Consider the following 144,179-nt stretch of genomic DNA (forward strand, 5'->3'; position numbering starts at 1 on the left):
GACAAGATTGTGGAGGAGTACGAAGACATCTTCACCTCCCCGGCAGGGGTTCCTCTGCACTGTCAAGTCAAGCACTCCATCGATCTGACCCCAGGTGCGCTGCTACCCAATGGACCAATTTATCGGCGCTCCATTATGGAGAACAATGAAATCAAGAGGCAGATTCAGGAGCTCCTGCAGAAAGGTCACATCCGTCCGAGTTCTTCGCCCTGTGGGAGCCCGATAGTGTTGGTACAGAAGAAGGATGGGACGTGGAGACTCTGTATTGACTATCGGGCGTTGAACAAGATCACTGTCTGTAAAAGGTACCCGATCCCGCGGATTGATGACCTCCTAGACCAACTAAAGGGGGCGAAATATTTCAGCAAGATCGATCTGAAGTCAGGATATCACCAGGTACCAATTGAACCCTCAGATGTGTGGAAGACTGCCTTCAAATCCAAGGAGGGCCTCTTCGAATGGTTGGTCATGCCTTTCGGATTGACGAATGCTCCTGCAACCTTTATGAGGCTAATGGATGACATCTTGCGGCCATTCACCAACTCCTTTGTAGTAGTATACTTGGATGACATTCTGATCTTCAGCCAGAGTTGGGAAGAGCACCTCCACCACATCCGACAGGTTCTCCAAACATTGCGGCAACACAAGCTATGTGCCAATTTGGAGAAATGCACTTTTGGCATGACCGAGGTTCAGTATCTAGGATACATCATTGATGAACAGGGGGTGCATGTCGATCCAGCCAAGGTCCAAGTCATTCGGGATTGGCCCTCTCCAACCACTCTAACAGAGCTCCGTAGCTTTCTAGGTCTTGCCAACTTCTACCGCAGGTTTGTGTTGGGATTTTCTCATATTTCTTGGCCCTTGAGTCAAGTCACCAAGGGCGGGGCGAAAGCAAAATTCTTTTGGTCTGAATCTCAACAGAAGGCATTCAGGGAGTTGAAGGATCGCCTCTGCACGGCACCAGTGCTCGCGTTACCAGATTTACAACAACCATTTGAGGTCGAGACAGATGCCTCTGACTATGCTATTGGGGCAGTCCTTACTCAACATGGACATCCAGTGGCATATCACAGTGAAACACTTTCAGACACAGTCCGGAAGTACCCCACTTATGATAAAGAGATGTATTCCATTGTACAGGCCTGCCGACAATGGAAGCATTACATTTTGGGGAAGGAAACGGTCATCCACACAGACCACCGACCTCTGCAGTTCATACAGACCCAAGGGAAATTGCAGAATGATCGCCATCAGAAGTGGTCTACATACCTGCAACAGTTTCACTTGAATATCAAGTATAAAAAGGGCAGCACCAATAATGTTGCAGATTGCCTCAGTCGACCACCGATCATGGCGCTAACCACCGTGCTCAACTCTTGCGGGCACGAGACTTTTGATTGGCCACTTCTCTACAAAAGCGACCCAGAATTCGGCCACACATACCAGACACTCTTGGAGGGTCGGCAGGTTGCAGATTTTCACCTCCAGGATGCCCTATTATGCCACCTCGATCACCTTTGTGTTCCTTCAAGCGAGCGTGCCAAGATGATTTGGGAAGCGCACTACAGTCGGGTTGCTGGGAATTTCGGGGTCGAGAAAATAGTGGCAGTACTGCAAAACTATTTCTATTGGCCGAATCTTCGACAGGATGTTGGGAAGTACATCCGATCATGTACTGCCTGTGCCATTGCCAAACCGACCATTAAGAAGCAAGGCCTCTATACCCCGTTGCCTACCCCTAGTCGACCTTGGGAATCCATCTCCATGGATTACATGTCAAGCCTTCCTTCCACTAAGCATGGAAATGACTGTGTTTTTGTGGTCGTCGACAGGTTCTCAAAGATGGCCATTATGATGGCCTGCAAGAAGAATATCACAACAGAAGCCACTGCTAAACTCTTCTTTGAACGAGTGTGGGTGCACTTTGGGATCCCACAGTCTATCATCTCAGATCGGGACAGTCGGTTTCTCAGCACCTTTTGGTCCAGTCTCTGGTCAATGCTGGACACCAAACTCACGAAGTCCACAGCCTTCCATCCTCAAATTGATGGCCAGACAGAGGTTGTCAATAGGATGATTGTGCACATTCTGCGCATCTATAACTCAAAGCATCCACGCACATGGGACGAGAGCCTCCCCTACGTTCAACACAGCTACAACCGAGCTCTTCACAGCTCCACTGGCCATAGCCCTTTTCAGGTGGGTTTGGGATTCCAGCCACTATGCCCCATTGATGTGGCCATGCCACTTGCAGCTACTCACATGAATTCAGCTCATGTCCAGTCCGAAACAGATAAGGCCACCAGCTTCATTGAGCGCATCCAACATATTCGCCAGCAGGTCCATGACATTCTTGAGAAATCAAATGCCAAGTACAAGCAGCGACATGGTCAACATCGGGTGCCACACAAGTTTCAGGTGGGCGACAAAGTCTGGTTGCATTTGCAAAAGGAACGCCTTACTGGAGCCTATCGGAAATTGAGACCACTCCGATATGGTCCTTACACCATTACTAAGGCTATGGGAGACAATGCATTTGAGCTTAGCATTCCCCCATTCCTTGGCCTGCACCCAGTATTCAATGTGGACCGCCTTCGGCCATACTTTCCACCATTGCTAGACACATCCGACATTGCAGAACAGCTCAAACCCACAGAATTAAATCCAGATTGCATGGAACAAGCTGCAACTGATTGGATCATGGACACATAGATCAAGAACACTCACCAACTAAATATCCAACGGTATCGAGTTGTCAAAGCAGGCCAACTCCTTCAGTAGGGCAAGTGGCTCACCAGGGAACAAGTTCAGCAGAAGTTTCCTCATCTCATGGAGGAGCTCAACGCAATGGCGACCATTGCTTCCTAAGGGGGGAGGAATGATCCAGGTGGATATTGGTGGCCACCTGCCAAGTCCACCTAGACCCCCACCATTGTCTTTCTCGGCATTTTCAGTTTCCTTAATTGTAGAACAACTTACTATTTTTAGCAGTTTTTCGGGTCCTGAACTTTCGGAGCCGTTTTGAGGCCCTAAACGACGTTTTTTGGGGAATCCGGGGGCGACACAAGTCCAGGTGTTGCCCGTTCCAACAATGATAGTGCTCGGATAGATCTTTCTAATGAGCTATTGTACGCGTAAAACGGAGATCATATGCCAAAGTTACGACCCCGGGAAGTTGATGTACCAACTTACCCCCAAACGGGGCCCACAGTTTGGCGTTTCATCTCCTAGGGTTAGGTTTTGGAATGTTAAGGGTTTTTCCATTGTTTCTCAACAATAAATAGGCCTTTGAGCCTCATTGTAACACAGTTCAGAGGCATGTAGCCACCACATCTCTTCTCAGAGATAAGCTACCATCGCCCTAGCTAGTTTATTTCCATTTCTGTTTGTAAGCATATTTCAGTATTTTCCATTGATGAAATGAAGTATTATTTCCGCTGCATCTTTGTGTATATGGTTATCTCTGTAATTTGTTGCGTTCCTGTATAAATCCGGATCACCTTTTCACAAACCCTAGCTCTTACCTATCAATTTGAGTAATTTCCTTAGCTAGGATTGTGTTTAAAATTCCTAGCTCATATCCCTCATTCATTTAACTTAATTTAACTTCCTTAGGATTCCTAAAACCCCTTTCCATCTCCCAAAATTCCCCTATCATCATCTCCCTTCCCTAACCCCCTCATTTCGTCATCTCCTTCCTTGAGCAAGAAAACAGTAAGCTTAAGGCTAAACAACTCATCTTGGAGAAAGAGAAATCCAAGGTGTTGCAGCAAGGAGGCAAAGGTAAAGAAGTGTTGGAGCCTGGTGAACATGAGGAACCTAAAAAACAAGTTAGGAAAAAGAGGCCAAGGACCAAGGGACTCAAAAGGGCATTGAAGGAGGAGAAAGGACATAATCTGCTAGATGAAGACCTAGACATGGAGGAAAGATTTGCCTTGGATATCAATGAGGATAGAGAATATTGGATAAATAAGGTCAATGATCACTTAGAACAGCTTCTTGACAAAGCCAACAGGGATAATCAGCTATTAAGGCACCTCGCACATCATTATCAAACCACTAACATGATATGTAACCTCAAGCTCAAGCAGTGGAAAAATAAGCTAAAGGAAACCCTAAAGGACAAAAATGAGAGGGATAACTTGGAGATGATTGCTGAAGCATCCTTGAGAGAGCGCACAACAGGGTTAGGGCACGCAGCAGTGAAAATACTTATAATGTATTATTCACCACAATGAAAAAAATATTAAGTTCACCATAACACATTGATATCTAGCTCCTCTTTATACCTGTTACTGTACACTTGAGGCCTTGACCTAATTACCTGCTCTAATCCCTAGTCCAACAAACTAAAAACCCTAAATTCACAAATACTCAAGAAAGACTTGTATATCTAGCCTAAAACCTATTTATTTTCAGTTATTCATTGAAAAATCCTTAGATAGATCCCTGTCTGGTTCAGTAGGGCTAGCTACTAAACTGAAAGTGGTTCGAGCTTACCTCTTTCGATCTCCTCCTTAGCCTGGGACATTGTAGAGGATAACATTTTGGCGCCATTGCCGGGAACGAAATATCATATCTTCCCTTGGAAAGAACGACAAGGATAAATTCTGATTGCTGATGGTGAACAATGATCAGACACAAGAAAGGTTGTGCATCTTTCACCTGACGACTCTAGTGTCGAAGAATCCAAAGGTTTAGAATTCTCATGGCGACTCCATTGTTAAAAACTGGTAGTTTGAAGAACTTCTTGGTGACTTAACTATTTTCAAGATGGATTCAACTGCTCGAAGGTATTCTCTTATGAATCGAGCTTATATTCCTAGTTTTCCGAATCATATTCCTTGTATAGATTGGAAAACAGGGCTACCAAAGTTTAAAGGTCAGGATGGAGAAGATGCTAATTTGCATTTGGTCAAATTTCATTATCATATTCATAGATTAAAGACTAAGTTTCCTGAATATTGTTTGATGAAGATATTCATGGCTACCTTGGAGGAAATAACGAGGAAATGGTATGAGAGTCTACCATCTGCTAGTTTATATTCTCTGAAGGATTTTCATTCAGTTTTCTTTCAACATTATCAAAGTTGCAAATTTTCCTTATCAATGATGGATAGATGTTGTGAGATTTCTGAAAATTTCATTAAATTTCTTGAAAATTCGTATGGGGATGAAGAATGTATGGAAGAAGATATATTAGAAGCCCTTTATGATTTTTCCTCCCAACAAGAATTAACAACTTCCTCCTTGGATGAAGTAGACTGGGATCAAAATAGAGAAAGGCCTATTCTTGATCTTGAAAATGAAAATCACCAAGCCAATGTTGATTTCTATAAAACTCAATGTTCTCCTCTATCTGAAGATGAAATAGATCAGCTCTTGAAAAATCATGTTACAACCCAAGTTAATCCAAGTTTGCAGTGTTCACATAGTCAAGATTGTGTGAGTGAAATTTCTTCCACTATTGAAAATGAAAATCTGGGTTTAAATGATGACAGGCATGAGATTGATGAAACTATACAGGAAGTTCTTGTGAGTAAGCCAATTTGTGATGTAGATTTCCTGTAAGGAGATCAGCTAATAGGGATTGTTTTCTTTCATGAAGAGGATAGGGCTGACATGTTTAATAATCTTGAAGAATGTGTTATGTTCAAAGATGATTTAGACTATGAATTGGAAGAGTATGAGTCTGAGATAAACAGTATGCCAGAGATAGAATCAGAGTTTCTCATGCTTGAGGAATTTGCAGCCAACACTCAGGTAGCAGAAAGTCATACTTCCTTATGCCTTCCTATGGATCAACAACCAACTATTCTTTTAGATCAAAATGAAATGAGTACTTGTATTTTTGCTGGATTCCAAGACAAGGTAACATTTCAGATTTTTAAAGATCCTTACACTGATTTGTTGCAACCATCTAGGAAGATGAATTTTCTTGTATTTATGGATCATGAGCACATGTTCAGGGGACACTTGGAGTGGCCAATCTTTTGTTTTTTTTTTTTTTTTTTCTGCGTGCTCAAGGAAAGTACGAGCATAATTCAAATAAGTAGCTGTTACAATAGAGGGATAATTACACATGATTGTATATACATCTTCAATAGGTGGGGAGTTATCATCAGGATTCGAAGCCCGAGGTGAAGGCCCTAAGATTCCGATGGTCTACTGCCATAAGTAAGTTCAGTTAGTATGTCTTTTATAGTCAAGCCAGTTCAGTGAGTTAGTCAGTGTTTAGTTTGAAGTCTAGTCTTTTGCATTTTGACTCCATGCCCAATGAACAAGGCTACTTGGTCTATGGTGTTCTTGACGCCTCCAAGGAGCTGCCATCCCCAGCGGGAGCCAATGTTAGTGTTAGTCAATTCAGCCTATCACTAGTGATCAAATATGCTCTTAATGGTGTTGTTAGGGTGTCAAGTCAAATTTTTGTCATTTCAGTGAATCTTCAAATAAAAATTTGGTCATTGGCTATTGATGTCTAGGTCACTGCCGCTCCCTTCATTTACTCATGGTCTTCATCAGTCATCATGGTCATTGTCTTCTTCGAGGTACCATATCTTCATTTAAGTGTCTTGGGTCATGAAATGGTTAAATTCCTCATTTTAGGTCATGGTCTAGGGTTTCACTCCATGTGGCATCATGATACCATATGTCAAAACAAAAACATTTCCATCATGTGATTCAGTGGGTAAAGGGAGTTAGCAGCTTATGGAAAGCAAAATAAAGGTAAAAGTAATGTTTTATTTCAAATAAGACAATGTTGCAGTACACTACCTCGCCTCATCATTTCTCATAGGGACATGTTTGCTTCAAAATATGTTTCTGACCAAATGGAAACAAATTTTACAAAAATGAAAGAGGTTTTATCCATTATAGTTTGAGGTACAAAAATCTCCTTTAGTTTATGCACAGGTATTATTATTTGAGAGAAATTCCCAAACTACACTTGCTACAGGAGAGTTGCTCCACTTCTGGACAACTTGACTTCAAGACAATTTTTCAAGGATTTTGAGCAGGTGTTGCCAGTGCTTAAGGACTCTATTGTGTAGCAGACACCATAACATTTCCAACCATACCACTTTCATCCCAAAAATCCTCCAGGAAGGTAGTCAAAAGTTCTCTGCACGTTGGCGCTGCGTTTTTTCAGAGACACCCTATTTTTTTGGAGTGACCTTGGGAAAATCAAATTTTTCTCCCTACTGGAGTGTCCAAATTACATGATTGAGGTGTCCATATTGTAGCAGACTTCAAGGGATTTCCAATGAGCTATCAAGTTTACAATTTGGAGCAGTCTAGGGCCTCCAAAAGTGGGTTTCAAATTGGTGTTGCGCTTCTGTGAACTGCGCTGCAATTTTGGAGGAGGCGTTGCGCTGCGCTTGTGACAAAGTAGCCGGAAAATTTCCAAAGCTCACCCAAACTTAAAATTTGAGCTTGAATTGCTAATTTTTGTTCTTATAATGTGATCAAAAAGTAAGTATCATCATCTAACTCACTTTTTTTTTTGGCAAAATAAGTGCAAATGTGAGTTTTCTTCTTCTAGGGTTTATGTGAAATTCCATGCTGCAAAGCTAGTGCAAATGATGGGTTTTGTTAGTTATGACATTTCAAACTTTAAAATTTATATCCCATACCTCTGTTTGCATACAAATCACCATCCTATCCACCAAACAATTCATTTCCCTTCAGTTTACTTCACCTTTTCACAAACCCTAGCTTTTACCTATCAATTTGAGCAATTTCCCTAGCTAGGACTGTGTTTAAAATTCCTAGCCCATCTCCCTCATTCATTTCCCTTCATTTAACTTCCTTAGGATTCCTAAAACCCCTGTCCATCTCCCAAAATTCCCCTATCAACATCTCCCTTCCCTAACCCCCTCATTTTGTCATCTCCTTCCTTGAGCAAGAAAACAATCAGCTTAAGGCTAAACAACTCATCTTGGAGAAAGAGCAATCCAAGGTGTTGCAACAAGGAGGAAAAGGTAAAGAAGTGTTGGAGCCTGGTGAACATGAGGAACATGAGAAACAAGTTAGGAAAGAGAGGCCAAGGACCAAGGGACTCAAAAGGGAATTGAAGGAGGAGAAAGGACATAATCTGTTAGATGAAGACGTAGACATGGAGGAAAGAATTGCCTTGGAGATCAATGAGGATAGAGAATATTGGCTAAATAAGGTCAATGATCACTTAGAACAGATTCTTGAAAAAGCCAACAGGGATAATAACCTATTAAGGCACATGGCACATCATTATCAAACCAGAAACATGATATGTAACATCAAGCTCAAGCAGTTGAAAAATAAGCTAAAGGAAACCCTAAAGGACAAAAATGAGAGGGATAACTTGGAGATGATTGTTGAAGCATCCACGAGAGCATGAAACACCTCATTTGCACTTAATACCCACTTTTGGAGGTTTTTTGAGCATTTTTTGTTTTTTTGAGATTTTTGGTGCCAAATTCAGAAATTGGGCTAGTCACAGAAGCACATTGCCTTAGCACTGCGGTTTTTCCTTAGACCTCCAAATGAAAAATGGCTTGCATTTTTGGAAATCTAGTGGCATCCTCTCAAAACCCATTTCATCATATTTCTCAAAGAGGGCTCAAATTTTGAGAAAAAGGAGAAAAATGGGTCAAAAATCATCATTCTGCCACTCTTTTTGACAGGCGTTGCGCTTTTGGAGACACCTTGGGAGAATGAGTTTTTGAAGGCCTTCCCATGGGTCATTTTCAAAAATTCAAGGTGTTCTGGAAACTAGACAGGAAAGGCTAGTTGATCGTAGTTTCAGATCTCAATTTGGACCTCAGGAAGGCACCTTAAAGTGGGCTCAAAGTTGGCACTGCGCTTCTGCAAATTTCTGAGTTTTTATTTAAAATTTCACTGTGTAATTTCCTAGGTTTTTAGTTTGACTTGGTCAAAGTCAAACTCATGATGTAACTTCAGTAGTTCGAGGTTTATATGATGTAATCATGAATAAATAGACATGATAGTTTGTTTTTATGGTTAATTAGGCCTCATAAAGGAAGCAAAACACAAAACAAAGTCTAAGAGAAGAGTTTGTATTTGACCTTCTCACTCTCACCTCTTAGTTGAGAGAATCTTGGAAACAGTTCCACCACTTAGGAATTCGACTCCTAAAGCTGGGGGGCTATTTGATTGATTCTATATGTATCATTTCTCATTCATAGAGAGGGGTTGGACTTTTGCGGAGAGGCTTGTACTTTATGTTTTCTTACAGCTAATCAATGAGCAGTTGCAGCTATATTTCAGGAATACTTGTTCAGTGAGTCTATGGTGTTGTTTTCCTTTCATATAAGTTTCTCATTGATGAAATAATCTCTCTATTCATGCTTTATCTTCTTCTTGTGGTTTTCCTTACAATCATATAGACAAAATTCTTAGATTTAAGCTCTGTTTATGTGGAAAATCATGCTTGTGTTTCTCTTCTTCTATAACTAATGAATTCATGCTTATATATGCTCAATATGTTCTCCTAAACTCTCAGATCTATACCACAATGACAAAATATCAAGTTCACCATAGCACATTGATATCTAACTCCTCTTTATACCTGTTACTGTACACTTGAGGCCTTGACCTAATTACTTGCTCTAATCCCTAGTTCAACAAACTAAAAACCCTAAATTCACAAATACTCAAGCAAGACTTGTATATCTAGCCTAAAACCTATTTCTTTTCAGTTATTCATTGACAAATCCTTAGAGAGATCCCTCTCTGGTTCAGTAGGGCTAGCTACTGAAATGAAAGTTGTTCGAGGTTACCTCTTTCGATCTCCTCCTCAGCCTGGGACATTGTAGAGGATAACATTTTGGCGTTGTTGACAGGGAATGAAAGATCATATCTTCATTGGGAAAGAAAAACAAGGATTAGATCTGATTACTGATGGTGAACAGTGATCAGACATAAGAAAGGTTGTGCATCTTTCACCTGGCGACTCTAGTGTCAAAGAATCCAAAGGTTTATAATTCTCATGGCGACTCCACTGTTCAAAAACCGGTAGTTTGAAGAACTTCTTGGTGACTTAACTATTTTCAAGATGGATTCAACTGCTCGAAGGTATGCTCCTATGAGTCCAGCTCATATTCTTGGTTTTCCGAATCGTATTCCTTATATAGATTCGAAAACAGGGCTACCAAAGTTTAAAGGTCATGATGGAGATGAGGTTAGTTTGCATTTGGTCAAATTTCTTTATCATATTCACAGATTAAAGACTAAGTTTCCCGAAGATTGTCTGATGAAGATATTCATGGCTACCTTGGAGGAAATAGAGAGGAAATGGTATGAGAGTCTACCATTTGCTAGTTTATATTCTCTGAAGGATTTTCATTTAGTTTTCTTTCAACATTATCAAAGTTGCAATTTTTCCTTATCAATGATGGATAAATGTTGTGATGTTTCTGAAAATTTCATTAAATTTCTTGAAAATTCGTATGGGGATAAAGAATATATGGAAGAATATATATTAGATGCCTTTAATGATTTTTCCTCCCAACAAGAATTAACAACTTCCTCCTTGGATGAAGCAGATTAGGATCAAAAGAGAGGAAGGCCTATTCTTGATCTTGAAAATGAAAATCACCAAGCCAATGTTGATTTCTATAAAACTCAATGTTCTCCTCAATCTGAAGATGAAATAGATCAACTCTTGAAAAACCATGTTATGTATGAAATCTGTGTAGGTTAACCCGATAATGCAATATAAATCAAAGCATAATACTATAAAATACTTCTACTATGAATTTGCGGAAGCTTAAAGATGGAGCTGAACAATATAACCAGAAGAAGAAGAATCAATGGCACAATACACATGAAAATACTTTGGGGAAAGCCTTAGCTAAAAACCCCACTCTATTGTATTATCATACATGGTGGAAATACATAGGAATTATACAAAGCCTTAGCTCTCATAGCTAGCCAGCTCTCAGTGCAATCCTCATAGATGCTCACAGGAAATCTTGGCTTCTCTCTCTACCCTCCAAGCTCCTATTTCCTTCAGGATGATTCACCTATTACCAAGCGGAACACACTTCCTCCAAAACTACACAATCCTCAAGGATGAATCCTTGACTGCATGCATGAGTTTTTCTTCATGAGAAAACACATGCAACTGATAGTACATTGTCCTTGATTTTAATCTCAACTGGGTCTTTCTCAGAATAGACATGCATGAGTTTCTGATGAGGGAATATTCAGTTAACTGGAGTAGCACTAGTTGAGTGCATGCATGCATCAACTGACTGTTAACTCATTATTAGTTCCTCAAATAGTTTGGAACTAATTTAACTGGACTTAACTCAGCAAACTGAGTTAACTAATTACAACTCAAATATACCTCTACTTATCTCCTTAATTTAAGGGATAACTCTTGCATGACTTCAAAAATACTTCTAACTTGAATTTCTCCAACTAATTAATTTAAAATAAATTAATTAATCATTTCCAAGTAGCTGTTAAGACTAAATTCGATTTTAATTCACAATTTAATTCAAGGACAAATTAAATTGGAATATTCTTGTTGCTATATTTCAACACTCCCTCTCAATAAGAAAGGGATTATCTGCCACCCTGATCCTGTCTCTATGGAGCTTGAATTTACACTTTGACAATGCCTTTGTCAAAATGTCAGCATCTTGCTCCTTTGTCGAAATATACTGTAACAACATGATCCTCCTCGCTACACAGACTCTGAGATGATGATACCAGATGTCGATGTGCTTGGACCTATTGTGAAATACCTCACATGCTACCTGACTTGCAGCCATGTATTCTGCCTCTACCGATCTGAGTGAAACTAGCCTCGGTTTCCTGATGTACCAAGAAACTGCCACTGACCCAAGGTTGAAAATTGCTCCTGATGTTCTCTTTCGATCTGATGGACTCCCTGCCCTATCTGCATCAGTGAAGCCCTGTAGCTTCACTCCCTCTGTCTGTCTCTACCATAATCCATACTGAGATGTGCCTCTGAAATATCTCAATACATGCTTTACCGCCTTCCAAAACATCTTGGTAGGCTGAACCATTGCTTGACTCAACTGGTTCACCACATAGCATAAATCTGGTCATGTGTTCACCAAATACATGAGTGAACCCACAAGCTGCCTGTACACAGTAGCTTCCACTACTTCTCCTGAAGTAGCATCCTCCTTCCTCCAGTTACCTGCTAGAGGAGTCTGCATGGGCTTGCACTTCTCCATGTGGAATCTCCTGAGTATCTCGTTGGCATACTTGCCCTAAGACACAAACAACTCCCCATCCTTTTGCCACACTTCCATGCCAAGGAAGTAATGCATGAGACCCATGTCTTTCATCTCGAATTCTCTTGCAAGGTCCTCCTTGCAAGACATGATCAACTGATCATCACCAGTCAATATGAGATCATCAACATAAAGTACGATGATCAACAACTTACCTTTCACCACGATGTGGTACAGGTTCGCATCCACTTCACTCTTTGTGAAGCCCAACTCGGTGAAGTAGTTGTCTATCCTGGTGTACCAAGCACGAGGTGCTTGCTTCAGCCTGTACAACGCTCTCTTGAGTCGGAACACATGCAACTCATGATCGAAGGTCTCAAAACCTTTCGCTGCTCTATGTTCACCTCTTCCTCAATCTGGCCATTGAGGAATGTAGTCTTCACATCCATCTGATGGATTTTCCAACCCATCTATGCTGATAGTGCCAACATAGATTTTATAGATGAGTACCTTGTGACAGGAGCAAAAGTCTCATCATAGTCAATCCCCTTGACCTATGAAAAGCCATGGGCAACAAATCTTGCCTTATGCTTCTCCACACTACCATTAGCAACTTTCTTTACCTGGTAAAGCCAACGAGAACTCACAACTGACTTGTTTTTCGGTCTCGGAACCATGTCCCAAACACTGTTACGAACTATGGAGTCATATTCCTCCACCATAGCATCAAACCAAATTGGCTATTACACTGCTTCCTCAAAGGAAGATGGCTCGGTCTCAACACATTCCCCAGCAAGGGCCATTTATCCAGTGTACCTCTCAGGTGACCTTCTCTGTCTATGCTGAGAAGATGGTGCTCCCACATTCTCTCTCGCATCCTCCAACAATTTGTCAGCTTCTTTTGTGCGCTTCCGTCCCTCTCTGGAAGACTCCGCTTGAGTGGATGTCTCCACTCCCGAAACCTCTACATGCGGCTTCTCTGCATCAGTCTGGGTTCCTCCTCCTTAGGAACCAACAGTTCCTCCACAGGTAGTAGTTGGAGCTCCCTCTCAAGGGAAACTCGCATGGCCTTCTGCTCATCAAACTTGAGATCTCTGCGAACCACTGTCCTTTGACTGGTAGGCAAGTGCACCCGATAGTTGTGAGGTGTATCAGTGTACCCCACAAATATCCCCAACTCTGCTGTCGGCTCAAGCTTCTTCCGTGCATCCTTTGTCACATGGCAATATAACGATGAGCCAAAGATCCTGAAGTGAACCACATCTGGTCTCTTACTGAAGAAAGCTTCCTTTGGTGTCTTCATCCCAAGTATGCGATGCGGGCTTCTATTCTACAAATAGACCGCTATGCTGCATGCCTCAGCCCACAAGTGAAGTGGTAGGCCTTGGTCATGCAACATTGCCCGTGCTACCCATACAATAGTTCTGTTCTTCCTCTCGGCCACCCCATTCTTCTATGGGTTATGAGGTGCCGTCAACTCTCATATAATTCCTTCCACTTCACAGAAGTCCTTAAACTCTTGAGATACATATTCTCCACCGTTGTCGCTTCTCAAGGCCTTGATCTTCTTCCCTGACTCTTTCTCTACCAAAGCTTTGAACTCACAAAACTTTTTGAAGGTTTGGTTCTTCTTCTGCATGAAATAAATCCAGAATTTATGAGAATAGTCATCAATGAAAATCACATAATACCTTTGCTTCGTTGTGGATGCCATCAAGAATGGTCCACACAAATCAGTATGAACTCGCTCTGAGATAGCCTCTGCTCGACTGTCTCGATCATGAAATGAAGACTTGGTGTACTTTCCCAAGGTACAACCTTTGCATGTGTCAACTTTCTCAAGTTTACCTTTGGGAAGTCCTATAGATATCTGCTACATTATCTTCAAAGCCCCATGATGCAAATGGCCCAACCGCTTGTGCCACAACTCGCCAATGTCTTGGCTTTGCACCAATTCTACTTTCGTACTCAACGCTGCACAATCATCTACCTCTAGTTTATAAAGATTCTTCACTTGAATCCCTATCCTCTTGGCCTGACCCATGTCTATGTGTCTTAGGAATGCCTTTCCTTTACTGAAGACAACATCATAGCCTTTGTCCTCCAACATCGCGACCAATACCAAGTTATTCTTTGGTCTAGGCACATACATCACATCTGTCAAGGTGAGAGGAGCTCCATGCTCCCTCTAAAAAAAACCGTGCGCACTCCTAAAACACTATACCTTTCGTCGTCACCCATCTCTATGCACATCTTGAGGTCTTTCTCCTCCAAGGCATTGAATAAATTTTTATCACCGGTCATGTGGAATGAGTCTCCACTGTCAAGATACTAGACACAAGCCATCATCGATGACACCATGCATGTGATGAGGGTAAATTCCATTTTGAACTGAGAGGCTAATGCCTCACCTTCCGATCCTTTCGAGGATCCCTTCTTGGACTTCTTCAATGGGCAATTAGTCGCACAATGTCCCATCTTGTGACAATTAAAGCATTTTAATTTAGACATGTCACCCTTCTTCCCTCCATGAGAAGAATTCGATTTGAAAGGGGAAGCCTTCCCCTTCCCTTTCCTTGCCTTACTTGCTAAGGCCAGATTCTCTTCATCATCATTCTTGGATGAAGAACCATCTTGTGTGCTCCTCCTGATCTCCTCTTGCATAAGATCCGGTTGTAGTCATTCCCAATCCGACAGTTTCTCGCTTCCATTCATAGAGTCCTGATAGCTATTCCAACTATTTGGAAGGCCAAGGAGAGCGAGGCTCACCAAATCATCATTGGTAGTAGTTATTCCCACACTGCAAAGCTCATCTCTGCAGGTGGTGAGCTTGTTCAGATATGTGGAAATAATATCACCCTTCTCCATCTTGATTCTTCGAAGCTTATCCTTGAGCGCCAATTTCCTCTGGTCACTACTGTTCTGGTAGAGGTCCTTCAATGTCTTCCACATTGAAAATGGAGTATCCATCCCATGGAGACTCGAGACAATATGGTCTCGAAGACCCTCAAGGATGATCCATCTCGCCTTCGCCACACACTTCTTCCACTCAACCAACTCTTATGCATTAGTTGAAGCTGGCTTTGGGATTTCTTGATCAATGAATTCCTTCAAGCCATTGTCTTCTAATACAGCCTCCATTCTATCTTTCCATGCTATGTAATTCGAGCTACCTTCCAAGGCATACTCGAGTCTCAAGCCATAGAACGCCATTGGCCAACCTTGAAGTATGATATGAATTCGATTTTCACTTGCAACCCCGAACTTCAAACTTCGAATTCTCTTCTCAGTATACTGTTCACAGCTCCGATACCATGTAGAAATTTCTACAAATCTAGCTCTGATACCATGTAGAAAATTTGATGGTAGGTTAACCCGATAATGCAATATAAATCAAAGTAGAATACTATAACCTACTTCTACTATCAATTTATGGAAGCTTAAAGATCGAGCTAAACAATATAACCAAAAGAAGAAGAATCAATGGCACAATACACATGAAAATACTTTGGGGAAAACCTCAGCTAAAAACCCCACTCTATTGTATTATCATACATTGTGGAAATACATAGGAATTATACAAAGCCTTAGCTCTCACAGCTAGCCAGCTCTCAGTACAATCCTCACATATGCTCACAGGCAATCTTGGCTTCTCTCCAGCCTTCCTCTCTTCCCTCCAAGCTCCTATTTCCTTGTGCTGTTCCTTCAGGATGATTCACCTATTACCAAGTGGAACGCACTTCCTCTAAAACTGCGCAATCCTCAAGGATGAATCCTTGACTGCATGCATGAGTTTTTCTTCATGAGAAAACACATGCAACTGATAGTACACTGTCCTTGAATTTAATCTCAAATGGGTCTTTCTCAGAATAGACATGCATGAGTTTCTGATGAGGGAATCTTCAGTTAACTAGAGTAGCACTAATTGAGTGCATGCATGCATCAACTCAGTGTTAACTCATTATTAGTTCCTCAAATAGTTTGAAACTAATTTAACTAGACTTAACTCAGTAAACTGAGTTAACTAATTACAACTCAAATATAACTCAATATTATCTCCTTAATTTAAGGGATAACTCTTGCATGACTTCAGAAAGACTTCTAACTTGAATTTATCCAACTAATTAATTTAAAATAAATTAATTAATCATTTCCAAGTAGCTGTTAAGACTAAGTTCGATTTTAATTCACGCTTTAATTCAAGGACAAATTAAATTGGAATATTCTTGTTTCCATATTTCAACATGTTACAACCCAAGTTAAGGCAGGTTTGCATTGTTCACATAGTCAAGAGCATGTGAGTGAAATTTCTTCCATTATTGAAAATGAAAATCTGGGTTTAAATGATGACAGTCATGAGACTAATGAAATTATACAGGAAGTTGTTGTGAGTAAGCCAATTTGTGATGTAGATTTCCTGCAAGGAGATCAGCGAACATGGACTGTTTTCTTTCATGAAGAGGATAGGGCTGACATGTTTAATAATCTTGAAGAATGTGTTATGTTCAAAGATGATTTAGACTATGAATTGGAAGAGTACGAGTCCGAGATAAACAATATGCCAGAGATAGAATCAGAGTTGCTCATGCTTTAGGAATTTGCAACCAACAATCAGGTAGCAGAAAGTCATACTTCCCTATGCCTTCCTATGGATCAACAACCAAGTATTCTTTTAGATCAAAATGAAAGGACTACTTGTATTTTTGCTCGAATTCCAAGAAAAGGTAACATTTCAGATTTTTAAAGATCCTTACACTGATTTGTTGCAGCCATCTGGGAAGATGAATTTTCTTGTATTTATGGATCATGAGCACATGTTCAATGGACACTTGGAGTGGCCAATCTCTTTTTTTTTTTTTTTTTTTTTTTTTTTTTTTTTTTTTTTTTTCTGCTTGCTCAAGGAAAGTACGAGTAGAATTCAAATAAGTAGCCATTTGCTGGATTGGTTACACTGGAGGGATCATTACACATTATTGCATATACATCTTCAGCAGGTGGGTGGTTATCATCATGATTTGAAGCCCGAGGTGAAGGCCCTAAGATCCCAATGGTCTGCTACCATAAGTAAGTTTAGTCAGTATGTTTTTTATAGTCAAGCTAGTTCAGTTAGTCAGTCAGTTTTTAGTTTGAGTCTAGTCTTTTGCATTTTGACTCCATGCCCAATGAACAAGGCTACTTGGTCTATGGTGTTCTTGACGCCTCCAAGGAGCTGCCATCCCCAGCCGGAGCCAATGTTAGTGTTAGTCAATTCAACCTATCACCAGTGATCAAATATGTCTTAATGGTGTTGTTAGGGTGTTAAGTCAAATTTTTGTCATTTTAGTGAATCTTCAAATAAAAATTTGGTCATTGGCTATTGATGTCTAGGTCACTGCCGCTCCCTTCATTTACTCATGGTCTTCATCAGTCATCATGGTCATTGTCTTCTTCGAGGTACCATATCTTCATTTAAGTGTCTTGGGTCATGAAATGGTTAAATTCCTCATTTTAGGTCATGGTCTATGGTTTCACTCCATGTGGCATCATGATACCATATGTCAAAACAAAAACATGTCCATCATGTGATTCAGTGGGTAAAGGGAGTTAGCAGCTTATGGAAAGCAAAATAAAGGTAAAGGTAATGTTTTATTTCAAATAAGACAATGCTGCAGTACACTACCTCGCCTCGTTATTTCTCATAGGGACATGTTTTCTTCAAAATATGTTTCTGACCAAATGAAGAAGAATTTTACAAATGTGAAAGAGGTTTTTGTCCATTATATTCCAGGGAACAAAAACCTCCTTCAGTTTATGCACATGTATTATGATTTGAGAGAAATATCCAAACTACACTTGCTACAGGAGAGTTGCTCAACTTCTGTACAACTTGACGTCAAGACAATTTTTTAGGGATTTGGAGCAGGTATTGGCAGTGCTTAAGGACTCTATTGTGTAGAAGAAATCATAATATTTCCAACCATACCACTTTCAGCCCAAAACTCCTTCGGGAAGGCAGTCAAAAGTGCTATGCAAGTTGGCACTGTGCTTTTGTCAGAGACACCCTATTTTTTTGGAGTGACCTTGGGAAAATCAAATTTTCTCCCTGCTGTAGTGTCCAAATTACATTCTTGAGGTGTCTATATTGTAGCAGACGTCAAGAGATTTCCAACAAGCTATCAAGTTTACAATTTGGAGTAGTTTAAGGCCTTCAAAAGTGGGTTGCAAGTTGGCGCTGCGCTTATGTGAACTGCGCTGTGCTTTTGGAGGAGGCGCTGCGCTTTTGTGAAATGCACTGTGCTGCACTTATGACAGAGTAGCCGAAAATTGCCAAAACTCACCCAAACTTAAAATTTGAGCTTGAATTCCTACGTTTTTTTCTTCTAATCTGATCAACAAGTAAGTATCATCATCTAACTCACTTTTTTCCTTTGGGAAAATAAGTGAAAATTTGAGTTTTCTTCATCTAGGGTTTATGTGAAATTCCATGCTAAAAAGCTAGTGCAAATGATGGGTTTTGTTAGTTATGAAATTTAAAACTTTAAAATTGTTATCCCATACCTTTGTTTTCATACAAATCACCATCCCATCCACCAAACAAATCATTTCCCTTCAGTTTACTTCACCTTTTCACAAACGCTAGCTTTTACCTACCAATTTGAGCAATTTCCCTAGCTAGGACTGTGTTTAAAATTCCTAGCTCATCTCCCTCATTCATTTCCATTAATTTAACTTTATTAGGATTCCTAAAACCCCTTTCCATCTCCAAAACTTCCCCTATCATCATATCCCTTCCCTAACCCCTTCATTTCGTCATCTCCTTCCTTGAGCAAGAAAACAGTCAGCTTAAGGCTAAACATCTCATCTTGGAGAAAGAGCAATCCAAGGTGTTGTTACAAGGAGGCAAATATAAAGCAGTGTTGGAGCTTGGTGAACATGACGAGCCTAATTTTTTTTTTAAGAAAAAGAGGCCAAGGACCAAGGGACTCAAAAGGGCATTGAAGGAGGAGAAAGGACATAATCTCCTAGATGAAGACCTAGACATGGAGGAAATAATTGCCTTGGAGATCAATGAGGATAGAGAATATTGGCTAAATAAGGTCAATGATCACTTAGAACAGCTTCTTGACAAAGGCAACAGGGATAATCAGCTATTAAGGCACATGGCACATCATTATCAAACCAGAAACATGATATGTAACATCAAGCTCAAGTAGTTGAAAAATAAGCTAAAGGAAACCCTAAAGGACAAAAATGAGAGGGATAACTTGGATATGATTGCTGAAGCATCCATGAGAGCATGAAACACCTCATTTTTCACTTCATGACCAATTTTGGAGGTTTTCTTAGCATTTTTGGTTTTTTGAGAATTTTGGTGCCAAATTCAGAAATTGGGCTAGTCACAGAAGCGCAGTGCCTTGGAACTATGGTTTTTCCTTAGACCTCCAAATGACAAATGGCTTGCATTTTTGGAAATCTGGTGGCATCCTCTCAAAACCCATTTCATCATATTTCTCAGAGAGGGCTCAAATTTTTAGAAAAAAGAGAAAAAAGGGGTCAAAAATCATCATTCTGCCACTCTTTTTGATAGGCACTGCGCTTCTGGAGACACCTTGGGAGAATGAGTTTTTGAAGGCCTTCCCATGGGTAATTTTAAAAAATTAAAGGTGTTCTAGAAACTAGACAGGCAAGGATAGTTGCACGTTCTTCCAGAGCTCAATTTTGACCTCAATAAGGCACCTTAAAGTGGGGTCAAAGTTGGAGCCGCTCTTCTGCAAATTTATGAGTTTTTATTTAAAATTTCACTGTGTAATTTCCTAGGTTTTTAGTTTGACTTGGTCAAAGTCAAACTCATGATGTAACTTCAGTAGTTCGAGGTTTATATAATGTAATCATGAATAAATATACATGATAGGTTGTTTTTATGGTTAATTAGGCCTCATAAAGGAAGCAAAACTCAAAACAAAGTCTAAGAGAAGAGTTTGTATTTGACCTTCTCACTCTCACCTGTTAGTTGAGAGAATCTTGGAAACAGTTCCACCACTTAGGAATTCGACTCCTGAAGGTGGGGAAGCTGTTTGATTGAGTCTATATGTATCATTTCTCATTCAGAGAGAGGGGTTGGACTTTTGTGGAGAGGCTTGTACTTTATGTTTTCTTACAGCTAATCAAGGCACAATTGCAACTATATTTCAGGAATACTTGTTCAGTTAGTCTATGGTGTTGTTTTCCTTTCAGATCAGTTTCTAATTTATGAATTCATATCTCTATTCATGCTTTATCTTCTTCTTGTGGTCTTCCTTACAGTCATATAGACAAATTTCTTAGATTTAAGCTCTATTTATGTGGAAAATCATGCTTGTGTTTCTCTTCTTCTATAACTAATGAATTCATGCATATATATGCTCATTATGTTCTCCTAAACTCTTAGAGCTATACCACAATGAAAAAATATTAATTTCACCATAACACATTGATATCTAGCTCCTCTTTATACATGTTACTGTACACTTGAGGCCTTGACCTAATTACCTGCTCTAATCCCTAGTCCAACAAGCTAAAAACCCTAAATTCACAAATACTCAAGAAATACTTGTATATCTAGCCTAAAACCTATTTCTTTTAAGTTATTCATTGGAAAATCCTTAGAGAGACCCCTCTCTGGTTCATTAGGGCTAGCTACTGAACTAAAAGTGGTTCGAGGTTACCTCTTTCGATCTACTCCTCAGCCTGGGACATTGTAGAGGATAACACAGTCCATAGAAATGGGGCAATAATAATGGTCTATAGAATAACTATCCTTGTACTCTTTGTGGTGAGTATGGACTTTACAACCATTATTTCCCCCAAATTGCCAAGTTCAAATGCATGAATGAAGTTAAGGGTAACCATAGTGGTGAACCAGGAGGTAATCAACAACTTACAGTACTACAAGTACCTTTCCCTCAACAAGGAGTTGTATCTACACAATAAGAAGATGATGCTCCGCATTACAATAATGTTGTAGTCAGGAACATCCAAGATATGGTGAACTGTGACATTTATATGAACACAATAGATATCCTACTGCAAACATGTCATCGAGATTATGGATCTTCTCTTGAACCTAACTCCTTGTCAGCAAATGAGATGTCGTCTACTTTAGGTCCTTTCTTTAATGATCATGCGACCTCCCAGAACCAAGTGATAGTTTGACTAAAGGACCCTTAAGACATGTCTCTCACAATGCAAAGACAACAAATAATTACAACATTTTCGGTGATCTTTTACAATCCCCTACTGCCATGTTAGCACTGGAAGTGTTGCAAACATGTGTAACTGAAGGGAAGGTTTTGCTTTCAGCATTAGGCATAATTGACCCTTCAAATTCATGCTTGATCATATTTTATTTAGACAACTTAAAACCATGACTCCCATCGCTAGTCGCCTTCCATATTCTTGTCGCCATTTGTAATGTCACGGTACACAATGCATCGTTGATAAGGGTGAATGTATGTGCATCATGTATAAGATAATATGGTAGAAATAATGATCCCGTAGATTGTAACTTCATCTGTTACCATCGGGGGATGTGATGACCACCCTTTGCAACCAATATGAATCTTTCATAACATCTTGGTGTAACTTGCCAGTAAAACAATTCTCATAAATATAAAAGTCCTAGATTGCGCTATGGATTACAACATTTTGTTTGGACAAACTTACATGTATGCAATGAATGTTTTAGCATCCTCAGTCTTATGCACTGTCCCCATAATGGAAAAATCATAACCATATACCAATTAATACACTATGAGTTAAGGGCCTTCCCTCCCCTAATAGTGTGTTTCCTTTTGTGGGATCACAACAAGAACTGGTCCCCTCTTTCATAAAAGTTGAATTCAAAATCTTTAAATATTCTACTCTCGTAGGTACATATCTAGGAGACCCCCTATCGTGCCTTCTTCCTCTTCAACCCATGTATCGGTAATAACCACCTCTTCTAGTTAACTGTATCAAGACACAATCAACAATAATTGAACTGAAAATTACTCTAACAAGTGATACAACATTTTCACTATATATTATCACCCAAACTCCCTTCCTATACCATTTATCTAGTTTTGTCTCACGTCAAGTGATGGAGATACTTACCTTTCCGAGCATGGATCTGTCAATGCCCATCTCGTATTTGACACCTCCTACCAATTTAGTTATGTAAGCAGTTGTTCTCACTAGACACATCTACCATTGAGATGTCGTTATTGTTGTTATTGATGGCCCAATTGAATTTGGATTCTTGAGCTTATCTCTAGTGAAGTTTCGACCTAGAGCCAACATTATTCATGGAACCATAGAACCTCTCACATGCAAAACAAAAGTATGATAGCACATATCAGATGGAACTTGAACAATACAGATTGAAGAAATATATTTTGATCATTATCCCTAGATAAAGAGTAATAATACTACATGTGCACTCAAAATTGATGTCAAGGAGCAACTCAATTTAATACTATAGTTTACCTTGAAAACTTATGGAAAATGAAGGATAATAGCAATTTTTTGTTGTTGTTCCAATGGAATCCCTAAGCATTGATAGAAATTATTATCGATTTTTGTTCAAAGATTGGATCTGGGGATTGATTTTCCATAGCCAACCCAAGTTGTACACATAAAGCATGCACATAATAGAATTTTCCAACTATTGGATACATCACTCTTCATGGCCACACATCTAGAACATCAAACTGCCATGAAGATCATTACAAAGACCTTTAAAAATGTATGAAAAGGATTAAGACAATTAAGGAAATAAATAAGTCCCCATAGGTTCATAGCATCAAGACTAGCCAATGGGGAATATGCACAAAGTCTAATTTCAAACAATCCCTGCATGGATGAAGTTTTAGCAAGCAATTAAAAATGTGGTAATTCCATATTGATGAAATTTTATATAGGGGTTGTTCTCATCATTTCTTGGTGTGACATTTCAAAAAGAAAGTATTTATGACCTTAGTCAGTCCCCCCAAAAATGAATTATTTCACAAGCCAATTCATCTATTGACGTGGCCCTTAAAAAAAAAAAAATTAAATATATAAATATATAAATATATATATATATATTATTTATTTATTTAAGGTCAGCTCTCCTAGAGACGTGACTGTTCAAGTAACTAACCTCTATAAATAAGAATTTGTTCAACCTCATTTGGCATTGTAATTCATCTATGACAAGGAAAAGAATTCGGTCAAGTAAGTACAAAAAGAAGCTTGGGCCTAAAAAAAGAGTTTTTAGGGTTCATACTTGATAAACCTAGGAACTCGCTGAATGAGCAAGATGTGAAGTTTATCACTAAGATTTTGGTTAATTTTTATGGGCATTTTTTTGTTGATTTCATGGCAGTTTTTTAATAAGTTTGGAGTATTATGTCACTCTCCTTGTGGAATTGGAACTCAACTCTTTTACCACAAATATTTTGACTTACTATGGAGTAAAAAATAAGCTAATATTGGTACATATTTCTGACCTATAATAAGATCACAAACCCATGATTAAATTAGTGGAGATTTGGCCCCAAAGAAACACCTTAGTTTTTGAGTTTCAGACCTTGCAACTTGACCTCACCTTCCACAGAGTCAGTCGTATCAAAGAGAGGACTTTAATATCGTGATAAAATTTGGATCTATGGTTTTGATTTTTGAATAAGAGCATAATTGAAAAATCCTTTGAGCAGTCTTAAAGATTTATATAGCAACATATGAAGCTTTTTGGAGCAACTCATGGTAGCAGTCATTAGATGAGAACTTCGAGACAAATTTTCTTGCAGACCTTGGAAACTTTGTTGAGAAACTTTATTGAGAGAATATTGGAGCAATCCTTAAAGGCCTTTTGATGAATCCTTCACCATTTGAACCAGAAATAAGAGCAGACCTTTCTTGTAGTCCTAAAGACGTTTGATGCCCTTCTTGAAGTAGTCCTAAGGAAAAATTGAAGTATATTTTGGAGTACCTTAGAGAAACTTATTGAAGAAGAGTTGTTTTGTTGGAGTATTCACCTCTGGACCATAGTTGAAGACCAACACTTGAAGATGCCTTTTTTTGAAGCAACCATAAAAGTCTTGCTAAAGCAAACCTGAAGTTTTTATATAAGAAAATTGAAGAGTACTTTGTAAGACCCATCTTGGAGACATTTTGCATAAGTATTTGAAGCTTTTGATGGAGTCTTAAAACAACTTTGAAGCCAACTTTAAGGATTGACACAAGTAGAAAGGGTTGGAGCCCTAAAGCATACAAGGTCAGAGCCTTGTAGGAAACCAAGTTGCAACCTGTATTGTCTTTGAGGATTGGAGTCCTCGTAAGAGATTAGATCCTCATTGAGACCAGGTTGGAGTCTCGCTTGTCAGGGTCTGAGCTTTGATGGAGTGAAAGTTTTTGTTATACATGTTGGAGCTTGATTTTTGTATAATATGATTGGAGTTATCATTATTTTTCATTAATAGAATTATTTTTCTTATTCTACATCATATGTTTTTTAACTGAGCGATCTTGATTGGTATAATATAACAATTGTAAAAGAAATATTTATTCACCCCCCAGTATTTCCAGTAATTGGAATTAGAGCTAGTACCTTCATTCTCAACCTAATAACTGGAAGGTATATCCTAAATGGAAAAGTCAAGGAAGAAAGCCTCCAAACCCTATGAAAATAACTCTTCCCTAGTTATGAAATTAGAATTCAATCAAATTGGAAAACCTCCATTATTTGATGAAACAAACTATGCATTATGGAGATCAAGAATGTTGTTCTTTTTTATGGCTCTTGGCCACGGAGTTTGGGAATCAATTGTTACTAGAAGCACAACCACATAGGAATCCAAATAATACAATGAAAAAGCAATAAATGCGATCTTGAGTGGTCTATCATATATTGTTAAAATGAAGGTAAGTCAATGTTCTTCAACTAAAGGTCTTTGTGAAAAACTCCATAAACTCTATGGAGAATCTAGCCTTATGCTCGTTGAACCATAACTAGAGGAACAAGAGCACAAGGAGGACCATGGATCAAAGGAGATGGATGAAAGCACCAAAAATAATGAAGATGAAAAATACATTGAAGTGAAGGCTGAAGTAAACCTTGAAGCAAAACATGTGGCAACTTTAACAGAAATAAATAGATTGATAAAGGAAAATAAAGAGTTTAATCAAGACCTTGAAAATATAAAGGAAGAATTCATTCTCTTAAGGATCCTAGCGAAAGATAGAACTAAGGAATTTATAAAGCTTGAAGCAAAATTGCATCAACAAGAAAAGAGACATGGAGAAGTAGTCAACTCCCTAAAAGTTCAACTAGAAGAAGTAAAGAGAGCAAAAGAAGTAATGAATATCCAGCTAATAAAGAAAGAAGAAGATTGTGAGAGGTTTGAAGAAGAGATCGTTTCCTTGAGAAATGAAGTTGACAAGAGAAATAAGAACTTAAAAGGTTCTCAAGTATTAGATAACATCTCGGTTTTAGCCAATCATATTTGTTTTGAAGAGAATGTTCTCCTTGTAGAAAGAAAGTGGGAAAACATTTGCATCTAATATCCTATTGAGGATATAATTTGTGTAAGAGAAAGGAGGTCTCTCTTTTGATGCAAAAAAAGTTAAGATAACACCTTGCCACTATGAACAATCTAAAGCTCTTCTAGAAGTTGTCTCTAACAGAGGCTAAGAACTTGATCAAATTATTTTGCAACATTAGCAAACTGAAGGAGGTTCAAGACACTTGTACTTAAGTTAAGAAAGAAATGCATTTCCAAAAAAAAAGGACCATTGTACAAAGGGAAAAAATATTTGGAGTTGCAGATAAAAGGATCACTGGTTTAGAATACCTTCATTCTACATGACCATGAAAGGCCTTGCTTAGAGTTACTAAAAATATTTTTGATGGTGGTATGGAACAAAAAAGATAACGCTGTGATTGAACATGGGAATTTTGAAAGAGAACACACTTATTAATTGTAATAATTTCCTTAGACTAGACATGAAGAAGACAAAATCTTGAGTGATTTATGAATTATTTATGTGCTCCAAAAGTTCTAGCAGCTCATACGACGGTAACAATTATGATGTTTAGTTTTCAATAGTTGGATATTTGCTTGGGGATTTCTCACACATGAGCTAGCTGTATATGGATATGAGGACCCATTTATGGCATGTTTATACAACCACTTGTGAAAAGTTCATGGGGTAGGAAAAGTCCTTTCAAAGGTAAGGGTAAAATGTAGCAGCATGGGAGAGGTAAGGATCAACACACCAAGGATGGGTAAATAACAGAGCTTGAGAAATTTGTTCATCTTAACCGAAATTTGATAATGTCATAAACCATTGTTGAGATTTCTATTTGATTGAACTAATAACTATTCTAGTCTCCAAATAAAGAGGGAACAAAAGGAGAGAATCTGATAGGGGGAGTAGCATGATGAAGAGGGGAGCACCGCATTTTCCATTGATGTCAAAGGGGGAGAGAGTATCGAAAAAGGGAGAAATTTCAAGAGTATTGCCATCAATCACAAAGGTGGAGATTGTTGAGATGTTGTCATTGTTGTCATTGATGGCCCAATTGAATTTGAATTCTTGAGCTTGCCTCTAGTGAAGTTTCCACCTAGAACCAACATTATGTATGGAACTATAGCACCTCTGACATAACAAACAAATGTATGATATGCTGAATCAGATGGAGCTTGAGAAATCTAGGATTGAAGAAATCTCTTTTGATCATTCTCTCTAGATAAAAAGTAGTAATACTACATGTGCAACCAAATTTGATTCCAAGGAGAAGCTCAAGTTAATCCTATAGTTTACCTTGAAAAATTATGGAAAACGGAGAGAAAAACCATTTTGTTTGTTGTCTCAAAGGATGTCCTAAGTGTCAATATAAATTTTTGTTGGTTTATGTTCAATGATTAGATTTGAGGACCGATTTTCCGCAACCAACACAAACTGTTCACATAAAGCATGCACATAATAGATTTTTCCAATTACTGGATACATCATTCTTCATGACCACACATCGAGAACATCAAACTACCACAAAGATCATTACAGTGACCTGAAAAAAGGTATGACAATGATTGAGACAATTAAGGAAATAAATAAGTCTCCATAGGTTGGTAACATCAAGACTAGCCATGGAGGAATATGTACAAATTCTAATTTCAAACAATCCTTGCATGGATGAAGTTTTATTGAGAAATTAATAGTGTGGTCAATCCATATTGATGGCATTCTATATGGGGGTTTTTCTCATCATTTCCTGGTGTGGCATTTAAAAAATAGAGTATTTACAACCTTATTCGACCCCAAATAAAATTAAATTATTCCACAAGTCGACTCCCATATTGATGTGGCCCTCCAAAAATAAATAAATAAATAAATAAATAAATAAATAAATAAATAAATAAATAAATAAATATATATATATATATTGTTTCAAGTTTTCTCTCCTAGGGTCGTGACTATTCAAGTAACTAACCTATATAATAAGAATTTGTTCAACCTTGTTTGGCACTATAATTCATCTATGATAAAGAAAATAATTTGGTCAAGTAAGAAAAGAAAGAAACTCAGGTGTGAAAAAATAGTTTTTACTGTTCATACCTCATGAACTTGGGAACTGGTTGAATGAGCAAGACATGAAGTTTATCAATGAGTTTTTGGTTAAGTTTTATGGGCATTGTTCTGTTGATTTCATGGCATTTTTTTTCATCAGTTTGGAGTATTAAGTCACCTTGTTGTTAAATATCAATTTGTCACATCCATCCAAATGATGCCAACTTTGAATCTTTCGTCATCTGAAAAACTATTGTCATGAATACCCAAGAAAGATGGAAGAAATACCTCTCATGAAGTATAAGAATCCTAGATTAAATACCTCAAAAACCTATTTTTAGAGATCATCGCAAGTTTCCAATTTACTACCTGCGATGTCACATGTTGCATAATATTCAAGTAGCGATCCCATTGCTACTTTCCTTCCATTATGGCGCGAAAGTATTTTAACATAGGTGAAAAGTAAAAAGAATTAGGAAGCTTCCATTCTGGAAGTCTCATGAAGGTATATACTCTAAGCGATGGAGATTTGTCTCGCATTCCTATTCCTACCATAATGGATTCCATCCCCTCCATTGTGGATCTCACCCCTACCTCAATGGATCTCAAACTTCCATCCTTTGCTTATAAGTACAATGCACTCTAAGGAAAAGGGGTGGGCTTTTGACTCTTGAAACTATACTTCTAGTCTGTTGAAGTGTTCTTTGAAGCTTTTGATTGCAAGGTTGTAATTGGGGGGTATTAGGAGGAAGCTATCAACATCAAGGCTTGATTGTATCTTCTCCTTTTCTCTACTTTATAGAAATACATTTTTATTTCTCACATTCATTGTTATAATGTTTGGTATAAGATTCCCTGATCGCTTGTATGGGTTTTGTTAAATCATTTGTATATCACGTGCTTCGATTATATGTTGTTGTTTTTACAGGTCTTGGCTTGAAGCATCAAAGACAAGATTGAGAGCTACATCACGTAACAAATGATGAACATCATCAAGCACTTCGATAAAAATGATATGGACTATTCATTCCATTGCTTGCATCTATGATTTAATAGTGATGAACCTAGAGAAAGTTTTATGTGTTTATCCATTTTGTTCTAGACTTGGTTTCCCAGTCTTGGGAGATCTGTCTTGTCTGCAAGATAAGATTTGTCTTCCAAACACTTGTGGCATTGGAACTTGATTCTTTTACCACAGAGGCTTTGACTTATCTTGGAGAAAAAAATCAGGTAATATTGCTACAGACTTTTGACCTATAATAAGAGCGCAAACCTGTGTTGAAAAATTGTAGCAAGAAAGGCTCAATTCGACTTCGCCTTGGTAAAATTGAGAAAATTCAAAATTTCCACGTCAACAAACAACTTGGAGGAAATTAATTAAGGTGTCATGGTTCTTTTCACTCAGTTAGCTCAGTAAATTCGATTTAGAGGGTTTAGAGTTCAGTTATGCATGTGTGATTGCTAATTTATAACAACTCAATTCAATTATTTCAAGTTATACTCAGTTAAACTAGTTCTAACAATTAATAGAATTAGTTGGAGATCAATTGTGCAGTGGGACAACAATCTAACTTAGTGATGATCTAGTTAACTGATCAATCAACCAAAAATAACACATGCATGCAAGGAATTCAAATTGCTCCGCTGTGGTGGAGATTCCAAGGAAGTGCAACATCAGTTATAAACAACTCTTAAGTGTATAGGTGTTGCATGCAATCAAATATCAATCCTTGGGAATTGCACAATCAATTTGGAGGAAATTCCTAAGTCTGGGTTAGAGCTTCTCATTGAGCAAGGAGAACAATTATTCACTTACAGGTTGTGCTCAGAGCAAGAAAGCAATTGTAATACATTATTTATTCATTTGATTAATGTATGTAGGCTTAAGGGGTTTTTACCAGTAGGTTTCCCCTAGATAAATTTGTGTACTTGTGTATGTGATTGATGCATGCTTGCGAATGTTGTTCTAAATTGTGAATTAAATTCCACAGAGCAATAGAGTAGAATTGTGTCTCTTTATTTAGAGTACATTTCTTGAGTAGTTACAATTCTATCACCATTTTTCTACATGGTATCAGAGCAGGATTCACAATAGAACAATAATTTCAAAGTTGTTCCTCAGGAGGTTCGAATTTGTAGCTTCAGTGTAGCAGGATTTCTTCAGAGTTGGGAGAATGGCCTTCAATGGAATGAGATTAGAGTATGCCTTGGAAGGAAGCTTGAATTTCATTGCCTGGAAGGATTGCATGGAGGCAGTGCTTGATGACAATGGATTGTTGGAATATGTCAAGACAAAAATTCCAAAACTAGGATCAACTGATGCCCAGAACCTAGCCCAATGGAAGAAATATGTAACCAAGACAAGAAGAATAATCTTGGAGGGAGTGAGAGACCAAATTGTCTCAAATCTCCATGGGAAAGAAAATAATTTAGCAATGTGGAAGGCACAATCTGAGCTATTCGAGAATAACAATGACCATAGAAAACTGGACCTCAAATACAAACTTCAAAACATTAAGATGTAGAAGAATGATACTATTATGTAGTATCTCACTAGATTTACACAAGTTCGGGATGAGCTTGGAGGGGTTGGTGTAAATGTTTCAGAATATGAATTGGTGAGCCTAGCTCTTTTAGGCCTTCCCAAAAGCTGGCATAGCTACTAGGACTCAGTAAACGGGAGGTAGAAATTACCGAATTGGGAACATTATGGTCTGACTTGTTACAAGAAGAAATTAGGCGAAGTACCAGAGATGGAGTTTCATCCAAAGGAGAGGATGAAGAAAAAATTGCATTGGTTGGAAATGGAAAGAAGGGAAAAGGGAAGAAATCACAAACCAAAATAGAATCCATCCAAGGGGTCAAGAAGAAAGACTTGTCCAAAATAAAATGCTTCATTTGTCATGAATTCAGACATTATGCTACAAAGTTTCCACACAAAAGTCTAGCAAGAGGAACTTACAAGGAGCAGCAGGTGAAGCATTAGCTTCACAGTTTGAGCTAGAGTTCACCCTTATTGCATGCATGGATAACACTATGATAGGGAGTGGGTGGTACTTTGAATTAGGTGCCCCGTTCCACATGACAAGGTGTAGAGAGGTTTTTAGTGACTTAGAGGAGAAACATATCCATATGCATATTGAGCTCGGGGACGATGGAAGGTATAATGCTACTAAGATTATTACAACAACCTTTAAAAGGGAGTTGGGATCCCCTCTTCACCTCAAAGATGTCATGTTTGTGCCAATCCTGAAGAAGAACCTCATATTTGTAGCAATTTTGAAAGATTCTGACTATGATGTAATCTTTAGTAAAGGGAAAGCCTTTGTGACACACATAGCCACTAGGCAGGTGAAGAAAATCAAAGTTCGTGTGAAGAACTTGTATAAACTTGATGTGGAAGATTCTGTTGCATTAAGTAGTAAGGCAAAGAAAGTGTAAAGTCATGATGTTGGTGAACTCTGACATACGAGATTGGGCCATTTGTATCATGGTGCCTTAAAAATTATGTAGCAAATAACCACTGGACTCCCTAAAGGATCACTTGAGCATTAGGATGTATGTAAGGGTTGTACCTTGGGGAAGTATGTAAAATAAACATTCCATGATCATGAAAACAAAGCAAGTACAATCTTGGAGATAGTGCACTCAGACGTTTGTGGACCCTTCTCAACAACCTCCACTGCCAAAAATAAATACTTTGTTATTTATATTGGTGATTTCTCAAGAAAGTGTTGGATCTTCTTCATGCGGAAGAAGGATGAGACCTTCTCAAAATTTGTACAATTCAAGGCACTAGTTGAGAAAGAGACCAACAAGAAGGTTAAGGATCTCAGGAGTGACATTGGAAGTGAGTATGTTTTGAATTAATTCAAGGACTTTTGTGCCAAAGAAGGAATTCGAATGGAACTAATAGCTCCCCAAAACCCACAACATAATGGGGTAACTGAGAGGAATAAATAGAGCATTGTGAGAGTTGTGAGAGCTATGCTACATGACCAAGGCCTGCCACTGCATTTGTGGGCAGCGGCATGTAGCACAACAATCTACTTTTAGAACTAGAGTCCTCATTGGATTCTTGGTATGATTACACTATAAGAGGATTTCTGCGAGAGAATGTTTTGAAACCAAATCACAATTAGATATATCAACGACTTAAAAATTATCCTCTTCAAGGGGGAAATCTCCTTTACATTACATAAATGAACAATTCTTGGATGATTCAAATGAAAAGACCTCCTTTGTATATATAGGAGTCTAAGGGCTCATAATATAATCAAAGCCTACATAACAATAATAATGTAAGGGCACACCAATAACAATAATGGGTTTCTATGGGGAACAACAATAAGAATATGGGGGCTACATGGGCACAACAACAATAATAAGGGGTATACATGAGTATTATAGGGACCTAACATGCCCCTCTCCTTCAAAAAAGTGTTGTCCTCAATGCTTGAGTAGTTATGGATGATTCTATATAAAATTATCATCCTCCCATGTGGAATCTTGAATGGGTAAGTTCTTCCACCTAACGAGATACTCTGAAATTGATCGATTCCGTAACCGTCAAATTCTTGTTTCCGTGACTACTTCAGGCTCAAATATGATTTTTCCTTCTTCATCAATTTTTGGCAACACTGTTTGAACTAGAAGCTTGTCACCAATAACCTTCTTTAAGCATGAAACATGGAAAACTGGGCGTACTCGAGAATATGGGGGCAACTCCAATTTGTATTCCATAGTACTAATCTTTTGCAACACGTTGTAAGGATCGTAGTACTTGGGTGATAATTTATTATCCTTCTTAGCCTACTTGAGAGACATTTGTTTGTATGGTTGCAGTGGTAAAAATACCCAATCACCTACATCGAAACTTCTTTCACTGCGATGCTAATCTACCTGTTGTTTCATTCGATTCTCGGCTAGAGTGAGGTTATCCTTTAAGAGTTGGAGAACTTGTTGTTGATGCTCACTGTGATCTTCCACTACTTGAACCTTAGAATTTTCTCTTAAATATGATGTGATGTGTTATCACTGAAAATGCTGTTGTCAAAATTTTTTAGTCTAGCTTAAAGTCAGGGTGTTTTCGCAGCGCCTGAATTTTGTTTAGCAGTTTCGCAGCGCCAGAATTCTTTTAGCAGTTTCGCAGCGCTATCTGTTTTAGTGATTTCGTAGTAAAAACACTGACCTTGCACTGGCTGCGCTGCGAAATTGGGAAATGACGGATATTTAAAGTGAATTGATGGAAACACTGCAGGAAATGAGGTTTGTCAAGCTGTTTTGTGTGGGCTTGTACTTCATTGAAGGGGAACATTCCAGTGGTAATTTTGCTTTGCGCTCATAGTTGTTGTGGCAGGTTCTCATGATCACCAACGAAGTTCCATCAAAACCCTGTTTCATACTCAAGTCTCAAAACCGTGGTCCTTTTTAAAATCAATGCTTGATCAGAATCGGTTATGAGAAGGCTTCTGTTCGTTGACTTATTCCAAGTTATCATTACCTTGTGTCAGTTGAAGGATTTTAATGAATGTTTGACTCAGTAAAAGGAATCTGGGCTGCAGTTTGATGGTATAGTCTATATTTTATCATCTCGTTCAGCACAAGAGGAGTTGAGTGAAAGATGTTTTTCATTTTGCAATGGGAAACTCAATATGTTGATTAATAATGTCGGTATAAATATGAAGATTTCGCATTTCTTATGTCTATCAACGTTGAATCAGCTTATCATATGTCTCAGCTGTCACATTCTCTACCAAAAGCATTAAAAAGGGGAAGCATTGTTTTCATTTCATCGGTTGTTGGTGTTGTAGATATTTTCTGGTACCATGTATGTGGCCAGCAAAGGAGTAATGAGCCAACTCACAAAAAGTCTTACATGTGGGTGAAACCGATTATGGACAAGTGACAACATACGTGTTAACTGTATGACACATGGCCTCTACAACAGCGCGCTGGATTTTGGGATTGTGTTTGTGGAATTGCTGGATGTTATAGATCATTATGTTCATGCGCAAATGGAGGAAGACAAATTTCAGCCATTGACTCAAGGTCCTGTCATCATGATATTGAAACAAGGCATATTTCTCTGTTTTAAGCAGTCAACTTCCGGGAGGTATTTAGAGCAGCTGAAAGAATATTTTAGAAAACTGAAAGAGGCTTTTATTCCTAACATACTGAAATAGAAAAACCTCTTTCAGTTTCCTCAAATCCGTTACGAGCTGAGAGAATCGAATGACTAAAGTTGCGCTACAAAACTGCTGTAGATGCAGTTTTTAATTTCCTGTTTCACACATCTTTTTCAAGGCTCGATTCTGGGCAGCTGGAGTAATTTTTCAAAAAACCAAAAGAGGTTTTTGTTAAGAACGGGTTGGTTCACAAAAACCTCCTTTAGTTTTTCCAAATACGTTTTCTGTGAGAAGCTATGAGCTCTGTCCCAAGAGCTATTTTTCAGGCAGAATAACAGTTTCGTAGCTGTAATGAAAGGCAGCAAAAGCTTTGCTAGTCAGGTAGATGCAGTGGCTGAGGTGTACACCTGGACGGTTTCAGCCATCAAACAAGCCAAACATGTCAGAAAGATGAACATGAGCCTGAGAGCAGAGAACAAGAAGTTGAAGGAAGAAGTCATCAGCCTGAAAGAGAAGCTAGTCAAACTAGCTAAATGATTCACGGAGGAATGTGTTTTCCAAATTTTGATATATTTTGGCCATCGTCTTTTTAAAGCTTTTTGAGACTTTTTGATGTCCTTACACCTGTATAGAATGACTGAAGAAATCACAGACTTGAGTTATAGTTGCTTTAAGGTTCATGTATTTAATTTTGATGACCTACAGCAGTTTCGTAGCGCGCTACGAAACTGCTGTAGATGACTGGTTATGTTGAAAACTTGAGTTTGAATGCTGAGGTCAGCAAATATTTAAAGAGATGACTTAATGCCAGCATGGAGGTTATAGAAGGTCAGTCAGATATTTAAAAAAGGATGCCAGGTGTAAATATTCGAAGAAAAGGTGAAGTTTTGTCTCTTGTTAAAAGTTTCACTTTATGTCCGAGTTTTTAGGGTTATGATAGAGCTGCTGAGGTGTTAAGTGATACACTTGTCTAGTTATGGGATGGCCAGATCATGAGTTTTCTTCAGTCACACGGGACTATCCAAGGATTAAATAGCTTGAAACTGCATCATTAATACATGAACACCGATGGGAGGCAGCAACCGTGAATATAGGCTTCATTTTCTTATTGGTTGATGAATCATCTATGCATCAGGCATCCGAGGCTATTCATACATTGAATCTACTTTCAGTTTGGGTTTGGTTATTATGGTAATGCTACAGGTGGCAAGCTCCAAGAACGCAGCAAAGCATACGAGGAGAAAGACTTAAAGTGCCAATGTGATGGAATCCTCTGTTTTCGTAGCACCATATCTCTTGTAATCAATTAGTTTGTTTATGATATAGTTAAGGTCATTAATGTCAAAATTCCGAGCTCCCTTCATGCTTGATGAGGAGCCTCGTGCAGTAGTGTTTTGATAGGCTATATATAGGAATAACTTTTATGTAAAAAAGGTTGGATACTTTATAGAAAAACAGTGTTGTTTTGGGCCATTGTAAGACCTTTTTGACAGTAATAGTAAAACAGAGTTATTCTCTTCTCAAGATTCTCGAAGGATTGTCATGGTCAAATGTAGTGATGATGTGTTATACTTTATGTTATTTTATGGTTTTGTTGTATGCAATCACTCAGAATTCATAATTATATGCTCTGACTTCCTGTGTATACAGCAAGCTATGTGTTGGTGGAATATGTTTGACATGTAATGCTAAGAGCCTTGATTTCCATGAGGTCACTGTGTTTTCCTTGTTTACTTGATATTATAGACTCCATAGCCCAATGAGAGCCAGTTTGATGTGTTTCCAACCAGTTATGCTTTCATAAGTGAATAAAGAGTTAGCCATCTAGTGTTTGAAGTATTTTATCAAGAATTGTGAGAGAGCCCTCTCTGATCAAAGAGGCTAATCTTTGGTCTAAAGATTGGTTGAAATAGTTACATGAAATCATGCTTGATTGCAGCCCTCAGTTGTGGTTTTGTGATAACATTTTGGTGCGTCTGCCGGGAGCTTAAGATTGAATTTCTGAAGGTAGCAGGAGTTCAAATGATTTTCAAGGCTGCAAAACTACCTTGGCGACTCCACACATCAAAGAACAAATTAGAAGGTGACTCCACTGCTAGAAGATCAGTAGCTTGATGAAGTTTCAAGATGGATTCCACTGCAAGAAAGAATGCCAGGTATGCTCCTATGAATCGGTCTCATATCCCTGGTTTTCCAAATCCTACGCCAAAGGTTGATTGGTTGGATGATCTTCCAATATTCAAAGATGAAAAGAAGGATGATGCTGCTCTCCATTTGGTTAAGTTTCACATACATGTACGCAGTCTTAAGGTTCATTTCCCTGAAGATTGTCTCATGAGGATGTTTATGGCTACTTTAGAAGGAGAAGCATGGTCTTGGTATAAAAGTTTGGAAAATGGTTCATTATCTTCTCTTGCTGATTTCCATGATGTGTTCTGTGAAATGTTTAAAGAATGTTATCCTTCTTTGTTGCTGCTCAAAGATTGCTGTAGGCATTCTTTGAATCTTATTCAGTGCTTGGAGGATTATTATGGTGATGATGAATTTACAGATGAAGAAATTTTAGAGGCTCTTCATGACAATGTTTTTCAGCACCAAGAAGAAGGTATAACACTCCATGAAGCGCCGCATGAAGAGCAACAAGAGTTTACCTGTGAAAACCATGTTTTATCCTTTGATATTGATGTAGAGATGCAGCAAATTTGTCAGGCTTCAGATCATAATGAAGACGAAATTAATTGCACCCAGCAAGAAGAAATATTGGAGGAAATTTTCTATGACCCTCAGGCAGAGGAAAAGCTTGCTCAATTTTGTAATTCCTTGCAGCAGCTTACTCCAAATAATAATCATAATAGTGAGGAAAATTCCATTGTTTGTTGGAATGATTCAGAAAGGCAGTTGGAAAACTTGTCAAATAGAAAAGTGGATAGCACATCAGAGGAACCTTGTGTGGTTGTGAATCAGTTGTCTAAAGATGTGGAATATTATGACGATCATCAACATAACCATGTCTTCTTGGACCCTGTAAGTGAATATATGGACAAGCTTTGCACTCCGGTCTTTCATTTTCATTTGCATTATGAAGATCAAGTATATTATGAGTTGAGTTGGTCATCCCACTACAATGGTTATGTTGAGGTTGAATGCAGTCAAGAGCCTCCCATATCAGAAAAGACAATTGATTGGCTTTATTGGAAATATCATGTTGCTTGAGCTACAAGTGAAGTTTGAATTGTTAGGGTAGGTAGGTAGGTAAATGCAAAATAAGCTCAAGGTCAACTGAGCATTTCTCAGTAGATATAGTTTTCTTTTTCCTACAGCCATGCTTGTCAAGCAAATTTTAGTTTGTCAAAAATGGATAAGGCACTGGAGCTGCATGTTCTTAGTGTACCACAGGGGCACACTATCCCTAGTGGAGCCACTGTTATCACTGAAAATGCTGTTGTCAAAATTTTTTAGTCTAGCTTAAAGTCAGGGTGTTTTCGCAGCGCCTGAATTTTGTTTAGCAGTTTCGTAGCGCCAGAATTCTTTTAGCAGTTTCGCAGCGCTATCTGTTTTAGTGATTTCGTAGTAAAAACACTGACCTTGCACTGGCTGCGCTGCGAAATTGGGAAATGACGGATATTTAAAGTGAATTGATGGAAACACTGCAGGAAATGAGGTTTGTCAAGCTGTTTTGTGTGGGCTTGTACTTCATTGAAGGGGAACATTCCAGTGGTAATTTTGCTTTGCGCTCATAGTTGTTGTGGCAGGTTCTCATGATCACCAACGAAGTTCCATCAAAACCCTGTTTCATACTCAAGTCTCAAAACCGTGGTCCTTTTTAAAATCAATGCTTGATCAGAATCGGTTATGAGAAGGCTTCTGTTCGTTGACTTATTCCAAGTTATCATTACCTTGTGTCAGTTGAAGGATTTTAATGAATGTTTGACTCAGTAAAAGGAATCTGGGCTGCAGTTTGATGGTATAGTCTATATTTTATCATCTCGTTCAGCACAAGAGGAGTTGAGTGAAAGATGTTTTTCATTTTGCAATGGGAAACTCAATATGTTGATTAATAATGTCGGTATAAATATGAAGATTTCGCATTTCTTATGTCTATCAACGTTGAATCAGCTTATCATATGTCTCAGCTGTCACATTCTCTACCAAAAGCATTAAAAAGGGGAAGCATTGTTTTCATTTCATCGGTTGTTGGTGTTGTAGATATTTTCTGGTACCATGTATGTGGCCAGCAAAGGAGTAATGAGCCAACTCACAAAAAGTCTTACATGTGGGTGAAACCGATTATGGACAAGTGACAACATACGTGTTAACTGTATGACACATGGCCTCTACAACAGCGCGCTGGATTTTGGGATTGTGTTTGTGGAATTGCTGGATGTTATAGATCATTATGTTCATGCGCAAATGGAGGAAGACAAATTTCAGCCATTGACTCAAGGTCCTGTCATCATGATATTGAAACAAGGCATATTTCTCTGTTTTAAGCAGTCAACTTCCGGGAGGTATTTAGAGCAGCTGAAAGAATATTTTAGAAAAATGAAAGAGGCTTTTATTCCTAACATACTGAAATAGAAAAACCTCTTTCAGTTTCCTCAAATCCGTTACGAGCTGAGAGAATCGAATGACTAAAGTTGCGCTACAAAACTGCTGTAGATGCAGTTTTTAATTTCCTGTTTCACACATCTTTTTCAAGGCTCGATTCTGGGCAGCTGGAGTAATTTTTCAAAAAACCAAAAGAGGTTTTTGTTAAGAACTGGTTGGTTCACAAAAACCTCCTTTAGTTTTTCCAAATACGTTTTCTGTGAGAAGCTATGAGCTCTGTCCCAAGAGCTATTTTTCAGGCAGAATAACAGTTTCGTAGCTGTAATGAAAGGCAGCAAAAGCTTTGCTAGTCAGGTAGATGCAGTGGCTGAGGTGTACACCTGGACGGTTTCAGCCATCAAACAAGCCAAACATGTCAGAAAGATGAACATGAGCCTGAGAGCAGAGAACAAGAAGTTGAAGGAAGAAGTCATCAGCCTGAAAGAGAAGCTAGTCAAACTAGCTAAATGATTCACGGAGGAATGTGTTTTCCAAATTTTGATATATTTTGGCCATCGTCTTTTTAAAGCTTTTTGAGACTTTTTGATGTCCTTACACCTGTATAGAATGACTGAAGAAATCACAGACTTGAGTTATAGTTGCTTTAAGGTTCATGTATTTAATTTTGATGACCTACAGCAGTTTCGTAGCGCGCTACGAAACTGCTGTAGATGACTGGTTATGTTGAAAACTTGAGTTTGAATGCTGAGGTCAGCAAATATTTAAAGAGATGACTTAATGCCAGCATGGAGGTTATAGAAGGTCAGTCAGATATTTAAAAAAGGATGCCAGGTGTAAATATTCGAAGAAAAGGTGAAGTTTTGTCTCTTGTTAAAAGTTTCACTTTATGTCCGAGTTTTTAGGGTTATGATAGAGCTGCTGAGGTGTTAAGTGATACACTTGTCTAGTTATGGGATGGCCAGATCATGAGTTTTCTTCAGTCACACGGGACTATCCAAGGATTAAATAGCTTGAAACTGCATCATTAATACATGAACACCGATGGGAGGCAGCAACCGTGAATATAGGCTTCATTTTCTTATTGGTTGATGAATCATCTATGCATCAGGCATCCGAGGCTATTCATACATTGAATCTACTTTCAGTTTGGGTTTGGTTATTATGGTAATGCTACAGGTGGCAAGCTCCAAGAACGCAGCAAAGCATACGAGGAGAAAGACTTAAAGTGCCAATGTGATGGAATCCTCTGTTTTCGTAGCACCATATCTCTTGTAATCAATTAGTTTGTTTATGATATAGTTAAGGTCATTAATGTCAAAATTCCGAGCTCCCTTCATGCTTGATGAGGAGCCTCGTGCAGTAGTGTTTTGATAGGCTATATATAGGAATAAATTTTATGTAAAAAAGGTTGGATACTTTATAGAAAAACAGTGTTGTTTTGGGCCATTGTAAGACCTTTTTGACAGTAATAGTAAAACAGAGTTATTCTCTTCTCAAGATTCTCGAAGGATTGTCATGGTCAAATGTAGTGATGATGTGTTATACTTTATGTTATTTTATGGTTTTGTTGTATGCAATCACTCAGAATTCATAATTATATGCTCTGACTTCCTGTGTATACAGCAAGCTATGTGTTGGTGGAATATGTTTGACATGTAATGCTAAGAGCCTTGATTTCCATGAGGTCACTGTGTTTTCCTTGTTTACTTGATATTATAGACTCCATAGCCCAATGAGAGCCAGTTTGATGTGTTTCCAACCAGTTATGCTTTCATAAGTGAATAAAGAGTTAGCCATCTAGTGTTTGAAGTATTTTATCAAGAATTGTGAGAGAGCCCTCTCTGATCAAAGAGGCTAATCTTTGGTCTAAAGATTGGTTGAAATAGTTACATGAAATCATGCTTGATTGCAGCCCTCAGTTGTGATTTTGTGATAACATTTTGGTGCGTCTGCCGGGAGCTTAAGATTGAATTTCTGAAGGTAGCAGGAGTTCAAATGATTTTCAAGGCTGCAAAACTACCTTGGCGACTCCACACATCAAAGAACAAATTAGAAGGTGACTCCACTGCTAGAAGATCAGTAGCTTGATGAAGTTTCAAGATGGATTCCACTGCAAGAAAGAATGCCAGGTATGCTCCTATGAATCGGTCTCATATCCCTGGTTTTCCAAATCCTATGCCAAAGGTTGATTGGTTGGATGATCTTCCAATATTCAAAGATGAAAAGAAGGATGATGCTGCTCTCCATTTGGTTAAGTTTCACATACATGTACGCAGTCTTAAGGTTCATTTCCCTGAAGATTGTCTCATGAGGATGTTTATGGCTACTTTAGAAGGAGAAGCATGGTCTTGGTATAAAAGTTTGGAAAATGGTTCATTATCTTCTCTTGCTGATTTCCATGATGTGTTCTGTGAAATGTTTAAAGAATGTTATCCTTCTTTGTTGCTGCTCAAAGATTGCTGTAGGCATTCTTTGAATCTTATTCAGTGCTTGGAGGATTATTATGGTGATGATGAATTTACAGATGAAGAAATTTTAGAGGCTCTTCATGACAATGTTTTTCAGCACCAAGAAGAAGGTATAACACTCCATGAAGCGCCGCATGAAGAGCAACAAGAGTTTACCTGTGAAAACCATGTTTTATCCTTTGATATTGATGTAGAGATGCAGCAAATTTGTCAGGCTTCAGATCATAATGAAGACGAAATTAATTGCACCCAGCAAGAAGAAATATTGGAGGAAATTTTCTATGACCCTCAGGCAGAGGAAAAGCTTGCTCAATTTTGTAATTCCTTGCAACAGCTTACTCCAAATAATAATCATAATAGTGAGGAAAATTCCATTGTTTGTTGGAATGATTCAGAAAGGCAGTTGGAAAACTTGTCAAATAGAAAAGTGGATAGCACATCAGAGGAACCTTGTGTGGTTGTGAATCAGTTGTCTAAAGATGTGGAATATTATGACGATCATCAACATAACCATGTCTTCTTGGACCCTGTAAGTGAATATATGGACAAGCTTTGCACTCCGGTCTTTCATTTTCATTTGCATTATGAAGATCAAGTATATTATGAGTTGAGTTGGTCATCCCACTACCATGGTTATGTTGAGGTTGAATGCAGTCAAGAGCCTCCCATATCAGAAAAGACAATTGATTGGCTTTATTGGAAATATCATGTTGCTTGAGCTACAAGTGAAGTTTGAATTGTTAGGGTAGGTAGGTAGGTAAATGCAAAATAAGCTCAAGGTCAACTGAGCATTTCTCAGTAGATATAGTTTTCTTTTTCCTACAGCCATGCTTGTCAAGCAAATTTTAGTTTGTCAAAAATGGATAAGGCACTGGAGCTGCATGTTCTTAGTGTACCACAGGGGCACACTATCCCTAGTGGAGCCACTGTTATCACTGAAAATGTTGTTGTCAAAATTTTTTAGTCTAGCTTAAAGTCAGGGTGTTTTCGCAGCGCCTGAATTTTGTTTAGCAGTTTCGCAGCGCCAGAATTCTTTTAGCAGTTTCGCAGCGCTATCTGTTTTAGTGATTTCGTAGTAAAAACACTGACCTTGCACTGGCTGCGCTGCGAAATTGGGAAATGACGGATATTTAAAGTGAATTGATGGAAACACTGCAGGAAATGAGGTTTGTCAAGCTGTTTTGTGTGGGCTTGTACTTCATTGAAGGGGAACATTCCAGTGGTAATTTTGCTTTGCGCTCATAGTTGTTGTGGCAGGTTCTCATGATCACCAACGAAGTTCCATCAAAACCCTGTTTCATACTCAAGTCTCAAAACCGTGGTCCTTTTTAAAATCAATGCTTGATCAGAATCGGTTATGAGAAGGCTTCTGTTCGTTGACTTATTCCAAGTTATCATTACCTTGTGTCAGTTGAAGGATTTTAATGAATGTTTGACTCAGTAAAAGGAATCTGGGCTGCAGTTTGATGGTATAGTCTATATTTTATCATCTCGTTCAGCACAAGAGGAGTTGAGTGAAAGATGTTTTTCATTTTGCAATGGGAAACTCAATATGTTGATTAATAATGTCGGTATAAATATGAAGATTTCGCATTTCTTATGTCTATCAACGTTGAATCAGCTTATCATATGTCTCAGCTGTCACATTCTCTACCAAAAGCATTAAAAAGGGGAAGCATTGTTTTCATTTCATCGGTTGTTGGTGTTGTAGATATTTTCTGGTACCATGTATGTGGCCAGCAAAGGAGTAATGAGCCAACTCACAAAAAGTCTTACATGTGGGTGAAACCGATTATGGACAAGTGACAACATACGTGTTAACTGTATGACACATGGCCTCTACAACAGCGCGCTGGATTTTGGGATTGTGTTTGTGGAATTGCTGGATGTTATAGATCATTATGTTCATGCGCAAATGGAGGAAGACAAATTTCAGCCATTGACTCAAGGTCCTGTCATCATGATATTGAAACAAGGCATATTTCTCTGTTTTAAGCAGTCAACTTCCGGGAGGTATTTAGAGCAGCTGAAAGAATATTTTAGAAAAATGAAAGAGGCTTTTATTCCTAACATACTGAACTAGAAAAACCTCTTTCAGTTTCCTCAAATCCGTTACGAGCTGAGAGAATCGAATGACTAAAGTTGCGCTACAAAACTGCTGTAGATGCAGTTTTTAATTTCCTGTTTCACACATCTTTTTCAAGGCTCGATTCTGGGCAGCTGGAGTAATTTTTCAAAAAACCAAAAGAGGTTTTTGTTAAGAACGGGTTGGTTCACAAAAACCTCCTTTAGTTTTTCCAAATACGTTTTCTGTGAGAAGCTATGAGCTCTGTCCCAAGAGCTATTTTTCAGGCAGAATAACAGTTTCGTAGCTGTAATGAAAGGCAGCAAAAGCTTTGCTAGTCAGGTAGATGCAGTGGCTGAGGTGTACACCTGGACGGTTTCAGCCATCAAACAAGCCAAACATGTCAGAAAGATGAACATGAGCCTGAGAGCAGAGAACAAGAAGTTGAAGGAAGAAGTCACCAGCCTGAAAGAGAAGCTAGTCAAACTAGCTAAATGATTCACGGAGGAATGTGTTTTCCAAATTTTGATATATTTTGGCCATCGTCTTTTTAAAGCTTTTTGAGACTTTTTGATGTCCTTACACCTGTATAGAATGACTGAAGAAATCACAGACTTGAGTTATAGTTGCTTTAAGGTTCATGTATTTAATTTTGATGACCTACAGTAGTTTCGTAGCGCGCTACGAAACTGCTGTAGATGACTGGTTATGTTGAAAACTTGAGTTTGAATGCTGAGGTCAGCAAATATTTAAAGAGATGACTTAATGCCAGCATGGAGGTTATAGAAGGTCATTCAGATATTTAAAAAAGGATGCCAGGTGTAAATATTCGAAGAAAAGGTGAAGTTTTGTCTCTTGTTAAAAGTTTCACTTTATGTCCGAGTTTTTAGGGTTATGATAGAGCTGCTGAGGTGTTAAGTGATACACTTGTCTAGTTATGGGATGGCCAGATCATGAGTTTTCTTCAGTCACACGGGACTATCCAAGGATTAAATAGCTTGAAACTGCATCATTAATACATGAACACCGATGGGAGGCAGCAACCGTGAATATAGGCTTCATTTTCTTATTGGTTGATGAATCATCTATGCATCAGGCATCCGAGGCTATTCATACATTGAATCTACTTTCAGTTTGGGTTTGGTTATTATGGTAATGCTACAGGTGGCAAGCTCCAAGAACGCAGCAAAGCATACGAGGAGAAAGACTTAAAGTGCCAATGTGATGGAATCCTCTGTTTTCGTAGCACCATATCTCTTGTAATCAATTAGTTTGTTTATGATATAGTTAAGGTCATTAATGTCAAAATTCCGAGCTCCCTTCATGCTTGATGAGGAGCCTCGTGCAGTAGTGTTTTGATAGGCTATATATAGGAATAACTTTTATGTAAAAAAGGTTGGATACTTTATAGAAAAACAGTGTTGTTTTGGGCCATTGTAAGACCTTTTTGACAGTAATAGTAAAACAGAGTTATTCTCTTCTCAAGATTCTCGAAGGATTGTCATGGTCAAATGTAGTGATGATGTGTTATACTTTATGTTATTTTATGGTTTTGTTGTATGCAATCACTCAGAATTCATAATTATATGCTCTGACTTCCTGTGTATACAGCAAGCTATGTGTTGGTGGAATATGTTTGACATGTAATGCTAAGAGCCTTGATTTCCATGAGGTCACTGTGTTTTCCTTGTTTACTTGATATTATAGACTCCATAGCCCAATGAGAGCCAGTTTGATGTGTTTCCAACCAGTTATGCTTTCATAAGTGAATAAAGAGTTAGCCATCTAGTGTTTGAAGTATTTTATCAAGAATTGTGAGAGAGCCCTCTCTGATCAAAGAGGCTAATCTTTGGTCTAAAGATTGGTTGAAATAGTTACATGAAATCATGCTTGATTGCAGCCCTCAGTTGTGGTTTTGTGATAACATGATGGATGGTGGATGATATCCATAAAGTACCATAAATGGGGTCATTTTTGTTGTAGTATGGAAGGAAGTGTTATACCACCATTCAACTAGAGGTAACCACTTGACCCATTGTGTTTGTTTATCAGATACAAAGAAATGGAGATATCCTTCCAAACATTTGTTCACTATCTCAATTTTCCCATCAGATTGAGGATGATAAGATGAATTATGAGCTAATTGAGTACCAACACAAGAAAATTATTCCGTCCAAAAATTTCCAGTGAAATGGGATATTTGTAACTTACTATAATCTTTGGATTTCCATGAAGCTTTTGAATTGTTTCCATAAATGTAGTAGAAATTGTGCTGACTTTAAAAGGATGAGATAATGCACAAAAGTGTGCATACTTGGTAAGGCTATCAACTACCACCATGATGGCACTCTTTCCTTTAGACTTGGGTGAACTTGTGATAAAATCCATTGAGACCTCCTCCCAATGATGACTTGGAATGGCTAAATGTTGTAACAGACCTGAGGTCTTAATTGTCTCAACTTTGTTTTGTTGGCAAAGCAAACATTCTTCCACAAACTTCTAAATATCAAATTTAAGGCCATCCTAAAAAAAATACTTCTTGACCCTAGGATAAGTTTTTAAAAATCCCGAGTGCCCTCTTAAGGGAGAGGTGTGCAATTCCAAAATAATATTTTGTTTGAGTTAGGAATTATTACAAATATATAAGCGATCTTTGTACCATAATGAATCATTTTTCCAGCTAAATGTATCAGATGTACTGGGATCTTGCTACAACTTTTGAATGAGTGACCAAACCTCTTCATCATTCTTCCATTCCCTTTCTTCGGTTATCTACTCAGGTTGGATAATAGAAATGGCACAAAGAAATGCTTCCACATCCTCATCCTTTCTTGAGAGTGCATTTGCAACAACATTTTGCTTCCCTTTTTTGTAGATAATTTCAAAGTCATAACCCAACATATTTGTCACCCATTTTTTCTACTCTTCTGAAGATAATCTTTGTTCTAAAAAGTATTTAAGACTATCATGATCTGTTTTTACCTTGAAGTGTCTTCCCATTAGGTAAGCTTGTCATTGCTTTAGTGCACGTAGTATTGCAAACATTTCCTTCTCATAAATAGGTCCGTGTAAATGATTTCCTTTGATTGGACGAATTTCAAAAGAATTGGGTCTTCCTTCGTGCATTAAAACAACACCAATTCCATTTTCTGAAGCATCACATTCCATAATAAAAGTTTTTGTGAAGTCTGGCGTAGCTAATACCGGTACTTGGCACATGGCCTCTTTAAGATGTTCAAAAGCCTTTGTTGCTTCTGGAGTCCAAGGAAATGCATCTTTCTTCAGTAATGATGTTAGAGGTGCCACTATTCTTCCATAATTCTTAAAAAACTTGCCATAATACCCTGTCAACACGAGAAATCCTCGAAGATGCTTTATGGTTGTGGGGATTTTCCATTCTTTAATGGCTTTAATTTTGTTAGGGTCTACCTTAACACCGTCATGAGATACAATTTTAGCCAAATATTCCACTTCTTGTACTCCAAAGAAACATTTGGAGGTTGTTACATATAATTGTTTCTCCTCCAATAGTTTTAGCACCCTGTCAACATGTTGAACATGATCCTTCCCAGACTTGTTGTAGATTAGTATATCATCAAAAAATACTAACACAAATTTTCTAAGGGTGGGTTTGAAAATGAAATTCATCAAACTTTGAAATGTGGAAGGTGCATTAGTAAGGCCAAAAGGCATGACCAAAAATTCATAATGACTCTCATGAGTTATGAATGCTGTTTCCAGAATGTCTTTAATCTCCATTCTAATTTGATGATATCCTGAACGAAGATCCAACTTGGTGAAGTAAATTGCTCCATGTAATTCATCCAACAATTCATCAATGACAAGAATGGGAAATTTATCTTTAATACTGAACTTTTTGAGCTCCCTATAATCTGGACACATACACCATGACACATCCTTCTTGTGCACCAATACTATTGGAGCAGAGAAACAACTTTGACTAGGTTGAATTATACCAGTGTCTAGCATTTCTGCAACCATACATTCAATTTCACTCTTTTGGGCATAAGGATATCTGTAAGGCCTAATGTTTGGAGGAACACTTCCTGGAATCAAGTGAATCACATGATCATGATCACAAATAGGTGGGATGCCTTTGGGAGTCTCAAACACCTTGGAATTATTGTCCAAGACTTTTTGGAGATCTGGATAAATAGATGATTTTGATGTTTGAACCCCTAGTGAGCATAATTGTGCAATTATGCCTCATTGTTATTTCTTCAGAAGCTTTGTCATGCTATTAGAGCTGATTATCTTTCATGGTTTCCCTGTGATACCTCTTAATTCAACTTCCTTTCCTTCCCAAAAAAATTTCAAGAAAAGTTCTTGAAAATTGAAAGCTATCGTCCCCAAATATTGTAACCATTGGACTCCTAGTACAACATCAGAACCACCCATTGGAATGGAAAGAATTATACTATTCAATAAATATTCCCCCAAGGTTAGATTGATATTATGGCACTTTCCAGAGGAATTTGTAGTTTCTCCATTTGCAACCATCACTTGACACTCTGGTGCTGGATATAGAAAGTAATTCAATTCCTTGGCTATCTTACAATGAATACAATTATGGATACTACCCGAATCAATCAACACTATTACCTTTTTCTTCTTGATATATCCTTCTATCTTGAGAGTTTGAGGGGTGGTAAATCATACCAATGCATTACAAGATATGGTCAAATTCATTCTTCTTTCTCTTTGGTTGGTTCCTGATGTATATCCACCTCTTTGATGTTTCTTGTTCCTTTTCTTCCTCCTCTTCACAATCTATGTAGAATATTTTTTTCTTAGTACACTTACGACCTTTATTGTATTTGATATCACAACTGTAACAAAGACGTTTTGCTTTTTTTTCCTCCAATTTTTATAGTGTCAACCTTGTAGGTTGTGGAAGGATAGAAGAAGCAACACTTCCATCTTTATAGCCGTGAATGGTATACTTCCTTGTTGCCATAATTTTGATTTTGACTTTTCTTGCCACCCTGAATGCCTTCTCCAATGAATCAGGTTTCCAAAGGAGAACCTCATGTTGGATGTTATCCTTTAAGGTGCCTATGAAGACATTAATCCTATGGTCCTCTGGAATATGATTTACCCTGATATTCAATTTTTGGAAGTCCTCAATGTGCCTCACCATTGAACTCTTTTGTTTGAGATTTATCAATTGGCTAAATAAGGTGTCGCTCTTTGTATCCTCACATTGTGCTATCATTTCCTCCGTAAAAATTGATCAAGTGACACGTGGTTTATGAGAAAAAATCCATTGATACCATATAAACTGATTGGGTTCTAAATATAAAGTTGCAATGCATACTTTTTGTGTGTGTTCGACATTATGGAGATCAAAATATTGCTCCATCTGTAGTATCCATGTTATCGAATCCTTGCCATCAAACTTTCTCAAATCAATATTTGGAATATGGTAGGTCTTCGATCCAAAGTTAGAGTCTATGGAATCATGATTAACATTCCTTTTATTCTCATCATGAGTTTCATCTAATACCTTTTCGCTATTAGGAAGCATTTCTTGTAGCAACTTTGTCAAACTTTCCTTCAAACCTTCCTTCAAACCTTCCATGTCTGCTTTTATACCATTCTCCAAATCTTCCATGTTGCCTTTCATTTTTGCTTCTATACCGTCCATTTTAGCTTCCATACCATTCTTCAAACCATATATCTTAGCTTCCATTTAATTTTTGGTTACTCTTTGAGAAAGCAAAATTTGTTGTAGTTGGTATCGTAATTTTGATATATCATGTTGCATTTCTTCCTCTTCTTCATGTGTCATATAAGATATTTATGGTTGCTTACTAGGTGTTCCCATTTTTTTTTTCAAGGCATTTTGAAATCAACCATGATATCTATGCTTCATTATTCCCTTTGAACCACTTTAAACTGATTTTTCAAACAAAAGTTATGCAAAATTTAAAAAATACACACCTTTTTCTTGCTTTTTAGGAGCTAGATATTGCATCTATTATATCTCTGTAATTATGAATCTCCAAGATATGAAATTCCATAGTGAGACAAGATATGAAATTTGTATACAAAGTTCACCAAGATTTTGGCTCCATGTGGTTGTAATTTCAGCTTCTGAATCTTGTAGGAAAAACTTTATAGTGAAAATATCACGATGACTTGTTTGAAGTAGCGAAACCCTAGAATCCAAAGTTATGATACCAAATGCTATGAAACTAGCTCAGAAAGAGATATATCAACGACTTAAAAACTATCCTCTTCGAGGGGGAAACCTACTTTACATTACATAAATGAACAATTCTTTGATGATTCAAATGACAAGACCGCCTTCGTATATATAGGAGTCGAAGGGGTCACAATATAATCAAAGCCTACATAACAATAGTAATGTAAGGGCACAACAATAACAATAGTGAGCTTCTATGGGGAACAACAATAACAATATGGGGGCTACATGGGCACAATAATAATAATAAGGGGGATACACTAGTATTATAGGGACCTAATAGAGAAAGTTGGATGTGTCTAATTTCAGAATTTTTGGAGCCTCTATTTATAACCACGTCTCTAAATATTCGAGGAAGAAACTTGAGACGATAAAAAAGTTAGGAGTTTTTGTGGGCTACACCAAAACTCCACACAATTACCGTCTATACTTACCTTCCCTCAAAATGACAGTTGTGTGAAGTGATGTAAAGTTTTATGAGGAGAAAGCAATGAGACACTAACTTGAGAGGGAGATACAAATCCCACAAGAATAAGAGCTTTTAACTCCAAATGAGGAGCCTCAGGAAGTTGTGGAGAAGCCACAAATGGAGGAGCAGAGAGGAGGAAAAGTGCAGACATCCACTCAATCAGAACCATCCAGAGAAATTAGAAAGAGAACCAGAGAAGTTAAAAGACTGGTGTAGGATGTGAGCGAGAATGTGGGAGCTCCTTCAAATTTCAGCAGGGAAAGGAGGTCACTTGAGAGGTAAACTGGCTACATGGCTCTAATGACTGAACTTGTAGATATTAAGCCATCATCTTTTGAGGAAGTAGTTAAGCAACCAATTTGGGTTGGCATAATGGTGGAAGAATATGAATCCACCATGAAGAAAAGTCTTTGGGAAGTGGTCCCAAGACTAATAGATAAATTAGTTGTGGATTCGAGATGGATATTCAAAGTTAAGCATGCAACATATGGATTCATAGTGAAGTATGAGGCCAGATTTGTGTCCAAAGGGTTCTCTCAATTTAAGGGAATTGACTATGAAGACACCTTTGCTCTCATAGCAAGGTATTCATCCATTAGATTAATTCTTGCTCTGGATGCACAGATGGGGTGGAAGATCCACTAGATGAATATAAAAACAACATTTCTCAATGGTGTTATTGAGGAGGAAGTGCATATCGAGAAATCAGAAGGTTTTGAGACATTAGATCGGGAGTCTCATGTGTGCAGACTCAGGCGAGCATTGTACAGTCTCAAGCAAGCACCCCAAGCTTGATACACTCAGATTGATAGTTATCTCACTGGATTGGGCTTCACAAAAAGTGAAGCAAATGCAAACCTCTATCATATTTTGGTAAAAGGTAAATTGCTTATCATTGTTTTATATGTTGATGATTTAATATTGATAGGTGATGAGTAGCTGATCAACTCTTACAAGGATGACCTTGCAAGGGAATTTGAGATGAAATACATGGGTCTCATGCACTACTTCCTCAAGTTGGATGATCCATGTGGCTCCAGAAAGGCTCAAAAATCAAAGTCTTCAAAATGCATCGAAACCAATACCAAGTTGTATTGCTCGTCGTGCAATTCCAGTGGTGCAGACGACACTCAAATCTGAGTCCATATGACCAACTTATCATCATCAGAAGTTTATAAGTTACACAGGAAAGTGGGACCCATAAGGCATGTTGAAAATAACAACAAGAAATGTTAAAAATAGCATCTAGAAATTCCAATTTAACTTTTCCTTGAATTAAATTGTTATTATATTCTCATGGGTACTTGTAATAGTTAATCAAGTTAAATTGACTTAGGAAATTCGAGTTGGAAGTCTATCTAGAGTCATGTAGAGTGATCCATGAATTTTAGGGGCCTAGGTTGAGTTCTTTTGAGTTGTAATTAGATTACTTAGTCTAACTGAGTTATAGTCAGTTAAACTAGTTCTAATTGTTGGAGGAACTAATAGAGGTCTAGTAGTGGAGTAGTGCACCAGTGCACCAATGCATCACCAGTACCACACCAGTTAATTGAAGATTCACTCATAAATAACTCATGCATGTCAGTTTAGAGGAAGACCCAGTTGAGATTAGAGTTCAGGGGCAGTGTACTATTAGTGGTATAATTTTTCGAGTTGTACAAATGGTGCATGCAATCAGAGGAAGGCCTATGAGAATTGAACAATTCATAATTGAGAAATTTCCTCATTAAATAGGGGCTAATTCCCAAGGGAACAATGTAAGGAATCAAAATCTTGGAGGCTTGGAAATTTGGCTAAGTATTGGCCAAAGGAAGTTAGTTAGGTAGAGGATAGGAAATACTTGTGCAGGTTGAGCTCAAGGTTGAGAAGAGCATATTGTATTCATCCAGATTCTTTGACTAAGAGCGCAAGGAAGTAGGGGCTTTGAAGGCTAGTAAATTGGCTAAGTTTTGGCCAGATTCAGCCTAGGAAGTAGAAAAATAGTTTGTACTAGTGCAGGAATTGTTTGGGTTGAACAAGCATTGTATTTTCTTCTTAGATCTTCTGGTTAATGCAATATAGATGGTTGAAGTTTTTAGCAATTGCTTTCCCTAGAGAAATATTGCGTTATGTCTGATTGATATTCTTCATTTTCTGCTTATTGTTTTCCTCGATCAATTTTGGTTTCTGCTGAAGAGTAGAGTAGATTCTTGTCTTACGTTTTAGCATATCATATAAGCTGTTAAATCTACAACTAAAAATATACAAGGCATATGTGTTAGTTGCTTGGCCAATTAGCCAATGACACATGGCACTCCAACATTGGATCCTTTCCCTTGTAGAGAATACAAAAAGAAATATATTAAAATTCTCATTAAAACAAATTCACAAATTAAAAACAAAAGAAAAAAAACCATTTTAAAATAAAAAATATGGCTATTTTAATGGTTATTATGTCAATAAATGGTTATAATAATTACCACCCAAAACCTAACTTTGGAGGTTAAATAAAACCAACCCATGTATTTTGAGTGTGGGTAAGCCATATTAAATGGCATGTCAAAGATTTTTACAAACATAACATATGGTTCAACAAACAACGCAAATATGAAAATAGGCAAAACCATATGTAATATGGTAGACCATATCATAACGGCAGGGTCTAAAAACATTATAATATTACAACGATTTCTAAAACAGGGATGGGTTTGTGGGTTTGACCCCGTGATCCTATATTTACAAATGTTCCAACATCAACCCACCATCCAGGATGCTAGGGGGTCACCTTTGTTAACTTTGTTTGCGAGTTTGTATAAAATGTCGCTCAATTGCACGACGGAATATGGATTGACAGATTCGAGAGCCAATGGGAAGCCACAGAACCCTCAACACGTGCTGGAACCTAGAGCTGAGATGAAACCTTGATGGAAGAACCTTGCTACGTTAATTTCGAGATAGAGGAATATCCCAAAGGAATGTTCCCATGCAAAATCTTGTGAAGGAATCTTGAAATCCACTTGGAGTGAATTTTTGACAGTGGAAAATTCATGCCAAGTTTATACTCAATTGAACTAGAATTTCGCCATGAGTCTGATGGAGTGATCGGTTTTCCGTGCAGTTCATTTCTTCAACAAAGGTGTGAATTTTTAGGCCATCCCTGAAAGTGGAGGTATAAGATGCATTGATGCCATGTCTTCTTTTGATTTTTGTTGAGATGATGATTTGATGTTGAGATCCTTGTTTGCCACTTTGTTGGAGGATCCTTGTATGCCACTTCATGTGAGAGTTTGATATTTTTTCATGCTAAAGGAGAGCTTATATGAGTGAGATTTCTTATAGGAGAACGTCTCGTGGAGAGACATGCCACTCTAGTTAAGGGAGTTCTTCCTTGTATTGACAAAGAATACATCATGTACTCATCATCATCTTGCAACATTTAATGAAGCGGCCTCCCCACTCTTGACATTGGGCTAGGAAACATAACCCACACTAAGTGAACTCCGTTATCATACCATGTGTTTATTGTTGTTCATGATTATATGTTCCTTGTTTCATGTTGATGGTTTGCTGAAGTTGTTTAGAATATGCATTTATCATGATTTCACAAAGAAAATGTAAGTGTTAGTAAAAGGTCCTGTATAATGGGGATTTTTGTTTGAAAGCACTCACGAAAATTTCCTGGGTCACCAGAAGTATGGCAAGGTGATGGGGAATTGTTTGTGTCTCAAAGAAAGTATGCCAATGAGTTACTGCAGAGATTTCACATGGAGAGTTGTAAACCCATGTAGACACCTCTAGCGACCAACTGGAGGAAGTAGAATGCCACTTCAGGTGAAGAGGTTGTTGCTACTATTTACCGGGATTTAGTGGGTTCACTGATGTATATTGTGAACACATGACCAAATATATGCTATGCAGTCTGTGGAGCGATAAAAAGGTGTATTTTAAACTCCTAATTACCTTCACATTAATTATCAACCCAGGGATGAAATTTTATTTCAAGAGTGTACTCAGTCTGAGGCGGCTATTTACTCAAGAGTAATGTTTAGTAGTACAACGTTCAGAGAACACAAGAGTAGACGGATGCTAAACTATGACTAAATTACTTCAAAAGGATAAAATCACACAAGACAACTTATCAGTCAAGGGTGCGGAAGTGATAACCCATCCCTCTAGAAACTGATGGAAAGGAAATTAGAGCATGGACCATAGGTCTGGGAGCTAAGCAGCGACTTGCTAGCTCACTATAGCCTTAGACCTTCTCTCACACCAAAGCAGCAAATGCAAGTAAATGGAACGGCAGAAAGTAAAATGGAATAGCAAAAGGAAATAGAACAACAGTAAATAGAACAACAGTAAATAGAACAGCAGTAAATGAAACAGCAATCAAAAGAACTAAATCTCGCGAGTCAAAACCAACTTACTCACACTCTGCTATGAAATAACACTCTTCACTCCTCAAGCAAACTGGATGGAATATACTTTATGGAACAACACTCATTGATGAATTATGGAACGACAATAATCGATCATATATGCACACCTCACACTAATATAGTAATCTGACAATTAAGGATAATACGACTATGTTTCCAAATAGAATAACATTACTTTCGGATTCCCATAATCAAGATTTCAAATGAATCAAATAACAGTAATATTCAATACAGACGCTCTGTAACAGAAATAACTGGTTGAGACTAAAAGCATGCGATCAACTCTGAAAAGATTCAATTATACAATGCAGAGTCATTACACAGATTTCCTGAGAAAAACCATTAGTGCATTGATCATAACAGAGCATAACATAGCATATGAAAGATATATCAGATTACCGAGTAATAAAGATAAGCAAACCACGCATAACTCACAATATAATGATACAACAGCAATTGTAAAGATATGATACACAACAGCAGCAGCGTACTCCACCAGAGGCTGGGCCCTTAGCCGCCAGCGGACGCTGCTGGGTTACTTCAAAAGGAAAAGAGTGAACAGCAACGCCCAAATTATGTATTAATCATTAAATAGTGAAACCATTACAATAGTTGAAGCTTTGAGACTTACAGCATAAAACAATGCTTCCTTCCTCCTATCCTATCATGAATCCTTGCTTCTGAATCTCTAATTCCAATCATCAATGCGCCATCATTCGAATCCCCAAAGTCATCCTGAAGTCTCCCCCTCTCTGATCTTGGTTTTCATTTAAATAGAGAAAGATCAGAGAGCAGTTATAACATAGATAATTACAACATGATTTCTTTTACAAATTTGGGTTGATTCTAACCAGATGATCAACAAGAAAATATATTTCCTTTCATCTCTCAACAAAAGCAAGACGAATTTGGGTTTGCAGCTAAAGTTTGGAGGACGGCCGCAACTGCAAATCTGAGAAAATCGTGCTCAAAGAACCCTATGTTTCTCTCTGTACAAGCCGAATTTGGGCAAACCGTTCTTTGTTAAAGTTAATTGGGCCCGTTCTGGACAAAACCCATGTTCCGGATTTCTCAAATTCGTCTTCATTTGCTTAGAATCTCAACCGCAAAACTGTCACTCCTTAAACCAGCGAATTTCTGAGTTGACATATTTAAAAATCAAATCTTCAATCTGGAAGTTACCTTGGAGGCTAAAAATGGTGAATAATGTTATAACCAACTTATTAGAACTATCATTGATAAAATAATGCATAATCATCAATTTATTAGAAATAAAAGAGAATAAATAATATTCATCCATGAGAGCATAAATTATTTATAAAATGGATTTAAATGATAAATGATAATAGATGATATAATAGAGAAGAGTAAAAATGGATGAAATAAGTGTTACAAAGTGGTCATATTCATGGCCCAACATACCCCCACACTCAATATGTTGCATGTCCTCATGCAACGAAAACTGAATATATTGCATGTCTTCATGCAACCCAAAGACAAAAACCCATGTGTTAACCAAGCGATAAAAAATATGTTCATCTCAGCTCATGAAATGGATAGAACAAATGAATTCTTCCTTAATTAATGAATATTCACTTTTAGTAATCTTGATGAAGGCATAACAATTTTTACATTGACATTCAACTATATGTATGAAGTTGCAGCAAAATATGACATAGATAACAACAAACTTCATTAACCATTTTCCCAAAAACTACAAACCAGATTTTGTTGAAATGTTGCAAGTAGATTTGTAATATATGAAGGCTTCTATGATCCAAAAATCAGATCGTTTTGATGCATGGATCATGAGATATAAACAAAATGGTTGTAGGTGAGAGTGCATGATTTCCGAAATTTTATGAACCAATATTTCTTGAAATTGTGTGGGTTTGTATTAATGATACGTATGTGTTTTCCAAAAATTACAAGAATTGAGTTCATAGTTTTAAAAATATGTGGAAATCAATTTCGACACTGTGTAAAAATGAAATTGTATGCCTTAAATAAGGAAGAAAGTAGAAAACATCCATCATGCATAGCAATTCCTCCCCTCTCTGAAAAATTAGCATGTCCTCATGCGATGCTAGAAAACAAATAGAGGTGGTTGCTACCAGCTGTTGAATTCTATGCTTGGTGTAAAACAACATGGAATAAGGGAGGTGTTGAGAGTGAATAAGAATAGCAATGGATGATAAAGAATATGAATGGTGTGGTCATAAGAAAGAAATGAATGAAAGGAACACTCCCCCACACTCGAAAATGACATGCTGTTGAAAAAGGGGAAGTGGTAAAGATGTGGAATGAAGGATGACAAATAATGCTCAAAATGGATTTTCATTAGATTCTCCTAAATTTATAATAAATTAGAAAACTATGCAATTTTACCTCAAGTTTTACCTCCAAAAATGTGGAATGACATATATGGACTGGCAGTTGTTGAAGCTGATGTAGGCAGAGTTGGTGCTGAAAGTGATGCAAAAGGTGGAATCCAGGGAAGCACATCATGTCTGAAGAATTGTTCACGTTCGCGAGCCTCTACTGTGAAGTGCAATAATGTGGTCATGCTACGAATAAAATTTCCCCTGCATACTGGTTGTTCTCCTGTAAACAAATCATACTTGTGCATACAATGTTCTTGAAGCCATAGTGTTAGCTTTAAATAGCAACAGATAAAATGCATGAAAAATTTCAATTAGAAAAACTTATCAAATCAACAAGTTATGGCAGAGTGTAGTAATCATATCGCATGCAACCCCATAATGCATACATTCCCCCCTCCAATTGGAAAATGGGTTCCATAACCATAAAGCATATGAAAGGGGTGGTGTTGATGACAATGCAAGGGAGTGAACAATACAATAGTAAATGAAGCAGAGTACACATATCAATGATAGGACGGTGAAAGTTATGGTTATATTGAGAGCAAAATGTGTAAAGATAGTTATGAATAAGAGATAGGATGCTTTAGATTGATGATAGTTTATGCAAAACGAAAAAGGACAACAATATGCTTAAAAAATGCTTTGCTGACGGTATTCTAGCTGAAAATGATGTGATTGATCATAAAACAATTTCTCATGCATAAAGGTTCAAAACAGGGAAAAAGTTAAGGAAATAACTTCTCTGATAAAAAGGAAAATAAGAAAAGGGTATTATAATAATAATCGACGATAAGATATAACTTCAATACCATAACCAGAGCCGCTGCTGCCAGCAGGCATCCATAGCCTTGGCAGGGTTGCTTTTTAACCCATATGAGCCAGGATCCTCAATTTATAAATGGAGAGTTACAGTGCTGTTCTACAGAAGAGATCAGTGTGCTGGTGTGGTAACCAGATAATCACACTGCCATTCACTGGGATGTAGCAAAAGTGATCAGGCCGGCTCGTGATGAGACCTCCTGTTCCAAGGATAATTGGGCTATCCAATGGATCATAACCCTGGTGTGGTGGCCATAATGGGAATGTCACTTTGTTACAACCTTATGAACATGGTAGGCTGGCTCATAATGAGACCCCCTATCCTCCATCTGTGAACAAAATTTTGTTGTTATTACATATTTTTATGATAAAATGAGGGAGGCTCAGTACTCCTTAAGAGCAGGGATGGCAGAAGAAGTTGAAGATGTCAATAGAAAGAAATATACCCATAATCTCATTTATTACAGACAGAGAAGATTATAACCAGGGATGATGGAACCAACATGGTATTAAGATGATCAATCAATATCATGTTCAACAGAAAACAATGCAGTAAAGTAGTATATAAATAATTGTGTCCCTTTTGAAAAAAATCTATCATCAAGGAGCTGTCCTGTTAAAGATCATAACGTGAATGATATTAACTCGCTTCAATAGAATCCATAATTCTTGTCCTCATAAAAATAGTGTACTTCATGCCATAAAATGAAATCAGTAAAATGTGGTTGAGATGAATTAGGAATAATCCCACAAGAGGAAGAAAAGGGTTGCTCTCAAAAATACTCCCAAAGTGTTGCTTTTTTGAATGAACAGCAAAAACACTCAAAAAAGTGTTATTCCTTGTAGGGAACAACAAAGGAAATGCACACCAAAAAGCAAAAATACACACAAAAAAAATGTGAGAATGCGAATGCCGTTCCTTTGGAAAAAGGAACAACAAAAATCAAAAGTACCGTTCCTTTGAAAATGAACATCAAAAATGAAAAGTGTCGAAGTGCTGTCCCTTTCGAAAAGGAACAGCAAAACTTGAAAGTGCAAAAGTGCTGTTCCATTTCGAAAAGGAACAACAGCTGTTCCATTTCGAAAAGGAACAGCAAAACGTGAAAGTGCAAAAGTGCTGTTCCATTTCGAAAAGGAACAGCAGCTGTTCCATTTCGAAAAGGAACAGCAAAATGTGAAAGTGCAAAAGTGCTGTTCCATTTCGAAAAGGAACAACAGCTGTTCCATTTCGAAAAGGAACAGCAGCTGTTCCATTTCGAAAAGGAACAACAAAACGTGAAAGTGCAAAAGTGTTGTTCCATTTCGAAAATGAACAACAAAACGTGAAAGTGCAAAAGTGCTGTTCCATTTCGAAAAGGAACATCAAAACGTGAAAGTGCAAAAGTGTTGTTCCATTTCGAAAAGGAACAACAGTTGTTCCATTTCGAAAAGGAACAACAAAACGTGAAAGTGCAAAAGTGCTGTTCCATTTCGAAAAGGAACAACAGCTGTTCCATTTCGAAAAGGAACAACAAAATGAACTGTGAAAAAGGAACAGCAAAATGAATGGCTGAACCAAAAAGTGGTATTCCTTTAGAAAATAAATAGCAAAACGAAAATGATGTCCCTTCGTAAAAGGAACAGCAGGAACGACAAAAATGCACACAAATGCTGTCCCTTCAGAAAAGGAACAGCAAAATACACAACCATAAAATGCAAACACGCAAAGAATGAATTACTTGTTCACTGCATTGATGCTGAGGATGAGTTGCACTTTGAATGAAGCAACACCTGAAACACAAAATATAAGAGAAATTAGAAAAAAAAAAAAAAAAAAAGCAGTATGTAAATAAATAAATTGAGTTACAACAACTATGATGTTATGTCAAAAAAAAAATGATCTATTTGAAAAATGTTTTGGCAACAGTGACAAGACATGAATCTTCAAATGGAAATCAATTCTTCATTTCTTCTATTATGAATCCGTTGGGTAATGAGTTGGATGAAATTCCTTTGTTTCATTTAAAATTTCTTTCAAAAATCACTCGTCCATAAATTGACCTTCTTTATTTTCCCAAGACCTGCAAAAAACGAGTATCTACCTGCAATAAAACATTAAATCATGAAGAAAGAGAGGTGTACAGGCTCCCCTAATCCAAGAATTATGTAAAAAACTAACAAGTAGTTACTCTGTAGAACAAATCCACAGAGAAAATAACAAAGTAAAATTTATTTGTTACCTGCGGGAGAGCAGTGGCCAATCATACTAACCTGCAGTGTTTTAATCAAAACTTCTTTATTTTTCGTCGAAATTGAGTGATTCCAAAGCAAAATGAGAGCTAATTCAAAGGTTTATCTCCATTAGAAATAGGTTTTAAAGATTCAATGATATGATATGTCAATTTTAGTTATAACAACCTGCATAATAGAGTTATTGTCGATTACCCGGCTTAGACCAACAGTTGATATTTCAAGCGTAACTTTTTCGTTTGATGTCAGATTCGAATGATTCAAATTGGAAATGAAAATAGATTCATTTATTTATCTCCAATAGAAACAGGTTTTGAAGACAAGAAGAATTGATAGGTCAAATACTGTAAGGAACAGCCAGAAAGACATAGTTTTAAGAGTGCTGATTTACAATAGACAGTCAGTATTTTGATCATAACTTCCCATACGATATCGAAAATGAGTGATTCAAATTGCATTGTAAACTAGATTCACAGGGGAATCTACCATAGAAACAGGTTTTAAAAATATGGTCATTTAGGCCTCCAAAAATTGACTGTCCCAACTCTGTTCCTGAGCTGCCTGCTAGACACCCTGTCAATGTTTCGGTTCTAACTTTTTCGTTTCAAATCCAAATTGAGTGATTCAAATTGGATTGGAAAGTAGACACCAAGGGCTACCTATGGTAGAAACAGGTTTTAAAAATATTCACTTTTGGTCTCTCAAAACATGACTGTCCCGACTGTTTTTCCAGAAATCTCATCAAGCCCGCAAGCCAAAAAAATGATATTCAACCATTTTTTCATATTGATGATAAAGATGAATATAAGTGTTTGTAGAATTGTTATTTCTATTATAAATCATCTACATACACAAATGAATTGAAACATTTATCATCGATGTGGATTTCAATAGTATGTTGCAACAAAAAACACTAATTTACATGGAAAAACAAAATGCATTTATTTATTCCCTTATTTGTTTTATTTTCTACACTAACCTATTTTGATTTGAAAAATGAATATGACTACATATATGAGTACTTCCAGTGAAGCCATTTTCGAAATAAGGCTTCATGTATACACATACCCAAATTTGAAAAATGCATATTAATGAAAATTAGGGTATGAGAAGCCATCTTCCCTTGAAAAAATGATATCAAAAATTGTTGAAGCATGGAGTGATGTTGCAAACAAATGATTGAGTGAAACCAATATTCAATGTATCCTTTATTTTCTTGATTTCCCATATCCATCATATCATGAAGTTCTTGAGCTTTTAAAATGGTTTGTTGATGCATAGTAAAAGAAACCTCATTTTCTTCCATAGCTTCTACAATTTTTGCATTTGAAACATTCTGAATCTCATTGTAGGTTTTCTTTAATGGCGCATGAGAGATAGAATGGGTGGGAAGGGTGGGTAAATTTGGCAGTTCAACATTGTAAGCATGTTGTACTGGTTTATTATGGTGAGGGTGTGGAATTAGTTGAGCACGAAAATGTGTATGGAATGGAGCATTTTGATGATGTGGTTGATTGGGTTGTGTGAATGGTTTTGATGGGCAAGCAAGGTGTTGTGAAAGAGCTGGTGGAGAATATGGAGAATGTGCTTGTGCTACAAGATGAGGGAGGGTAGTCATGCCATCATAAGATGAACCATGCCCAACTTGTAAACAAGGTTGGTGGTTATATTGAAATTGACATGGCTGCCCTAACACATTAGCATTCCATAATGGATTATGCAAGTATGACAATGGAGAAAAAATGTTTTGAACCATACCTATAGGCCTTGTTGCAGCTTTCCCATCTCTTTGATATGCCACTTCCATCCTAGATAAGGAAGAGTGAGTATCTATGAGATGCTCCTTTCGGTCATGAGGGCAAAACACTTCATCAAATTCTTGATTTTTCTGAACCTGCAAAACGTCCAATTTTTCATTTAGAGAGCTAATAAAATAAACTTTAAAATGTTCAAGTAAATCATTGATTTCAGCTCTTATGTCTCCTGTTCTTGTAGCAGATTTGGAAAACAAAGAAAAAACATCTCTAGGATTCTTACCAGCCTTGGAGATTCCTCTTGAATACCTTATGCACAACTCACAAACATCATCATATGATAACTAAAAAACATCACCTTTTCCTATCAGATTTAAAAGTTCTAAAAATTCATCTTTGATTCCTTTAAGAAGGAGTGTTTTTAAGATCTCTTTTTCCAAATGCTTATATTTTGATTTTTGAAGGTTGTAATGAAATCGATCTACATAGTCCTCCAAACTTTCATCTTCCCCTTGTATCATATCGAAAATATCTTCATTGGCTTTGCAATAGTCTTGGTACTTCTTCAAGAATATGTTCTTCATGTCCTCCCATGATTGGATGCAATTCCCACCTAGGCTCATGAACCATCGGAGAGCTGCTCTTTTTAGAGTAAGAGGAAACACTGTTATGAAACCAGCTCAAGAAAAGATAGAAAAGAAAGATCAACGCCTTAGAATTCAGCCTTTTCGAGGGGGCAACCTCCTTTACATTACATAAATGAACAATTCTTGGATGATACAAATGAAAATACCTCCTTTCTATATATAGGAGTCTAAGTGGTCCCAATACAATCAGAGCCTACATAACAATAATATTGTAGGGCACAACAATAACAATAGTGGGCTTCTATGTGGCACAATAGTAACAATATGGGCACTACATGGGTACATCAATATAAATAAGGGGTATAACTACAATAGTAATGGGGTAATCACTAGTATTATAGGGACCCAACATGCCCCTCTCCTTCAAAAAAGTGTTGTCCTCAACGCTTGAGTAGTTCAGGATACTTTTGCATAAAATTCTCGTCCTCCCATGTGGAATCTTCAGCGGATAAGTTCTTCCACTTGATAAGGTACTCTGAAATTGATCGATTTCGTAGCTGTCGAGTTCTTGTTTCTATAACTGCTTCCGGTTCCAATATAATTTTTCCTTCCTCGTCAAGTTCTGGCAATATTGTTTGAACTGGGAGCTTGTCGCCTATAACCTTCTTTAAGCATGAAACATGGAAAACTGGGTGCAATCGAGAAGCTGCAGGAAGCTCCAATTTGTATGCCATAGTACCAATCTTTTGCAACACCTTGTACGGACCATAATACTTTGGTGATAATTTATTATCCTTCTTAGCTTGCTTGAGGGACATTTGCTTATATGGTTGTAGCCGTAGGAATACCCAATCACCTACATCAAAACTTCTTTCACTGCGATGTTGATCTGCCTGTTGTTTCATTCTATTCTGTGCCAACACAAGGTTATCCTTTAAGAGTTGGAGGACTTGTTGTTGATGTTCGATGTGATGTTCCACTGCCTGAACCTTAGAATTTTCTCTTAAATATGATGTGATGGATGGTGGTTGATACCCATAAAGTGCCATAAATGGGGTCATTTTTGTTGCTGTATGAAAGGAAGTGTTATACCACCATTCAGCCAGAGGCAACCATTTGACCCATTGTGTCTGTTTATCAGATACAAAGCAACGAAGATATCCTTCCAAACATTTGTTTACTATCTCAGTTTGCCCATCAGATTGAGGATGATAAGATGAGCTATGAGCTAACTGAGTACCAAGACAAGAAAATAATTCTGTCCAAAAATTTCCAGTGAAAATGGGATCTCTGTCACTTACAATAATCTTTGGGTTTCCATGTAGCTTTTGAACTGTTTCCATAAATGCAGTAGAAACTGTACTGGCTTTAAATGGATGTGATAATGCACAAAAGTGTGCATACTTGGTAAGTCTGTCAACTACCACCATGATGACACTCTTTCCCTCAGACTTGGGTAAACCTGTGATAAAATCCATTGAAACCTCCTCCCAACGTTGGCTTGGAATGGATAAAGGTTGTAATAGACCCGGTGTCTTAATTGTTTCAACTTTATTTTGCTGGCAAACCAAACATTCCGCCACAAACTTTTGAATATCTGATTTAAGGCCATCCCAAAAAAATTCCTTCTTAACCCTGTGGTAAGTTTTTAAAAATCCTGAGTGCCCTCCTAAGGGAGAAGTGTGCAATTCCATAAGAATCTTTTGTTTTAGCTGGGAATTCTTACAGAGGTATAAGCGATCTTTGTACCATAACGAATCATTTTTCCAGCTAAATGTATCAGAAGTACTGGAATCTTGTTGTAGCTTTTGAATAAGTGCCCACACTTCTTCGTCATTCTTCCATTCCTCCCTTGCTTCGTTTATCCAATCTGGTTGGATAATAGAAATGGCACACAACAATGCTTCCACATCCTCATCCTTTCTTGAGAGTGCATCTGCCACCACATTTTGCTTCCCTTTTTTGTAGATGATTTCAAAGTCATAACCCAACATCTTTGTGACCCACTTTTGTTGCTCTTCAGAGGATAATCTTTGTTCTAAAAAGTATTTAAGGCTATCATGATCCGTTTTTACCTTGAAGTGTCTTCCCATTAGGTAGGGTCGCCATTTCTTAAGTGCATGGAGTATTGCCAACATTTCCTTCTCATAAATAGCTTTTCTTAAAAACTTTCCCTTGATTGGACGACTTTCAAAAGCAATGGGTCTTTCATCTTGCATTAGAACAACACCAATTCCATTTCCTGAAGCATCACATTCCACAATAAAGGTTTTTGTGAAGTCCGGTGTAGCTAAGACCGGTGCTTGGCACATTGCCTCTTTAAGATGTTCAAAGGCCTTTGTTGCTTCCGAAGTCCATGAAAATGAATCTTTCTTCAATAATGTTGTTAGAGGTGCTGCTATTCTCCCATAATTCTTAACAAACTTGCGATAATACCCTGTCAACCCAAGAAATCCTCGCAGATGCTTTATGGATGTGGGGATTTTCCATTCCTTAATGGCTTTAATTTTGCTAGGGTCTACCTTAACTCCTTCATGAGATACAATATGACCCAAATATTCCACCTCCTGGACTCCAAAGAAACATTTGGATCTTTTTGCATATAATTGTTTCTCCTCCAATAGTTGTAGCACCCTGTCAACATGTTCAACATGATCCTTCCAAGACTTGCTGTAGATTAGTATATCATCAAAAAATACTAACACAAATTTTCTAAGGAATGGTTTGAAAATTGAATTCATCAAACCTTGAAATGTTGAAGGTGCATTGGTAAGGCCAAAAGGCATGACCAAAAATTCATAATGACCCTCATGAGTTCTAAATGCTGTTTTCGGAATGTCTTCAATCTTCATTCTGATTTGATGATATCCCGAACGAAGATCCAACTTGGTGAAGTAAATTGATCCATGCAATTCATCCAGTAATTCATCAATAACAGGAATGGGGAACTTATCTTTAATAGTGAGCTTGTTGAGCTCCCTATAATCTGGACACATGCGCCATGATCCATCCTTCTTGTGCACCAATACTACTGGAGCTGAGAAAGAACTTTGACTCGGTTGAATTATACCAGCCTCTAGCATTTCTGCAACCATACGTTCAATTTCACTTTTTTGGACATATGGATATCTGTACGGCCTGATGTTTGGAGGAACACTTCCTGGAATCAGATGAATAGCATGATCATGATCACGCATAGGTGGGAGACCTTTGGGAGTCTCAAATACCTTGGAATGATTGTCCAGGACTTTTTGGAGATCTGGAGAAATAGATGATTCCAATGTGGAAACATCTAGCGAACATAATTGTGCAATTACACCTCTTTGCTCCTTTTTTAGAAGCTTTGTCATTCCATTAGAGCTGATTATCTTTCCTGGTTTCCCTGCAATACCCCTTAATTCAACTTCCTTTCCTTCCACAGAAAATTTCATGAAAAGTTCTTGAAAATTAAAAGCTATTGTACCCAAGGATTGTAGCCATTGGACTCCTAGTACAACATCAGCACCTCCCATTGGAATGGAAAGCATTGGGCTAGTCAATACATATTCTCCCATGGATAGCTTGATATTATGGCACTTTCCAGACAATTTATTGTTCCTCCATTTGCAATCATCACTTGACACTCTGGTGCTGGATATAGGAAGCAATTCAATTCTTTTGCTACCCTACAATGAATAAAATTGTGGGTGCTTCCTGAATCAATCAACACTATTACCTTTTTCTTCTTGATTTGTCCTTCTATCTTGATGGTTTGAGGAGTGGTAATTCCCACCAATGCATTACAAGATATGGTCGGATTTATTTGTTCTTCATCTAGGCTTTGTTCCTGGAATATATCCTCTTCTTTTGACCTTTCTTGCTCCTTTTCTTCTTCCTCTTCACAATCTATGTAGAATAATTTCTTCTCAGCACACTTATGACCTTTTGTGTATTTGCTATCACAATTGTAACAAAGCCCTTTTGCTCTTTTTTCTTCCAATTGTTGTGGTGTCAACCTTGTAGGTTGTGGAAGACTATGGGCAACAACACTTCCTTCTTTATAGTTGTGAATGGTATGCTTCCTAGTTGCCATAATTTTGCTTTCCATTTTTCTTGCTAACCTGAATGCCTTCTCTAATGAATCAGGTTCCCAAAGGCGCACATCATGTTGGATATTATCCTTTAAAGACCCTATGAACACATCAATCCTATGCTCTTCTGGAATATCTTTTACCCTTATGTTCAATTTTTGGAACTCCTCAATGTGCTCCATTATTGAACCCTTTTGTTTGAGACTTATCAATTGGCTAAAAAAAGTGTTGCTTTTTGTATCCTCATAATGTGCTATTAATTCTTCCGTAAAAATTGCCCAAGTGATAAATGGTTTACGAGAACAAAGCCATTGATACCATACAAACTGATTTGGTTCCAAATATAAAGTTGCCATACGTACCTTTTGTGTGTTTTGCACATTATTGAGATCGAAAAATTGCTCCATCTGTAATATCCATGTGGCGGGATCCTTGCCATCAAACTTCCTCATATCGATTTTTGGAACATGGTGAGTCTTTGATCCAACATTAGAGTCTATGGAATCATGATTAACATTTCTTTTGTTCTCATCATGAGTTTCCTTTACTACCTTTTCACCATTAGTGACCCTTTCTTGTAGCAACTTCTTCAATTCTTCCATGTTTGTATTCAAATCTATCTTCAAATTTGCCATCAAATCCTCCATCTTAGCTTCCATGCCCTTTATCTTAGATTCCACGCCATTTACCTTAGATTCCACGCCACTTATCTTAGCTTCTGTTAGCTTTTGTGAGCGTGACATTTGTTGCACTTGTTCTTGTAATTTTGATATATCATGTAGCATTTCTTCCTCTTCTTCATGAGTCATGCTAGAGCTTTCAGGTTCCTTACTAGGTGTTTGCATTTTCTTCCTCGGGGCATCAGTTACCGATAATAATGCTTTACTATGCCCTTTGAATTCTGTTAAACCAAGCTTACACAAAAATTAAAAAAAAAACTACACACCTTTTTTCACTTTATAGAAGCCTGATATTGAATCTGATGTATCTCTGTAATTTCGGATCATCCAATTCTAAAATTGCTACCTGTAGTAGCCTTCTGTGTCCTCTTTCCAATGCCACAAGTCTGAGCCAAATTGGATTCTCCAAGGAAGAGTTATGTGAAATCTCCCACGGTGACTTGCTTTTAGACTGGTTCAGTAGAGCGAAGTTGTACGACGTGCCACGAGTCACTGTTTTGACCTTTGGATCTGAAAAACACCCACAACAAACTAAAGTCCGTCCGATTTCTGTACCTTCTTACGAAACTTCAATCCGATGCTCAGAAAGAAAGTTATGACGATTTTCCCCAGGTCACCTGTTTTGAGTGTAATTCAAGAGTCATCAAAAAGACCAACTTCCTGAGATCATATCTCCGAAAATATCGCGCGAAAAGCTCTGAAATTCGGACCCAAGGTTCAGCACGATGTCTTCTCAAATGGGTTTTTTTTGCGACTTCTGAAACGTCACAGAAAAAAAGTTATAGCGAAAATGCCACAATGACCTGTGTGGAGCAGCGAAACCCTAGAATCCAAAGCTCTGATACCAAATGTTATGAAACCAGCTCAAGAAAAGATAGAAAAGAAAGATCAACGCCTTAGAATTCAGCCTTTTCGAGGGGGAAACCTCCTTTACATTACATAAATGAACAATTCTTAGATGATACAAATGAAAATACCTCCTTTCTATATATAGGAGTCTAAGTGGTCCCAATACAATCAGAGCCTACATAACAATAATATTGTAGGGCACAACAATAACAATAGTGGGCTTCTATGTGGCACAATAGTAACAATATGGGCACTACATGGGTACATCAATATAAATAAGGGGTATAACTACAATAGTAATGGGGTAATCACTAGTATTATAGGGACCCAACAAACACTTTCAATCTTTGATCATTATTACAATAATCATATCCTCTACAAAGTATTTCGAACTCAAATAAAAATGTATCTGGATCTTCATTTGCTAAACCATGAAAATTTGGTAAAGATGGGGGAATTATGTGCATTTGTGTCACTCCTAGATCTTTGATAGGAAATTCAAAAGTAGAAACGTGAGCCATTTCTTACCATAATAGAAGATGTTCTTCATGTGTTTCTTCGAGGCTCCTTCTTCAAATGTTCCTGTCAATTAGTTAGTGAAATGGGTGGTGCTTACATCACCACTTGAGTGAAATCATGTGATTCGTTTTTCCAAATTTCTATTTTTTCCCTAATCATTCACACAAAAATTCAAACATCTATTTCTACCCAACAAAGCAACAACGAATCTGTTAGGAAAGCGGACAGTGGAGCAGGGCTTTTACATGCTCCGTACGCAGGTTCTTACCTTCCGTTTTTAAGATCCAACTCTTCCCTAACAGGCACTTATCAGATGCACACTACTCTTTAGAAATGGCTACACTCTCCCCGGCAACGACGCCAAAATGTGGAGCGATAAAAAGGTGTCTTTTAAACTCCTAATTACCTTCACATTAATTATCAACCCAGGGACGACTTTTTATTTCAAGAGTGTACTCAGTCTGAGGCGGCTATTTACTCAAGAGTAATGTTTAGTAGTACAGCGTTCAGAGAACACAAGAGTAGACGGATGCTAAACTATGACTAAATTACTTCAAAAGGATAAAATCACACAAGACAGCTTATCAGTCAAGGGTGCGGAAGTGATAACCCATCCCTCTAGAAACTGATGGAAAGGAAATTAGAGCATGGACCATAGGTCTGGGAGCTAAGCAGTGACTTGCTGGCTCACTACAGCCTTAGACCTTCTCTCACACCAAAGCAACAAATGCAAGTAAATGGAACGGCAGAAAGTAAAATGGAATAGCAAAAGGAAATAGAACAACAGTAAATAGAACAACAGTAAATGAAACAGCAATCAAAAGAACTAAATCTCGCGAGTCAAAACCAACTTACTCACACTCTGCTATGAAATAACACTCTTCACTCCTCAAGCAAACTGGATGGAATATACTTTATGGAACAACACTCATTGATGAATTATGGAATGAAAATAATCGATCATATATGCACACCTCACACTAATATAGTAATATGACAATTAAGGATAATACGACTATGTTTCCAAATAGAATAACATTACTTTAGGATTCCCATAATCAGGATTTCAAATGAATCAAATAACATTAATATTCAATACAGACGCTCTGTAACAGAAATAACTGGTTGAGACTAAAAGCATGCGATCAACTCTGAAAAGATTCAATTATACAATGCAGAGTCATTACACAGATTTCCTGAGAAAAACCATTAATGCATTGATCATAACAGAGCATAACATAGCATATGAAAGATATATCAGATTACCGAGTAATAAAGATAAGAAAACCACGCATAACTCACAGTATAATGATACAACAGCAATTGTAAAGATATGATACACAACAGCAGCAGCGTACTCCACCAGAGGCTGGGCCCTTAGCCGCCAACGGACGCTGCTGGGTTACTTCAGAAGGAAAAGAGTGAACAACAACGCCCAAATTATGTATTAATCATTAAATAGTGAAACCATTACAATAGTTGAAGCTTTGAGACTTACAGCATAAAACAATCCTTCCTTCCTCCTATCCTATCATGAATCCTTTCTTCTGAATCTCTAATTCCAATCATCAATTCGCCATCATTCGAATCCCCAAAGTCATCCTGAAGTCTCCCCCTCTCTGATCTTGGTTTTCATTTAAATAGAGAAAGATCAGAGAGCAGTTATAACATAGATAATTACAACATGATTTCTTTTACAAATTTGGGTTGATTCTAACCAGATGATCAACAAGAAAATATATTTCCTTTCATCTCTCAACAAAAACAAGACGAATTTGGGTTTGCAGCTAAAGTTTGGAGGACGGCCACAACTGCAAATCTGAGAAAATCGTGCTCAAAGAACCCTACGTTTCTCTCTGTACAAGCCGAATTTGGGCAAACCGTTCATTATTAAAGTTAATTGGGCCCGTTCTGGACAAAACCCATGTTCCAGATTTCTCAAATTCGTCTTCATTTGCTCAGAATCTCAACCGAAAAACTGTCACTCCTTAAACCAACGAATTTCTGAGTTGGCAGATTTAAAAATCAAATCTTCAATCTGGAAGTTACCTTGGAGGCTAAAAATGGTGAATAATGTTATAACCAACTTATTAGAACTATCATTGATAAAATAATGCATAATCATCAATTTATTAGAAATAAAGGAGAATAAATAATATTCATCCATGAGAGCATAAATTATTTATAAAATGGATTTAAATGATAAATTATAATAGATGATATAATAGAGAAGAGTAAAAATGGATAAAATAAGTGTTACAAAGTGGTCATATTCATGGCCCAACACAGTCAACCAGTTGAGCCAAGCTATGGTTAGGCTGAACAAATTGTATTGGAAGGCACTTAAGCATATTTTATGGTACCTCAAAGGCACTACCCAATATGGATTATCTTACAGATAGACAAAGGGAGTGAAGATGTGTGGCTTCATAGATGCAAATTGGGCAGGGATTCGATCTGACTGAAAGAGTACATTAGGTGGAACTTTCAGTGTTGGTTCCACAACAATTTCCTGGTACAATTGGAAGTATAGGTCTGTGGCACTCAACTTGGAAGAAGTTGAATACATGGCTACAAGTCAAGCAACATGTGAGGCAATCTGGATGAGAAAGATACTTGTGGGATTGTTTTTTAAGGAGATGGATCCAACTCTGATCTATTGTGATAATTAGAGTTGCATTAAGATCTTTGAGAATCTGGTATTTCATGATTGATCCAAGCATATAGATATCTGACATCATACTTTACTGGACTATGTGCAGAGGAGGATAATGTTGCTACAATACATTCTGATAGAGGAACAAGCTACTGAAAACTGGACAAAGGCTTTGTCAAGAGGGAAGTTTGAATTCCATAGGTGCAGGATAGGGGTGGTTGATAACTCCTTTATTGCTAAGAGGGAGTGTTGTCAATTTGCCTTAGCCTTGGTCAAATTGAGAAAATTCGAAATTTCCACATTAGCAGACAACCTAGAGGCAATTAACTAAGGTGACATGTAAATTTGATTTAGAGGGCTTGGAGTTACGTTATGCATGTTTGATTGGTAATTTATAGCAATCCAGTTCAGTTATTTCCACTTGTACTTAGTTTAACTAGTTTTAACAGTTAATAGACCTAGTTGGAGCTCAATTGTGCAGTTGGACAACAGTCTAACTCAATGATCATCCAATGAATTGATCAATCAACCAAAAATAGTTCATGCATGCAAGGAATTCGAATTGCTCAATTGTGGTGGAGATTCCAAGGCAGTGTAACATTAGCTGTAGACTACTCTTGAGTGTACAGGTGTTGCATGCAATTAGAGATCAATCCTTGGGAATTGCACAATCAATTTGGAAGAAATTCCTAAAAATTAGGGGTCAATTTCCTCAGGATTTGCACAAGGAAATAGGAGCTCTGGTGGGGGCAGAAATTGACTAAGTCTGGGTCAGAGCTTCTCATGAGTAGGGAGAAAAATTATTCACTTGCAGGTTATGCTGAGAGCTAAGCAAGACATTGTAATAAATTCTCTATTCATCTGATTAATGCAAGAATGGTTAACAATTTTTTACCAGTTGGGTTCCCCTAGATAAATTTTTGTACTTGTGTATGTGATTGATGCATGTTTGTGAATGTTGTTCTAAATTGTGAATTAAATTCTGTAGAGCAATAGAGTAGAATTATGCCTTTTGATTTAGATTAAATTTATTTAAAAATTACAATTCTATACCATATTTCTCTAACCTGTGATTAAGTTAGTGGAGATTCGACCCTGAAACAATACCTTGGTTTATGAGTTTCAGACCCCGCAACTTGACCTAACCTTCCACAGATTTAGCCTTGTCAAAGAGAAGACTTTGATCATGTGATAATATTCATACCTATGGTTTTGACTTATAGCTAAGAGTATAATTGAAAAAACCTTTGAGCAGCCTTGAAGATTTTTACAACAACATATGAAGCTTTTTGGAGCAGCTTATGGTAGCGATCTTTGGATGAGAACTTGGAGACATTTTTTCTTGTAGAACTTGGAAATTTTGTTGAACAGTTTTTTGGAGAGCCTGTTGGAGCAGTCATTAAATACCTTTTGATGAATCATTGACCATTTGAAGTAGAAATAGGAGCAAACCTTTCTTTTAGTCCTGAAGACCTTTAAGGCCCTTCTTGAAGCAGTCCTGAGGTAGAATTGAAGCAGATTTTGGAGTATCTTGGAGTAGCTTATTGAAGACTTGTTTTATTGGAACAATCATCCTTGGACCATAGTTGAAGACCAACACTTGAAGACGTGTTTTGTTGAAGCAACCATAGAAGTATTTCTCAAGCAGATTTGAAGTTTTTGCAGAAGCAGATCGAAGAGTATTTTGTAAGACCTATCTTGGAGGCATTTTGTAGAAGTATTTGGAGTTTTTCATGGAGTCTTGAAACAATATTGAAGCCACCTTTAAGGATTAATGCAAGTAGGAAGGGTTGAAGCTCTAAAGGATTGGAGTCCTCATACAAGGTTGGAGCATTGTAGGAAACCAATTCGGAGCTTTAATTGTCTTTGAGGATTGGAATCCTCATAAGAGGTTGGATCCTTGAAGGAGTGAAAGTTTTTGTTTTACAATTTGGAGCTTGATTTTTGTAAAAGAGGATCAGAGTCCTCATTGTTTTTCATTAATAATAATTTTTCTTGTTCTACATCATGTTTTCTGTAACTAAGTGATCTCAACTCGTAAAATTTAACAATTGTAAAAGAAATATTGATTCACCCCCCTCTCAGTATTTCCAATATCTACCTCTTCTTCAAAGGATCCTATTCCTTCAAAAACAACAACCAACAAAAGGACACTATAGGGCACCAAAAATTCACGAGGGAGAAAATAAATTAAGAAAGACCCTCTAGTCACAACTAATCCTTGTGTAAGCCCCCAATGTGCTCTTTTTGACTCACTGGGCCATCCTACCAATAAATTCCCCACATTAGATGAGTTGAAGGTCCTTCTTTATGCCCCTTAGGCACCCCCATTACTGCTTACTCCATCACATGAGAAAGCTACCTCATCATGTAATATGGGTGTATGAACCAACCATTGCCATTAGTTCACAACATAGACATTATATGCATCATTGACCCAATTTCCTAGGATATCGTGATGCATTTGTCACCCTACACAATGCCTTGATAGTTATCACCATTTCCATAAATAATATACATTGATGATGCATTTTTTACCATTTATTATGTCACTACCTCAGTCAACCAATAAATGGCATACCCTTGCATGCTTTGTGTTGATGGAACCCATCTCACTTACATGTGTTTGTTACACATGACATATCAACAAAACCACAATATTTCAATGACATCTCCCCCTCCTAAAGAGCCTACTCTGTCTCAAAATGGCGTTTCTATTGAGATCCCCAGTACTTTGACCATTTCAAGGTAAGAACTCACCCCCACCACAGTTCCCACAACATTAGTGCAACCATTGGAAGTTCAAACTACACCACTAGTTGGACATAGGTAGGGTATTCTTCCACCCCTAGTACTATTGACACATAGATTCAAGAACATATTTACTATATTTACTCATCCATAGGAGAAACGATACTAGTCATATGCTCATCCTTCAATAGTACCGAGATTGATTTTGTCCAAAATGATGGTAGTATCAACAAGGACAATATTGACCCACCCTATCTATGATGTGTCCACATCCATTGGTCCTAGGAAACCTAGTATGATATCACACCCTTGCACATATACTATTACTTTCATGCACCAACTATTGCTTCATGACTCATTGCCAACAACACAACCCTTCTCAAGCATCTTTCACTTAATTCATAAGCTCACGTTTCTCCTCGATAACCTAATATCCATGCATGCCAACATGGCTGGGATGATAGGATTACATGGTGCATTAGGGCGGTGACACATGAATAGTATGACTGCTAATGTGGCATAGAAGGACAAACATTCCATTGGCCATGTTAACACCCAGGTTGTTCCCTTTGACTCCCAAGGGAATACGGCCGGGGTAACCACTAACCAATCTTTGGATTACAGTGCCTAGCCACAATGTAATCAGAGAGGGCTCTCTCTTTATAATTTGTCTATGTTCTGTGGAGATTTTAGGCTAGTTATGAAATGAGGGTGTTTAGTTTTATGCTTTGGTTGAGGGATATCTTTCTGTACTTGAAGTGTGCAATCTGCAGATGAGTTTATTTCATTGGGCAATGGAGTCTGTGGCTACAAGTGTTTAGAAACCTTGAGATGATTTACTGAAATTACAGGGCCATTTAAATATTTCATATAACAAAGTTAGATTATGATGGTGACATGTACACAACCAGTGAAAAGCATTTAAGAATTTTCCACTAAAGCTGGGGTGTGAGGAAAAGATAGATGCCTCAGGAGCAAACTTGAATTCCTGAAATATTTATCACAGTGAAAGATATAGCTTGAAAGTGTAGCAATTAAGAATTACACCTTATTTACTCTATCTGGAAGAAAACATTTATAACAGCTTAGATTGAGTCCAGGGTAATCTGCAATTAAATCCTGAAACTATTCTTTTACTTTGCCATTAAGTGTAAAACACAGAAACATGAAAGAACATTAAAGACTAGAAAACATATAACACAGAGGTTAAAAGAAGACTTATTGTGCTATGAAACATGCAGGAATCCTGTAACAATCAGCCAGCCACCACAGTGCATCAAGGAACATAGAGCCTTGGAAATTCCATCCACCTTTTGTATTATTTCTCTGAGAGTTATACAACAACAGAAGTGTAGAAATGAAATCAACAACCACCCTTGCAAACTCATGCGAAGGGGACTTTATAGAAATGTTTATACAAAATATCTCAGGCATTGAGTCATCTGAGAGAGAAAATATCTTCATTACTTCGTACAGAAAAGTAGAAAAGCAGCTATTACAGCTTTGAATGCAGCATAACTGCTCTTTAAGTCTGTCAGAGGATATTTTGACCTTTGGAGGTCAGTGAGTCGGTTGAACCGCTTGGCTTTAATGCTGGAAAATGTACCTTTACGTTTGCTGCGCTGTATCTTCTCGGCCCTGCCACCTGTGACTGTGCTTGCTGCTGTGGTAACAGAATAGCCCTACTGAGTTGGCTCAGCCTTTCATCTTTCCTCTGTATGCTTATCTACCAAAATTTTCCCTGTGTATGATCACTTATAAATTGGACAAAACATAACATTACAGGTTCTGGCTTGATAATATTATCTGTGTCAATTTATTCCAGACTTCCTGTGTGGGCAATTGGTGCTTCACAATTGCCTCTATGGTTTCATCTGCTTCTGTATATTTATAGAAATTTGGAGGCACATCGAACAGATGATTGATCTCGTTCATGATAAAAAACAGGTTTTCCACCCTATTATATAGAGTCTGCCCTGATGCTGGCCCTGATTCTGCTGAAGTGCTGGGCTGTGCTGCAATTTGACTTGCAGCAAAGGCATTGACCCTTTTAGCATAATTTTCATGGGTGAGCAGTCTTCCCACACTGCTTAGTAGGCTGGGGAGGCCTCTGTTTTGCAATACCTGAAACCTGTCCATGAACTTGTTGATCTCGGTCTGCGTGTCTTGGGTTCTCCTTTCCAATGTTCCAACCAGGTTTCTTAATGTTAGGACCCTTTTAACCATTGAGATTGTCTCAGTCCTGTGAGCAATTCCCATGGTGGCCAGTTGAGAGCTTGTCCTGTTATTCAATATGTTGATCATTCTGTTAGCAGCATCAGGCATGTTGCCAAGGCTTGCTCTTGCTCTGTGTATTTCCCTATTTTCCTTTGTAATGAGTACTGACTGTTCATCTATGGTCTCAATGAATTGCCACTGATCAGTAATTGACTGGCCAATATTGGCCCACAGGACTGTTTTGAGCTCTGCTGTCACCTTATCTAGTGTGAGCTCTTTCTCAAGCTCAGTTATTCTCTTTTTGAGAGCTTTTATCTCTCTTTCCTTCTCAGCCACATTCTGTTTGCTCTTGTCATATCTTTCATTTATTTTAGCCAAAGATTCTTTGGCTTGATTAAGCTCTAGCATTTGAGCTTCTAGGACTTGAATTTCATTTTGAAGCTTCTGCATATCCAGACTATGAGTCTGCTCCGTTGTTGGTGCAGCTGTCGATGTAGTTGGTGCTGTAGGTTCTGTTCGCTGAGGAGGAGGAGCAGTAGTTGGAGCAGCTTCCTCAAGGTTGATTACTTCAGGAGGAGGCTTGGAGGTTTGCCCTTCTTCTCTTTGTTTCAAGGCTGCCTGTAGTGCTGCTTTTGCAGCCTCTGATTCTCCCAGCTTTTCCTGAGTTTGGATTAGCTGCTTGTATAGAGATATCAACAAGGTTGTGGCCTCTTGATCATGTCTTTGCTGGGAAACCTCATCTGTTTGAGGGTGAATTGTGGCTGGGAGTTTGATCTTTCTCCTCAAGGCTGCCATGTCTGCATCCCTCAGTTTTAATATCTCTTGTATGCCCTTGATATCTTTGGGATCATGCCCAATTTCAACAATTATATCTTCTAAGGACCTAATTCTGTTGTCCTTAGCCTGTGATGATGCCCTTTCCAACTCAAGTTGGGCAGCTGTATTATTAAGGCTATTTTGTAGCCTGTAGTTATCCAATGTTTGGTCTGCCAAGGAAGCATAGACCATCTCACCCGTTTGCTTATGCAGTTCTATCTTGTCCATTGGGTGGATATCCTTGGCAAGGACTTCCAGGTTAGTCCTCAAGTAGTCAGAGGCAGATTGGGGCTGCACTGCTGTTGGCATAAAATGACTCATGATCATTTTGCCTTCCTGCACATCATATGCAGACATGAGTCTTTGTTGATTGGTTGGAGCCATGTTCAACAGATGGTTATACAGCTGTATCTTGATGGGCTCATTTCTCCTCTTAATGTCGATGAACTGCTGTTTAATGCTGGGTCCACCTTCCCTTTGCTGATTTGAGGAACTCACTTCTCCTCCCATTGCTCTATCCTGTTCCTGTTGAAAGGAACTTGCTGATGCATCCCTGCCGGGTGGGACCATACCAAAAGACTGTCCTATTGGCATTTCTTCCTCTGAGAAGGGATTAATTCTCTGTCTTTTCTCCCCATGAGTTACTGATGTTGTAAGGGGAGTCTCTCTATCCCTTTTCCTGCTTGTGTCCTCCTTTTGTGGAGTTTGGAGGATTGATGCCTCAGCTGAAGTTTCTTGCCTTGGAGGCACAGTTTGTTCAGCGGATTTAGGGGATTCCACTATTTGCTCTTGGTGGACAGGCTGTTCCTGCCTTTGTTCTTCCTGTTGTTGCTGTTCTTCTTGCTGCTGCACTTCTCCCTGCTGCTCCATCTTTTCTTGTTGCTGCACTAGGGTTTCCATTTGCTCTTCTGTCATGGGAGGTGGCTGTTCCACCTGCTTTTCTTTGCCTTTGCTGGATGTCTGTGGAGTATTAACGGCAGCTTGCTGATGTTTTGTTGAGGTTGAGGCAGCTGCTCCAAGTTGTCTTTTGTATGAGAGGGGGACCTGTCCACAAGTTTCTAAGTCAGTTTCCTTTTGAATATTTCTGGCCTCTCTTTCTAGCAGCTCTTCACTAGTAATTTCCTCTTCTAGGGTGCCCTCTTCCCAGCTCAATGCATTGGCATACTGCTCAATCTCAGGCTATCTCACATGTGAATAGGTACCCAATTTGTATCTTATCCTCCTGAGGGAAACAAAATGATTAGGGTCATAGGGTATCCACTCAAAACTAGTTTGCAGTTTGAGAGCCTCTAGGATACTATTTGCCTCTTTCCATCCCTCTTCTTTTTTGTTATATAGGAAGGGGCCCAGCTGGCTCCTTACCTTCAACTGTGCCTTCTTGTTCTTACTTTGGAAGTGGAGGTAGTCGACATTCCCAAATTGCCTGAAGTATTCTAGGGCAAAAAGCCTCATGGGGACATACCTTGGCAGCCTAAAAGGCTTCAACTCACAGCCATATACTCTGATGACTGTGTGGTCTTGGTAAAGGTACCAATTACCAATGCTGTAGGTTTTGTTTAGATGGAGAATTCTCCTCATGTCATCAGTTAACCTTGGAGGAGGAACACCATACAATAATGTCATAGCTGGATGTATGAATAAGTCTATGAACTCACAGTATGTGTATGGTGACACAGAGGTGCAATGAAAAACAGAGGTCCAAAACACAACTGACCTTGGATTCCCCTGGGCATTAACTTGTTTCAGGGGAATGAGGAAGCTGCCTGGTTGATTAAACAATAATAGATGGTAAATGTAGGAAGTATATCTGAACAGTCTTTCCCTTTGCAGATTCATCAGCTGGTCATGGATCCTATCTGCAATATATGTGGCATAGTCATAATGTACAGCTGGAGGCTTTCCAGGAGAGAATATAGACAGCATTGCCATTATAATTTCATCCACATCCTCCATTCCGTTGAACCCTAGGACATAGCTGATCAAATCCACTAGCATTCTGCCCAATTCATTTAAGTAAGCATATCCAATAGGAGGAGTTCTGATGGTTTCAGAGCCTGATTGTACAAACAACTGGTTGATTTTGATGATCTGGTCATTTGACAACTTATTCCCCTTCTTTATCAAGTTCTTCATGTAGAGGGGGGTCAATGGTTTTGCAGTGTGGAAATGCAGCATCTCATTTATGCTCTCTGGGGTGATATGGAACAGAATTGAGCCTGTAGGGCTGAGGACAACTCTTTGGCATGGATCATAACACTCCTGGCATCTGTGGATCAATTCAGGCATAGGATTTACCTAGGGGAGGTTGTAGATGGGCAAGTTTGAGTCCCAAATTCCTAGGATGTCAGCCCCACTAAGGTGCTGGGCTTTCAACTCATTTAGCAACTGAATATTATATTTAGATCCTAATGGAAACCAATCTAACATTTGATAATCCATATCTCCTAGAGCTTTCCATTCTAACTCCCTGTGAGGGGCATTGAGAGGCTTGATGTTCAGTGCAATTTGAGTTTCCATGGTCTATTGAGCTTCTGACTTGCAGGTGAAATGGTTGAAGTAAACAGCACAACACAGAGGTGATTACTTGCAATGAAAGTGTGAATTTCAGGGACCAGAGGGTGAAGTGGGCACACAACAATTGAAATACTGTTTGAATTACGAATAAGACCATTGTCTGGTCTCACTCTGTCTTTTGTGGCAGGTTTTTTAATGGATTGACCAACTGTCTCACGATTGCGCGAGCAGTTTACAGTTTTTGATAAGAACTCGGGAAATCAAGGCTCAGCTGGTGGTTTTCGAGCTTGCAGTTGGAAATAGAGGCTTTGCAGAGGGAATTTGCCGATAAAATGATGAGTTTTAGTGTCCTTTGAGCCTTCTGAGTAATTTACAGACAATTCAGGCGTATGGAGGATAAATGATGAGAAATACTTGGTAAACAGCGAGCAGTGGTTGTAAATGTGGGCAGGATTGGTGCTCTGGAGGTCTCCAGGTCGATTCCAGTGGGGTGGCGCAGTTTTGGACGTAACAGACCATGCAGCGGAAACAATAGCGAATGAGCGAAAAAGTATGTAAAACGTGATTTTTGGCCAAAATATCGACCTTTTGGCAATTTGGCGCTTTTTCTCGGATGACGTCAGCATGACGTCATAGGGTGGGGTCAAGCTCGGATGACGTCAACATGATGTCATCGGGTGAGGTGGCGAGTTGCTATTGGTCCACGGGGATGATGCGGTGGCAGACACGTTGGCACAGGGGCGGACAAAAGTACTGATGCGATGGCAGGGTGGCGATGACGTGGGTCTGACGTGGGACCAGCAAACCGGGCGGTAAGTGCCATAGCGGTTACGGTTAAGTGCCATAGCGGTTACGGTTTCTCGGAGCGCTTACGATACGGCCCTGGTTTTGTCAGAGGCCGCTCCGAGAGCCTTGAACGGGTGACGCGTGGCCGAGGACTGACGTAACCCTTCGTCATTTTCTCGGGCGCTAACCGTCAGGCGTGGGGGCCGCTCCGATATCAACGAGAGCCGTCGGATCACATGGGTCCGATCCGACGGTTGACGGAAGGGCGATGTGATCGATGGATAAGGACGCGGGCGGAGGAATAAACAAATATTTCTTTTGGGACACGTGCTCAGCGAGAAAGATTCAGATATGGTATTTTTCAATGTTTTTCAATATATTTCGAAAAATCAAACATATGCGCCAACTTTGGTTAAGCGGCAAAAGTGGGTTTTTGGGTTTTTTCATAATTTCAAAGGGGTTATGGGTAGGAAGGGGTTTTTATAGGGTTTTCCTTTGCAAATGACGGTTTAATGAGTGGAATGACTTAAAACAAGGGAGAGAGATGAGGTATAGGTTCATCAAAGTGACCAGATGTCATTTTGATTCTTTTTTAGAGAACATATGGCTATAATGCCAAGGGGAGGGATATTTATACAAAATTTGGGGTTTATACACCATGGTGTTAGTACTAGTAGGGGAAAGGTAATATAGAGGATTTACATAGTAGTGTTAGAGTTAATATGGGGGAGAAAGTGAATAAGGGGGAAAATCACTAAGTTTATTTGAAACTTACTTAGTTTAGGGAGTAGATCAAAATGAAAAGAATTTTTAGACAAGAAATGTGGCTTCTAAAAGATTAAGAACCACCATGAAGCCATAATCTCTTCCATGAATCTCTGCTGATGAGGGAGTGTTAGTAATGAAATGGAAAGGGGAAGAAGGGAGGTTAGACATGCTTCTTGCTTGCTGCAACTTGATGAAGAATGACACCTTCTCAATTCATTGATTTTGCTTTGGTGAACAGAGTTAGCACACATGCAACTTATAAGAAATGACCTTTCTGCAACCCCAACTGCCTACCCATCTATTTGCCTAGCATTTTTATTTCTTCTTGGAGGGTGCACTTGGACTTGTAGACCCTTACTTGCCTTTTCTTTTCTTTGGCTTTTCTTTTGTTTTTCTATCTACTTCTACCCTTATTTCTTCCAAGGTCCCAGATTAAGCTGTTGGGAGCCTTTTTTCTCTACCTAAACTACTTGTCTGCCAAGATTAAACAGTTTGGACAGACTCCTTTCTCTATTCTACAACTGGAAATTTAAAACATGACATGATCCAGATTAGACTGTTGGACCATCCATCAAAATTTGAGTCTATATCAAGCTATAAGCACAGATTGTATTCTTATGGAAATATGTGATCTTTGCATCATCAAAGCAGAGCATATTTGGACTTTTTCCATAGCCAATCATGAAATATGAAACCTATTGGTATAGGTAGCTAACAGTGGCTCCACATGGGGATGGTGTTTCATTTGAAAGACCAAGAACAGCAGGTCAGATTGCCTTGCTCCTTGACTGCTCTTGCCAATCTTGAAGTTTGCTGCTTTGAAATGCCAAAATTGTGTGCTTCTCTTCTTGGTAGACCTCTGATTCTATTTACCTTTTGCTGGCAGTTTTAAGAAAACTTTGAGAAATTTCATATTTACATGTTGACAGAAAATAATATATACATTTGGATATGTACAAGGGAAAACTCAAGCTGCACTCATGGGTGATATTCAAAATAGTGCTTCAGCATCCTGCCATTCACAGGACCTTCATCCAAATCAGTTTCATTGAGACTCTTAAGGAAATAAGTGTTGTTTCCTTGTACTGCTTGGACAGCAAATGGTCCTCTCCAAAGGGAATCAAATTTTCCATGTTTTCCCTTATCCTCTCTTCTTGAATCCCACTTGAGGACTTTGTCACCAATGTTGAAATCTTCTGCCTTAGTTCTTCTATCAAAGGTCTTCTTTAATTTTTCTTGTAGAACTTGAACTCTGCTGAAAACTTGGTCTCTAGTTTGCTGTAAACATATGATTTGATTGATTCTTCTTTGCATATCATTTGGTTCAGCTTGGCTTTCTTGAAGAAGTTTCATAACAGGCACTCCTAGTGATGAAGGAAATTTGGCCTCTACTCCATAAACCAACTCATATGGGCTGGTCCCAATTGATCTTTTGGTTGTTAGTCTATCTGCCCATAGGGCATTCACAAGCTTCTTATGCCAATTCTTTTTGTTCTCTTCTAGCACTTTCTTTATGATGTTTACCAGACTTTTATTTGATGACTCAGCAAGGCCATTTCCTTGGGGATAATATGCAGTAGAATGGCCCAAGGTGATGTGAAATTTATGGCAGAAGTTCACCATTTTCTTGGATCTGAAAGCAGCAACATTGTCTGTTATTATTTTGTCAGGACAGCCAAATCTAGCCAATATGTTGTTCTCCAAGAACTGAATGATAGTAGAATCATTTGCTTGTCTGCATGGAACAGCTTCAATCCACTTGGTGAAGTAGTCTGTAGCTGTTAATATCCATCTGTGTTGGCCTGAAGATGAGGGATGAATTTCCCCAATGAAATCTAAGCCCCATTGTTGAAAAGGTCTCTCTGTTGCAATAGGCCTTAAGGGAAGTGGCAGCAACTGTCTCTTTCCCTCAAACACTTGACATTTATGACATGAGGTGGTGAATTTATTGACATCAGAGAACATGGTGGGCCAGTAGTACCCAGCCCTTAATATTTTATCCACAGTGGACTTCCAGTACAAGTGTCCACCACAGTCACCTGCATGAAATTCCTTTATGATATTGTCAGTTTCATTCTCAATTAGGCAGTTTAGCAATATTCCTTCATGGTTTTTCCACAATAAATTTCCATCCATAACACAAAATTTAGAAGCTTTCATTTTTAAAAGCCTACATTTAGTTCTGGACAATCCTGGGGGAGCACACAGGTTTTGCAATACATAACATATATCAGAGTACCAAGGGGATTGTTCAAAGGCTACGTTGATCTTTGGAGTCGCCAGCTACGGTTCACTGTCCAGCTGATTAATGTCTAAGGCTTGGAAATTTGCTTCTGTCATTAATTTGGCCAAGCCTTGCCCTTTTATTAGTTTTGTAGGTTTTATCTCAATGTCAAATTCCAAGATGTTGGCAATCCATTTTCCTCTTCTGCCCTCTAAATTTTCTTGGGTGAGAATGTCTTTGACAATAGGACTTGGTACATAAGCTATAACATGTGAATAAAGGATATAAATCCTAAAGTCTTTAATGGCTTTGACCAAAGCATAAGCCTGCTTTTCCATGATTTGATACTTTAAAGGTGCATCTCTAAGAGCTTTGCTAAAGAAAGCAATTGGCTTCTCATTTCCTTGGTCATCTTTTTGCAATAAAACAGCAGCAATAGTATGCTGGGAGGCAAAAGAGAAAATGATAAATTCTCTGTCAAACTGAGGATTGGTCAACACTGGGGTTTGGGTAAGGGCCAGTTTTATACTTTCAAAGGCTTGATTGGCTTCAACAGTCCACTTGACTTTTGAATCCTTTTTTAGCATGTTATTTAATAATCTGATTAGTTCTGCTAAGTTTGGGATAAACCTTCTCAAGAAATTGATTTTTCCCAAGAATCCTTGCAACTCTTTGACATTTCTTGGGTGGGGCATTTGTAGGATAGCCTGTATCCTATCTGGGTCAATTCTAATGCCATCTTTCGAAATGATGTGGCCCAACAGCTTGCCTTCCTCTAAACCAAACAGGGATTTCTTGGGATTCAAGGAAATTCCATATTTTCTGCATTTTAGGAAGATCTGTCTCAAATGTTTTATATGTTCTTGGTCTGATTTTGAGAAAGGTGTAAGGTCATCTAGGTAAATGACCTAAAAGTCATGAATCTCTTTGGAAAAAGCAATATCCATTGCTCTTTGAAAAGTTGCCCCTGCATTTTTCAATCCAAAAGGCATCTTTACATATTTGAAAGTTCCCCATGGGGTAGTGAATGCAGTTTTGTCTTGGTCATCAGGGTGTACCGGGATTTGATTGAAGCCTGAAAACCCATCCAGTAATGAGATCCTTGAGGCCCCTACCACCCTTTGGAGAATGTGATCCATCTTGGGTAAGGGATAGTTGTCTTTGAGGGATACTTGGTTCAGATTCCTTAAGTCCACACACAGCCTAATTTCACCAGTCTTCTTTCTTGTAGGGACTAAGTTGGAGATCCATTCAGAGAATCTGATTGGTGCTATGATGCCAGCCTTGAACATTTTCTGTACCTCTTGTTCCATTGCTAGGAGAAGCATAGGATTGATTCTCCTCAATTTTTGTTTAAAGGGCTTTTGATCAGGTTTGAGAGGGATTGTATGCTGGATAACAGAGGTGTCATAGGACTTTAAGTCCTCATAACTCCATGCAAAGACATCCTGGAACTCTTTAAAGAGGTCAATGTATATAGGCTTTTGGTCAGGAGGTAAAGAAGCAGACAATTTAATTATCTTGGGTTTGTCAATTGTACCTATGTTGCATTCTTCAATGGCTGCATTTAAGGGCTGCATTTTTGGTTTTCTGGGAATATCATTTGAGTCAAAGATGTCTTCTAGGGGAGTGAGGCCTGTTGGTAAAAAATTGTCTTTCAGCTCTATGATTTCAGTTTCAGCATTGGCCACTTCCTCACCATTGATTGATTGAATTTGCTGAATGTTGTCTTCGTTGAAAATAGTTGGATTTAGCATTTGTTTTGCTGTTCTAGGTGATATTGGGTGAGTAATCTGTTGAAACTGTATTTGTGATGGACTTGCTCCATCAAATATTTGTGATTGACTTGCTGTATCAAGTATTTGTGATTGACTTGCTGTATCAATGTCAATATTTAATCCTGCAAATTCTTGCTGTAGGGTTAAAAAATGGTTTATTTGCTTGTCATCCTCAAATACTTGCCAATCATTAACATTGTTTGGAATGGAGGGTCTGTGTTTTACCTCAGCTGTAAAACAATGATGAGGCTCAAAAGGCAGCTTGCAGGTACTTGCAAAGGTGGCTAGACTATGAGCATGTAGATTTTGGGTTCTAGGAATTTTAGTGATTTGGAATTCAGAGAAAGAGTTTAGTACCTCAGCAACAGCAGACCTATAAGTCCTTAGTCTTTTGTCATTGGTGACAAAATTTCCCTTCACTTGTTGGATAACTAAATCTGAATCACCCATGATTGAAACCCTGGCAGCTTGTAAGAACCTTACTAACTTGAGGCCTAGTAAAAGAGCTTCATATTCTGCCATGTTGTTAGTACATCTGAAATTCAATCTATAGGCTCTGCCTTCTGCATGACTATTTTCTTTATTGTGTACCCAAACTCTAGCTCCTGCCCCTAATTTGTTGACTGAGCCATCAAATTCAAGGAACCATAGAATATCCTGTTGGGAAGGAGACTTAATGATCTGTTCATGGGCTGGCAATGTGAGTAGCAGTTGTGGTTTTTCCTCTAGCTTGTCTTCTAGGACAATTTTATCATTTGATTGGGCATGATCGATATTTTGAACAGCAGCAGTATCTAGTGTTTGATTGACTGTTGTCTCATGGGTGATAATTCTTTCATTTGAGTCTTCCTCCTGTATGAGTATCTTGGTTTCAACCTCACTTCTTGAGGGAGTAGTGGTGTCATTGAAGAGAATGTATGAGTCTATGTCTGAATGGATAGCATATATGGGAAAGTTTTGAGGCTTTTCTTCACTGCTGACCATGTATTTCATGAGTGTTTCTCTGTACAGTCTTTTTGGTTGCCCAAAAACAGAGATGGTGGCATATGACATGTCTAATTGCAGGGAACCTTGGAGTTTAGCTCCCCAAGATCTTGATAACAGCATCCCATACTTAGGTGGGATATCAGCAACTACCACATCCATTAGGATTGTCTTGTTTGGGTATTGAACCAGAGACACACATAAATCTTTTATGAGACCTAGACACTTGACTTGGCTGGAGTCAAAGGAAAACAGGTCCTTGTATGGTCTTGTTATGTCTAAATTCAATCTTTCCATGACTGATTTTGGCATGAGATTGTGAGAGGCACCTGAGTCAAACATTGCATTATGTAATATTTTATCATGAATATGTAAACTGACATAGAAAGGTAACACCCCTGTGACTACCGTTTTTCCATCCACTTCTGGGCCGAACAATAATTCTGGGGTGTCATCCAGCACATTGACATCATCTTTGTTGCTAGTGAGTTGAAGGGACTTCTTGATCTGTAGTTTATAGATGTCATGCTTGGCTAGTTATGAAAGCGGGATTGCTACTTTTAGTTTGCCAATTTCAGTTTCTAGGTCAAAAGGTTTTTCAGATTGGGCCTTGGGGTTATAGGTGACAGTCCTTTCCTTGTTCATTAAATCTTCTTCTTGATTTTTATCTTGACTGTGGGACCTGCCTCTTTTACTCATCTCTTGGGGAGTAACATTTAAATTAGGATGAGAAGGTGAAGTGGCCATGGGCTGCTGTTTTGAGGACAGTGGTTCAGTGATCTCTTCAATAATCACTTCTTCTGCAGGTAAATTTGTTTTGTCATTAGGTTCTGTGACTATGACTCTTTCATGCTGCTGATTATCTTTTATCTTTTCAGGCTAGTTTACATTCACAGTTCTGCTTCTCAGCTTGTATTGTTTATGGACTTCATAAACAGCAGTGTCATAGCCTTGTTTAAAGTCAAAGGATTTGCCTGATTTAGTTTGGAACAGTTTGATTTCATCGTCCTCATGATCTTCTTGTGTCAAGAAAACTTGACTTTCACCATCTAGACCCATTAAATTAATCTCAGGATCTTCATTGGGCTCTATTGATGTGGAAGTTTCTGCATAATTTTCTTGGAAAGGGGGTCTTATGTCTTGGTCAGCACTGGTCTTGCCAACATTTGGGTTTTGAGTTCTCCTGAAATTTGGATTCCTAGGAGGGTTGTTTTGTGGTGGTTCCCATGATGATTTTCTTTCAACCGATTCCACTCTATCACCCAATCTTTTCATTCCAGAGAGAATTTCATCTAGCTTTTGATCAAAGGCAGAGGGTTCCTCTTTGAAAGCAGTCCTCTTTTCCAACCTTGCCCTGTTTCTTTTGGCAATTAGGTTGGCTTCTACTGTGACAGCAACCCTTTGGGCCTCTGCAAGGGATTGAGGATCTCTTTCCTTCAATTGATAGGCCATGTCAGGGTCAAAACCATCAGGGAATTTGTACAAGGCTAAATCAGGAGGAGGTCTTAAATTTTGTGGAATCGCGTTATATACATTATTGAATCTTGCACAATACTCCAAAACAGTCTCTTGGGGACCTCTTTTGATAGTGTCATATTCCCCAAGTATGTGCAGAGGATCTTTCTTCTTCTCCCATCTACTAGTAAAGGCTTGATACAGTTCATCAGGAGTTGTAATGGAATTTGCATTCAGGGATCTAAACCAAGTTCTTACATCTCCAGTTAGGCTCTGAACAAACATCCTCATTCTGACACTGTCATCATCTATTTCATAGGTCTCAAAATGGTCTTGCATCCTCTTAGCATGCTGGAAAGCTGTTAGAGGGCCATTGGAGTCAAAATATGAGATTTTGGTTTGGTAATCTTGGGGTAGAGCTGCAACATTAGCTGGTATCTGCAAGGGTGCATATCTGTTAGCCATATTTACAGGATTTAGAGGATTAACAGGGGCAGCTGGGATAATAAGAACTGTGGGTACCACAGGGGTGACAAGTAGGGGAGAACCTAGCTTGTTGGTCAAGGGGATATGTGCAGTGGATGAAGATGTGAGAGGAGGACTTTGAGATGTGGATGGTGAACTAGGGGAATTAGGGGTAGACCGGAAGAGGACCTTGCATGGGGTAGAGATAAGGCTGGGATGATCTGAATCTGAAGTTAGATCAGCAGGCTGCTCCTGCCTTTGCTGCCTCCTAATGTTTCTAGGGATGGTATTTGGATTATCAACAATGATGGGTGGGTTAGGGTCAGGATTTGCCCTAGTATGCCGTGGAATTTTCTTGGGAGCCAGTTTCTAACTATTTTTTGGGATTTTATAGGAAGTTTTTATATCTGTAAGGACCGGATAAAGATTTTGGAATGGCTATATATATTTCAAAGCTGAGATGAAGATTCACTGAAAGAGCTCTTCCCTAAAACTGTTAATGTTACACAGAAACAATTTTGAAGGCCTCCTGACTTGTTTCAGGCTTGATTTCAGGCTTTGAGGGATGTATAGAAATTGGAAAATCCTAAGAAGTCCCCAGTGGAGTCGGCAATTATGTTAACACCCAGGTTGTTCCCTTTGACTCCCAAGGGAATACGGCCGGGGTAACCACTAACCAATCTTTGGATTACAGTGCCTAGCCACAATGTAATCAGAGAGGGCTCTCTCTTTATAATTTGTCTCTGTTCTGTGGAGATTTTAGGCTAGTTATGAAATGAGGGTGTTTAGTTTTATGCTTTGGTTGAGGGATATCTTTCTGTACTTGAAGTGTGCAATCTGCAGATGAGTTTATTTCATTGGGCAATGGAGTCTGTGGCTACAAGTGTTTAGAAACCTTGAGATGATTTACTGAAATTACAGGGCCATTTAAATATTTCATATAACAAAGTTAGATTATGATGGTGACATGTAAACAACCAGTGAAAAGCATTTAAGAATTTTCCACTAAAGCTGGGGTGTGAGGAAAAGATAGATGCCTCAGGAGCAAACTTGAATTCCTGAAATATTTATCACAGTGAAAGATATAGCTTGAAAGTGTAGCAATTAAGAATTACACCTTATTTACTCTATCTGGAAGAAAACATTTATAACAGCTTAGATTGAGTCCAGGGTAATCTGCAATTAAATCCTGAAACTATTCTTTTACTTTGCCATTAAGTGTAAAACACAGAAACATGAAAGAACATTAAAGACTAGAAAACATATAACACAGAGGTTAAAAGAAGACTTATTGTGCTATGAAACATGCAGGAATCCTGTAACAATCAGCCAGCCACCACAGTGCATCAAGGAACACAGAGCCTTGGAAATTCCATCCACCTTTTGTATTATTTCTCTGAGAGTTATACAGCAACATAAGTGTAGAAATGAAATCAACAACCACCCTTGCAAACTCATGCGAAGGGGACTTTATAGAAATGTTTATACAAAATATCTCAGGCATTGAGTCATCTGAGAGAGAAAATATCTTCATTACTTCGTACAGAAAAGTAGAAAAGAAGCTATTACAGCTTTGAATGCAGCACAACTGCTCTTTAAGTCTGTCAGAGGATATTTTGACCTTTGGAGGTCAGCGAGTCGGTTGAACCGCTTGGCTTTAATGCTGGAAAATGTGCCTTTACGTTTGCTGCGCTGTATCTTCTCGGCCCTGCCACCTGTGACTGTGCTTGCTGCTGTGGTGACCGAATAGCCCTGCTGAGTTGGCTCAGCCTTTCATCTTTCCTCTGTATGCTTATCTACCAAAATTTTCCCTGTGTATGATCACTTATAAATTGGACAAAACATAACATTACAGGTTCTGGCTTGATAATATTATCTGTGTCAATTTATTCCAGAATTCCTGTGTGGGCAATTGGTGCTTCACAATTGCCTCTATGGTTTCATCTGCTTCTGTATATTTATAGAAATTTGGAGGCACATCGAACAGATGATTGATCTCGTTCATGATAAAAAACAGGTTTTCCACCCTATTATATAGAGTCTGCCCTGATGCTGGCCCTGATTCTGCTGAAGTGCTGGGCTGTGCTGCAATTTGACTTGCAGCAAAGGCATTGACCTTTTTAGCATAATTTTCATGGGTGAGCAGTCTTCCCACACTGCTTAGTAGGCTGGGGAGGCCTCTGTTTTGCAATACCTGAAACCTGTCCATGAACTTGTTGATCTCGGTCTGCATGTCTTGGGTTCTCCTTTCCAATGTTCCAACCAGGTTTCTTAATGTCAGGACCCTTTTAACCATTGAGATTGTCTCAGTCCTGTGAGCAATTCCCATGGTGGCCAGTTGAGAGCTTGTCCTGTTATTCAATATGTTGATCATTCTGTTAGCAGCATCAGGCATGTTGCCAAGGCTTGCTCTTGCTCTGTGTATTTCCCTATTTGCCTTTGTAATGAGTACTGACTGTTCATCTATGGTCTCAATGAACTGCCACTGATCAGTAATTGACTGGCCAATATTGGCCCACAGGACTGTTTTGAGCTCTGCTGTCACCTTATCTAGTGTGAGCTCTTTCTCAAGCTCAGTTATTCTCTTTTTGAGAGCTTTTATCTCTCTTTCCTTCTCAGCCACATTCTGTTTGCTCCCTGTGAGGGGCATTGAGAGGCTTGATGTTCAGTGCAATTGGAGTTTCAATGGTCTATTGAGCTTCTGACTTGCAGGTGAACTGGTTGAAGTAAACAGCACAACACAGAGGTGATTACTTGCAATGAAAGTGTGAATTTCAGGGACCAGAGGGTGAAGTGGGCACACAGCAATTGAAATACTGTTTGAATTACGAATAAGACCAATGTATGGTCTCACTCTGTATTTTGTGGCAGGTTTTTTAATGGATTGACCAACTGTCTCACGATTGCGCGAGCAGTTTACAGTTTTTGATAAGAACTCGGGAAATCAAGGCTCAGCTGGTGGTTTTCGAGCTTGCAGTTGGAAATAGAGGCTTTGCGGAGGGAATTTGCTGGTAAAATGATGAGTTTTAGTGTCCTTTGAGCCTTCTGAGTAATTTACAGACAATTCAGGCGTATGGAGGATAAATGATGAGAAATACCTGGTAAACAACGAGCAGTGGTCGTAAATGTGGGCAGGATTGGTCCTCTGGAGGTCTCCAGGTCGATTCCAGCGGGGTGGCGCAGTTTTGGACGTAACAGACCATGCATCGGAAACAATAGCGAATGAGCGAAAAAGTATGTAAAACGTGATTTTTGGCCAAAATATCGACCTTTTGGCAATTTGGTGCTTTTTCTCGGATGACGTCAGCATGACGTCATAGGGTGGGGTCAAGCTCGGATGACGTCAGCATGACGTCATCGGGTGAGGTGGCGAGTTGCTATTGGTCCACGGGGATGATGTGGTGGCAGACACGTTGGCACAGGGGCGGACAAAAGTATTGATGCGATGGCAGGGTGGCGATGACGTGGGTCTGACGTGGGACCAGCAAACCGGGCGGTAAGTGCCATAGCGGTTACGGTTAAGTGCCATAGCGGTTACGGTTTCTCGGAGCGCTTACGATACGGCCCTGGTTTTGTCAGAGGCCGCTTCGAGAGCCTTGAACGGGTGACGCGTGGCCGAGGACTGACGTAACCCTTCGTCATTTTCTCGGGCGCTAACCGTCAGGCATGGGGGCCGCTCCGATATCAACGAGAGCCGTCGGATCACATGGGTCCGATCCGACGGTTGACGGAAGGGCGATGTGATCGATGGATAAGGACGCGGGCGGAGGAATAAACAAATATTTCTTTTGGGACACGTGCTCAGCGGGAAAGATTCAGATATGGTATTTTTCAATGTTTTTCAATATATTTCGAAAAATCAAACATATGCGCCAACTTTGGTTAAGCGGCAAAAGTGGGTTTTTGGGTTTTTTCATAATTTCAAAGGGGTTATGGGTAGGAAGGGGTTTTTATAGGGTTTTCCTTTGCAAATGACGGTTTAATGAGTGGAATGACTTAAAACAAGGGAGAGAGATGAGGTATAGGTTCATCAAAGTGACCAGATGTCATTTTTATTCCTTTTTAGAGAACATATGGCTATAATGCCAAGGGGAGGGATATTTATACAAAATTTGGGGTTTATACACCATGGTGTTAGTACTAGTAGTGGAAAGGTAATATAGAGGATTTACATAGTAGTGTTAGAGTTAATATGGGGGAGAAAGTGAATAAGGGGGAAAATCACTAAGTTTATTTGAAACTTACTTAGTTTAGGGAGTAGATCAAAATGAAAAGAATTTTTAGACAAGAAATGTGGCTTCTAAAAGATTAAGAACCACCATGAAGCCATAATCTCTTCCATGAATCTCTGCTGATGAGGGAGTGTTAGTAATGAAATGGAAAAGGGAAGAAGGGAGGTTAGACATGCTTCTTGCTTGCTGCAACTTGATGAAGAATGACACCTTCTCAATTCATTGATTTTGCTTTGGTGAACAGAGTTAGCACACATGCAACTTATAAGAAATGACCTTTCTACAACCCCAACTGCCTACCCATCTATTTGCCTAGCATTTTTTTTATTTCTTCTTGGAGCGTGCACTTGGACTTGCTGACCCTTACTTGTCTTTTCTTTTCTTTGGATTTTCTTTTGTTTTTCTATCTACTTCTACCCTTATTTCTTCCAAGGTCCCAGATTAAGCTGTTGGGAGCCTTTTTTCTCTACCTAAACTACTTGTCTGCCAAGATTAAACAGTTTGGACAGACTCCTTTCTCTATTCTACAACTGGAAATTTAAAACATGACATGATCCAGATTAGACTGTTGGATCATCCATCAAAATTTTAGTCTATATCAAGCCCTAAGCACAGATTGTATTCTTATGGAATATGTGATCTTTGCATCATCAAAGCAGAGCATATTTGGACTTTTTCCATAGCTAATCATGAAATATGAAACCTATTGGTATAGGTAGCTAACAGGCCATACCTTGGTGTTCGAGATTTGGTTTGACATGAAATTTATATCGTTGTAAAGCTCTCAATGAGTAGAAGATGATGATAGACTTAGATATAAGTTTTGAGGTGGTTGCAAGAAGAGGAATATCTATAACATCACTTTTTTAAGGTGACCGATGAGGTTAGGTATGGACACCCTACAAAATTAAAGAGGCATTAAGGGGTTGGGTATGTCACAAATGGTATTAAAGTGAAGGATTCAAAATTTAGATTGAATGATCCCAGAGAGAGGAAATGTGTGGGTTTTTATTATGCAAGCAACTTATAAAATAGAAGAAAATATAGATCAACAACTTGAGAAATAACCTCTTCGAGGGGGAAAACTCCTTTACATCACATAAATGAACAATTCATGGATGATACAAATGACAAGACCTCCTTGGTATATATAGGAGTCTAAGGGGTCACAATATAATTAGAGCCTACATAACAATAATAATGTAACGTCACAATAATAACAATAGTGGGCGTCTATGGGGCACAACAATAACAATATAGGGGCTACATGGGCACAACAATAACAATAGGGGGATTACACTAATAATAATAAGGGGGCTACACTTGTATTATAGCGACCTAACATGCCCCTCTCATTCAAAAAAGTGTTTTCCTGAATGATTAAGTAGTTTTGAATGCTTATGTATAAAATTCTCATCCTCCCATGCCAAATATTCAGCGGGTAAGTTCTTCCATTTAATGAGATACTCTGAAATTGATCGATTTCGTAGTTGTCAAGTTCTTGTTTCCGTGATTGCTTCAGGCTCCAATATGATTTTTCCTTCTTCACCAAGTTCTGGAAATATTGTTTTAACTAGGATCTTATCGCCTATAATCTTCTTTAAGCATGAAGCATGGAAAATTGAGTGTACTCGGGAAGATGTAGGCAACTCCAATTTGTATGCCATAGTACCAATATTTTGCAACACTTTGTAAGGAAAATAATACTTGGGTGATAATTTATTATCCTTCTTAGCTTACTGGAGGGACATTTGTTTTTATGGTTGTATCCTTAAAAATACCGAATCACCTACATCAAAACTTCTTTCACTGCGATTTTAATTTGCCTATTGTGTCATTTGATTTTGCACCAGAGTGAGGTTATCCTTTAAGAGTTGGAGAACTTGTTTTAGATGCTAGATGTGATCTTCCACTACTTGAACCTTAGAAATTTCTGTTAAATATGATGTGATGGATGACGATAATTGAGTACTAAGACAATAAAATAATTCTGTCCAAAAATTTCCAGTGAAAATGGGATATTTGTCACTTACAATAATCTTTGGGTTTCCATGTAGCTTTTGAATTGTTTCCATGTAGCTTTTGAATTGTTTCCATAAACACAGTAGCAACTATACTGGCTTTAAAAGGATGAGATAATGCAAAAAGGTGTGCATACTTGGTAAGTATATCATCTACCACCATGATGACACTCTTTCCGTTATACTTGGGTAAAAATGCGATAAAATCCATTGAGACCTCCTCCCAATGCTGACTTGGAATGGATAAAGGTTGTAATAGACCCGGGGTCTTATTTGTCTCAACTTTATTTTGTTGGCAAACCAAACATTTTGCCACAAACTTCTGAATATCAAATTTAAGGCAATCCCAAAAAAATTCCTTCTTGACCTTGTGGTAAGTTTTTGAAAATCTTGAGTGCTCTCCTAAGGGGGAGGTGTGCAATTCCAAAATAATCTTTTGTTTGAGTTGGGAATTCTTATAGAGATATAAGCGATCTTTGTACCAAAATGAATCATTTTTCAGGATAAATGTAGAAGATGTATTGGGATCTTGTTGCAACTTTTGAATGAGTGTCCACACCTCTTCGTCATTCTTCCATTCATCCCTTGCTTCAATTATCTAATCAGGTTGGATAATAGAAATGGCATAGAGCAATGCTTCCACATCCTCATCCTTTGTTGAGAATGCATATGCAACAACATTTTGCTTCCTTTTTTTGTAGATGATTTCAAATTCATAACCAAACATCTTTGTCACCCATTTTTCTAGCTCTTCTAAAGATAATATTTGTTCCAAAAAGTAGTTAAAACTATCATGATCTATTTTTATCTTGAAGTGTCTTCCCATTAGGTAAGGTCGTCATTGCTTTAGTGCATGTAGTATTGCCAATATTTCCTTCTCATAAATAGGTTTGTGTAAATACCTTCCTTTGATTTGACGACTTTCAAAGGAAATGGGTCTTTCTTTTTGCATTAAAACAATAATTCAATTTTATGAGGCATCACATTCCACGATAAATGTGTTTGTGAAGTCTGGTGTAGCTTAGATCAGTGCTTGGCACATTGCCTTTTTAAGATGTTCAAAGGCCTTGTTGCTTCTGGAGTCTAAGAAAATTCATCTTTCTTCAGTAATGTTGTTAGAGGCACTGCTATTCTCCCATAATTCTTAACAAACTTGCAATAATATTTTGTCAACACAAGAAATGCTCAAAGATGCTTTAGGGTTGTGGGGATTTTCCATTCCTTAATGGCATTAATTTTGATAGGGTCTACCTTAACACCCTCATACATTATGACCCAACTATTCCACCTCATGTACTCCAAAGAAACATTTGGAGGTTTTTGCATATAATTGTTTCTCCTCCAATAGTTTGAGCACCCTGTCAACATGATCCTCCCAAGACTCGTTGTAGATTAGTATTTCATCAAAAAATATTAACACAATTTTCTAAGGAAGGGTTTTAAAATGGAATTCATCAAACCTTGAAATATGGAAGGTGCATTAGTAAGGCCAAAAGGCATGACCAAAAATTCATAATAACCTTCATGAGTTATGAATGTCGTTTTCAGAATGTCTTCAGTCTTCATTCTAATTTGATGATATCTTGAATGATGATCCAACTTGGTGAAGCAAATTTCTACATGTAATTCATCCAAGAATTCATCAATGACAGGAATGGGACATTTATCTTTAATAATGAGCTTGTTGAGCTCCTTATAATCTGAACACACATGCCATGATCCATCCTTCTTATGCGCCAATACTACTGGAGCAGAGAAAGACCTTTGACTAGGTTGAGTTATACCGACCTCTAGAATTTCTACAACCATACATTCAATTTCACTCTTTTGGGCATAAGGATATTTGTAAGGCCCGATGTTTGGAGGAACACTTCCTGGAATCAAGTGAATAAGATGATCATAATCACTAATAGGTGGGAGGCCTTTCAGAGTCTCAAATACTTTGGAATGATTGTCTAATACTTTTTGGAGATCTGAAGAAATAGATGATTTCAATGTTTGAATCTCTAGTGTGCATAACTGTGCAATTATGCCTCGCTATTCTTTATTCAAAAGCTTTGTCATGCCATTAGAGGTAATTATCCTCCCTGGTTTCTCCACGATACCCATTAATTCAATTTCCTTTGCTTCCCAAAAACAATTCAAAAAGAGTTCTTGAAAATTAAAAGCTATCTTCCCTAAAGATTGTAACCATTGGACTCCTAGTACAACATCAACACCACCCATTGGAATGGAAATAATTGGACTATTCAATACATATTCCCTCATGGTTAGCTTGATATTATTGAACTTTTCAGAGTAATTTATATTTCCTCCATTTGTAACCATCGCTTGACACTCTGGTGTTAGATATAGAAAGAAATTCAATTCCTTGACTATCTTACAATGAATAAAATTATGGGTACTACCCAAATCAATCAACACTATTACCTTTCTCTTCTTAATATATCCTTCTATATTGAGAGTTTGAGGAGTGGTAATTCTTGCCAATGCATTACAAGATATGGTAGGATTCATTTCTTCTTAATTTGGGGTTGGTTCTTGGTTTATATCCTCTTCTTTTGATGTTTCTTGTTCCCTTTCTTCCTCCTCTTCACAATCTATGTAAAATAATTTATTCTGAGCACAATTATGACCTTTAGTGTATTTTATATCACAACTATAACAAATACCTTTTTCTCCTTTTTTCTCCAATTGTTGTGGTGTCAACCTTGTAGGTTGTGAAAGGCTAGAAGTAACAACACTTCCATCTTTATAGTTGTCAGTGGTAGACTTCCTTTTTGCAATAACTTTTTTTCAACTGTTCTTATCACCTTGAATGCCTTCTCCAATGAATCAAGTTCCCAGAGGCGAACCTCATGTTGGATGTTATCCTTCAAAGTCCCTATGAAGACATCAATCCTATGCTCCTCTGAAATACCAGTTACCCTGATATTCAACTTTTGGAAGTCCCTAATGTGCTCCACCATTGAACCCTTTTGTTTGAGATTTATCAATTGAATAAAGAAGGTGTTGCTCTTAGTATTCTCATAATGTGCTATCATTTCTTCTGTAAAAATTGACTCAGTGACAAGTGGTTTACAAGAACAAAGCCATTGATGCCATACAAAATGATTGGGTTATAAATATAAATATGCAATGCGTACCTTTTGTGTGTGTTGCAGATCATGTAGATAAAAATATTGCTCCATCTGTAGTATCCATGTTACCATGATCCTTGCCATCAAACTTCCTCATATCGATCTTTAGAATGTGGTGGGTCTTCAATATAAAGTTAAAGTCTCTAAAATCATGATTAACATTCCTTTTGTTCTCATCATGAGTTTCTTGGAATACGTTTTCGTCATTAGGAATCATTCCTTGTAACAACTTTGTCAAACATTCCTTCAAACCCTAGAATCCAAAGCTCTGTATGCTTTCAAACCATCCATCCTAGCTTCCATGTCTGCTTTTAATCCATCCTTCAAACTTTCAATGTCTGATTTTAATCCATCCTTCAAACCCTCCATGTCTGATTTTAAACCATTCTTCAAACCATCCATCTTAGCTTCCATTTCAGTTTTGGTTACTCTTTGCGAGAGTGAAATTTGTTGCACTTGGTTGCGTAATTTTGATATATCATGTTGTTATAATTTTTGATATACCATGTTGCACTTGGTCCCATATTTCATTCTCTTTTTCATGCGTCATAGTAGAGATTGTTGGTTGGTTACTAGGTGTGTCCATTTTTTTCCGATGAATTTTCGAATCAAACAATGATATCTATGCTTCACTATGCCCTTTGAATCACTTCAAACTGATTTTTCAAACAAAAGTTATGCAATTTTTTAAAAAATACGCACCTTTTTCTTGTTGTTTGGGAGATCAATATTGAAATTTTTGTATATCTTTAATTTTGTATCTCTAAGGTCTAAATTGTTTTCCTATGGTATTCCTCTAATTCTTCTTTCCAACGCCACAAGTCTGACCAATATTGGACTCTCCAAGAAAATGTTATGCCCAATATCCCATGATGTAATTATTATAGACTGGTTCAGTAGAGCAAACTTGTACAGAGTGCCACATGTCCCTGTTTCGACCTTCGGCCCTTAAAATGATGCACAAAAAACTACAATCCTTGAACTTTTAGTCACTTTTTATGAAATTAAAATCCATTGCTCAAAGCGAAAGTTATGATGAATTTTCCTAAGTCACCTGTTTGAGATTGAATTTTGGAGCCTGCAAAAGGCTTAACTTCTTTGGACCATATCTCAGAAAATATAGCGAACTAAGATCTGAAATTTTTACGCAAAGTTCACCAAGGTTTTATCTCCATGGGGTTGAAATTTTAGCTCTTGAAGCCTTGTAGAAAAAAGTTATAACGAAAATACCAAGATGACATGTTTGAAGCAACGAAAACCTAGAATCCAAAGCTCTGATACCAAATGTTATGCAACCAACTCACTAAATAGAAGAAAAGATAGATCAACGACTTGAGAAATAGCCTCTTTGAGGGGGAAACCTCCTTTACATCACATAAATAAACAATTCTTGAATGATACAAATGACAAGACTTCCTTGGTATATATAAGAATCTAAGGGGTCACAATATAATTAGAGCCAACATAATAATAATAATGCAAGGGCACATAAATAACAATAGTGGGCTTCTATGGGGCACAACAATAACAATATGGGGGCTACATGGACATAACAATAACAATTGTTATCGCCAAAAAATGATCACCTAGCCATTTCTAACTAGATGGATCGAAATACACCATGTAGGATTAATTTTACCATAGTAAAATCACTTTCACCATGAGAAATAAGTTAGTAAACCATTTTTATTAAATTATGTGATTAAAATTAAAAAAACCCCATGAAAATAATTAGATAAATCATTATTTATTTAATTTTCTCTAGGAATAATTATTAAATCATTGCTTGATAACTATTCCTTGTCACATTTGATCACTAATTATTTCTTATTCCTTAATTATATTACTGGAATAATTGTTAAATCACTATTTAACAATTATTTCGATTTCACATCATTCTTAATCCTCGTGAAATAATTAATAAATCATTTTATTTGTTAATTATTTCTAAATAAAAATATTTGACCATTTTGAAAATGTTCTCCCTCTCCTAAAAATATAATAAAGTATTCATAACGGTTAGATCTTGATTTGGTCAATATTTATAACAACATCTTTCGGAAAAAATCATATAGGAGATAAACTCGCTGACGCGTTTCGAGCCAGCCAATGTGGTTCATGTTCATGACAAGATGAGGAACCACATCTAGGCAATGCAATAAATAGATGTAGGGAGCAACTAACTAGTTGTTAGAGAGTAACAACTAGTTTGACTTAAGGCAGAAATTAATAATTAAGATTTGACCAAGAAGAGGAAGGGAATCAAACTAAATGAATTTTAATTTATAAAAATATTATTAAATCAAATTCTATTAATATTATAAATAAATTAAATTTTATTTATTTATTTATTATACTACTAGAGGTAATAATATTATTAATAATTAGTATTTTAATAAAATAATATTATAAACAATATAATTATAATGTGTTAACTTTATTATTATATAATAAAATAACAATTTTTATTAAAAAAAATTATAACCCCTTATAACACTATTATTATATATAATATTATAATAACTATTATTATTAATAGGTTTAAACCTATTCTTAACCCAACTTATTAATATATTATTATTATTGGCAATTCTAACAACTAAATAAAGAATATTAAATATTCCATAACTAAATTTAGGATATTAAATAATTTATAACTAATTTTAGAATATTATAAACAATATAGTTAAGGTGGATTAACAAATATTATTTTACAAATAATTAGTAATACTATTAAATAGTAATAAAATTAAAAATATTATTAAAAATATTGTTAAATTAGAATAATTAATTAATAATAATAATAATAATATAATAAATAAATAAAAATAAATAAATAAATATTTAGGAAGAAAGAGCAGGGATCCAGCATCTGCTGATACTCCAACTATCATCTCTATTCAAATTAACAAGCCTCTTTTCAATTTCTAAGGCCTCTCTAAATTTACGATGATGCAAATGGTCAATCCTAGCAATGACCCTAACCTCTTCTATGCATATGTGATGATTGGTTTTTTATGCATGTTCTGCCAAAGTGGAGGAGCAAGACCTTCCATGCTTGATGTCCACAACATGCTCACAAATCCTTTGGTTTATTGATCGACCGATCTCACCAATATAAGGAGTTCCACAAGAATAGGGAATGATGTAAACATGATCATGGTCAATATTATTTTATTATCCTCCATTTTCGATATTAACTCAATACTTTGTTATAAATAGGAGGGTTTTCCATTCATTCTTCACCGTGATCATTATCATCGTCACCATTATTGTCTCTTTTCACTTGAGCTCCCATTTGAGTTCTACACATTGTTTTGGGTTTTTCACACATTGAGAGAGAGAATCGATTATTGAAGCATCAAGGACATCAAAGGACCCATCCCACAGAGGGGGATTTGTAGACCCTTTTGTAGATCTCCTTCACCAAGTGTTATCAATAAAGATTTATTATTCATTTTAAAAAGTCTTTCCATTTGGGTTATTACATTGGATATATACTTTTGTTTGTTGTTTTAGATCGCATATGTTGTTTTGTTGCAGATTTTTCTAGTTTTATTATTATAGATATGAAGTGTAAGCAACCACAAATTGTTGCTAGGGTCATGTGTCACCAATGACTTAAGTGGAATGTTTATGGTACACCTTCCAACAAATTTCATACTAACAAATGGTGACATCACTGGGTCTTTAAGCTACATTTGTTGTCAACAAATGGCGATTCCACTGGTGTAGTAATTCAATTCTTGGGTGACTGATGTTTCAGTAAATTTTAGGGTTTTCTATAGCTATTTATAGCCTCTCAATTTCTATTTATAGTTTTGTTTCCCTTTTTGTCAAATTTTCAGATTGTGGTGGTTTTCTGGTTCTTTCCGTAGGTCGCAGGTACAAGCTAAGCAGGAGATGACAAAGTCTATGCGAGATCTGCCGACCGAGAGCCCCAGGAGAAAAACACATTTTTCAACTCCATATCTGCATTCCAGAACGCACTTTTGGCCCAATAATTGTGTTTTCCACTGTCTAGGTGGGTGCCTGCATTGGATTTTTTTTGAGATTTTTTTCAGACTTGCTGAGAGTGTTGTGTGTAGACTGGGAAGGGTTTCTTATCTTTGTTTCAGTCTCCCCTAGGCCTATATTGTATTAGTTTTTCTCTTTGAGGAAGGAAAAACCCCCCTAGGGTTTAGAGTACACCTCCACATTTTTAGGAAGAGATTGGCTGGGCGAGGATTCTAGGATTTTAGCATTTTCAGCTACTGATTTTTCAGAGTCTGATCCATTACTTTACAACACTTGTGGATAGGTTTATTTCCCATTTTCTCCCTTTATAATTTAGGTTTTTCCTATCCCACTTAGGATCCCCTTGAGCATCCAAGGTTTTGGAGCTTCAACCTATCATTTGCAACATTTGTCACCTCTGATTTTTGCTGTGTGTTTGCACCATTTTTAGTAGACTAATGCCTCTATATCTCAGTCCCTTTGACATTAGGTCTTTTAGGAATTTTATGTGTCTTTGAGTAGCTTGTTTTCCTTCTCTTTCTTAGCTTCTTGATAGCCTTTTTGGGTGGGGTTTTATGTGCTTGATTGGCTGTTTATTTTTCTGTCATTTTCAACATTATTTATAGTATTTCAACACTTTATTTTTAGCAGCACATGACATCATAAAACATGCTCAATTAACTCATCCACTTGACACATCATTTTCACACACTCACACCCTAAGCGAACGTGAGCTTGGTTAACACCGCCAAGCCAAGACTTGAAACACTACACCTTAATAATTCAACATACATAGATTAAGCCCACTTGGGCACCAGGGCCAAACAATCTTTGTAGTTTATGTGTAGGATCAGTGGGATAGGCTTCCAATAATATTCATCGATCGCTTACATTGAGACATAGAAGTTGACATATTAGGGAGCTTAAAATCCTTCACCATCCAACGATCCAAAGCTGAAGTGTGTCATAAACTCATTTCAGAGGGGGTTAGGCTAGCTCATCGTGCGAGCAGTTCTCCTCGGGGCTACCCAACCCATGGCATGGAATCTCATGCATCAACTGATCACCAAGAAGCTCAAGACTCAACCACCCCCATGGGACGAAGGTAATTGTAGTGACCAATCTTAGGAAAACACCCTATAGGACTAGCTATGGGAAGCAGTTGGTTCTCTACCCTACCTTTCTCTGGACAACTCTGCTTGTGGGGATGAGATTCTGTCAAGTAAGAAGTTCTTTGGAAGGCCATCTAAAACAATAGATTTAGGATTATTTGAGGATTTAGACCACCTATAGGCTAGAGGTCTTTTTCTTTGATAGGATGCGTTTGCTTGTATTAGAGTAACATTGTAGAATTTTCTTTACAAATCAGCTAGATCACTAATATCATGTAGAAATTTCACTTGCAGATCAAACTGGTATATGCAATGTAATAAAGCACAATACTAGATCTACATCTACCATAAACTTTGTGGAAGCTTAATCAAACATGAGCAACATCAAGCATGAACAGATATAACTGAGAATGAGAAGTAATCAACCATAACACAGAAGATATAACCTAGGGAAAGCACCGGCCTAAAACCCCATCTCTGTATTATCAATCAAGTGGAAATCCTCAACAACATACAAAAAGAATCAGCTCAAAAGCTATCTTGCTCTCTCTGTACTATGATGATGTAGCTCATGGACTACCTAGGCCTGTATATATAGGCTCCACAAGTCCTCCAAGCTCCTATTTCCTTGTGCAATTTTGATTGGGGTCCAATGTCATAACATGTGTGAATTGGCCAAATCATACCTGCTGTCACCTCAGGTCCAACTACACAGTACTAGAAGGAATAATATTCCTTCCTCATGCAAGGAATATTCACTAGGAATATCCTAGCAACTGATAGTACACTATCCCTCATCTGATCTCAACTGGGTCTCTGTCTGAACTGCCATGCATCAGTTATCCATGAGTGAATACTCAGTTATCTGAAAATACTAGTTGTCACATGCATGCAAGCATCAACAAACTTAATCTCATTAATTTAACAACTTCTTAAATTAATCTAACTAGACTTGACTAAGTTAAACTAAGTCAATTGATCCTCTCAATATAGAACTCATCCTTAATTCCTCAATCAGTGGAGCAAATCAATGACACATTCCCCAATCAGTGGAGAAATTATTGCATGTTCTCACAAAGTCTTCAAGTTTGAGTTTCCTTAACTAATTAACTCAAACTGAATTAATTAATTAATATTCAAACTGCTGGTAAGACCAAATTCAAATTTTACTTCCTATTTCTAGTCCAGGGACTGACTAAAATAGGAATCCACACTGCACTGCTAAAAATGGAACTTCTATTTTTAGCACTTCCATTTTTTATTCCCTGTTGCCCAATCCAACAATGATGCCCAAACGACTATTTTTAGCAATGCTATTTTTAGCTTTTCTTGTTGCCATTTTTCAACACTCCCTCCCAACAAGAAAGGATTCCTCTTGAACCCGATCATGTACCTCTGGAATGTTCTGCATGCAACACATCTACCAAGTGTGGTTGCTCCAGCAACTCTCGGAACAAAAAAAACTCCCAAATGACCTCTCTGTTGGGCTAGAAACATACTTTGCTGCTGAAGCTCTACCTGCTACTGACAAGTGCTCCCTCTCTAACCTCTACACTACTGCAACATCTCCATGCATCTCGCACCGTTGCACCCTTCTCTGTGCTACCCTGCACTGTGCAACACACTTGTGCCTCTCACATTGTTGCAACCTACATGCTCTACGCTGTCTTAGGATTCCCTGCACTGTAGCTCTCTTTTCCACTCCATCCACATCTGTCTCTACCCAATCAGTTAGTTCCTGCTACTCCTCATTGGGGCTCCCATAACAAAGTCGAATAAAAAAGGTTGGGTACCTCAAGAATCCTGCCCCTCCTCCTCGGGACGATCACTCCACATCGCCCCACCTCCTACCTAGAGGTATGGCTGCATGTGATCCCTCAGCCCACCTGGCTCGAAGTTTCCCCCTATTGGAGGTCTCTGCATGAGTAGATGTCTCTACTCGATCTCCTCTCAACTTCTCTAGTTGTGGCTGCTCCACAACCTCCTGAAGCTATTTCACCAATCGTGGCTCCTCCACAATCGTCTGAGACTTCTTCTGGCATTGCATGTTGACAGGTAATATACTCTCCCTCTCAACCACCAAGTCTCCATCAGTTGCCTTGTTGCTTAAGGCTTTGCATGCATCTTGAACCTTAAGAGCATACAGGTTCTTGACTCGTGAAGCAATCTACTTCACCTGTCTAGTGATGATGTGTCTAAGGAAAACATGTCCCTTACTGAAGACTACATCATAGCCTCTATCTTCTAGCATCACAATCGACACCAAGTTTCTCTTTAGTCCTGGTACATACTTGACATCGGTCAAGGTAAGGTGAGCTCCATGCTCCCTTTGAAAAATAACCGTGCCTACACTTGAGACACTATACTTTTCATCATTACCCATCGCTATGAGTATCTGGAGATCTTTCTCCTCCAAAGTACTGAACAAACTCTTGTCACCAGCCATGTGGAAAGAAGCTCCACTATCAAGAAACCAACCACTTCCCACCATGGATGAAACCATGCATGTGAAGAGTGTGAAATCCAACTCGAACTGTGAAGCAAGTGCTTCACCTTTAGATCCTTCCCTGGATCCCTTCTTGGATTTCCTCAGTGGAAAATTTGTAACAAAATGGGCCACCTCATGACACTTTCGTTTTGTCAAACTTCTTCCCACCATGGGAAGAACTGGACTCGGAAAGAGAAACCTTCTCCTTCCCCTTCTTTGCCTTACTCGCTAAGGCACATTTTTCTTCATTGTCCATGGATGAAGAATCGTCTCTGGTGCTTCTTCTTATCTCCTCCTGCATCAAATCTGACCAAAGTCGTTCCCAATCTAGCAGTTTCTCTCTTCCATTAACCGAGTCCTGGTAGCTATGCCAGCTCTTAGGAAGACCGAGGAGTGCAAGACTCACCATGTCATCATCAGAGGTCATGAACCCTTCACTTCCAAGCTCATCCCTGCACGAGGTGAGCTCGTTCAGATACATAGAGATCGTGTCCCCACTTTCACACTTGCTCTTTCGAAGTTTGTCCTTCAGTTCCAGCTTCCTTTGATCACTGCTATTCTGATAAAGATCTTTCAATGTTTTCCACATCGAAAACAGAGTCTCCTTCTCATGGAGGCTCGAGACAATGTGATCTCAAACTCCCTCCAAGAGGATTCTCCTAGCTCTAGCCACATACTTCTTCCATTTTTCCAGTTGAGTAGCATCAGTTGGCTTCTGGACTTCTTGACCAATGAAGTCCTTTAGAGCATTATCTTCTAATACTACCTCCATGCGATCCTTCCAGGCTATATAATTTGAACTGCAATCAAGGGCATATTTGAGTCTCAAACCATAGAACGCCATCGGTGAAATAGATGTGATAAGAACTCAATTCAATATTCAGAAACCACAAACTTCAACTTCTCCCTTCTTGTATACTGTTCTTCCTTTATAACCTGTGCTCCACTACCATGTAGAATTTTCTCTACAAATCAGCTAGCTCACTGATATAATGTAGAAATTTCACCTGCAGATCAAACTGATATATGCAATGTACTAAAGCATAATACTAGATCTACATCTACCATAAACTTTGCGGAAGCTTAATCAAACATGAGAAACATCAAGCATGAACATATATAACTGAGAATGAGAAGTAATCAACCATAACACAAAAGATATAACCTGGGGAAAGCACCAGCCTAAAACCCCATCTCTGTATTATCAATCAAGTGGAAATCCTCAACAACATACAAAAAGAATCAGCTCAAAAGCTATCCTGCTCTCTCTGTACTCTAATGATGTAGCTCATGGACTACCTAGGCCTGTATATATAGGCTCCATAAGTCCTCCAGGCTCCTATTTCCTTGTGCAGTTTTGATTGGGGTCCAATGTCATAACATGTGTGAATTGGCCAAATCATACCTGCTATCACCTCAGGTCCAACTACGCAGTACTAGAAGGAATAATATTCCTTCCTCATGCAAGGAATATTCACTAGGAATATCCTAAGAACTGATAGTACACTGTCCCTCATCTGATATCAACTGGGTCTCTGTCTGAACTGCCATGCATCAGTTATCCATGAGTGAATACTCATTTATCTGAAAATACCAATTGTCACATGCATGCAAGCATCAACAAACTGAATCTCATTAATTTAACTTGTTAAATTAATCTACCTAGACTTGACTAAGTTAAACTAAGTCAACTGATCCTCTCAATATAGAACTCATCCTTAATTCCTTAATCAGTGGATCAAATCAAGGACACATTCCCCAATCAATGGAGAAATTACTGCATGTTCTCACAAAGACTTCAAGTTCGATTTTCCTTAACTAATTAACTCAAATTGAATTAATTAACTAATATTCAAACTGCTGGTAAGACCAAATTCAAAATTTACTTCCTATTTCTGGTCCAGGGACTGAATAAAATAGGAATCCACACTGCACTGCTAAAAATAGAACTTTAATTTTTAGCACTTCCATTTTTCATTCCCTGTTGCCCAATCCAGCATTGATGCCCAAACTACTATTTTTAGCACTTCTATTTTTAGCATTTCTTGTTGCCATTTTTCAACAAGCATCATAAATATAGTTAGTTTACACTTATCACCATTGCACTAGGTGTTTGCTTGTTGTTTGTTGCTATTTAATTCCTATCATCACTCTTAAGTCCTTAGAGTAATCATTTTATTGACATCATTGCGCCCCTTAGGTATTTGTCGTAGATAATTCAAGGCTTTTGCCTTCAGTTTCCATTAGGACATATTACTCCTCCCCATTGAGTTTGAGTTCATCCTCCGAGTCCTCCATCGAGTCATCATTTTGACTTTGGTTCTATTGGTTCTTCTAGTTCTTCCTTTGATTCCACATCTTCTCAAGCCCGTACCGTCGCCATGTCAGGCACCAACGCGGGTGCGGGAAACCAAGGTGGTAACCCAACTACCAAACAGGGTAACCCCACAAGCGGAACCTCCACCAATATGGTCACTCCTCCTCCATTGCTTCCTTTTATGGCTGGTTTGAGTCTCCCTGATTTCAGCCAGCTCATCAATGATCCTCTTCTCTATGATCCCAATTAGCCAGCTATGCCTACTAAACTTCCTTCCAACATCCCAAAGTTTGAAGGTAATCTTGGAGAAGATCCCACAAATCATGTTCACTCATTCCATATGTGGTGTTCATCCAATTCTATCACTGAAGACTCCATCCATCTTCGTCTATTCCAACGCACTCTTATTGGAGTTGCTGCTAAGTGGTATGTCGATCAACCTAGAGCCACTCATTCCACTTTTGCGACTCTTGCCAAATATTTTCCTGCTTATTTTCAGTTACCTCTCTGTTATGACACTGGTAACGAACTATTGAATTATTTCCATCAAACTTCTGCCACTTGCCTATCCAACCATGTTTAGGAATGGCGTATAAGGAGGAGCATATGTAAAGCTCCTGAATTCGAAGATAATGTCTATATGGATTTGTTCCTTAGATTTATTTTGGCCCCCATTTCTAAAGATGTCACCTCTCACTTCCATCAATCTAAGGAATATGTGCTCCAAGTAGCCTTGAAATTTGATCTAATATATGCCTAGTCAGGTTATATTTATACTGTCATTCCCGATCTACCTCGGCCTAGTGCTGCCAATGCACCGGGGGTGTTAGTTCTAGTCTTCACAGCCTGTCACCAGGATCAAAATGGGCTTTTACTATGTCTGGTTTTCTTAGATATTTTTCACATGATATTTAGTGCAAAACATGTCACAAGTGTGTCCATTAGAAGTAGCTCAGAATAAGCTTTCCAATGGTATATTACACTCCCAAAACCGGCTCCCGGATTAGAAGATATGACCGAATGAATGATTGACTCAAAGATATCCCCGTGCAACAGTTTATGTATTTAATGATCCATAATAAGCTAGGAGATGCCAGTGGCTGGTTTTGTGGCTGGATTGTGATAAAGAAGGAGAGAACAGAGCATTTGAGGTCTATTGCTGTGTTGCTAATCCTCATCTCAACATATGGCGAGCTCGTTCCGCTTTGATTGAAAGAGATATCCATGAATCTATGTAGAGGGCACTGTACATTGCTGACAGTGATATTGTGAGTGAAAGGTTGGTTTACAGCTACTGGTCTCATGGTTCTAGAGAGGAATTACTTGAAGATTTATAGATGTTCATTTAGTGTTTGCTGTCATCCTTACCTACATCTCTTCCAAGCTTTTCAACTCAAAGAATACTTGACATGTCAAACAAATGGAAAGCTCCCCCTTTGCCAGAGGGTCCGATAGATCTTTCCATGAAATCCATGATACTAGAACAAAATAAAGTTGCAAATTCAGAGGCTTCTATTATGGCATCAGTATGTTCAGATGTTGAAAATATTGCAGCAGGCAACCATTAGTGTTTTGGTTTGAATGATGGCACTAGAACTGATGCTCTCCCAGCATCTGGCCAAATTGAAGTTCAGGGGAATATGAAATGGTCCTATTTAATCAAAATATCATTGTTATCAGAATTTCACTCCAGCTCATTGCACCCTTGCACATAGTAAAAACAAGAGAAGTATGGCAATCTCACAAGGGCAAAAGTGTTGGAGAACATTAAAGAAAAGCATTTGCAAGAATTCTTCGGACATAATTATAGTTTTGTTGGTAATCTTGTGAAAACAGAGGGTCAATTTGGAATCATGTTTTCAAATCAAGAAATGATTTTTAATGGGGATCTCAAGGTCTTAAAAGGTGAAAACTTCACGTTGAAAGTCTCTTAGAGACTATAAAGTGGGACAAGTATAAATTATTTCTTAGATGTTGGCCTGAACAAAGCACACATACTTTTCCTGGCGTTGATTGTTTCTTGTATATATTGATGCCAAGATGGATATTATAAAGGAAAAATGTCAATGGGAAAGGATGCAAAAATAGAAAGCAATGATGGCTCTTTTGATGATTCTTCACTGAATTTCAAGTTGATTTCACACAATTACAATGATGAGGGTAATGAATCTGTACTACAAGGAAAGGAATGGTTTTAAAGCAAGAAGCAAACACTATCTGGAAGTTCTTGAGCATGAAAGAGACATCAGAGTGTGCCAAAGACATCCTATGAAACCCATTACAATGCCAAATGCCAATTTGAAGAAGACACAGTAGCTATTTTCTGGATGAGTGTTTGGTGGCTTTAAAAACTGTGGGCGTTGCGCGTAGCCCTTAGGCATTGCGCGTATAGCCATATTCAAAAGCACTGCGCATAGCCCTTTGGTGCTGCACGTAGAGCCATCCCCAAGGTTACATCAAGGAGAGACACCTAGCATTGGAAGGCGACAGGGGTGGGACATGAAAATACCAAATGTCAGTTTGAAGAAAGATGGGAATGGTATAGAGGTGCAGAAATCTCCTGAAGCAATGGAAAAGTTGAAGACACAAATTAAACACACCAAAGAAATCCTTAATACTAATAATGAGGCCCCTCTATCAGTTGAGTCAATTTATAAGGATCGCCCCTGCATCCATAACACACGCAGGTCAAGGAATCGAAAGCCAAGCCAATCTAGCTGTGGCGCTGCGCTTCTGGAGTGTGGCCCTACGAACAACGCTTACACCTAAGAAACAAACAAGAACAACAATTCAACATCTTTATAATCGACGAGATTTACAGGGTCTTACAGCTGTTACAATCAGATGTTGTACACTTATTGCACTTGGTGGTGTCTTGATTACTTGGCATCAATTATTTCATTTTTTAATCAGTCTTCTCAGGTTGAAAACTAAGTCACCGATATTGATCCACAAGAACGGCAAGCTACTGCAGCAGTGAGGGTTTCATCAAAGACCATCTCGCTGGAAGATGTAGGTTTGTTGGTCTTGGGTTTATCGAAAGGAAACAACAATAAGCCTATGACTTAGAGTTCTTACAATCAGCAGGGGAGACTCTTCATGATCGCCTATCCACTGGCCGAAAAGTGGACTTGCTACTTTACTCCCTAGAACGACCACTTGTAGATATTTCAGAAATTTTCTTGTGGATGATGGCTGTTGGTACCATAGTGTGTGCTTCCTTATGGTCGAAGTTCATTGGGAATGAACAATCTGACTCATACAATCAATTGACAAGAAAAGAGACCCATGATATATCTGCAATCAAAGTTAATACAGAGAAGGATGTCATGCATATAAACACCAAGGTGGAATTGAGGGAATGCATATTTGTTTAGTGGCTTTACTGTCCAGGTCATTTGGTCACTATGCTGATGTGATAATAAAATTTTCAATTGTGGGGAGGCCTCACTCCTGTCTGTGATAGTTTTTCCCTTCTGTATAGCTTTTGCTGTTACTTGGGCTGCAAATCTGCATGTTTCCTATGCATGAATTGGTCAAGATGTTCTAGGCATATCATTGATGATTACAGTTTTGAAAATAGCTCAATTACCAAATATCAAGGTTGCAACCATTCTATTAAGTTGTGCATTTGTGTATGATATTTTCTAGGTCTTCATATCACCTCTTATTTTCCATGAGAGCGTCATGATTGTGGTTGCACGTGGTGATAAGTCAGGTGGTGAAAGCATTCCCATGCTATTAAAAATCCCTCATTTTCACGATCCTTGGGGTGGCTATGATCTAATTGGCTTTGGAGGCATCCTCTTACCTGGGTTACTTGTTGCTTTTGTAGCTAGATATGACCGGTCAACAAAAAAGGGGGCCTTTGCAATGGGTATTTTCTCTGGTCAACAATTGGATACAGAGTTGGTCTCTTACTGACTTATGTTGCCTTGTACCTGATGGATGGGCATGGCCAACCAACATTGCTTTATCTTGTTCCATGTACACTAGGTCTGATCCTAATTTTGGCATTTCTGCGACGGGAATTCAGAGACATGTGGCATTATTCGAATTTTTCTAGGAACCGATGGCAGCGTTCAAATTTTCCAATGGACAGGTGGCAGAGTTTGTGGGCTTGAAATCAACAACTGTTAAAACATTCTAGGTTTCCAACGATGACACCTTTAGCAGTTCTAGTTCAAAATATTGCAGCAAATCTATTTTGATGAGATCTAATTAAATTATTTAGTTATGGTTTTAATTTATGTAATTTGACTGTAGCACATATTTGGTTTTCTTTTTAATTTTAATTATTTTGATTCCTATGTTTAGGAAATAATAATTAATATGTAATAGAGTATATATAGGGTGATTTTTGAAGATGTAGGGGTTCAATTTTTGTAGCAGAGAGAGGCTTCTTGGGACTGTGTAAATTTTCTCTTTAATATTTATTTTAATAAAGGAGTTTCTGCCCTTTGGACCTAGGATCCATCACGGTGTTAATGTCTAGTATGTTTTTCCTATAATTCACTTACATATTTTGTTTCTCTACCTTGTTACAACATTATCTAAGAGATGTGTTAGGAATTCTTCTGTACACGATGCTCCTCTCATGATCATTTTTTTGTTAAATGTAGTGGTTGTCTTTGCAGAATCCATCCTCTGTTAGATGCTCTGCTGAGTAACCCTATGTTTCTCTTTCGTCTAACGCTGCTACTGTAGATCCATCCCCTGTTTGATGCCTGCAGGGCAGTGGGCTTTCTCTCCTATTCTTCTCACATTTGCAATATTTTATTTGGCTAAACATTGCACTTACTTTGCCCCAAGTTTGCCAGTAGAAACTAGCATCGACTCCATAGCCCAATGGTCCTTTCTCTTGCTGTTTTCGACCCAAAAACCTTTTAAACAAATCCTCGCACTTCATAGCTAGCCTAAAATTCATTTATTGCAGCCACATCTTGTTGGCAAAGAGATAGAGCCTTCTTTGGTCTGGTAGGGCTAGATGCCAGATCAAAAGGTTGGTCTATGGTTACCTCGGAATTGCCTTTTCTCAGCCTTGAGGTTCATTTTGAGTGCTAACATATTGGCACCGCTGCCGGGGACGAGGTGACAGATCTTCTCCGGGAAAGATCGTTCAAGTTGCAGATCTGGTTGCTGATGGTGGATAGCAGTCAGACACATATGAAGGCTGAAATCATCTACCTGACGACTCCATTGTTCAAGATCCCAAGCTTGAAAGTTTCAAAGCGACTTCACTACCAACGAATCCAGAATCCAGATTTCAAAACGTTGATGGTAATCACCGATGACAGGGTATGTGGCAAATCCGTTATCTAGTGAAATGTTATTGACTTTAAGGGATGAGTTAGCAAAATTTCAGATTGATCATAATTTCTCAACATCAGTGCTTCTTAGTTTGAAATCCAGCCGGCTCACACTTGAAAGTAAATATTGTTTTCTTGGCTTAGTTACTGAAAGATTAGAAAATGAAATTGTATTATTGGATGTTCAAATTAAATCACATGAGTTCCGAGATCCCAAAAAGTTATTGGAAACTTTCCCTCCTTCAAAACAAGAAATAATAGGGCTGCTCGTGGATATTTGCATTGACAATTTGCAGTTGGAGGCCTGTGTTGAGGAGTTAGGGCAACAAACAGAGTCTGGTTTCTTCGATCCTATTGTTGCATATATGGAGTATTTTTTCAGTTTGAATGATAAGTCAGATTGTCTTTTACACAACCAGACTCATTTTGTGCATGTATGGCTGTCAGCATTTCTAGTTGTGTCCTGGTTCAAGCACTTCCAAGCAACATCCTTGTCACAGTTACTTGATTGGTTGATCTGGAATTACAACATCACTTGATCTATTGATTTTGCTGCAAAGTAGGGTAGGTTTGTGCATAAATAAGTTGCCCAAGGCAGCATTTTGTTTCCAGTATTTGTTTATGTATAGGTTGCAGTGTATCTATGTTTTTGGATTGGTATAAGTTGTTCAGGTTTGTAGCTGTTTGTGACCGTATTTCCCAATGGATGAGGCACTTGGTCTATGGTGTTCTTGACACCTCCAAGGAGCTACCATCCCCAAGAAGACCGATGTTAGTACTAGTCTTCACAGCCTGTCACAAGGGATCAAAATGGGATTTTACTATGTTTGGCTTTCTTAGATATTTTGCACATGATATTCAGTGCAAAACATTTCATATGTGTGTCCATCAGAAGCAGCTCGGAATAATATTTCCAACGGTATATCACACTCCCAAAACCGGCTCCTGGATTAGAATATATGACCAAATGAACGATTGACTCAAAGATCTCCCTGTGCACCAGTTTATGTATTTAATGATCGAGAAGAAGCTAGGAGATGCTAGTGGCTGGTTTTATGACTGGATTGTGATAGAGAAGGAGAGAACATATCATTTGAGGTCTATTGCTGTGTTGCTAATACTCATCTCAACATATGGTGAGCTCGTTCTGCTTTGATTGAAAGGGATATCCATGAATCTGTGCAAAGGGCACTGTACATTCTTGATAATGATATTGCGGGTGAAAGGTTGGTTTACAGCTGTTGGTCTCATGGTTCTAGAAAGGAATTACTTGAATATTTATAGATGTTCATTCAGTGTTTTTGTCATCCTTACCTAGATCTCTTCCAAGCTTTTCAACTCAAAGAATACTTGACATGTCAAACAAATGGAAAGCTCCCCCTTTGCCAAAGGGTCCGATAGATCTCTTCCATGAAATCCATGATACTAGAACAAAATAAAGTTGTAAATTCAGAGGCTTCTATTATGGCATCAGTATGTTTAGATGTTGAAAATATTGCAGCAGGCTACCATTAATGTTTTGGTCCGAATGATGGCACTAGAACTGATACTTTCCCAGCATCTGGCCAAATTGAAGTTCAGGGGAATATGAAATGGTCCTATTTAATCAAAATATCATTGTTATCAGAATTTTTCTCTAGCTCATTGCACCCTTGCACATAGTAAAAAAAAGAGTAGTATGGCAATCTCACAAGGGAAAAAGTGTTGGAGAACATTAAAGAAAAGCACCTGCAAGAATTATTCGGACAGAATTATAGTTTTGTTGGTAATCTTGTGAAAACAGAGGGTCAATCTGGAATCATGTTTTTAAATCAATAAATGATTTTTAATGGGAAGCTCAAGGCCTTAAAAGGTGCAAACTTCAGGTTGAAAGTATCTTAGAAACTATAAAGTGGGACAAGTATAAATTATTTCTTAAATGTTGGCCTGAACAAAGCACGCATACTTTTCCTGGCATTGATTGTTTCTTGTAGATATTGATGCCAAGATGGATATTATAAAGGAAAAATGTCAATGGGAAAGGATGCAGAAATAGAAAGCAATGATGGCTCTTTTGATGATTCTTCAGTGACTTTCAAGTTGATTTCACACAATTGCAATGACGAGGGTAATGAATCTGTACTACAAGGAAAGGAATGGTTTTAAAGCAGGAAGCAAACACTATCTGGAGGTTCTTGAGCATGAAAGAGCCATCACAGTGTGCCAAAGACATCCTATGAAACCCATTATAATGCCAGATGTCAATTTGAAGAAGACACAATAGCTATTTTCTGGATGAGTGTTTGGTGGCTTTAAAAACCGTGAGCGCTGTGCGTAGCCCTTAGGAGCTGCACGTATAGCCATATTCAAAAGTGTTGTGCATAGAGCCATCCCCAAGGTTACATCAAGGAGAGACACCTAGCATTGGAAGGCGATAGGGGTTGGACATCAAAATGCCAAATGTCAGTTTGAAGAAAGATGGGAATGGTATAGAGGTGCGGAAATCTCCTGAAGCAATGGCAAAGTTGAAGACACAAATTAAACGCACCAAATAAATCCTTAATATTAATAATGGGGCTCCTCTATCAATTGAGTCAATTTATAAGGATCTCCCCTGCATCCACAACACACACAGGTCAAGAAATCGAAAGCCAAGCCAATCTAGCTGTGGTGCTGCGCTTATGGAGTGTGGCCCTACGCGCAACGCTTACACCTGGGCAACAAACAGGAACAACAATTACACATCTTTATAATCGAAAAGATTTACAAAGTGTTACAACTGTTACAGTCAGATGTTGTACACTTATTGCACCTGGTGGTGTCCTGATTACTTGGCATCAATTATTTCAGTTTTTAATCAGTCTTCTCAGGTTGAGAACCAAGTCACCGATATTGATCCACAAGAATGGAAAGCTGCTGCAGCAGTGAGGGTTTCATCAAAGACCATCTTGCTAGAAGATGTAGGTTTGTTGGTCTTGGATTTATTGAAAGGAAGCAACGATAAGCCTATGACGTAGAGTTCTTACAATTAGCTGGGGAGACTCTTCATGATCGTCTATCCACTGGCCGAAAAGTGGACTTGCTACTTTACTCCCCAGAACGACCACTTGTAGATATTTCAGAAATTTTCTTGTGGATGATGGCTGTTGGTACCATAGTGTGTGCTTCCTTATGGTCAAATTTCATTGGGAATGAACAATTTGACTCATACAATCAATTGACAAGAAATGAGACCCATGATATATCTGCAATCAAAGTTAAGACAGAGAAGGATGTCATGCATATAAACACCAAGGTGGAATTGAGGGAATCCATATTTGTTCAGTGGCTTTACTGTCTAGGTCATTTGGTGCTATGTCGTGAGCACCAGTATTGTAGCAATAATGCTGCAACTCCTGGGCTGCCTACTTTACTCTTATCAACCCGGTAGTTCGTAACAAACTTGGAAGCGTCGGTGCTGTATGCACAAGTACTAGTTCTTACTGCAGGTTGTCACTTGGTCAACCGGCGCAAGATCACTAGGAGCTCAAGCCAACTTCTATGGATTCTAGAAGAAGCTCTATATGTGATGAAAGGAGAGAAAGATTACTCTATAGATGCTACTCTAACTGTAGAAAGGAGAAAGACTGAAATGTAAAGCAAACCTAGTAAATCCTAATTAACCAACTAATCCTACTTTTGCAGAAAGCACTATGAAAACCATGAAATGAATGCCATTACCTACTCAAGGAAGTAAACAACATCTAACTAAGCTATTTCTGGAAGTAAATAAGAAAAAAACATCTTTTTGGATTTTTATGTATTTTTATGTGAATTTGACATGCATGTAATTTATTGTGTGTGAATGTGGCAGCGAATAGGTGGCATTGGAGGGTGGATTTGGGACTTGAGAGGATGTAGGATGGTGTGTATGGGTCCTAGGAGGTCTCAGGTGGCCTTCTGGAGGCTTTTCCCACACTCGGCCTTCAAAAGAAAGCCTACAGGAAAATCTACAGGAGGACACAAGAGGAAAACAGGGCCACTACAGGAGGAGGCGGAGAGCAGTTTTCACTATTTTGAGGGTGTGAGAGTGGGAGGAAAAGGTGGATGAATGTTGGAATGAGGTGTTAGGGCACCTAGGGTCTACCAAGAATCACCGAGAGAGAAAAATATGATTGGGTTTTCTCAAGGAGAGAGGAAGAAGTTCTATGGAAAAATGCAGGAAACTAGGCCAGAATTGAGGTGAGATTTGGGCGACCTGTAGGGCATGGATCAGATGGAGGATGTGATGGCTGATAAGATAGCCTACTTCTAGCAGAGATCTGCTGCATAGAAACAGACAGTTAACCAAGGAAATCAATCAACAAGTGAAATGAATGCATTTAGGAAAAACAGAGTTTTGCATAAAAATGGTCTAAACTATGATCTATGAAAGGAAATGCTGAGAAATGTTGTAGGAAAGGAAAGCATGAAAGAAGACTATTGCAAATAAATAAGTGAGCATGATGAAGAAGATCTGAAGCAAAGAAAAACTGGATGATTAACCTACTAAAAAGCTGCAAACACTAGAAGTCCTATGAATGAGGAAAATCTGTGTTTTTGGGGCAGCAAGAGGGTATTTGCCTCAAATCATGGTCCCAAAGGGAGGAAGAGAGGCTAAGGCACTGTTTCTAGGCTTTTGAATCTTCTCTTGATCACTACTTAACCTGCTATAGAAAGCACAAATGGAAGCAAACTACTGAATCATCAACAACAACCTATTCTTAACCATAAAAGAAATACATCTAACAACAACCTAATCTACAAACTAAAATAGAACATACAAATACAAGTAAAGAGGAGCTTGGCTACTTAGATTGGGCCCTAACCCAAGAGCTTCAGCCCTCTAAGGTAACTCAGTGCTAGCTCAAAAAGGAATCCATCTTTATTATGAAAACAATAATAAGATTACATGAAACTGTCACAAAATAATAAGCTCGAAGTTGGAGCAGAGTTTACATAAGAAAAAATCCAACAAAAATCCGACAAAAATCCAATGAAAATCCCACTCTAGTGAGGCCCTAGGCCTCTCTACTTATACAAATGAAGCTACCAATAAATTCCTTAAAATCAGGGAGGCTTGGCTCCCAAAACTCGAGATGATCATCAATCATCCTCCACTTGCTCTGCTACCTTTTAGTGCATGATTTGGCTGCTTGTACTCCGAGCTGAATGAAGGGGAATTTGAAGTGAGGAGTAATAAATGAGGGGGATTCCCTCCTATAAGTCCTCTCCTTTGTCCACTTTGAGTTATTGCTGCCATTTGTCCACTGGATCCTTGACTTTGACCTCAAAATTCATCAATAATCTGCATTAAACACATGTTAGACCACATGGCATCATAACTAACTCAACTCACTCCATAAGCATAAATATAATCAGAAAATCATACAATAAGCTAAGAGAATGGTTGATTTGACTAGGTTAGGAGGTAAAATGAGCCCATATAATTACCCATTTATGAGGCTCATCATCACCCCCCTACTGAAGGTGTTGCTCATCCTCTGAGCAACTTAGTCCATCTCCTCATCTTTTATGGCCCTGGTGGCCTCCCTAGCATCCCAAGCTTCTGATGTGGTCTCCTCTTCCTTGTCATAGAATCCTGCCTTCCTTTCTATCTCTTCCCACTGCTCCTCCTCTTCTTCTTCTCTTCTGCCTTCCAACATGCCTAACAGCAGTGGGGGACTCAGTTTGAGGCCAATCTAGTTGACCTTCAGCCTCTGCATGGAGCGCTTGTACATTGGCACTCTTCTTAATGCCTCCTTCATCCTCATGGGGGAATGATATTCCCTGATTTGCAGACTGTGTGGTAAGGTGTTCCATCTCCTCATGCATGCATGCACACAGTCATCCCCAAGTAGCCTTTGCATATCCTCAAAGTGTGCAATGGCTTGTGCCTAATCACTTATATATCTAGGGGCAATCTGAGGATTATTGGCAAGTAGGTTATGTGTGTTGATGAGTGCCATGGGATCTGATGGCTCAACTCTTATCATTAATGGCTCATTCTACTCTTTTATCATCAATCTTCTTATTTCTGCTGCCCTCAACTCTTCATGGTTCATCCATGAGGCCATGGCCATTAGTTGTAGGTCCCCTAGCCTGGCATTGGGGTCCCACACATTCATGTCTGTGAGGGCCATTTTATGTAGGTATAATTCTGCCATCTTTGTCTTATCCTATGATGTGCTTTGGTCACACAAATCCATAAACTGTCTGTAATCTTGGAAAGGCATTGTGCCTCTTTGTGCCAAAGTCTTTATCTGGAATTGTAACCATTGGTCCTTGAGATATAGGCCATAGGATTTTTCTGGTGTTCTACATTGCAATGCCTCCATGGATAAGCTGGCCATGCATGCCAGCGGAGTCTCTTTCTCTTGTAGTTGCCTCCTTAACAATTCATTTTTAGTTTCAAGGTGGCTTCTTCTAATTGCTTCCCTGTCTCTAAGAGCACTCAACTCTTTGCCCATTTCTCTGAGTTTGTTTTCCATATGGCCAATATCCTCAACTCCTTTGGATTTGGCTATTTGCATCCACCTATGTGTTCTTATTCTCTCTTTCTCTAATTCAAAGAATAGTGGAATTGCAAATTTTTGTGGAATTATCCTTCCTCCCTCAAGTAGATTGTAGTAGGAGGCAAGACTAGGTTGGGGATCAGGTTCTTGTAGCTCTGTTTCTTCCTCCTTTACTTGTGGTTGTCCTTCCATCCTTTCCTCAAGCTTTTGGGTCTCTTGTAGTTTTGACAGTGTCTCCTGTAGAACTGTTTGAGCCTCCTGTAGGACTATTTTTGGGTCCTGTAGTTCTACCTTTTCTTTCCATGTGGGAGATCTAGGAGTCCCCCTTTCATATGTGATAGGTGCCTTGGAAGGGGATTATTTTCCTTGGGCAGAGGGTGAATCTTCAATTGTAATTGGCACTTTTGAAGAGGGCTGAGGTTTGCCTGTTTTGATTCTTGTGCTCTTCCTAGCCCTGAAATACATGGAGGCCTGCCTTTTCCTCTTTTGCTTTGGCTTGATTGGTGTACTGAGGGCAGCTGCTGCCTCCCTTTCCAAAGTCTCAGGGGACCCTTCTCCTTGTTCTTCCTTTTCTGCCTCTTTTTCTCCTCCTTTTGTCTCTTTTTCTATCTCTTTTTGCTTTGTTTCTTCTTGCTCTGTTTCTTCAGCTTCCTCCTCCTCTATCTTAGTTTCTTCCTCCTTCCTTCCTTGTTCTGCTAAGTCACCAGTGGCTTCACCTTCTCCCCCTTGCTTCTCTTCCTCCTCACTGCCAGTAGGACTGATATCATAGGTTAGGGCCTTTATGTCATCCTTAGTTGTCATGTTTCAGAAGACTTCCCATGCTATAGGGAGTGTAAATGTATGGAGGGCTTCTTCCACTAGGATTTTGATTAACCCATGGTGAGCTAGCTGCTCTGAATTCCCTATTTAAACTTTAGTGCTAGAGTCAATGAGGGACTGTAGGAGGAAGTAGGGGATGCTGCGCTTCTAAGGGAAGGATTCTAAAGTGATAACCATAGACAATGCTGTACCTCCCCTCACAGGAAATGTATTTGATTATTTGGTAGCTAACCTCATCCCAAGGATATGGTATGCTAGCCCTTCTAATGCCATTTTTATCCTCTACAAGGGTTTCATTGTTTTGGAAAAAGTTTTTCTTGGCAACCTGGCCAATTGGTTTCTCATCCTTACTCCAAGGCAACCCAAGAGGAAGGGTAGTGACCCTACTGATAAATTCAGGGGTTATCTCCATGGAAAGACCTCTAAAGGTGATAGTGGCATGAGTTCTTGTGTGGGGTACCAGAGAGAGAGCAAACTCTTGGGCAATCTCCTCATCAAACCCTCAGAATTTCTCAAAGAAATTCATCCAATTTGCCCTTGTGAAGATGTCCACCACTTGTGGATGTGCATGGAGCCTGGTGGAGTTGGTGGGCTCCTTTCTCATAAATCCTCCTGTCATTTTGTTTATACTCTTTTGGGAAACCAAATGTGGAGATGGAGACAACAATTTTTGAGAAAAATAGAGAAACAGAGGAGACTGTGTTTTTTTTAAATAAGCAGATTTTTTTTTTGTATTTCCTCCTCCTAAAGGCTTTATTTCCTCCTCAAATTGAAACCACTGCTTGCATATATTGATATTCAATGGGGGCATGCATGGAACCTACCTCCTCAGACCGAAAATCATGCTAAAACCCGTGTTTTCTCCCTTCAAAACAACTCACTGCCCCTCCTGTAGAAGCCTGCTGTCCCTCCTGTAGAATTCTTGTAGGTGTTCCTGCAGAACCTGTATGTGCTCCTGTAGAAAACACCAAGAGAAGAAATATGGGAGAGATCGATGGTTACGAGGCTGTGGGGGCACAAGGAGACTGCTATAGTTGAGTTACGAGGAGAGAATGAAGGAAAAGGTGGTGAGAGTGCTCGGGGAGGAGTACTTATTACCATTTATGGATATTTCCGGTGATGGGGAGTGAGCTGGCAAAGTATACGTTTTCCATATTCAGACCATTGGTCCCCACTTGCCTTGTCATCATGGCCCCTCCTCGTAATCATCCCTCATGATTGCATCAGAGTTCACACTTCCTCCACTACTTGTTCTTGACATCTTTCTTCAGTTGACTGTGCGCACGTGTGGGTGACATCTCGGATGAGTGGAGTCAACTAGATGAGGGTGGCCAAGTTAACTGGCCACCTTTCCATAATTCAACCTCAACCATATTGTTGCTTTTGCATTACCTCTAATTACACAAATGCAAACAGAGGAGCGGGTTAGTTACTTACCTGTGATACGAATGTATTTGCTGTGAGGTGTTGTGGCTCTCTCTCTGTTGCACGCCTTGTTTCTTTTGATGCATGCTGTCTGCTTGCTGATGTGTGGCTGTGTCTTTTGCAGGTTCTTCTCTGGCTAGGTCTGAGCTTCAGGTGTCTTCTCAACCTTCATGTTTGCACTCTCTTGCTGCTGGTGCTGGATTTTAATGGGATCAGCTACTACAAGAATTCCTATAGGAGCTCCTGTAGCTGCTTCTCCCCTTGAAACTTCAGCTTCTTTCTATGCTTGGAGATTTGAGGATGATGCCATAAGTGTAGAGAGAGATGGATAGGTAGTAGGTAGGCTTCAGGTGAGGTGGATGGTGCTGCTTCCTCTCTTATTTTTTTGTTTTTTTTTTGAAAAACTGTTTTTTTCTGTGTTTTTCTTGGACAGGAAGAAGAATTATTCTTGGGGTTGTGATGCAGGCTTGGAAATAATGGCAAGGAGGTTTGAAGACTGTAGGAGGGTTTATAGGTTATTCATGAAGCTTCCCTATCCCTCAAACTGGCTTTTATATTCATTTCTGGCTTCCTGCAATTCCTACAGGAGCCTCCTATAGAAAACACAGAGCCTCCTGTAGAAAACACAGTTTTTGAAAAAGAAGCACAGTGGGGTGAAAGAAATGCCAAAAATGATGGAGAAAAGTGTGGAGAAAAGTGTGGAGAAGATAGGATAGGTGCTGGTGTGGATGTCAGGGTTCCTTTGGCACCTTCTTCTGCTTCCTGTAGTCCTCCTGCAAACCTGCAATGCAAATGAAAATTCATTTTTCTTTTTCCCCTTTTTTTTTGAAAACAACTAGGGCGCCTCAGGGAGGTTTTCAACCAGGGATATTATTCTTTTTCTCCTTTTTTTGACATCACTAGGCTGCCTCAGAAGAGGTTTTCAACCCAATAATGGGACTCAAGCGCCTCATGGAGGTTTTCACTTGAGTCCTTATTTTTATTTCTCTTATTCTTTTTCTTCAGTGAGTGGGTGAAGTGGAGGCTAAGACATGCTCCACTACCATCACTGTCTTATTCAAATCTTCAATGAACTCTTGCTTGGAGAGGGCTTTCTTGTAGAATTTCCACTGATGTCCATTGACAAGCATGGGGATGGCTTCATCATCAATGGTTCTGATTAGAACTGAACCATTTCCATTGCATTTCTCCACAGTCTAGGGTCCCAGCCATCTTGTCCTTAGCTTGCCTTTGAAATCTTTGTATCTTGAACCATAGAGTAGTGCCAAATCTCCCTCTTGGAATTTCTTCTCCTTGATATTTTTGTCATGCCATATTTTCCTCTGAAGTTGAACTACCTCTATATGGAGAAGGGCCTGCAATCTGTGTTCATCCAATCCATTGAGCTATAGTAATATTTCTTTCTGTGCATGGTTGAGGTCTAGGTCCAACTAAGTTGCCATCCTTAGGGTATTGAATTCAAATTCTATTGACAACAAAGCCTTCTTCCCATAGACCAGCTCATACGGTGTGAACCCTGTGGTGGTCTTCCATGTTGTGTTGTAGACCCAAGTGGCCTCAACTAATCTGTCCGCCCAATCTTTTCTGCTGCTGCTCACTACCTTGGTCAAGATCCCTTCCAATGTTCTGTTAGTGACCTCCACCTGCCCATTGGCTTGTGGATGGTAAGGGGTGGAAGTCCTGTGCTTGATTCTATGATGTGTGAGCAGGTCTTCAATCAAATTGGAAGTGAACTGATTGCCTTGATCTGTGACCAACTCTCTTGGATACCCGAACTTGTAGAATATGTTTTCTCTCAAAAACTCAGCTACTTTTTCCTCTGTCGCTGCTTTGATTGCTTTTGTCTCTGCCCACTTTGTCAGGTAATCGGTGCACACAATGATGTATTGTTTCTTCTTTGAAGGAGGGCTGATAGGACCCACAAAGTCCATGCCCCACTTCTCAAATGGCTCAAAGGTCACTTGAGGTTGCATGGGAATCTCATCCTTTGGAGTAGGTTTCCCCATCCTCTGACACCGATCACACTGGCTGATATATCTCCTCACATCCTAATGAAGAGTGGGCCAGTAGTAGCTTGCTTGCAATATCTTGAAGGCAGTTATTTTTGTTGCAAAATGACCTCCACAAGGCCTGTCATGACAGGTCAGGAGGATGTCAAAGACTTCCTCCTCCCTGACACATCTTCTCAAGATCTGATCTGGGCCAAGTTTGAATAGATTGCCCCAAATCCAGATGAAAGGGGCACTTTTCCTTACTATCTTGCTCTTCTCTTTTGAGGAAAAGTGTGGTGGGAACTGTGCTGAAACCAAGTAGTTTGCTATATCAGCAAACCATGGAGAGAGTACTGAGATAGAAAACAGATGTTCATCTAGCATTTGGTCATCCACCATTCCTTCTTCACCTGCAGGAAAATTTACTCTAGACAAAAAGTCAGCAACAACATTTTCTTTACCAGGCTTATCAATAATGGTCAAATCAAACTGTTGTAGTAAAAGAAACCATTTAATAATGCGAGCATTTACATCTGGTTTGTTCATTAAATATTTAATTGCATCATGATCAGTGTGCACAAAGGTTTGATAGCCTGTGATATAATGTCTAAATTTGTTTAAGGAATGCACGACAGCTAGGAGTTCCTTCTCAATCATTGTATAGTTTAACTCTGCCTTTGACAAGTTTTTTCTTAAAAAGTATATGGCATAAGGTAACTTTTCATCAGTTTGTCCTAAGGCTGCTTATATCGCTTTGTTCGAGGCATCTGTGTGAATGTAGAAAGGTAGGGCCCCAGTTTGGGCCTCTCAGAACTGGGGCAGTCACGAGATTGCTCTTCAAGGTATCTAAGGCTTCTTGACAGTTTTTTGACCATATGAACTCGACATCTTTGCCTAAGAGGCCAAACAAAGGAGAGGCTAGCTTGCTGAAATCTTTAATGAATCTCCCGTAATACCCAGCTAAGCCTAGGAAAGTTCTGACATCTCTCACCTTTTGAGGAGGTGGGACCCTTTGGATGATGGAAATTTTGTTCGGGTCCACCTGCAGTCCTTGCTGAGATATTGCATGACCTAACACGGTCCCATCAGTGATCAAAAGTTCACATTTCTCCGGACTGAGGGATAGGTTCATCTCAATACACTTGTCTAGAATTTTTCCTAGGTTAGATAAAGATTCCTGAAAGTCAGAACCATAGGGAGTAAAGTCATCCATGTATATATCTACTGCATCATGAACTAATTCAGAAAATATACTTAATACTTCTCATTGGAAAGTGGCTGGAGCGTTACACAAACCAAAAGGAAGGACCCGATATTCAAAGGTACCCCAAGGACAAGTGAAAGTGGTCTTATCTTGGTCTTCCAGGCTGATTTGAATCTGATTGTACCCGATAAACCCATCTAGGAAAGAGAAAAACTTTTTCCCTGCCAGACCGTCTAACACTTGATCTATGAAAGGTAAAGGAAAATGGTCCTTTTTAGTGGCTTTGTTCAATTCCCGATAGTCGACACAGATTCTCCACTTACCATTTTTCTTTGGCACTAGCACCAAAGGGGAGACCCATTCATTGTCAGAGATGGGATAAATGAATCCTGCATCAAGCAATTTCTGCAGTTCTTCCTTAACAATATCTTTAAGTGTTGGATTCATCCTCCTTTGAGGCTGCCTAACTAGCTTGCAATCCTCCTTGATTTATATATGATGAGTACATACTAAAGGGTGCACTCCCTTCATCTCCTTATAACTCTAGGCGAAGGCATCTAGGTGTTTTCTTAGTAGGCTACACAGTTCCTTCTCCTGGGAAGTGGATAGGGATGGATTGATTTTCAAGGTTCTTTCTGGGTTGAACTCTATATTCTTAACATGGAGAGGAGTGGAGTCGACCGCACAGAGATCAATTGAGGGGTTGTTTTTGGTTTCTCTTACTATGTCCTCTAATGGCGATACACTGGGAGGTGGATTCTGAATCAGATTTTCAATCATATCATCCTCATCTTTCGGTTTTCCCTCCATGGCGATTTCTAATGCACAAAGCGGTGTAGAATAGACTTCATCCTCATCTTCCTCCTCGAACCAAAGAGGTAGATCATGTTCTAGCAAGGGTTGGGCAAGAGGATATAGGATTAACTGTTTGGACATGTGCCCATTCTTTATGGTCATGTTCCCAGCTTGACAGCTGATGTAGGCATCGACGGTAGCCAACCAGGGTCTTCCCAGAATGAGAGGATACCCAGTGAGCTTTGCCTTTGGCTGGAGAATCATTGGAGGCCATCACATCTTCCACATCTGCTCAGGGGTCACGGTGGAGCGGTCTGCTAGCTGTAGCACGGTCGTGGTCTTCCTCAGGGAGCCCTGGAGGTTAAGTTTGAGCATTGTGTCCTTTGTCATCACATTAATGGCAGCTCCCAGATCAATCAAGGTATGTGGGATCATGGTGCCATTGATGTGGACATCAACTACTGGGCTTCCAGGGTCCAGATATTTTGGACAGATTACCTACCCTAACATCAGGTCGGATAGTTATCCTATGACATTGATGGTTGGGGCATCTCTCTTGCACCTTCTTGGATGCCTAAAGCACTTCTCTTTGATCAACCTATTGTAGATAGGCACATCTTTTATGGCTTGGAGAAGTGGTATCTTCACACATAAATGTTTCAATTCTCCCAGGAGTTTAGTTTCTTCTGGGGTAGGCTGGACTGTCACGGATAGTCTCTCAGGAAAGGGTGGATTTGCTTTAGGTTCACTTTCCTCTTTATCTTCCTCAACCTCCCTAGGTGGAGGCTGGCTATCTGGGAGAACTTTCCTAGATTGCAGGTTAATTTCCTAAATCTCCACAACATAGGTTGGGCATGATGGTTCCCCACTATATACTTGCTGAGCTTGTATGTTGTTCGGGTTTCGATTTGGCTGGGCAGACATTTGTGGGGTTGCTTTGGTGGAGTAGGAGGTAACGGTTGTGGTTGGGTAGGTGGTGGAGGCAAAAGAGCGGGATGAGAGTTGTATTAGGGTTTCCACCCTGATGAGATGCATTCCGCTGAGGCTGCAGCTGAGCATAGGATTGAAATGAATGGGTGGCTGGTTGGGCATGATATTGAGATGTGAAGTACCAAGGAGGGGGCCAGGAAGGATGAGTAGGAGGGCCCCAAGAAGGTATGGAAGTGACTTGGTTGGGGTTGTAGTATGCCTGAGATGTCCCTTGCATCCCCTGCTGGTATGGTCTAGGTCCATGCAGCCTCCTTTGGTTTATGTAATAGAGCTGTTCAGTGACTCCCTCAGCCCCTTGATATACAACTTTAAGTCTGGGTAAGGAAGGGCACTTACCTGTAGAATGATTTTATTCACAGACTGAAAAAACCTCTATAGAGTTCAATGAGCATTCATTCCTAGGATGCCTCCTGGTGCATCTAGGGCAAAAAATGGCCAAAGCCCTCTTTGTTTCCTATTGTTTCCTTTTGATATGCAAGGTATCCATTTGCATGGCAAGATTCTGTAGCATCTCACTCCTGAAGTCTTCCAGCATTTTTCCAATTTCTCCTTTAATGGATGAGGTAGAGGAAGAGGTACTGGTTATGGGTTGACTCCCCCTACCTTTCTTTCTGCTGCTCTAGAATGGTTTCTAAAAACAATATTTATGTCCTCATAGGATATTTGGTAGATGTCTCCCCCAGCCAGTAGATGGAGGGTGTCTAAAAGATCTTCCCAAATTCCCCTGAGCAGGACCAGCTTCAGAGACTCAGGGTCAAGTGTACACTCGACCCTTTTGTAACTGAGCTGGAACCTCTCTTCATAGTCTTCCAGGGACTCATCACTTCCTATAGTCATTCAGAAAGTTTCCTCTTTAGTATCTTTTGACCTACAATAGTCTCGATACTTGTTGTTAAAGGCTTGCTACATCTGAGCCCAAGTTGTGATGTTATTTCCAGGTAACCCCATGAACTAGCATAGTGCTGCATCCTTGAGAATAGAAGGGAATAGTTTCAACTTTTGCTCATCTTCTGCATAGTCATAAGTTCGACAGATAACAAAAAAATCAAACAAAAATGTGTTAGGATCTTCTGTAGTCAGACCATGGAAATGAGGTAGGGCGAAAGGGCTTATATTCTTCATTTTGGTGTCCCCATTGGTCTCCCGAATGGGAAAGGTACCCTCTATTCTCTCTCCATTCCCCCTAGGATTTCTGTGTTCAGCCATTGGCTCTAAAGGAATGTTTTATTCTTCTTCTTCCCCTATAGGTTCTTCAAATATGTCTTCCTATTCACCTAAGGGTTCTTCTTGATTGCAGCTGCCGAAGAAGAGAGAAGGCTAGCTGTTTGAAGCAGTGGGGGTGTTGGGCAAAATTTTTCTTGAGTTATCTCTATTCCTACGAGGCATGAAAGGAAATCTTTTTGGTTGGTTTTTGTTTCTTTTTCCCCACACTGATAGTACCTGCAGAAACTGAAATTGATTGAACAAAACAAATTGCAACTAGCTAAAATGAAATTTGCAGAATTGAAGAAGAAAGTAAGGAAATGTAGAACTGAAGGAAAAGAAAGGACTAGTCTACTTTTGTTGAAATGAAATTTGCAGAATTGAAAAGGAAAGCAAGGAAATGTAGAACTGAAGGAAAATAAAGGACTAGTCTACTTTTGCTGAAATAAACTATTAGCAGAATGTTGCAATAGAAAATAGAAGAAAGCAACAATCACAGAATACTCTGATGCTTCCCTGACAACGGCGCCAAAAAGTGGTGAGCACCAGTATTGCAGCTGTTATCACTCAGATTTTCCTAGAAGTGGTTGGGAAGAGGAAAGGGGTCTGAGGTAACCACAAACCAATCTTTTAGATACAGAATCTAGCCAATCTGTATCTGGAGAGGGCTCTCTCTTTCAAATTTAGCTTTGTTTTGTAATGATATTAGGCTAGTTATGAAGTTTAGGAGTTTTGTTTGAGTTTGGGTGGTGAGATTCAATAGAAAAGGGGTAAGACTGAGTAGCTTAGTCCATTGGGCTGATGGAGTCAAAGAAAATGGCTTAACTGGACTTGGTTTTTTCACAAAGGATGGTTTAACAGAGGAAGGTTACTCAAACAGGGAACAATTAGAGACTTAAAGATGGGATGGGCTTAAAGGGTTAAATGGCAACTAAGAATCCTTTAACATATTTTAAAATAGTAGAACATGACTAACCATCAATAAAGGGCAATTAAGAATTCTTTACTAAATGATTAAAATGAACAAACTAGGAAACATGAGCAATTAAGAATTCACTGTTTATACTAGTTCAGAAGAAAACATTGAGAATAATAACGATTGAAAACAGAGTGCAATTAAGCATATTCGGAGTTATTCTTTTTCATTTATCATTCAGATGTGAAACATAGATGATATTTTAAACAAGGAAAATTTTAAAACACAAGGTATAGATGACTTATTGAGCCTGTGTTTGGTTTGAGAATTCTGAGAAAAGTCCTTAGCTTCAATTCTTCATCCAGCAAGCCACAAAGTTGGTCCAATCAACACTTTATTCCAAAATAGTCAATATTACAGCAATGTCTAAGAATCCACCCTCAATACTCCATTTGAGGGGGTATTTATACAAAAAATCTTTACAAAAATATCTCACAACAGAGTGAGATATATTCTAGTGATGACTAATTAATTTTAAAGAAAAATAGAGACAACTAGTCTCGAAGATAGGAGGGAAGTGAACTGCTATTGCGCTGTTCCTATTCTCGCTGAATGTGCTAGAGGCAGGCCCTTTTATTTGGCTTGCTGTTGTCCTCTTTAGTAACTCTGTGCTGGCTACCCTGTTTTGACCAATACTTTTCACCTGTTTTGATACACTTCGACCTGTTTGACCCTTTTCATCTTTGTTCATCTTGCTATGGTAAAAGCCAAAAATTTACATTTTACCAAGAGTAAATTTACAAAATTTCTAACATGTCTTCCCACCATTTTTTCTCTGGCAATTTGTGTTTTTGAAGTTTTCTCAAAGTTTCATCAGTCCCTATATATCTGAAAAAATTGGGCTAGATTTGGAAAAGTGTTTTACCTCATGCTTAATATAGAAAAAGTTCTCCAAGCTGTCATAGAGAACTCGGCTTGTGGGGAGTGCTTTTATTCCTGATGCACTTGTTGATGAACTTGCTTGACTTCCAGCATACTTATTCAATTTGTCTACATAATCTATGTGCTTCATTAACCTGCCATTGATGACCAAAGGACTTGGTAGCCCATTATCCTGCAAAACTGTGAACTTTTCCATAAAAGAATTAATTTCCACCTGCATATCTTGGCATCTTCTCTCTAGGTTCTGCATTAAAGTCCTCTTGGTTAGCACTCTTTTGATTTCTATAATGGTGTCTGTTCTGTCTGGGATGCCAAGTTTTTCTAATTGTTCCTTAGTTCTGTTATTCAAAAGATGTATAAGCCTGTTGGCTTGTTCAGGCATCTGTTATAACAAAGCTCTTGTCCTTTGAATTTCTACATGTGCTACTTTCACTAAATCAATCTGTTCATAAATCACTTGGATAGATGGCCACACATCATTTATAGATTGAATGATGTTGGCCCAAAGGATTTTCTTGATCTTTGCTAGGGGCTTGTCAAAAGTGAGCTCTTGTTCTAATGTTTTAACTTTGTTCTCTAAAGCTTTAATCTCCCTTATTTTCTCTGCAACACTTATTTTGGATTTATCATAATTTATTTCTACCTTAGCCAATTTTTCCTTTACTTGTTTCAATTCTGTAACTTGTAATCTCATTTCTTCCATGGCCTTTATCAATTCTTCAGTGCTCATATTAGTACTGCTGCCTGTTGCTGTTGCTGCTGTTGATGTACCTGTAATCACCTCTGCTGTGGCTGCTGGGACGTTTGGAGCTAATGTTGTTCCAAGTGTAGAAGGGATTGCCATTGAGACTGTGGGAATTACATCAGGACGCTGAGAGGTCGACTCTCCCTGCCTGTCCTTCTGTGCTTTTTCTAAGGCTTGCTCCGTGTCATTCAATCCTTCATTGAGTTTTAGGAGGAGGTATATCATATCTTCTTCAGATTTCTGCTTGATAACCTCAGCAGTCTGTGGATGCCTTGAGGGAGGCAGCTTTAGCTGCTTCCTCAAGGCGGTGATATCTTCTTCTTTTTTCTTAATTAATGCTTCTACACCTTTTACATCTTTGGGATCATGTCCCAATCCAATGATGATCTCTTCCAATGATTTTATTCTGTTATCCTTGGCCAAAGAGGAGGCTTTCTCCAAGTCTAGCTGGGCAGTAGTATTATCTAAGGAATTTTGTAGTCTGTGAGCCATCAATGCTTTACTAGTTAAAGTGGAATAAACCATTTCTCCAGTTTGCTTGTGAAGTTCAATCTGATCCAAAGGATTAATATCCTTTGCCAAGACTTTTAGATTTGTCCTGATATACTCTACTGCTGACTGAGGCTGTTGCACCTTTGGCTTGAAATAGCTCATCATCATCTTGCCGTCTTGAATGTCATAAGTTGACATCAATCTCTACTGGTTTGTAGGGGCCATTTTCAAATACTGATTGTAAATTTGTAGTCTTACTGGATCATTCTTGGCTTTTATTTCTATGAATGTTTTCTTGATATTTGAAGTTTCTTTCCTCTGCGGCCTGATGGAGGATACTTCTGCACTATGTTGCTTTTCTAGTTCTTGCCTCTGTGAGCTAAGAGATGTTTCTCCCAATGGAGAAGTTTGCTGGCTCACTGCTCTTTCTTCTCTATGGCTGTCTATGGTCTCTTTCATCATTTCCTCTTCTGACAGAGGATTCAATATTTTTCTTTTAGTACCAGGCTGTTCCATGGGTCCACTGGTAGGAGTAGAGGTTTCCCTGTCCCTCTTTTTGCCTCTTTCCTCATTTAGAGGAGTTTGCAAAACTGGAGTTTCTGCTGCTTTAGTTTGAGGTGGAGGAGTTGGTACTTGACATTGTTCTTTGGACTTTCTAGGCTGATTTGTCATTGTGGGCTGTTCTGTAGTCTCTACTTCCTTACCTTTGGATTTTTATATGGCTGGTATGTTAATTTCTTGTGGAGGTTGCTGAGAAGTTCCAGCAATTGATGCCCCTTTTTCTGGCCCTTGAGATAGCTTGAAAAATACCTGCCTAAAAGAATCCAGGTCAAGAGTTTTCTCAAGATATTTCATTGCATTTTCCATGTTTTCCTGCTCACTAACCTCTTCTATTAGGGTCCCTTCTACCCATTCATCCTGATTTGCAAACTGTTCAATTTCTGGGATCCTATGATGTATATAAACTAATAGCCTGTTTTTTGTCCTTCTGTCACATATGAAACTATTTTTGTCATATGGCACCCACCAAAAACTTTTCTTCAATCTAAGGTGGTCTTCTAAAATCTTTTCAGCTTCTTGCCATGCATCCCTAAAATTGATGACAAAGGGCCTAATTGGTTCTTGATTCTTAGCTAAGCCTTTTTCTTTGTGCTACAAAAATGGACTAAGTCTGCATTTATGATCTGTCTGAAACATTCTAGTGCAAATAATCTCATGGGCACATACTTAGGTAACTTGAAAGGGCAAAGTTCACACCCATACATTCTGATTTCTGTGTGATTTTGGTATAGGTACCAGTCACCTATCCTGTACTGTTTAGAAAGCTAAAGAATCTTTTTCATGTCACCAGAGATCCTAGGAGGGGAAACTCCTATCAACGGACTGGTTGCTGGATGCACAAATAAGTCAATGAACTCATTATAAGTGTAAGGAGACTCAAAGGTATCATGAAAGATTGAACTCCAAAAAATCACAAACCTTCGATTTCCTTTTGAGTCCAATTTCCTGATGGGGAAAGGAAAGCTGTTTGGCTGATGATATAACAAAAGATGGTATATGAAAGAGGTGTATTTGAAAACTCCTTCCCTATCCAAATTCAGGAATTGTTCATGGATTTTGTTGGAAATATAAGTGGCATAGTCATATCTGACAACTGGAGGCTGTCCTGGAGTAAATATTGATAATAAAACTAGAGTGATATCATCAATGAATTCACTTGAGTTAAATCCCATGATTAGGGATATCATATCAAGAATAAGTTTTCCAGTCTTAGTGAAGAAAGCCTTCAGATAGGGAGGTGGACCTTTAGGCTGATGTTGAGGATCCATGAAGGTTTGAACAATACGAGTCACTTCTGATTTGGACAACTGAGATGCTTTTTCAAGTAAATATCCCATGGAAAGAGGAGCAAGGGGCTGAGTGGAGTGGAACTGTATCATTTCATTGATGGATTTAGCGGTTATGGGAAAAATGACAGTTTGGGATGGGGACATAACTGCTCTATGGATAGGATCATAATTAGCACACTAATGATGAATTATCTCTGGGAAAATGTGAACTGAGGGGAGAAAATACATGGGAAGGTTAGATTCTCACAGTCCAAAAATGTCAAATTTATTTAGATAACCGTCTCTAGCCTGGCAGAAGGCTTGAAGATGATTTATATCACCAGATAAGTATTTTATCTGAAAATCTTTATCGGCCAGAGATAGATAAGCTAAGTCTTTGTGGGGAGCGTTGAGGGGCGCGACATTCAGAGCTATAGGGGTTTCCATATTTGGTTCTTATGTATTCTGTTATCACTCAGGTTGTCCTTAAGCTCCGGAAAAGGATACGTCCGAGGTAACCACAGACCAACTTTGGACTACAGGTTCTAGCCAACCTGCAATCAGAGAGGGCTCTCTCTTTATGATTTAGCTTTGTTGAAAAGGATTTTAGGCTAGGTTTTGAGTTCAGGGGGTTTTTGTTTTGTTTTGGTGGGAAAATTGATGTTTTCAGACAGAGAGGCAAGGCATAGTCTGGAAGTTTCAAACCATTAGGCGTGGAGTCGAGGAGGAGAACTGCTGGTGCATTTCTTCGGTCACAAGAGAGGTAAAATGGAGCAAGATAGCTGAGCATGAAACAATATTTCAGGTTTAAATGATGGGAAGAATGCTAAGTAATGAGAGGCAGTTAAGAATCTCTCAATCAGCGTAACAGATGGAGGTAACAGAGCTCTACCTAGGGGCAGTGAAGAATCCCTAGATAATTGGCCAACACAAGTGAATCGGGGTAAACATGAGCCAGGAGGAATTCATATTCATAACCAATTCAATCAGAGGAAAACATAAAGAAATAGCAGAAATTGAGCATAGAGTGTATTCAAACAAATTCTAAGCTATTCTTTCTTTCTGTTATTTAAATAGTGGTAAACAATAAACAGAGGTAAGATGCACTTATTGCTTCAGGCTACAGCACAAGAATTCCATCTTCATATCTCCAAAACATTCATTTACAACAGTCAGTTTGCTCTCCAAGCTTTCAGAAATCTTTGATTATAGAAAAACTCAGGTATATAATGCGATTCTCTAGTGAAAATTCTCAATCAACCAACCCTTGTAACAATGTAGAGGGCGGTATATATAGGGCAAAACTATCTACAGAGTTTCTTTATTACATCTTGACCTAATCAGGTCTGAAAGAAAGATGATTACTTAACCTAATCCTATCCAGAAATAAATGCAAAAAATATCTCGGGCTGCGCTCAGGGCCGCCGTATCAAAACTGAGTAAATGATGTTGTCCTTGGTGGCTTGCTGCAGTGTTTTCTGAAATAAATGTGTATGGGTTTCTGCATCTCTGCTGTCTGTCTGCATTTAAAGCTTTAACTGTGATTTGAGGGCAAGGATGGGCTTACGCCTCTTGATTTGACTTTCTGGGGGGGCTCATCAATGTTCAGGTGCTTCGAGCCCCTAAAAAATCTTCGGTTGATACTCTTTGGCTCTTCATCTTCCTCTGATACTCTTTGGCAATAAACCGATGCTGTTCTGACGTGCTGTGTGTTAAATCATCATTTAATGGCCGCTGTTCGGCCTCTGTTTTCTTCAAAACTATTTTCTGCTCCTTTCTGAGTGCTTCGCGAAGAAAAATGGTTCTTTCGGCGCCTTTCGGGCTTCTTGGGGGCTGTAGAATAAAAAGATTCCCTGAAGATTCCCCATTCTGACCCAAAAATCTAGCGATGAGCGATTTTCTCATAAAAAACAGCCTCATCAAAAACTGCCTCAGAAACTGATTCTGGGGCTCCGAAGTGCGATTTTTGCCCTTCGCGCCAAAAAGTGCTGATGACGTCAGCATGACGTCAGCGGATGTGACTTCGTACGGCGGGTGATGTCAGTGATGACGTTGATCCAGGTGGATATTGGTGGCCACCTGCCAAGTCCACCTGGACCCCCACCATTGTCTTTCTCAGCATTTTCAGTTTCCTTAATTGTAGCACAACTTACTATTTTTAGCAGTTTTTCGGGTCCTGAACTTCCGGAGCCGTTTTGAGGCCCTAAACGACGTTTTTTGGGGAATCCAGGGGCAACATGGGTCCATGGAATGGACCGATGTTGCCCGTTCCAACAATGATAGTGCTCGGATAGATCTTTCTAATGAGCTACTATACGCGTCAAACGGAGATCAGATGCCAAAGTTACGACCCCGGGAAGTTGATGTACCAACTTACCCCCAAACGGGGCCCATAGTTTGGCGTTTCATCTCCTAGGGTTAGGTTTTGGAATGTTAAGGGTTTTCCATTGTTTCTCAACAATAAATAGGCCTTCGAGCCTCATTGTAACACAGTTCAGAGGCATGTAGCCACCACATCTCTTCTCAGAGATAAGCTACCATCGCCCTAGCTAGTTTATTTCCATTTCTGATTGTAAGCATATTTCAGTATTTTCCATTAATGAAATGAAGTATTCTTTCCACTGCATCTTTGTGTATATGGTTATCTCTGTAATTTGTTGCGTTCCTGTTTAAATCCGGATCAATGCTCAAATGCATTGTCTCCCATAGCCTTAGTAATGGTGTAAGGACCATATCGGAGTGGTCTCAATTTCCGATAGGCTCCAGTAAGGCGTTCCTTTTGCAAATGCAACCAGACTTTGTCGCCCACCTGAAACTTGTGTGGCACCCGCTGTTGATCATGTCGCTGCTTGTACTTGGCATTTGATTTCTCAAGAATGTCATGGACCTGGTGGCGAATATGTTGGATGCGCTCAATGAAGCTGGTGGCCTTATCTGTTTCGGACTGGACATGAGCTGAATTCATGTGAGTAGCTGCAAGGGGCATGGCCACATCAATGGGGCATAGTGGCTGGAATCCCAAACCCACCTGAAAAGGGCTATGGCCAGTGGAGCTGTGAAGAGCTCGATTGTAGCTATGCTGAACATAGGGAAGGCTCTCGTCCCATGTGCGTGGATGCTTTGAGTTATACATGCGCAGAATGTGCACAATCATCCTGTTGACAACCTCTGTATGGCCATCAGTTTGAGGATGGAAGGCTGTGGACTTCGTGAGTTTGGTGTCCAGCATTGACCAAAGACTGGACCAAAATGTGCTGAGAAACCGACTGTCCCGATCTGAGATGATAGACTGTGGGATCCCAAAGTGTACCCACACTCGTTCAAAGAAGAGTTTAGCAGTGGCTTCTGCTGTGATATTCTTCTTGCAGCCCATCATTATGGCCATCTTCGAGAACCTGTCGACGACCACAAAAACACAGTCATTTCCATGCTTAGTGGAAGGAAGGCCTGACATGTAATCCATGGAGATGGATTCCCAAGGTCGACTAGGGGTAGGCAACGGGGTATAGAGGCCGTGCTTCTTAATTGTCGGTTTGGCAATGGCACATGCAGTACATGATCGGATGTACTTCCCAACATCCTGTCGAAGATTCGGCCAATAGAAATAATTTTGCAGTACTGCCATTGTTTTCTTGACCCCGAAATGCCCAACAGCCCGACTGTAGTGTGCTTCCCAAATCATCTTGGCACGCTCGCTTGAAGGAACACAAAGGTGCCCGAGGTGGCATAATAGGGCGTCCTGGAGGTGAAAATCTGCAACATGCCGACCCTCCAAGAGTGTCTGGTATGTGTGGCCGAATTCTGGGTCACTTTTGTAGAGAAGTGGCCAATCAGCAGTCTCGTGCCCACAAGAGTTGAGCACGGTGGTTAGCACCATGATCGGTGGCCGACTGAGGCAATCTGCAACATTATTGGTGCTGCCCTTTTTATACTTGATATTCAAGTGAAACTGTTGCAGGTATGTAGACCACTTCTGATGGCGATCATTTTGTAATTTCCCTTGGGTCTGTATGAACTGCAGAGGTCGGTGTTCTGTGTGGATGACCGTTTCCTTCCCCAAAATGTAATGCTTCCATTTTCGGCAGGCCTGTACAATGGAATACATCTCTTTATCATAAGTGGGGTACTTCCGGACTGTGTCTGAAAGTGTTTCACTGTGATATGCCACTGGATGTCCATGTTGAGTAAGGACTGCCCTAATAGCATAGTCAGAGGCATCTGTCTTGACCTCAAATGGTTGTTGTAAATCTGGTAACGCGAGCACTGGTGCTGTGCAGAGGCGATCCTTCAATTCCCTGAATGCCTTCTGTTGAGATTCAGACCAAAAGAATTTTGCTTTCGCCCCGCCCTTGGTGACTTGACTCAAGGGCTAAGAAATATGAGAAAACCCCAACACAAACCTGCGGTAGAAGTTGGCAAGACCTAGAAAGCTGCGGAGCTCTGTTAGAGTGGTTGGAGAGGGATAATCCCGAATGACTTGGATCTTGGCCGGATCGACATGTACCCCCTGTTCATCAATGATGTATCCCAGATACTGAACCTGGGTCATGCCAAAAGTGCATTTCTCCAAATTGGCACATAGCTTGTGTTGCTGCAGTGTTTGGAGAACCTGTCGGATGTGGTGGAGGTGCTCTTCCCAACTATGGCTGAAGATTAGAATATCATCCAAGTATACTACTACAAAGGAGTTGGTGAATGGCCGCAAGATGTCATCCATTAGCCTCATAAAGGTTGCAGGAGCATTCGTCAATCCGAAAGGCATGACCAACCATTCAAAGAGGTCCTCCTTGGATTTGAAGGCAGTCTTCCACACATTGGAGGGTTCGATTGGTACCTGGTGATATCCTGACTTCAGATCGATCTTGCTGAAATATTTCGCCCCCTTTAGTTGGTCTAGGAGGTCATCAATCCGCGGGATCGGGTACCTATTACGGACAGTGATCTTGTTCAGCGCCCGATAGTCAATACAGAGTCTCCACGTCCCATCCTTCTTGTACCAACACGATCGGGCTCCCACAGGGCGATGAACTCGGACGGATGTGACCTTTCTGCAGGAGCTCCTGAATCTGCCTCTTGATTTCATCGTTCTCCAGAACGGAGCGCCGATAAATTGGTCCATTGGGTAGCGACGCACCTGGGGTCAGATCGATGGAGTGCTTGACTTGACAGTGCAGAGGAACCCCTACCGGGGAGGTGAAGATGTCCTCGTACTCCTCCACAACCTTGTCCATCTGTAGTTGTCATGCAGAGGGACCCCGTTTGGAGGCCACGGCTACTGTCTTCTTCTTTCCTTGAGGGCGTATCATCAGGAAAACAAATTTCCTGGTTTTGGAAATGATCTCACTGCATTGTTTTGCAGTAATCAAAGAGATGGCGGCAGGTGGTGCTACCTCTGGTATCCTGAACAAATTATTTCCCAATGTAACAATAACAGCACGGGGCCTTGATTCATACACAACATGTCGCTTCCACAAGTATGGTTGTCCTAGTAATACATCACAAACTTCAAGGGGTGCAATGTCACACAATACCTCATCCGTGAAGGGCTTGATGTTGTATGGAAGGCGACACTGCTGGGTTACGTGAAGATCTCGTCCTTGGTGAAGCCACCCAATGGTGTATGGTTGTGGATGTGCTGTGGTCGGTAAGCCCAACCGCTTCACGACCTCTGCCGAAATGAGGTTCTTTTGACTCCCGCTATCAACAATGAACTATATCGGGGAGCCCTTTACCCACATCTGGGAGTGGAAGAGACGCTCCTCCTCCTCTGGATCTTCGGGTTCATTTTTCTGGATCTTTGCAGTAGCAACAGTGGCATTGGGATCCGCATCAATGATCTGCTTCCGTTTTTCATACCCCTTATCAGGTTCTGACTCAGATTCGGAACAATGCATCTGATTCTGAAACCTTTAGCTCAGCCACCAGTGACTGCTTGGCCTGACACTCACTTGTGTTGTGAGTGGAGCTCTTATGGAACTCGCACCATTTTCCAGTGTCCTTTCTCGGCTTCGCGGCGCTGTTCTTTGCTTGCGTCTTCGGCTGGTTGTCTTGGGCTGTCCCGCCTTGGCTTTGTCCTTTGTTCTGTGGTTTAGGGGCACCTTTCCCCTACTTTGGATTCGCAGATCCAAAGTCTCGCTTCTTTTGTTTAAACTTCTGCTCGACCTTGACGGCATATCGGTATGCTGCGCCGAGCGAGGGGATGTTTAGGAATTGTATTTCTTCCTGGATGTACTTGTGCAGGCAACCACGGTATTTGAGTATCAAATGTTGCTCCGAATCCTTGATACCCAACTTTGTGCGAAGGGTATGGAAAAGATTGGTGAACTCCGGCACGTCTTGGTCCCTTCCCTGCCGCAGCGTGGTCCACTTTATGTATTCATCCTCATAGCTTCCGACAGGGTAGTACTGCTCCTTGATGGCATCCCGGAACGAATCCCAGGTGGGTGCGGCTGAAAATAGTGAGCCAGTACTTTCATCCTTCTGCTCGCAGTAGGTTTCCCACCAGTCCTTGACGTGGGGGGCTGAGCAAAAACAATCTTTTCCCGACTCGAAAATTCATGAACAGAAAAATAACCCTCTAGCAGATTTAACCATTTGTCTACGGCATCGACGTCTATCTGACCCTCGAATATGGGGATTTCAAAATTAACTTGTACCTTAAAGGGTGTGGCGTTTCCAGAGTAGCTGCTGGAAGCCGATGCGTTGCTTCTGGGTAGCCGCTGAAGGATCTGGGCAAAGCTGTCCATCATCGCGTTCCGTTGTCGCTCGAGGGCTTCTTCGAGCAAGATTTTGATGGGATCTCCTGCCCCCTCGTCTTTCTTCTCGTCCGCCATGGGAGGCCGTCGGGATTTGCAAGGCTGGTCTTGCAAAGGTTCAACCAGTTCAAGCCCTAACTCCTTATATCCCGACCTTGTTGGGGACATGTAAAGAAAAACAGAGAAAAAGCAGACCGCTCTGATACCACTGATCCGAATTTAAACAGGAACGCAACAAATTACAGAGATAACCATATACACAAAGATGCAGCGGAAAGAATACTTCATTTCATTAATGGAAAATACTGAAATATGCTTACAATCAGAAATGGAAATAAACCAGCTAGGGCGATGGTAGCTTATCTCTGAGAAGAGATGTGGTGGCTACATGCCTCTGAACTGTGTTACAATGAGGCTCGAAGGCCTATTTATTGTTGAGAAACAATGGAAAACCCTTAACATTCCAAAACCTAACCCTAGGAGATGAAACGCCAAACTATGGGCCCCGTTTGGGGGTAAGTTGGTACATCAACTTCCCGGGGTCGTAACTTTGGCATCTGATCTCTGTTTGACACGTACAATAGCTCATTAGAAAGATCTATCCGAGCACTATCGTTGTTGGAACGGGCAACATTGGTCCATTCCAATTCCCCAAAAAACGTCGTTTAGGGCCTCAAAACGGCTCCGGAAGTTCAGGACCCGAAAAACTGCTAAAAATAGTAAGTTGTGCTACAATTAAGGAAACTGAAAATGCTGAGAAAGACAATGGTGGGGGTCTAGGTGGACTTGGCAGGTGGCCACCAATATCCACCTGGATCAGACGTCAGCATGATGACGTGGTGGGATGACGTCAGCGGGTGACGTCATCATGTACGGACGGTGATGTGGCATGTACAATGGTAGGGTACGGTGGCAGGAGGCCATGTGGCAGGTGACTCGGCAGGTGACGTGGGGCTTACGTCACAGGGGAGGGCGGTAAGCGGTTTTGGGCGGAGGGGCTCCGCCACACCTCAGAGCTTGACGCGTGGCAGGAATACGGCGGTAATACCGCCCATCTCCCGGACGCTAAGCTTCGGGCGGTTCGAGGATGGGAGGGCCCGTCAGCCGTAGATCTGCGGGGCGGATGATCCAACGGCTGGCGGCGATGGCGAGTCGGCGGGGGTATACGGGCGGGGAATATGCGCAGAATATTCCAAATTTAATAATGCGCGCAGGTGGGGTTTGAAACTTAGGTTTAGTGGGTTTGGGGGGTTAATACAAGCGCGGGTTAAGCAATTTATGCCCGAAACTTAGGATAAGGGGGCAAAAAGTAGGTTTTTGAGGGTTTTAGGGCTAGGGAAGAGGTTATTAATTTGGCCAGGTGTCAGATTAATTCCTGCTTGGACATGGATGGGCTAAAAGCAGCCCCAGATGGACTGTTCTTTCCCTGACTTAGAAAGAATATGGCTATATTGCCAGGGGGGAATATTTACATAGGGGAATTTTATATAGAAAGTATTAGTAGGGGAAAGGGGAAAACTGATAGGGAGTTATATAATACTTGTTAGTAGTTAAGATGAAGATGATAAGCAGGCGCCAAGGTCAGGGACCTTAGGCTAATTTTCAGGAAAAGAGTTTGAAAATAAATAAAATCCTTGAGTGAAGCAGATCTTCACCAAGGCAACTGATATGGATGATGATGAAACTAAGAGGAATCAAGCAGATGTTGACCTCTTTGGGAAATTAGTAAGTGACTTGGAGAATTAGAAGAAGGGGGAGTTAGTTATGTCCACCTTTGAGCTCCCTTGCATGAAAACTGCCTGCACTGTGATCTGTAAAGATAAAGCACTTTGTAACACAAAATTGATCATAAATTTCCTTTCTGCAACCACACAGCTACCTACCTAGCCTACCTTCCTAACATTTTTTCTTATTTTGAATTGTGTGCACTTAGACTTGCAAACCCAGATTTACAATTTTTCTTTTGAATTTTTCCAATTTAAATCTACACTTATTTTTGCTAGGGCCCAGATTAAACAGTTGGGTCCCTTTGATTTTCTACCTATCTACAAATCTGCCAAGATTAAACTGTTTGGACAAATATCATTCTCTATATTCTAAAACAGGAAATTGAAACCTAGGGAGACCAAGATTAAACTGTTTGGACCTCCCTTAAATGAAAACTCTTCAAAAACTGGAACTACTCATCAAAAATTGGAATACAGCGGTGCATTTGGACTAAGCATACTTCATGGCACCTCGTGGAAATATGGAACACTGTAGCCTGCAAAGTATGACATATTTGGCATGTAAAAATGTTAATCATGAAAGATGATACCCTGTTGTAACAGGAGGCTAACAATGGCTCCACTTGGGGATGGCTTTTCCTTGTGAAAAGCCAAGAACAGCATGTCAGATTTCCTTGATCTTCTATTTGTTGCTGTAGACTGGAAACATTTCTTTGTTCTGGCTGCTGAAAATATAAACTTTGAACTATGAACAACCTCCTTCTCAACTGAATTACTGTGAACTATACAACATTACCTGCTTTCTTCTGCGTGCTTGATAATTATGTACAACATTGTTTGAGCATTATGCCTCTGAAAATCATGGGCCAAAACTGATGTATCTCCTCTGACTCTGGTCCTGAACAGTTACTGACCAATTTCTTCTTCCTTGTCAACATTCTTTTGGCTGAAGATTATAATCTGCAACAACTTGCCTTTACCATGATATATTGTGATGTGTCTATGTTATTCTTTGCTGTTGTGCTGAAATTAGTGCAGAGACAGGGCCTTTAAAACTGGACTACTTGCATCGGCTGGATCTTCACAGATTTACTGCTGCTTCTTAAACAATCGGCTTGCTTATAAAAATGAAAACAAAGTGCTGATATATACAAATAAGACTGTACAAAGATATATACAAAACTGCATTGTGTCCCTTTAAAAGGGGTCATGGTAATGCTTCAACATACGGCCATTGATAGGGCCTTCTTCAGCAGAACAATCCTCCACAGATATGAGAAAATAAGTGTTATTTCCCTGAACAGTAGAAATAACCAATGGACCTCTCCATAGAAAATCAAACTTGGCATGTTTGCCCTTGTCTTCTCTTCTTGAGTCCCATCTTAGAACTTTGTCACCAACATTGAAATCCTCAGCCTTAGCTCTCTTATCAAACATCTTTTTGAGCTTTTCTTGCACAATTTGAGCTCTGTCATAAACTTGTTCTCTGGTTTGCTGCAGATGGATGGTCTGATTGATTCTTCTTTGAATGTCATTCGGTTTAGCTTGAATCTCTTGTAACAGCTTGATAGTAGGAATGCCCAGGGATGAAGGAAATCTGGCCTCCATGCCATATACTAGCTCAAAAGGGCTCACCCCAATTGATCTTTTGCTCGAAAGTCTGTCTGCCCATAGGGCACTTACCAGCTTTTTGTGCCAGTTCTTCTTGTTTTCTTCCAGCACTTTCTTTATGATGTTGATGAGGCTTTTGTTAGATGATTCGGCCAAGCCATTACCTTGAGGGTAATAGGCTGTGGAGTGGCCCAAGGTAATATGAAATCTGTGGCAAAAATTGATCATCTTTTTGGACTTAAAGGTAGCGGCATTGTCAGTGATGATTTTCTCAGGGCAGCCAAATTTGGAAAGGATATTACACTCAAGGAATTGGATAATGATGGTGTCATTGGCTTGTCTACAGGGAATGGCTTCAACCCACTTAGTGAAATAGTCGGTGGCTGTTAGGATCCATTTGTGCTGGCCTGAGGAAGAGGGATGGATTTCTCCAATGAAGTCAAGACCCCATTGTTGAAAAGGTTTTTCTGTGGAGATGGGTTTGAGGGGCAGGGGCAATAACTTTCTCTTGCCCTCAAAAATTTGGCATTTGTGACATGACATGGCAAACTTCTTTACATCTGCAAAAAGAGAGGGCCAATAAAAACCAGCCCTTAAAATTTTATCAGCAGTGGACTTCCAATATAGATGTCCTCCACAGTCACCTGCATGGAATTCTTTCATGACATTGTTAGTTTCATTCATGATTAAACAATTAAGCAATATACCTTCATGATTTCTCCAAAATAATGCACCATCTATAACACAAAACTTTAAAGCCTTCATTTTCAAAAATCTTTTCTTGGTTCTGGACAATCCTGGGGGAGCACATAGGTTTAACAATACAAAGCATATATCAGCGTACCATGGGGATTGTAAAAAGATTTCACTGATCTGTGGAGTTGCCAGGTCCGGTTCATTGTCGAGCTGGTTAATATCTATGGCTTGAAAATTTGTTTTGGACATCAGTTTAGCTAAACCTTGTCCCTTTATCAGCTTGGTTGGTTTTGATTTCTATGTCATATTCAAGGATATTTGCGATCCACTTGCCTCTTTTGCCTTCTAATCCTTCTTGAGTCAATATGTCCTTTACAGCAGTATGTGGGACATAGGCAATCACGTGTGAATATAAAATGTACACTCTGAAATCCTTGAAAGTTTTTTGGGACCCTGTTCGAGCTTTCTTTCGAGGAAGAAGGTGGCAAAGGCTGATCTTTGGAAGGCTGTATTTCTGTTATGTCTTCTACAGTCACTTGATGCGGGTTTGGAATAGGTATATCAGCTGGTTCTGTTATGACAGCCTTGCCTTTGATCTTGTTGGGCTGTTTGCTATCCTTCATTTTACTAGGTTCGGAAATGTCAATGGTCCTAGTTCTCAGCTTATATTGTTTGTGTACTTCATACACAGCGGTATCATAACCTTGTTTAAAATCAAAAGACTCGCCAGACCTAGTCTGAAACTGATTGTAATCAGGTTCATTTTGGTCTTCTTGGGACGAGACAGTTTGGTGCTCACCCTTTAGATCCATTAAGTTCATGTGAGTGTCCTCTATGGGTTCACTAGAAGTAGATCCTTCGACATAATTATCTTGGAAAGGGGGTCTTATATCATGGTCTTGGTTAGGCCTACCAGCATTTGTGTTCTATGTTTTTCTAAAATTTGGGTTCCTTATGGTATTAGACTGTTGTCCTTCCCATGATGCTTTTCTCTCAACATTTTCTACTCTTTCTCCCAGCCTTTGCAGGCCACTGATGATAGCATCAAGCTTTTGATCAAAAGCTGATGGTTCTTCCTTAAAGGTGGTTCTTCTTTCCATTCTAGCTCTATTTATTTTGGCAATTAAATTGGCTTATACGCTGACAACAACATTTTGCATGTCCGCAAGGGTTTGAGGAGCTCTTTCTTTTAACTGGTATGCCATATCCGGGTCGAATCCATCGAGAAATTTGTACAAGGCCAGATCAGGTGGAGGCCTTAAGTTCTGTGGTATTGCGTTATATACATTATTGAATCTTGCACAGTACTCCAAAACAGTCTCTTGAGGACCTTGTTTGATCGTATCATATTTAGCTAGTATGTGCAAGGGGTCTTTCTTTTTCTCCCATCTGTTGGCAAAGAATTGGTAAAGCTCATCTGGGGTGGTTATGGAATTTGCAGCAAGTGATCTGAACCAAGTTCTTACATCACCTGTTAAACTCTGAACAAAAATTCTCATTCTTACGCTATCATCATCTATCTCG

General features: G+C 39.0%; 1 pseudogene; it reads left to right on the forward strand.

Moving 5' to 3' along the window:
- The first annotated feature begins 5,625 nt into the window (after nucleotides 1-5,625).
- LOC149198914 (signal peptide peptidase-like 2 pseudogene) lies at nucleotides 5,626-110,818 on the forward strand (annotated as a pseudogene).
- The last annotated feature ends 33,361 nt before the right edge of the window (nucleotides 110,819-144,179 follow it).

This window comes from Pinus tabuliformis, chromosome 2_1 (assembly GCF_031772625.1).
Source record: "Pinus tabuliformis cultivar Carrire ecotype Pingquan chromosome 2_1, CPIR1, whole genome shotgun sequence".
Lineage (NCBI taxonomy): Eukaryota > Viridiplantae > Streptophyta > Pinopsida > Pinales > Pinaceae > Pinus > Pinus tabuliformis.